This window comes from Nilaparvata lugens, chromosome 7 (genome assembly GCF_014356525.2).
Source record: "Nilaparvata lugens isolate BPH chromosome 7, ASM1435652v1, whole genome shotgun sequence".
Classification (NCBI taxonomy): domain Eukaryota; kingdom Metazoa; phylum Arthropoda; class Insecta; order Hemiptera; family Delphacidae; genus Nilaparvata; species Nilaparvata lugens.
Window position 1 is genome coordinate 51,022,425 of NC_052510.1, and position 129,328 is coordinate 51,151,752.

Sequence of the window (129,328 nt, forward strand, 5' to 3'; positions counted from 1 at the left end):
GACTACTCCAAGGATACTGGTTAAGAAAGGTAGTTTTTCACAATAACATTATATAATTTGGTCTCTCTATCTAATTATATAATAAAATTTGGTAACTATTTCTCAGCCAATGTTATAGGAGTGATTTGAAAGTAATAAACCCTATCAACTTGAGATAGCTTGAGCTATTCTTTCCCAACATGTTATAATACCTTTTGATTAGCTGCAATTTGTGCTTTGAGGTCCGCAATATTATCTCTCAAATTCCGAGAGCCTGAAGAGCCGGGAATTTTTCCAGGTGCCATGAAAGCTTCCGTCAATTTCTCCTCTTGGAAAACACCTTTCTTGACAAGGAAGAAACTCTTGAAAGCAGCGCCCTCCTCGTGGAGCGATTTGGAGTGAGGTGGCATTGAGCCGGGAGTAATTCCACCGATATCTGCATGATGACCTCGGCTAGCAACGAAGAATACTGGTCTCTTCTCTGATCTGCAAATCAAAAATAAATTTACAGTCAATTTTTTGCCCTCTTTAAAGAGTGAGAAAAAACTGTGTATTTATCAATTCGTAGAGTGGAATAAGTTGTGTTCAAGAATACTAGCATGTTTAATTGCGAGTTTCAATTGAAGGTAAGCAATAGATGGGTATTGAATTGTTTATTCAAACAGTTTTATAAGAATGTATTAGTTTTCAAAATTGCTACCGATTTTTTCTCAGAGATAGTTGCTAAAAAATAATCTTTTGAAGATTGTTCCATGAAAATTCACAAGTCCGATAATGAAGGTATAAGTTCTCACACAGCTAACCAATATCTAATTATTATAGAAATAATTATTAGGTAGTATACTCTTTATACTAGTTTGTGTTTATTAACGAGCATTCATGTCATTTTCAAGTGCCAAATGAATTATTATTATGTCTATAATAATTAAACAAGTAGTCCTATTAAATTATACTTTATTCCAAACTAGTAGGTAACCTGTGCTTCGCTAGGGTCTAATTAAGAACTTGACAAACTGAGAACTTGAAAAATTAAAAATAGGCCTAAAACCATCATCGGTGAATTAAGAATCAATATGCAAAGTTTCAAGTTAATCAGTCCAGTAGTTCAGACGTGATGATGCGCCATTCCTGAATTTCCTATCCTGTACGTATATAAGCCAATTCTTTCCTTCATTATATTATAAATAATATTATCATTTACCTCACATAGAATCAATACCACCACACAGGAAATATGATGGAAAAGTCCAAACTAAGAAATAAAGAAAACTAATTGGAAATGAAATCAACATGACAACCAAAAATTGACTTCAAAAATGATTTGATCCAAATCAAAATTGACTTCAAAAATGATTTGATCCAAATCCAATGAACTATTGTGAAACAAATAATTATCTAAAAAAAAAGATTGACAACAGCCAACTATTCAAATGATGAATCTAGTTTACAATAACTTCTTAGATCGTTAGCATATCTAGATTATAGGAGATGAGTATTACTTGTAAAACACTGGAGTGATGACAGTCAAATCGGGCAAATGTGACCCTCCAGCCTTCGGATGATTTGAAAGAATAACATCGCCTTCTTCAATCGTGTTTCCAAGGACAGTCATCTGGAATCAAATCAAAATTAATTTGAAGCATGAGAAAATATCCTGTTGAATAGAATGAATAGTATTTTTATAATAATTATTGTTCTAAGATGAGGCGCTTTGAAAAAGGCGCAGGGAAAATCTTATGATATTAGTAGAATTTCAGGTTGAATCATGAGTATAAACAAGTGGAATGTGCATACCTGATATTGGACTGTTTCTTGCAGGTTATTTCACGCTGAGTCTTGATAATATATGCACGTGGAATGTGCATACCTGATATTGGACTGTTTCTTGCTGGTTATTTCACGTTGATTCTTGATAATATATGCACGTGGAATGTGCATACCTGATATTGGACTGTTTCTTGCTGGTTATTTCACGTTGATTCTTGATAATATATGCACGTGGAATGTGCATACCTGATATTGGACTGTTTCCTGCTGGTTATTTCACGCTGAGTCTTGATAATATATGCACGTGGAATGTGCATACCTGATATTGGACTGTTTCTTGCAGGTTATTTCACGTTGATTCTTGATAATATATGCACGTGGAATGTGCATACCTGATATTGGACTGTTTCCTGCTGGTTATTTCACGCTGAGTCTTGATAATATATGCACGTGGAATGTGCATACCTGATATTGGACTGTTTCTTGCAGGTTATTTCACGCTGAGTCTTGATAATATATGCACGTGGAATGTGCATACCTGATATTGGACTGTTTCCTGCTGTTTATTTCACGCTGAGTCTTGATAATATATGCACGTGGAATGTGCATACCTGATATTGGACTGTTTCCTGCTGGTTATTTCACGCTGAGTCTTGATAATATATGCACGTGGAATGTGCATACCTGATATTGGACTGTTTCTTGCAGGTTATTTCACGCTGAGTCTTGATAATATATGCACGTGGAATGTGCATACCTGATATTGGACTGTTTCTTGCTGGTTATTTCACGCTGAGTCTTGATAATATATGCACGTGCCAAATGAATTATTATTATGTCTATAATAATTAAACAAGTAGTCCTATTAAATTATACTTTATTCCAAACTAGTAGGTAACCTGTGCTTCGCTAGGGTCTAATTAAGAATGACAAACTGAGAACTTGAAAAATTAAAAAATAGGCCTAAAACCATCATCGGTGAATTAAGAATCAATATGCAAAGTTTCAAGTTAATCAGTCCAGTAGTTCAGACGTGATGATGCGTCATTCCTGAATTTCCAATCCTGTACGTGTATAAGCCAATTCTTTCCTTCATTATATTATAAATAATATTATCATTTACCTCACATAGAATCAATACCACCACACAGGAAATATGATGGAAAAGTCCAAACTAAGAAATAAAGAAAACTAATTGGAAATGAAATCAACATGACAACCAAAAATTGACTTCAAAAATGATTTGATCCAAATGAACTATTGTGAAACAAATATCTAAAAAAAAGATTGACAACAGCCAACTATTCAAATGATGAATCTAGTTTACAATAACTTCTTAGATCGTTAGCATATCTAGATTATAGGAGATGAGTATTACTTGTAAAACACTGGAGTGATGACAGTCAAATCGGGCAAATGTGACCCTCCAGCCTTCGGATGATTTGAAAGAATAACATCGCCTTCTTCAATCGTGTTTCCAAGGACAGTCATCTGGAATCAAATCAAAAATAAATTTACAGTCAATTTTTTGCCCTCTTTAAAGAGTGAGAAAAAAACTGTGTATTTATCAATTCGTAGAGTGGAATAAGTTGTGTTCAAGAATACTAGCATGTTTAATTGCGAGTTTCAATTGAAGGTAAGCAATAGATGGGTATTGAATTGTTTATTCAAACAGTTTTATAAGAATGTATTAGTTTTCAAAATTGCTACCGATTTTTTCTCAGAGATAGTTGCTAAAAATAATCTTTTGAAGATTGTTCCATGAAAATTCACAAGTCCGATAATGAAGGTATAAGTTCTCACACAGCTAACCAATATCTAATTATTATAGAAATAATTATTAGGTAGTATACTCTTTATACTAGTTTGTGTTTATTAACGAGCATTCATGTCATTTTCAAGTGCCAAATGAATTATTATTATGTCTATAATAATTAAACAAGTAGTCCTATTAAATTATACTTTATTCCAAACTAGCAGGTAACCTGTGCTTCGCTAGGGTCTAATTAAGAACTTGACAAACTGAGAACTTGAAAAATCAATATGCAAAGTTTCAAGTTAATCAGTCCAGTAGTTCAGACGTGATGATGCGCCATTCCTGAATTTCCTATCCTGTACGTATATAAGCCAATTCTTTCTTTTATTATATTATAAATGATATTATCATTTACCTCACATAGAATCAATACCACCACACAGGAAATATGATGGAAAAGTCCAAACTAAGAAATAAAGAAAACTAATTGGAAATGAAATCAACATGACAACCAAAAATTGACTTCAAAAATGATTTGATCCAAATCCAATGAACTATTGTGAAACAAATATCTAAAAAAAAAGATTGACAACAACCAACTATTCAAATGATGAATCTAATTTACAATAACTTCTTAGATCGTTAGCATATCTAGATTATAGGAGACGAGTATTACTTGTAAAACACTGGAGTGATGACAGTCAAATCGGGCAAATGCGACCCTCCAGCCTTCGGATGATTTGAAAGAATAACATCGCCTTCTTCAATCGTGTTTCCAAGGACAGTCATCTGGAATCAAATCAAAATTTGAAGCATGAGAAATTATTATATCCTGTATTTTTATAATTATTGTTCTAAGATGAGGCGCTTAGAAAAAGGCGCAGGGAAAATCTTATGATATTAGTAGAATTTCAGGTTGAATCATGAGTATAAACAAGTGGAATGTGCATACCTGATATTGGACTGTTTCTTGCAGGTTATTTCACGCTGAGTCTTGATAATATATGCACGTGGAATGTGCATACTGATATTGGACTGTTTCTTGCTGGTTATTTCACGTTGATTCTTGATAATATATGCACGTGGAATGTGCATACTGATATTGGACTGTTTCTTGCTGGTTATTTCACGTTGATTCTTGATAATATATGCACGTGGAATGTGCATACCTGATATGGACTGTTTCCTGCTGGTTATTTCACGCTGAGTCTTGATAATATATGCACGTGGAATGTGCATACCTGATATTGGACTGTTTCTGCTGGTTATTTCACGTTGATTCTTGATAATATGCACGTGGAATGTGCATACCTGATATTGGACTGTTTCTTGCTGGTTATTTCACGCTGAGTCTTGATAATATATGCACGTGGAATGTGCATACTGATATTGGACTGTTTCTTGCTGGTTATTTCACGCTGAGTCTGGATAATATATGCACGTGGAATGTGCATACCTGATATGGACTGTTTCTTGCTGGTTATTTCACGTTGATTCTTGATAATATATGCACGTGGAATGTGCATACCTGATATTGACTGTTTCTTGCTGGTTATTTGACGTTGATTCTTGATAATATATGCACGTGGAATCTGCATACCTGATATTGGACTGTTTCTTGCTGGTTATTTCACGCTGAGTCTTGATAATATATGCACGTGGAATGTGCATACCTGATATTGGACTGTTTCTTGTGGTTATTTCACGTTGATTCTTGATAATATATGCACGTGGAATGTGCATACCTGATATTGGACTGTTTCTTGCTGGTTATTTCACGTGATTCTTGATAATATATGCACGTGGAATGTGCATACCTGATATGGACTGTTTCTTGCTGGTTATTTCACGTTGATTCTTGATAATATATGCACGTGGAATGTGCATACTGATATTGGACTGTTTCCTGCTGGTTATTTCACGTTGATTCTTGATAATATATGCACGTGGAATGTGCATACCTGATATTATTGGACTGTTTCTTGCAGGTTATTTTCAGGTATTTCAGGTTGATTCTTAAGAATATATGTGTGAGAATACATTTTACAAGTGAAATGTGCATACCTGATATTGGACTGTTTCTTGCATAGCACCCAGATGAACGGGAATGTGAGGAGCGTTGGACACCAGACCACCGTCAGGACCAAATAAGGCACAAGAAAAATCCAATCGCTCTTTGATATTAGTGGAGATTGAGGTTCTCTGCAGAATCCTAGAAAGATATTCAATTTATTATATTTGTCACAGGCTATAATGAATGGGAAAATATATTCACCACAGGAAATTCCTGAATGATTAAACTAAATCGATATAAAACAGATTACATCTCAGTGGAAAGAATTAATAATAATAATACTGATGGTGATGCCCAAATAAACTCTCAATCAATCAATCAAATCACTTTTATTGTCAGAAACACTTTCACATATTAAAACAATCATCAAATAAACATTTAGACCAATCAATATGTCTAAAGTCATAAAACACTTTTAATCATAGGTAAGTATTGAAGGCGTGCTACTTAACAAATATTGTATTAAGGCTATACTAAGAATTCCTCAACTGAATAGAGGCATTTTTGTAGAAGAATAGTTTGATAGATCTTTTTAATTCTTTGATTTCTAGATGCCTAGTCTCTAGAGGCTAGATGGGGCTAGTCTCTTAGGCTTGTACGTGGGTAATGAGTGAAAGGGATGATTATGGTGAGAGATGCCGACTACTTTTTAGGTAGTCAGGACTGACGGTTTATCGTCTTATTCGAAAGACGAGAGAAGTAATGTGAAAACGAACAATGATCAATAAGAATGCTAATGATTTAACTCGATAATAATACCTAATTAGAAATACTATTCATCAATCATTTCATTGACCGGTTTTTTATTTCAATTTTTGTATTAATCATCACTGAATTCATACATGATATTGGACTGTTTCTTGCTGGTTATTTCACGCTGAGTCTTGATAATATATGCACGTGGAATGTGCATACCTGATATTGGACTGTTTCTTGCTGGTTATTTCACGTTGATTCTTGATAATATATGCACGTGGAATGTGCATACCTGAAATTGAACTGTTTCTTGCTGGTTATTTCACGTTGATTCTTGATAATATATGCACGTGGAATGTGCATACCTGATATTGGACTGGTTCTTGCTGGTTATTTCACGCTGAGTCTTGATAATATATGCACGTGGAATGTGCATACCTGATATTGGACTGTTTCTTGCTGGTTATTTCACGTTGATTCTTGATAATATATGCACGTGGAATGTGCATACCTGATATTGGACTGTTTCTTGCTGGTTATTTCACGTTGATTCTTGATAATATATGCACGTGGAATCTGCATACCTGATATTGGACTGTTTCTTGCTGGTTATTTCATGCTGAGTCTTGATAATATATGCACGTGGAATGTGCATACCTGATATTGGACTGTTTCTTGCTGGTTATTTCACGTTGATTCTTGATAATATATGCACGTGGAATGTGCATACCTGATATTGGACTGTTTCTTGCTGGTTATTTCACGTTGATTCTTGATAATATATGCACGTGGAATGTGCATACCTGATATTGGACTGTTTCTTGCTGGTTATTTCACGTTGATTCTTGATAATATATGCACGTGGAATGTGCATACCTGATATTGGACTGTTTCTTGCTGGTTATTTCACGTTGATTCTTGATAATATATGCACGTGGAATGTGCATACCTGATATTGGACTGTTTCCTGCTGGTTATTTCACGTTGATTCTTGATAATATATGCACGTGGAATGTGCATACCTGATATTGACTGTTTCTTGCTGGTTATTTCACGCTGAGTCTTGATAATATATGCACGTGGAATGTGCATACCTGATATTGGACTGTTTCTTGCTGGTTATTTCACGTTGATTCTTGATAATATATGCACGTGGAATGTGCATACCTGATATTGGACTGTTTCTTGCTGGTTATTTCACGTTGATTCTTGATAATATAAGCACGTGGAATGTGCATACCTGATATTGGACTGTTTCTTGCTGGTTATTTCACGTTGATTCTTGATAATATATGCACGTGGAATGTGCTTACCTGATATTGGACTGTTTCTTGCTGGTTATTTCACGCTGAGTCTTGATAATATATGCACGTGGAATGTGCATACCTGATATTGGACTGTTTCTTGCTGGTTATTTCACGTTGATTCTTGATAATATATGCACGTGGAATGTGCATACCTGATATTGGACTGTTTCTTGCTGGTTATTTCACGCTGAGTCTTGATAATATGCACGTGGAATGTGCATACCTGATATTGGACTGTTTCTTGCTGGTTATTTCACGTTGATTCTTGATAATATATGCACGTGGAATGTGCATACCTGATATTGGACTGTTTCTTGCAGGTTATTTCACGTTGATTCTTTATAATATATGCACGTGGAATGTGCATACCTGATATTGGACTGTTTCTTGCTGGTTATTTCACGCTGAGTCTTGATAATATATGCACGTGGAATGTGCATAACTGATATTGGACTGTCTCTTGCAGGTTATTTCACGTTGATTCTTGATAATATATGCACGTGGAATGTGCATAACTGATATTATTGGACTGTTTCTTGCTGGTTAAATTCAGCTATTTCAGGTTGATTCTTGAGAATATATGTGTGAGAATACATTTTAAAAATAAAATGTGCATACCTGATATTGGACTGTTTCTTGCATAGCACCCAGATGAACGGGAATGTGAGGGGCGTTGGACACCAGACCACCGTCAGGACCAAATAAGGCACACGAAAAATCCAATCGCTCTTTGATATTAGTGGAGATTGAGGTTCTCTGCAGAATCCTAGAAAGATATTCAATTTATTATATTTGTCACAGGCTATAATGAATGGGAAAATATATTCACCACAGGAAATTCCTGAATGATTAAACTAAATCGATATAAAACAGATTACATCTCAGTGGAAAGAATTAATAATAATAATACTGATGGTGATGCCCAAATAAACTCTCAATCAATCAATCAAATCACTTTTATTGTCAGAAACACTTTCACATATTAAAACAATCATCAAATAAACATTTAGACCAATCAATATGTCTAAAGTCATAAAACACTTTTAATCATAGGTAAGTATTGAAGGCGTGCTACTTAACAAATATTGTATTAAGGCTATACTAAGAATTCCTCAACTGAATAGAGGCATTTTTGTAGAAGAATAGTTTGATAGATCTTTTTAATTCTTTGATTTCTAGATGCCTAGTCTCTAGAGGCTAGATGGGGCTAGTCTCTTAGGCTTGTACGTGGGTAATGAGTGAAAGGGATGATTATGGTGAGAGATGCCGACTACTTTTTAGGTAGTCAGGACTGACGGTTTATCGTCTTATTCGAAAGACGAGAGAAGTAATGTGAAAACGAACAATGATCAATAAGAATGCTAATGATTTAACTCGATAATAATACCTAATTAGAAATACTATTCATCAATCATTTCATTGACCGGTTTTTTATTTCAATTTTTGTATTAATCATCACTGAATTCATACATGATATCAAATTGATGAGGTTGAACTATAACAAGCTAGATAAATTCTCATAATATAAATTGCTATTAAAATATTATAGTTTTACAATTCAAAATATGAGAATTTAAAACTCATAAAAGTCTGTAACCGCGATGTATAAACCGCTAAAGTTGAAATATATTGACTAAAATAATATACAGTAGTAGACTACAGGCGTTGATACAGCCTTCACGCGGCTTGAGTCGTATGGTACAGTAGTCGATTAGCAATTGGACCTTTAGATTGCATTTCTATTTTTCTCAATTGTGATTTACGCCGGAAATCTTATGCTAGTTACGTAGCTTTTACAAACCTCTAAGATAAATCTATTTTTTAATAAACCCTTATAGTCCTGTCACTATATACATTGGTGCATGCAATTTATATTGTAGTTCTGATTTTTTAATATATAATTTGGGTACATAAGAGAAGTCCAGAACCAATTTCTTCATGCAAAATTTCCTTGTGCTAGATACAGGGTGGCCCAAAAACCTCGTATTTTCTGCTCATTTTCAAGTTTTCAGCTATTTCTGTCAAATATCATAATCGGACAGAAAAATTTGCTCTTGCCTTTTTTTCTAGATTATAAAATTCTGGATAAAATGAGATCATTCGGAACTCTCTATCTCCAATGAGTAGTGAGTTATGATTTTTCAAAAATTAGTGAAATTTGAAGAAAAATCAATTTTGATGAATTTTAGATTTTGATCAACAATACCTTCCTATTGTTACCATTTAGATGTATAATTCAAAATCCTTCTGGGCGTATTTTTGTGTTCTACAATCTGAGATCAGGTAGAGCGCTCTATCCCATATAGATTTCCAGGTACACCTGACAACAATGCTCCTAGTATTGTGAAAAACACCTAATTTTCAGCTTCAACCATCATCACCAACTACATTGCCCTCACATTGATATTTCGCACAATGATATAAGTTTATGAGATTATTTTCTACGAGAATCACACGTAAGGTACACTTAATTTCAGTATTTCCTAGTGGAGAGGCGCGCTTAAGGACACCTCAAGGATCAAAATTTCAAACCCTTATAACTTTTAACAAAATACTCAGATTTCATCGTAGTACACCTCATTCTTCTCGGCTCGTCAAGGCGGTTCAAAATCATGCACCATAAGTCAAATTCGGTCGAAAAATGGAAAATTTTATTGTTGAGTGTACTTAAGCCTATATTCCAATACACAAAAAATGGCCAATCTCTATATTCAAAGCTATGTATCTCGGCAACCCCTTATTATAAAAATCATAACTTGATCTTGGAAAAGTACAATAGAATTTATTTATTATTGACATAAATCAAAAATCACGATATTTGACAGAAATAGCTGAAAACTGGAAAATGAGCCGAAAATACGAGATTTTTGGGCCACCCTGTATCTAGCACAAGGAAATTTTGCATGAAGAAATTGGTTCTGGACTTCTCTCATGTACCCAAATAATATATTGAAAAATCAGAACTACAATATAAATTGCAAGCACACCCCCTTTTTTATGTCTATATTGACTGGACTATTAGTTTTTTTTATAATCCTTGTAAAACTATCTAAACTTTTACGGTATATTAATTGAATGATTATTAACCTGCCCATTTGTTCAGCAATGCTCATGAATCTGTGCGAAAATATGCTGAGTTGAACCGAATCCAGTTCTGTTCCAATTTTCTTCCTTTTGCCAGATCCGATGTCGATCTGGATGTCTCCGCTCTTGGTGATCACAGCGGTACAGTCTGGTTCCACGAGAATAGTGCACAGATTGTCTATTATTATGGCTGGTCCTTCGATCGAGTGGTTCGCTTGCAGATTGGAGAACAAGTAGACTTTTGTTGGACAGAATCCTGCGTCTTCGAAGTAGACTTCAGTCATCTGCACTCATAAAAAAATACTCAAATTAAAATAATTTTAGATTATTTTGGTTGAATATATGACGTGTATATGCATAATGAGATGAGGAGTGATGCAATAAATTGAAGATGGAATGAGAATCAGACCACTGACCATTACAGCTGTAGCACACTAAAGATACTAGTAGTTATGTGAACAGTAGACCTCGCGCTCAGTGAGTTACATTGACCTGTTGTTATGTTTTCTCAAAAATTAATAAATAATTTATCAATTAAAAATGTCTAGAAAAAATCCTAAATAAACATAGAGCTTTCTGTCCTATATCGTATCGTGACGTGTCGTCCCGGAATGTGAGTGTGAGCGCTGTTATCAGGTCTGGCTACAACTGTCTACAACGTTGATGGAAAGATACAATTTTCAAGATGTTCGATGTTTTTGAACGGGTAGTATTATAGTCAACTGTCTACTAACGTTAATGGAAAGATACATTTTCAAGATGATCGATGTTTTTGAACGGGTAGTATTATAGTCCACTAGACAGCTGATTTATAATGAATAATTCTATAGTCTGATTTTTACGGTAATATTGGAGTATGAAGGAGGCTCCTTTTTCCTTTTATATTATCCTTGAAATGCAAAATTTCCAAAAACCTTGTATATACGTCGACGCGCAATTTAAAAAAGAACATACCTGTCAAATTTCATGAAAATCTATTACCGCTTTTCGCAGTAAATGCGCAACATAAAAACATATAAACATTCAAACATTTAACCATTAAGAGAAATGCCAAACCGTCGACTTGAATCTTAGACCTCACTTCGCTCGGTCATATATAGTTATCTGTATTTTAAATATCAATTACAAGCAACTTTACTTGTGCCTGAGCCTCCATTTTTTTCTCATTTATTGAATAATAATTGGATAGAGAGATTTGGGAAGTGGCTTGGTTACTGAACGGGATGAAATTACTCAAATCAGTTGATTAGTATTCTCGTTGGAAGGTTGATCACTTGTTGGCCAACACATCTAATTTCGATAGTGTAATTCAAAGTCACATCTCAGTGGTTCAACGCCCACCTAAAACTAAAATAATATGGGTTGAGATATAAAAATATATAATATTTGCCATCTGTAAAACTCCTCTCGTTACTCGAACACAAAATTTAATTTAATGTAGTAATCAAATGAAGTCTGACATGAAGAGGCTTGGAGCGACAGAAAAAGATGCTGAGGAGCGATCTGCGTGGAGTGAGTTTGTTGGTGCAGACAAATATCAACTAAGATATAGATGTGATCACAGAATAGTGTAAAAGTAGATCAAAAAAATTAATGAAATTATTCCTACGTTGAAACAAATCTACAGATAATATGTAATATATTCATCAACATTATATTATTAATGATGATTCAATAACAAGAGCCTACAATAATTGATGATAAAATACTCAACCTTATCAACAATAGGAAGTCCAGTAGCATCTTCAATGTAAGAATCACTCTCCAGGTGTGATTTACCAACTGAACGAATTCTAATGTCATCGATAATGATTTCTCGATTTGGTATTGTGAAGCCGAATTCTAATTGGTACCTGTATGAGAAAAAGTACAACAAATTTGTATAAACATTCTATGGGAAGGAAAAAGTAGACAGATATTTGAATTGATTCACTTCGAAGGAAGAAAACAGTTAAAGGGATTTCAGAGAACGGAGTTTTATTGCTTGTATTGCAACTTCTATTTCCTATTCCTTGAAATTAAATATCGGCTGCTCATGATTAGAAAATCGATTATTATAATTATTGATTAGTCCACTACTTACTTCTGAAGGAAAGCTGATTCGAAGTCACCATGATCTGGTCCTTCATTAATGTTTTTATTACTTTTTGAGGGTGATACCATAAGAGCACAATCCGTACCTGAAAAACGGGGTTATAATAATTTGATTGCATGAAATGAGATGTTGTGATATTTCTCCATAATTGAAAGAATAGGACGTTGATATTGTCAATACCATTATATTTGTTGGAAATTTGAATAACAGAACCAGGTTTCATAGCAACACCTGAAGATGTGGCAGGTGTTGCCATGAAACCTGGTACTGTCATTTAAATTGATTTTCAACAAATGAAGGAGTTTTTAATCAATATGATCTCAAAAAAGTATAATTTATTCATTTAAGTTGAAGAGCTAAGAGAGGCTAAGTGATAACTAGAGTTATTGAAGAAAACTGGTGTCAAATAACCATATCTAGTAATAAATTCATATCATTAATTTTTCAAATAGGGTTTTCATTTCTATTTCTGATTATATTATATGTACTTTTATGTTCATTAATCCAAGAGCAGGCAATGAATTCCTCAATTTTATTTTTATTCTATTTACATATATAGGAGTGTAACTGAGATATTCCTCAATTACATCCTGCGAAATCGTTCTTACTTTTCACTCGTATTGGGTTTGAATCATCAGTCTGCCAGTTTCTCTTGAACTGAATTGAATTTTCACATAATTAAAAATCTTATTAGATAAGATTGATAAGAAATCGTTTTTGCTTTTCACTCGTATTGGGCTGAAATCATTAGCCTGCTAGTTATTCTGAAACTGAATTGAATTTTCACATAATTGAATATCCCATTAGATACTATAACTAGTTGAACGATAGGAATACCATTTAATGTAAATTTACCAAGAAAGTTGAATTATTGAGCAATCGTTCCAATGTAGAATATTTGCAAATGATAACCTTCGTTCAAACAAGTCCATGTTGCTTACCTTCATAACGCAGATGCAGGTAGGGCTCACAGATTATCTGATCATCTCTGAAGCCCTGGCTGATCAGCTTTTTTCTGCTTTGAATGGATAGCGCCAAAAGTCTCTCATCAACATATTTGAAGTTCTCTAGAGAATGTTGGAAGGAGAATTTAATGATAATCAAAGGAAAATTGGACTATTTTTGTCTTAGTACTAAATTATGATGCTCTATTTGATAAATATAATACAGTACCCAATCTTCTTGAAATGTATGTATTTAGGGCTTCTTATTTTTATTTATAAAATAGAATTATAGTACCTTTTTTGAAATTAATTAAAATAATAGATAAAAACACAAATTAAAACTACTAGTTTCGATGTTCCACATCATCTTCAAGTTTTAAAAATAAATTTCAAATAAAATACTGAACCCAAGTTTTTTCTCTTAGTGACCGAGCAGGTGTTGACAATATGACTTACAAAATACAAATTTCATCAAGATTTTAATTTTAATCCAGAACGATTATAATTTAGATAAAACAAATGAGGTAAAAATCAGTTGAGAGAACATTATAAGAGATTCCAATGATACTTTATTATGGATTATCAATTCGGGAAATTTATTGTCTAAACTCAATATTTTATAAATTTGGCTTAGTGGTTTTGTGTTTTGTTTCGGTTTTGTATATGTTTGGACTGTTTAACATCAAAATGAACTTTATTCCGAAGTGAAAAGTGTAAATTTAAAGTATTGTGCTCACTATAACCTTAGTGTCCGGTTTCCCATTAGGGAACTTTGGACTATATACGGCGAGGTGGAACTACCCTTGGGTCTCCCCACCATTCAAAGCCGTACGCTAATAATAATAATAATAATTCGGAAAATTGAAAATTACAATTTTTCAACTAATAAGTAAGTGATAAATGTTTATTTGGTTGAGATACAATGAGAGCCGGAATCACATTATCCAAAATGTAAACTATTAGCTTCAACAGTTACAAAGATGTAACTTGAGCAAAAATGTAACTTTTATTTTATTTTAATTGACGTAGTATTTTACAATAGATAAAATTACTGTATGGTATAGGTCGTTAATGTTCCAAATTTCAAGCCGATGTTTTGTTAACTCAAGCAGACTACTGTCTATTTTTACTGTTTTGCCCGGTTGATAGTATGATTAAGAACGGCACAGTATGAGAGATTACCAGCGTCACATAGCTCCACGAAACAGAACTACTAGGACTAAAGGCTTGAGTTACCAGTGAAATATGAAACATTAACGCCCTATACTATCGGATATCTTCTTATGCTGTATTTTCTCTACGTTATCAATCACTGGGGTTAATGAACAAGTAAGTGCAATTTGTGTCTGCAACGAGAAACGAGCTCACCTTGGTTGTAAGGTTTGGCGCATGGCTCCTGAAGTTCCTCAACAACATCAGCCAATGCCATTCCATATGCAGACAGAATGCCGGCATACTTGTGCACCACAACACGTGACATGCCCAGTGATCTGGCTACTGCGCATGCGTGCTGAGCTCCCGCTCCTCCAAAGCATGCCAGCACATGGTCTCTAGTGTCGTAGCCTTTTGCCTGAATGAAAAAAAAAACGTAAATTATGAATTAAACGATTGCACAGAGTAACTTTTAATACAAAAAATCAAACTTTTTCATAAAAATTCTACCAGGCAATACAACATAGAAACTAAAATTAAATGGAAAATAAGTTAGAAAGACGTCAGTTGAAATGACTTATGGAAACGTGATTTATGACAACTCGGCCTGGTGCAACGAAACTGCTTCTCCAGCAAGTCAAATAGGATAATTTCGATCACCCACCATACAAACCTGATTTGGCCACTAGTAACTTATACCTTTTCCATGAACTCAAAAAATGATTCTGACGGCAGAGCTTGCAAAGTAACGAGGAGCTCCAAAACAACATCATAGCCCACTTAAACTCATCTGGCGGCCCCGGCAACATTTTTTATGAAGAGTTTTTTTGTAGGCAAATCCACTGGTATGACAAATCCCTCAACCTCCACGGCAACCAAGTTGAAGAATAATCATAAGTGTAAGTGACTTTCAGTGAAAAAATTCTTGCTTTATATACAATCGTCTTTTTCCTCCACCTACTGTCTAAAGTACTTACTTTACTCCCTGAAACATAATACTAAAGTGTCACTTTTTCGCTCTCGGTAGTAAAAAACAGAAAAACTCCCTAGGGAGGGAAAATGACTCCATTTAAATAACATGGGAAGCATCTCTATTTTAAAACTTACATTGTAATAGGTTAGAAGGTCTAAGCTCAGATGAGAAAGCGTAATAGAGGTGTCTGTCATTGAGCCAACTGAATTCAATACCACAACAAGAAATTTGATCAACTCATGAAATATATGTTTGTATGATATTATATTCTTAATATTAGTAGACGATAAAAATTTAAACCATTTTAAAAATATTCTATTCTATTCAAAATACCAGCCAACAAATATTTTGGATCTGCAATTCAAATCTGAAACGCATGATCTGGAGTCAGCCATTTTTGGTAGCCGCTCAGCTGATATAATTGTTACAACTTTTGCCGATAGATAGCACAATCGGCAGTGCCAATCAGCCGACCAGTTTTTAGGTTTTAGATTATGTTGTTAGGAAACATTGTCACCAATACGTAAGTTATTGAAATGATTTTATTTGCAGTTTTTATAAAAAAAAATGTAGATGAGGAAAAATGTTGTGTACATCACGAGCGAAAAATACTTTTTCTCCTCAGGAAAATTGTTGCCCTCGGCTTCGCCTCGGGCTTCAAACTTTTTCCCACAGGGAGAAAAAGTCGTACTTTTCACTCTAGATATACAAATAACTATTACTTATGGACAATCGGAGGTTGAAAAATATATGGTTATAGAAATATATTGGAAATCTTTCTAAATAATATTCAACCATATAACATAGTAGTACAAATTTTTACATTATGTTATTTATCTCTTTTTTTTAACAATTACAATGGAAATTAACGATGATAATTAACGATGAATATCGGGGACCGAGCTTCGCTCTGGAGTACAAAAGCATAAACAATTTATTACCAAAGAAAAAATTATAATAATATTCATAACATTCATACAGAAAATGTTCTATCTAATCACAGTAAATTGAGATTAAATCCCAGAGGAATGCAAAAATTTCCCTCACAAAGGCCCAGTTGCCCAAAAGCTGGTTAAATTTTAATCCTGATTAACTTCAAGTGAACCAAATCAGAGAAGACCATTTAAAAAAGATGGATTTACTGGAATTAATCAGGATTGAAAATAACCCGGCTTTTTGCAACCGGCACTAAGTACCTGATTGAATGATTAAAAAAGTCCAACAGCTGAGTCATAATTTTGACACAGTTCCATACACATGAACTCGCTCACTCACTTTCATCACCAACAGACGACGAAATAATTATTATCAGCTGTTTTTCCAAGGATTAATAATAATTATCCTTTTAATGTCCTTCAGCTAGTTTTTCCAGGGATGAGACCTAGAGCAATCGAATCTTTATATTATAAACCTACTATGTTCTGAATTTCGTGAGAATCGTTAGAGCCGTTTTCGAGATCCAGTGAAATACTAACATATAAACATTTCAACATCTAAACATATAAACATAAATATGAACAGAAGTTGCTCGTTTAATAGTATAGGATAATCAAAAAAATATTATTAGGTAATTTTAATTATTAATTATATCTTTACCTGGGTGAGAGCACGAATAGGTCGACACATCGCTTCATTTGCTACACGAATGAAACCAATTGCAATCTCCTCTACAGGCAATTCTTCATGGTCATGACTTTGTGTCCTCAAATACTCGTTTATCTGAAATTTAATCCACATAGATTTATTAGAGCAGTTTTTCTCCTTTGTAACTCAGTTTGAAAATTTCTGGAATCTGAGTAAAGCGAGAATATTTCTTGGAAATTCAGAAATGTTGAATTATTTGAAACATTCAAGGTCTGGAAAAGGATATAAGTACTTATTTAATACGAGTTCAGATGATTTGCTAATCAAGATAATTGTCATTGGCCTGGTTGTACAAAATCCTGTTATGCCTAGTCCACACTGCAATGTGACCATTTGTGGATGCTCGGTTTGCCACTCACCTTCGCTTGGCTGACAAATATCGTAGCGATGGCAAGCGAAGGCCAGTCAAAGCGAGCGAGCACTCGCAAAGAAGCCATTCACACTCTCGCGCTCGTCGTCATTTGTACGCATGGGCGAGTGTGGATGCAGCATTAAACTTTAACCGTGATTGGTTTTTACGAGAACCAATCGGAGAAGCATTCTTTTCAAAAAAGCTTTTTCTGATTGGTTATGGCATTTGATCATGATTGAAATTGAACATGCATTTGTACAACCGGACCATACGTATATATAAGAGAAGTGTTAGGAAAATCTTTAATTAATAGTATACATTTTTGACCGAGCAAAGTGAGGTCTAAGATTCAAGTCGCCGGTTTTGCATTTCCCTTTATGTTTGTATGTATGTTTTGTAGTAAATTAGCTTTTGATGATAGTTGTTTACAACAGATGATTAGCATTGTTAATACGCCAACCCAATCAGCCATTGGCCGTTTCCACACCGATATCACGCCGACACGACATGACAGGACAGAATTCACTCTGATGGACAGTATCAGAGGAGGCTCTGGTTCATAATTGCGCGAGGTCTACTGTTCACAGAACTACTAGTCATTTAGAATTACATAATAGGAATCAATAAATTTAATTAAACTAATATTTATAATAACATGAATAGGGATATCATTTCGTTATTATTTCTAATTAAATAAATTAACATTTCCTTAATTTTTAAGTATGTATCTTAGTTTAAGTGCAGTAGCATATATACTTATATATTTTTAAAGCTTTTTTGTATTTTGTTTTTGGCAAATAAATTCATTCATTTATTTAAGAAAATAATAATAATCCGTTCATCGCACCTCTTTGGTGAGTTCATTGAAAGCGTGTACTGTAGCCTCCTTGTCGAGCGGCTGTTTCTCGTCGGGCCCGAATATGTTCGGGAAGAGCTCAGGCAGCAGGCGACCGAGACAGAGGTTGGCGTCGGTGACGGTGAGTGGGCCCTCCCTTGCGGTAGCAGGTGGGGCCAGGGTGGGCGCCGGCGCTCTCCGGTCCCACCACGAACAGGCCCGAACGGAAGAACAAGCAAGACCCACCGCCTGCCGCCACTGTGTTCACGTCCAACTAGAATCAAGTACATAATATTATGATGAATATTATATTATACAGAGTGAGTCATATGTATGGGAGCCCTTCAATAAGTTGAAGACTGTTGTAGATATAAAACTGTAGCTTTCAGGATAAGTTATTAGTCGAATACTCTATCTTTTGGCGTACAACTGGATTTCAACCCCTCAAAAGGGAGTGACTAAGAGGTTGTAACTTGAATATTTGAAATGTAAACACCCATTTTTTGGTTTCATAATTTAAAAGGCATTTTAAAAACAAGAAATATGATATAAATAAAAATGTTCTATGATAATTTTATCCATAATGGCGGCTGATTGAACTTTATCAATCATTTATCTAAAAACTAAAACTTCAATCAGCCGTCATTTCGGATAAAAGCATAATATAAAATTTCCATTTATGTCATCTTTCTTGCTTTAGAAAGGCCTTTAAAATAATGTACCACACAATGGGTGTTTACATTTGAAATATTCAAGTTAAAACCCCTAAGTCACCCCCTTATTGTTTCATCAACAATGTAGGTATTACCATGAAACCTGGTTCTGTATTATGAATTCATTTTCGAATAAATAAAAGTGGTATTGACAATATCAAAGTCTTATTCTTTCCCTTATGAGGGGTTGAAATTCAGTTGTACTTCAAAAGGTAGAGTATTTGACCAATAACTCATCCTGAAAGTTACAGTATTATATCTACAACAGTCTCCAATTTATTGAAGGGTTCCAATACATATGACTCACTCTGTATATTACATTATACTATATAAGTGATGACGAGTGTTTCAAAATAAATAACGGGATATCAACATGTAATATTCATTACAGCAAACCTAGAGCCACGATTTATATATCAAATTAAAAAGAAACTTCTACAGTTTTTTTGGAAATTATCATGTAATCTTTGGAATCCAAATTGGGCTTAAAAAAATAACGGAATTATTATATATCATGAAGACTATTGGATTATTAAGAAGATATGGCTTGAGAATGATATCAACAAGATGAGAACAAGAAACTGAATTTTATTGAAACACTCTGCAGTACAAGTACATTAGTCTTTGCAATTTCATGAGTATAATATTCGGAGGTGGAAATTATATTTCCAATTGGAACAGCACTTTAAATTTGTCAAATCCCCAATAAAACTATCTCTGCTATCTTATTTCATGCTTTTAAGATAAATGATCCTGGTAGAATCTCTTCGCTCCTCTCAAATCTCAATGGGATCCATAATCTTATACTTAGAAAGAAGACAGTATTATCTGTATAGGTAGCCAGTTACACACACACACACACACACACACACACCACACACACACACACACACACACACACACATGAATTATTATTGAATGTTCGATATTTGGACGTCCTTATGAATTCTACCGGATTGAACGGAACCTGGCAAACACATGAACACATCAGCTGTTCATCATTTTATGTAATTTATAAGGACGGCAAAAAATTTTACGTCAAAAAATCAATGTGTGTGTAAAGCCAATTACACACACATCGATTATTGGATGTTCGATTTTTGGCCGTCCTTATAAATTCTACCAGATTGAACGGAACTTGGCAAACACATGAACACATCATTAATTGTTCACCAAGTTATGTTTAATCTAATATAATTTATAAGGACGGCAAAAAAATCGTACGTCCAAAAATTGATGTGTGTGTGACTAGACTAAGGGCCATATGAACCATCTACATTTAACGCTAAACCACTTTACTTGTAGATATGGTTGCATTTATCATAATGAGTTTCATACGGGGTTTAAACAGACAGCTGATATTTCTCCGTTTAAACCGAGTATCTGCATACAGGCATAACCCGATGATATTTGGTGTTTTTACCTGCGGTGCTTGAATAGTGACTCCTGCAATGGTGGACTCGAACACATGCTCGTAAGTTCCAGAATAACGACTAACATCTGTCGAAGTGCCACCCATATCAAAACCAATCACTGGCTGATTTCCGGGAGTAGTCATTGCGTAACCTACTACTCCTCCCGCAGGACCGGACAATATAGCCCTCGATCCATTAAAACTGTAAATTAGGTGAATAAGTATTTTTAATTGTACAATACAATTTCCAATACAATATAATTATTGTATAATAATTACAATATAATTAAATAAATATAATTAATTACCTATATAATTGTACAATATAATTAAATAAAGTATTGTATTTTTTTGTTTTAATCAAATCAAATCAAATTTTATTCACCAATTAACAACAGTTTCACAAGAAAATAAATAAATAATTTGTTGTTAAATAATTGGCGTGGCTATAAAAAGAAATCCTGTGCTCCAGCCACGAGTTCAAATCATTCCTTACCTATATTTTAACATGATTTTAGAGTTAATACAGCTCTCTATAATATAATCCAGACCAGTACAATAAAGATAGACAAATCAAAATAAAAAATCATATACTTAATGTAATATAGTAAATCATATAATATAACCAATAGACCGAGGTCAACTACATTGAACATATTATAAAAATTAAATTATAAGTTATTGCTATTTTCTACTCAAAAATTCATACACTATTGCTTTGGAATAAATAAGATCAGGCACTTGCAGATGCTTTCTAAATAACTATCCAGAATGATTTGAGATTGATTGGATGAATACTCATGGATGTAGTTTTAACATGGATGTTTAATTACGACTTAACTCAACCCACAGATGATCAAAAGTGTATAACATTCCACACCATCCAGTGTTCAAACCGGATTCCACCACTACAAAGATGAGAGTTGTATTTGATTGTTTTAATTAAGATTTGACTAAAACTTTGATTAAAACTTAAATATCGGGGCACCGAGCTTCGCTCGTTATTTTTATTTATTGATAAACAGAACACAATGTTCTCTAAAATGATCGTGTTTATATTTCACAGCTGGCTATACGTCATCTTATGAATTTCGAGGATGCGATACTTCGAGGATCACTTTTTTACTATTCACAGCTGTTTCAGCCAAGGATGAATTATCCTTTTAATGTCATTCAGCGAGTTTTCCCAAGGATGAGACCTAGTGCAATCGAATCTTTATATCATAAACCTACTTTGTTCCAAATTTCGTGAAAATCGTTAGAGCCGTTTTCGAGATCCGTTAAAAATAAATATTAAATAACCAGATATATAAATTGTAAATATATAAAAATAAATGCATAAATTGCTCGCTTAATATAATAGGATAAGTCTCAATAAAGCTTCAATGCTCTTTCATTATTTTTCAACAAATACATGAAGCGAGTTATTATTATTATATTTGTTTCTGCTCATAAAGTGAACCACATTGGTTGGTCACAGATAGCCAAGTCAAAGACAATCAAAGAGGACAAAACACACGTGAGAGGAATTCAAGATTTATTTACCACGGTTTGATAACCGGATTGGTGTTGTAGGTACATGTATGAGTGCGAACCATAATTAACAGTGTGTTAATAATATACGAATACATAGTACAATAGCTTTTCAAGAGTAGGAGCATAATATTTCCAAGGAAACATGGCTAAAAGAGAAGTACTGTTGAGAAATAATTGAAAACTTGACATAACCACCGGTTTTTGACCGTTTGAAAGCGCAGGGCCTATTGAATGTGTCTAGTCTTTTTATAAAGCCTATTATATTTTATTATATTAGCTTTTCTGTAAAGTGTCCAGTTTTTAGCTCAAAAATTTCTAGTTTCATTCAAAATTTAGTCTTTTTGAATAATTACCAAGATACTGTTCTAGATTTTTTATTTTAGACTCTAATAGTACCTATATAATTCAAAATTTACTCGTTTATCTGAGTATTGAAGTGCGTAAATTGTATTTTGAAAAGTGAAATTGACATAACCAACATTTTGATTTGGACAGTATAGTATAAATTGGAAATGGGACAGTTTTGGGCATGAGCCTGTTGTGCCTCTCCTCATGTTAGGTATTATTTGTACACAATGTGAATAAATAAATAAATATTAATCGAGCAATTTCTGTATATTTATATCTGGTTATTTATGTTTAACGGATCTCGAAAACGGCTCTAACGATTTTCACGAAATTTGGAACATAGTAGGTTTATGATATAAAAATTCGATTGCACTAGGTCTCATTTTTGGGAAAACTTGCTGAACGACATTAAAAGGATAATTCATCCTTGGCTGAAACAGCTGAGACTTTCGTCGTCTGTGGATAGTAAAAAGTGAGCGAGTGATTCTGTGGAAAATCAAAATATCGCATCCCCGAAATTCATAAGCTGACGTATAGCCAGCTGTAAAATATAAACACGATCATTTTAGAGAATTGTGTTCTGTTTATGAATAGATAAAAATAGCGAGCGAAGCTCGGTGCCCCGATATTAAGAAATAATGCATGCTAAATATCATAATTTTGAATGACCTCGTTGTTAATCACTGGGGATCACATAGTGATGTGCATGAATCGCAAAATAATTCAAGCAAAAACTGAAAATACCAAGCAGTGCATGAAATGAAGAACAAGACACCTTGCAAGTACTAGTACACATTTCACGTTTATTTCTGAAAGCATTGTAGTTGATTGAGAGCCGGTAAAGTCAATTCACTATGACAACCCAGTAATTCCCAAATATGTTGTATTTGTATGAGTGTAGAAAAGCAATGACAGTATGCATAGAAGCGCGCTATAAATCCCATCCAATGCTTAATGATAATGAATTGATTAACTTAGGGCAATATTCACCAACCAAGTTCAACGCTAAACTACAATCATATCAAGCTATTGACAAATATTATAATGTGTTATATTATTATTATAATTATATTATAATTGCCACATATTATAATGTATTATATTCCGAGTTAAAACTACAAGCTGATCTATTTCCGTTTAAACTGAGATGGTGCATATTGACCTAAGGATCCTTAAAGAATTGAATAAAGCACGCTGTACACAGAAACACAGATTTAGTAGCGTCTACTATAGTAAGGTCCACGTTATAATGGCAGTGTGTGATTTGCAATGGTGTTGCTATCCTTGTCTATCGTTCAACAAAGCAGGTGGCGCTATCTCTTTCACGCATTGCGATGTTGCACATCTTTTATCAACAATGTAGAAATTCAACTAATTGACAAAATATTCAATCTCAATAATAAAAATTTATTACTAATCTTTAAAAATATATTTTCTTCACAAATAAAATATGATTGACTATTTCCAACAGTAATGAACAGTTAAATTCATCAGATATACCAGTATCAGCTGTTTGGGTGGCAAGGCTGAGATCTGGCAACCCTTTTCTCCTATCTTCCTATACTGCCATTATAACGTGGACCTCACTATAGCTGCTACGGGAACGCAGAATTGGTAATGTCCGTTACTAGAATGAACATCTAATTTCCAATACCACTTTCCCATAGTAGCTATAGTCCGTACATAACAACTTCCGACTTGGAGGGATCTGTGGAACAGAGAAAAGTAGGGATACAGCGGCGGCGATGTTGCCGTACTAAAGCGGACAGCGTTCTGTAGTCTTTAGTGAGTGTTCAACTGCTCATGATACGCATACGTAGTTTCCTCTCTGAAAGCACTTAGTCGATTGAGTCTCATCGACAACTTGGCAACAGCGCTTCTTTCTTAGATCATCACTGTTTCCCTATTCATAATTTCTCTATTCATCACTGCAATTGGCTGATCTCCCTCCATTTCTCTGTTCTAATCGACAACTTGGCAACAGCGCTTCTTTCTATGATCATCACTGTTTCTCTATTCATCACTGCAATTGGCTGATCTGCCTCCATTTCTCTGCCCCGCATATTCCTCCAAGTCGGTAGTTGTTTTATATGGAATAGTATAGTGGACGTGCAATAGCAGCATACTAAAGTCCCTGAGTGCAGAATGATTTAGACAGGAAAGTTTCATGACCTGAAAGCAGAAAGCCCTTTGTTCCAAAAAAAATACAAATTTAACAATTAAAAAGCAACAGAAATGGGTTAGTAATGAAAGCTTACTTCAGAGCCCGGACCTTTGAACGATATAATCAGTTTTTGGAGAACTTTCCACCATAAAGACATACAATAGAGCAAGCAACATCTAGTGAGCTAGCCCGAGCAGTTGGGATACAAGTAAATTATGATATTAGGAGAAATCATACACTTCCATCGGTGTGAGTCCACCATCACTTTGCATGAATAACACATTCACACCGTCCAGGTTGTTTTTGAATCCCGACGCAAAACTCTGAAAAAGGGCGCAAAGATTCAATATTCTGTTATCATAAAAACAAAAATGATGCAAATTGAAAACAAACGTATTCGAAAATTACGAAATAAAGGTGCATTTTCGTTTGTGCGTAAACTTCCGCAGTCGACGACGACAAGCATTGTTGACATTCATATTGTCCAAATTTCAAGTGTGCTAAAACAGCTGACCAAATAAACTTTCATCATTTGTGTTTATTATTCAAGAATAAAAACATTTCTAATAGTATCAATATATTGCCATTTAAAATTATAAACTCAACCTCACCCATTAAAACATAATTTAACATAATCATTTAGGTTATTTAGACAAATTGAAACAAAGATCTTGAAGATGCATAGACTCACATGCAGCGCTAGTGTCGTACTTGAAATTCAAGGTCAATGAATACCATTATAGACCTTGTTGAAATTGAAATCGGTCATTGAGGGGGCAACCTATAAAATTATTACATACCAATGCCTTTGTAATCTACAAATATATAGATATAATATCTCGTGCTAAAATACCCCAATGGCGGCCTTCAATTTCAAGTAAGACCTATCATTGGGAAGGCATATGCATTGTGGGTCTATATCTCTTTAAGGTCTTTGAATTGAAATCTACCCAATCTGAGATTCTCAGCCTGTCGTGGTCGACGACAGCTGAAGCTGGGTTTTCGTTTATGCGTGAATGCCGTCGTCTACCACGACAGGATGGAGATCTCACATCGGGTAGATTTCAATTTGTCTACATAACGTAAATAATTATGTTTTAATGGGGGATCTTGAGTTTATACTTTTTATACTTTCAAATGGCAATATGTTGATAATATTAGAAATGTTGAATTATTTAATATTGAAGATAAATAATGGAAAGTTATTTGATCAGCTGTTTTAGCACACTTGTCAAATTTGGATAATATGAATGTCAACAATGCTTATCGTCGTCGACTGCGGAAATTTACGCACAGACGAAAATGCACCTTTAAGAGTTTAATTTTGTGTTCCTCGACCTATAGTGAGGTCCACGTTATAATGATAATGTTTGATTAGCAATGGTATTGCTATCCTTGTCTATCATTCAACAAAGCGGATAACGCTATCTCTTTCTCGCTTTGCTGTTGCCAGATCGTCTTTCACAATGTAGAATTAATAATAATTAATTAACTAAATATTTTATATTTAATTAATCATGAAAATGTATTATGAAATTTTATTTTAGTTTTATTTGGTACAGGACCATGGTTTCGTGACCACATCGGTCACATTTTAAAGTTTGACAAATTCTACACAGCTTTATTCGGTATTGTGGTCATTCGTTACTGTGTGTTCACGAAACCATGGTCGTGTACCGAATAAAACTGTGTAGAATTTGACAACATAAGTGTGTTTTTATTTAGTTAATATTAAATCAATAAACCTGTATCAGCTACCGTCTATAGAAGGCATTGACAAGACAGATGATTGGCAACGCTGTTTTGCTATCTTTCTCCACTCCCATTATAACGTGGACCTCACTATAATAGAGAAACTAGTGACATATATAGTAATGTGAACCTTGTAGTACATTTGATAGAGAAATAGGAATAGTATTTCAATTTAATATTTGCTGATTAATTGGTGAAGTAATGTTTCACAGTGTGATAATATAATACGATAATGATGTAGGTCTTTACAATCGGTACCGTAACTAGAGCCTCTTTGAAGATTGATTATTGGGAAAGTATGACGAAGTCATCTTGATTTTTATCGTCAATCTATTCAATTATCGTGAGGGCTAGCACATCAAGCACTGCACAATTTTATAAATAACAAATATCGCTACAATCAATGTTTTGAAGGCTATTAAAGTGAAATAAACTAAGTATGATCATTGATCTGACTTACCCTGACATATTTTTTTATATGAGGGGTCAAGTAAGCATCTGCACATGCTGTGAACCCTCTAGCAACAATTCTTGACATTGGCATCACTTGATGTGACAACGAGATGTGATCGAATCCAACCGATTTTGCAATTTCACCCACAGCCAACTCATCATCTATGTGCCTTCAAAATAAATGAATTCTATTAATGGACAGAATAGAACTCTACAATTCATCACTAGCTCATTATTCCAATTATATGATATCAATAATTGATAAATCAATTGCTGATTCTGGTTATATCCCCAACTGAATTTCCCAAATGAATATGAATTATAGATTTGAATTTTTAATAGTCTATAATAACTGTATGCAACTTCACAGTTATTGCAACATACTTAGTGCCGGTTGCATAAAAGGCGTTTTTGAAAAGACGGCTTCTCTGATTGGTTCTCGTAGAATTAAATTTTAACCGGCTTTTGTGTTAAAAGAATTCTTGTATGTTGTAATAACTGTTGTAATAACTACCGGCACTAAGTATGTTGTAATAACTGTAAGGTTGCATACATTTATAGTACTAACATTGAAAATATTAGAAGACAACTCATATATTTAAGCACTAAAATTATAAATAAAATTCCTGAACAAATTATTAGCTGTGCCAAGATAACAAAAAAAGTAAAAACAGATATCAATGCTTGGATCAAAATTGACTACTTCTTCTACCTTTGAGAACTATAATAAGTTAACAGAGAACTTTTTTGATTAGTGCGCTCACTTCCCCTACTTGTGCTCTATCACATCCCTTTCCCAATCCTTTCCAAAAATTCCAAGGATCAAAAGCCTTCCTATGACATGAATAGCCATAGTTGGAAGAACTTTTGATCCTCTACCCTTCTTCACCACATAACATGTATAAATTGCCTTCTAATATTGTAATGTGTTCTCATATTTATGTTATTTATTTTATACTGTAATGTTTTTTATTGATGTAATTAATTTTTATTTCATATTGATGTATCTTATGTGTGTGTGTGTATGAATAAATAAATTGAATTGAAATTGAATAGACTAAAAAAAATCCACATTTTTTAATCCATATTTATTCAAGAAATACCATTAGACCAGATAACATTCCAACAATTTATATCATATAATTGGTATAATGAGCTAGTAATGAATTGTAGAGAAATTCATTCCAACACCGAATGAATGAAGAATAACATACTTATGCTGTAAAATTCTGTAATACCAAATGTAGATTAAAAAAAACTTGCATTTGAAATTAAATGGATACTGATGTAAATTATCAGGATATTCAAATCAAACAGGAAATATCCGATCTGTTTTAGTAGGTAATTCAATCTTTCACTGATCATATAGAATAAAAAGTGAAATTGAGCCTATGGAATAGTAAGCTACTAGCATTTTTGTGTGATATTTAACTCATCACTGGCTTAAGGGTACAAATTGAAGCAATCGATATAATTTATCACTGGCTTGAGGGCATGAATTTGAGCAAGCGATTTAATTTATCACTGGCTTGAGGGCATGGAGCAAACGATCTGTGAAATATGCAGAGCGATTTCTGAACACCAGAATAGAGCTGTTAAAGACTGTGGGAGGAGTTCCTTCAGTTCGAAAAGTTAATTAAAGCTGTATTGAAATGAAAGAGATGAGAATCAGAAAATTTAAGTTCATTACTATCATTAGTGATTGGAAAAGATTGGCTCCCATGTGGTATATATATATAGATTACCGGTAGTTATTAACTAATAAGAAATACTCACATGTAAGAATGCATAAGCACGACAGCAATGCTCTTAATTCCCTCTTCCTTCAACTGCACAAGGTCGCTGTATAGTTTATCCTTATCTAAGGATTTCATTTGGAAAAGTTTTTCACCGGTTATTCCATTGGTGGCAGGCCAATTATGATTCATTCCACAACGACTTTGATCGGGAACCACGCGACAGTCCACCTCCACCACTTTCTTGTAAAGAACTTCTGGTGTATTTATTTCCTGAAACATCAATAATTGCTGGATAAGACTAGCTAATCTAAAATAAAATTGAATACAATAGAAAGATACAATGAGTATCTTAATACCCCTCGAATACTACTAATAATCGTATTTTGAAGCCATATAATAATAATTCACTGAATAATACCTGTAGTAATAATTAATTAGCATCTGAAAGCATAAAAATTGTTTCCTTCCACTCTCGTCGAAATCTGAATAAGCAACTCTAGTTGCGCACTGGCATATGCCCATGCAAACCATTTTCGTATACGTTATTAGGGTATCCATTATAATAATAATTTCTCTGGTAGAGGGTACTTCACGACTAGAGGGGTTTATTCAAAATACAAACATGATTACAAAAAGCATATAAGCTACAATTATTTACAAAGTATTAATGCAATTGATTGATTATATGCTGATTTGAGAAAATGTGGCCCCCAATATGAATATGTGTCGGGATGCCACTAATTTTGATATTGTTTAGGATTTCATGCCAAAATTTAAAAAAATCTAATAAAGATAAATCTTGCGAGTAATCACAGTCATTACATTATTATTGATTAGTCATAATGACGTGTCATTACATTATTTCTAGTCGTTTTTTATACTGCAATTGAGTACAAGAGGTTTTTATTTTGTAATTTTCATTTTTTTGTAATAAATAACTTTCTGTCTAAATCTGTTACGATACAACAGTAAAACTCACACTGAAAATACAATAATATTTTTAATGAGTTTCCATTTATTATAATTTTGAAAGTGGAAGCATTATGACTAAGTTACTGTGGTATTAGGAAAAATAAATCTTTCAGAGAAAAAGTTCTTTTAAATCGATGAATGCATGGATTTAATTAGCTTTGCTAGAGTATGATGACGACATAAGCTACGGGATTCAGTAGAATTTACGATAACTATACTAGAAAATTTTTCTAATTAAGTCGAAATACTACGTTCATTGTACCCAGTAATTTGAAACACGCTATTTTCAGATTAGATGACATTCGGTAATTATGATTGCTTAACTAATCACGAGTGAACAATATTAGGTTTCAACAGAAGCAGTTTAGCCAAACGGAGAAACGTCAGTTATGTATTAATACCGTTGAATGAATCATTATAGTGTTAATTGCTCAATTAGGTACTGACAAATTAGTCCACAGCCAGCTTTGGTTTCACTTGATATACAGTACGATATTCTCACTTTTAAAATACAATTGTTATCAGTGGAAATACCCTAGTAAACAATTTCCAAAAAAAAATTATATGATTTATCTCATTCATATTAGATTTGGTTAATACTAACTAATTGGAGTACATGGATTTGATTGATAAATACAGTATTGAATAATGCGAGAAAAAATTCAAACAAAGCAATGCATGGAGCTGTAGATTAAGCCAATAGTTCAGAAAATTAGACTTTTTCCAAAGATAAGTTGAAACCAGAATAAGCTAATTGTAACCAATACAAAAGATTCAATTACTGTTGTTAATGTAAAATTTGAGACTACATAAGATTATTGGAAAGTTCAAAAAATCAGAAATTTACATTAAATTATTACATTATATTAATAAATCTGATGAATAAACTGATAAATAATTTATCCAAGTGAAATAGATATTTCGTAAAAGAATTATACTTTTAAATACTAATATCTTCTTCTTTGTCTCTCCCCAGTATGCCTTTAGAGCGTTGGGATAGCCCCAGTCCATTTCATTCATGATTCCCTATCCAACGCCATTCTCTTCATCTCTGGAACAGTCTTCCCTCTTCTCCGTCCTATCTCCTCAATCCGATCCTCATATGAATACCTTGGACGTCCTACTGCTCTCCTTCCTTGCACTCTCACATTAACATACCGTTTTGTTTTGCAATTATCCCCCATTCGCTGTACATGTCCATACCAGCCCAACTGCCTCATTTCTATCCTTTCACTGACAGCTCTCATGCCCACTTCTTCCCTTATTCTAGTATTCCTTACTCTATCCTGTAACAATAAATATTGTTACAATAGTCAGTGATGAGAATTATGCGAATTAGCCTGAGAAGTTAGCCTGTTGTGAAAATGGATTTTGCTGTTTTGCTTTTCTGCGTTGTGTTGTGTTGACTCTGTAAGTGTGTGCGTAGAAGCTATGATCCTAAGAATAACAACAATTTTCCTGGAGTATCAGCTTAGTTCATGACCCTTGCTTTTCTGCGTTGTGTAGTGTCGACTCTGTAAGTGTGTGTGTGTGTAGAAGTTGTGGTACTGAGAAGATCAACAATTTTCCTGGAGGATCAGTCTGGTTCACGGACCTTATAAGGCAAGGAATTTATAGCTGTCAAGGAAAAATAGCTGTCACTTGGTGGGAGAATGTATCTTAAATTGTAGTTGTAACGTTCCTTTCTATTGGCGGAAATTTTTCTAGTGAATAGTAACTGCCAATCACAGTTAACGTTGGTTAGGTCTATCTAGTATGGACGATCACACAGCTGTCCACGGCAAGACGAGAAAAGCGAAGTGGATTCACTCAGCGTCTGTCCTCTGTCATTAGCAGTACAAAATGTAGTCTGATCAGAACTTTGTGTTAATCATGGCTTCCATGCCAGCTTTAGGCTTTTTAGTGTTTGACTCTGGAACCTTTTGTTTCAGTAGCATTTTTAGTTTTTTCCGCCTCAGTAGTTGCTTTAATTAAGAAGAGAGAGAGTACCAAATTGTCACCTCACAATGGAGATTTTCCTCCTATAACCGCTACTAAAGGTACGTCATAGATTTATAATATAATTGAGGAAATTATTATCGATGAAAGCTTCCATCAAAGTATTTATTGTAATGTACCGTAATTAAAGTGTAATAATTGAGAATAGTCCTTTTGATTTGAATGGAAGATGGTAATGGTAATTCAAACTGATAAATGTTGGAAGAAAATGAACGTTATATGTTTTGTAGAAATTTAGAATACCTATTAGTAGGAATTAAGATATTTTTTTTATTTAAATTATTTTTGAAGAGGAAGCTATTAACCTAAATTTCAATTACTGTTGTTTAAATCCAAATTGACTGATGTTTGTAGTATATTATTATGAGTTCTATCAGGATTTTGTGTAATAGATTTCATTTGTTTGTTGATTCTAATGAAAAGCTTTCTTGATTCTCAAGGAAATACCTATCATGTAATTTGTTTTTTTTTTTTTAATTACACTATATATGTAATTTATGTGAGAGAACTGATTGAAGATAGCTAACAACAATACTCGAAAGACCTTATTGTGAAGTAATTCAACCAACTTGTGATTTATGTAGGCTTATTATAGAATACTATGTACTCACTTCTTTGTATAAAGGGCATGACCCTAATTACAAATGAATTATTTTCTATTAAAATCAAGATATTGAAGTAGGTAATGTCTATTGGTGTTTTAAAGTAATAAGAATTGATTTGAGTTTTATATAACCTAAAGTAGGTTGACTTTATTATATAGCTGAAGTTAAGGTAATTTGTATTATCCTAGTTTATTTTTTATTCTAACGTCGGTGAAAGTACGAGAACATCAAAGTATGGGATCAACGTACGAATCCATCAATTTACGGGTTCATGAACGTGTGTCTTTAAGCCGCTGAGACGCCTCTGAATCGATGGCAGTCCTAGAAGCTTGGGGTATGCTGTCCCCTGACCATCTGGACGTGTAGAGCTCGATCACCGAGCCTAGATTCAAATTGAAGAAACAGCCATGAGGTAACAACTTTTTTCCAAATTAAACGAACGTCCCAGGAACTCCGGATGTGACAGAATGAGTTTTAGTAATTATAGACTTTCAAAAAGGGAGGGGTGTGAAACGTGCGGAATTAGACTTTTTGTTAAATTGTAATTTTGAGATATTATTGGGGATAGATAGATTACTAATTTTATTAATTTGGTTTGAGTAATAGATTTTCGGTTGTATCTTTACATTGAAATGTGAGGCCATATTTTCTCTGTAAGGATCCAGCTGGGAATTTCAGTTTTCTTTAAATTTAGATTTGATAATCTACTAAACAACTAAAGGTTGAATTAGTATATGAAATGTTCAAAGGTCCCTTATTGATAAATTAATGTTTTAAAATAATTTTGGTCTTAAAGTTGTAAAGGATCGAAAAGAAGTTTCAAGAATCCTAACCTTTTCTAAATTTGTTTTGATGACATATATTTTTGAATAGTCTTCATATATAAAATTCCGTGATATGATACTTGAGGAATGTTTGTCTTTGCAGCTTTCATGATATAAATATACAGAATAGTTATTATTGGGGATCATTAATATTTGATAATGTTTTGATAGTGTTTTAAAGTTTCCAAGTGTGTTCTAAATTTTAATGTTCTAAGAATTTTATGAATTTTATGTGGATCTCTTCTTAAAATATTTATTGTTATTTTTGATTAACTTCTGAGACATATCTATGATAATTTTCAATTCTTCTTTTGAAATTAGAGTCCTTTAAGCTTCTTATGATTCAATCTAAAACGTTTTCAATGTAGAGCATACAGAGTAGGTTATTACCGAATTATCTATATCAACGATAACTTTCTAAATTCAGTAATTTTATTTTCGGTTTTCATGATGTAACTTCTTTGTTTTATTAATTGTTGAATTTAACTGTAAGAGGTGACAATATAGTTGATATCTTCTCTCTATTTCGTTGTCTCTCTTGTCATTTCTGGATTCCCGTTCTCTAGCACTAGGTATGTTTATCAAGAATCCCTTTTATTAAGTTATATTGTGTGTGCTTCTAAATTCTAAATTCTAAATTAACTTTCTAAATTCATAGCACGGCACAATCCCTTATTGTCTTTCCAACAGTTTTTCTATGGCACTTCATTTCTACTGCCCTTATCTTGTTTTTAAATACTAATATAATGATAGAATAATACTGATAGCATACTAGACCTACGAGACCATGATGATAGACCTACTCATTACTTATCAAACACAGGTTGTATTACACAATCATCAATTTTTCTATTGCCTTGTTCAACATTGTGATGCTTTACAGTTGAAAGGATGGCGTTTAGGCTGCTTAGTGCTTCACACACGGCTTGCTGTGTAGAAATAATAGTGAATGTTGAGGATTTGAAAACTTCATATGTCCAATGTGAGTATTGAACATCGCTTAGTTAAACAAGGTTGTATGAAACATTTGCTAGTGTAATACCATACCGAAAACTTAGTCAATACTGAAAATCTAAAATAGTGTATTTGGACAAAACTGAATATTGAGTCTAAGCTATAACTAACTACCGTATACAGTAAATCGATCGTTACTCACTAGATCAAATATTTTCGGACGAGCCTGATTTCCAATGAATAGAAGGTCTTTGAAGCCTTTGTTGATCAATAGAGCCATGTCTTCACCCTTCCGCTCCAGGAGAGCATTAGTTGCAACTGTGGTGCCCATTCTGATCCACTCTATGAAGTCGCCATCTATTTTCTCTGAAGGGGGCATATCGATTCCTGTTTCCTGCAATAATAAATGACAAAAATTATTTTGAATATTAGGTTGTTGATTTTTCGATGGTAGACGAGAGACAGAGATGAATATTGAGAGGTAGAGATAGGATAGACAGGTGGATAGAATTTTATATTTATAGGATATATACAAAATAAGAGGGAATTAAATTGTTGAATTGCGAATTGAGAATATTCTAGAAATCTCAAACCCAGCTCAGCAAATAATAGTATTGATTGCTGAAAATGGGTTCCGAGCAATCTAAAAGCATACTTAGTTGGGGACTAAGAGTTCTAAGTTAGAAATATTATCTGAAAGTCATCAATAAATCAAGGTTTCCACTTTCTCAATCTGTATGGAAATTTCACAAATGAACCCTTAGTAAGCGAATTATTTGATTTGCAATTTTATTTTTGGACAGCACTCAATTTGAAATTTTTGATGCAGATTGCACTTTGTATTTCAATTTGATTTATCAAAACAAAATTATCGTCAGTTAAGGAATTGAAGAAAATGGTAAATGTCCAAATTGCGGAAATTCGAGGAGCGATGTGATTGAGTTGAGAAGGACAATATGAAACTATCTTCCAAATTATGAATATAAAATAAACGAGTTGATAATGGTATTATAGCAGAAACATGCCGTGTCTATAAAGATATGAGTGAAAGGGTTAGGGTTGATTCATTTAAAAAATACAGTACAATAAAATAGTTTATCAATATATTAGAATAGAATAGAATAGAAAGATGATTTTATTTATAATATGAACAACGCAAAAAACATGTACAAAGAATGTGAAAAAATAGTATGTTGACTTTGTTCGAAAGAATCTTAATAATTTGAAAAACAATCATCATATACATGGCCGAGGCCGTCAGTCGAGTTGATAGTAATAATTGCAGCTGCCCACTTTTATCTTTCTGTTCTAAAGCTTCCTACAATAATTGATAACTTCAGTTTGATCAGGCTACCGTGATAATACCCCAACCGTGAATAAGTAGATTAATCTTATCTATCAGTTTAGTGAAAAACAGTTTCACCCAAACTAAGCTCACTATTACTAGAGCAAAAACAACTGGACTCTCAACTCATTCATTCATCCATTCATTCCTGAAGTAGTATAATGAATAAATTAATTAATAAATAAACAAAAAATAAATTAGAAAAAAAGAAAAAAAAAGAACGACTGAGTTAGAGAGAAGAGGTGGAGGAAGAAAGAACCCTTATTTGTAAGTATATCAAACTGTACAATATACTATATATCATATAATAGTATAAAATAGTATATATATACTATTATATATACTAGTATATATATACTAATAGTATTATATATATATATATATATATATATATATATATATATATATATATATAATATATATATATATAATATATATATATATAATAGATATCAATATATTATTCTTGTTTAATTTCCCAATTTCTCATAGTCGATTAACATTTTTTTGCAATTCGTCGATAAAGTGTAGGAAGCATCACAATACTCGATTATCTAGAAATCTTCCACGATTATTTAATAAAATTATAATAGTTCAAGTTACGATGCTATTTATGTATCAGTGAGAACTTAATTTCATTCGAATTAAAAATTATCCAAGTTTGTAAAATTTGTTGAAAAATATAATGTTATTGCAATAATTTCGAATATTCAAGGAAACAAGAAACCAGTAACCTAATAAATTTAATTGGAATCCTTTGAGACATGAATGTGCAACAGATATAATCGCACTAATACTACAATTTTTGAAGAGCTAAAATTAAATATCAATTTGAAGTGAAAGCATTGCAACTAAATTACCGTTGCATTAACAACGGCTAGTGATAAGACAGTTTGCAAATAAAACTGAAGAATATGATAAGAGGTTTATAGCTTGAGTTGAACAGTACAAGGTTATGTAATTTTAAAGTTCTCATATCATCCACATATTAAATTATGTTCTGCATGAAAAAGTCAACATAATATCAATGTGCTGATGAATACTGGATGATAGTGGATTTTGAAAATTATCAACATTGCAGGTTTCAGTTGACAAGTTATAAATCAGGGTTTTTAGTTAAATTAAGGTATTACAATATCAACTTATGTATCATATATAAATATAGCCTTATTAAACATTGTAAAGTTGATGGGTCATATTATTGAGCCATCTGTGGGTCGCCAAGTGTCCAAGTAAGAGGCTAGAAATAAGATCTTTTCAGGCAGCCGGGGTCGAAGAATTGACGTGTCCATCTGAAACTTGCAAGTTCCCCGAAAAAAAATATCTTGCCTGGGCCGAGATTCGAACTCACCATCTAAACCACTACACTAGGCACTACGGCTACTTCTGAGACTAATGGATGAAGAAGGAGGAATTCAGTAACTGCATTGAAATAATAACATAGATACCTTTTAATTGTTATATTTTTTGCTATATTGAGGTCCAGGTTATAATGGCAGTGTTTGATTAGTAATGGCATTGATATCATTGTCTATCATGGAACAAAGCGTATAGCGCTATGTCTTTCTTACTTTGCTCTGTTGCCAGAGCGTCTTTTTACAACGTAGAATAAATAATTAATTAACAAAATATTTCATCTTAATTATGAGATTATTGAAAAATATAATTGCTAGCTTTATAAAATATAATTAATTCATTTTAAACAAGAATGAACAGTTAATATCACATCAATAAAACATTATCAGCTACCGTCTATAGGAGGCATTGGCAAGACAGAGGATCGGCAACGTTGGTCTGCTATCTTTCTCCACTGTCATTATAACGTGGACCTCACTATAGTAGAAAAACGTCAAATAAACGATTTTATAAACAAGATCCTATTACTTAAGCTTATATACTATAGAGTATTTTGTTCAGATTGATATAATTGTTACCTATATAATGGTACCGGTAGTAGATCTATAGTAAAAGCTTACCTCTTGCAGAATACGTCGAATGCCTTCTCGGGGAGCATCAGGATAATTGCTTGGATCAACTGACAATAATTTTAGCTGCCTGGTTTTGCCATCAGGGCATTTAGCAAATACATCAGTAAAAGTTCCTCCTCTATCAATTGCAAACTTGAATTTAAGGCTCATTGTACAAGATTAAACTTAAAATACGTAATTATATAGCTTTGCAAAAAGATACGATAGCGCTTCAAAAGTATCAAGTAAAAAAGAAACTAGGAATCAGAATTTTTAATACAAGAATTGTCCTCCCATTCCTGACCACAGCAAAAACCAACAAAATAGAAAAACAATAGATGCAAAACTTTTTTGTAGGTTAGGAATCCTTATACTTTACTGAATCGTGCAATAAAATATTTAAATCACAACACTTGAAAGAAATGAGAGGTGTAAAATTAATTAAATGAATATTGGCTTTGATCAAACGTTCCGACAAAATTAAACTTGAAATTCGTAACTTCTAGAGCTTGTGATAGCAGACGTCAGATTACTTGAGATTGAGATTTGACTTTTGAATATGAGGAAAACACACATGTTTTCCAGCTGTTATATACTGATAACAAAACAGGTGTGCTGCATTTAATATAATGTTGGTAGCTATCTCGATTGAAAAACATATCCGATATCTATAGAAAAGTGTTTAATTTTGATATTCGTACAACTTAAAATGTTTTTTATATCAGAGAGTATGATAGATCTTCAGCTATAATCCGTTTTCTAACAAAATTTGTGAATTGATCACTATGTTGGCAATATTGAGTTATGACAGTCAGCTGTTCAAAGACCAAGCAGCAAGTGATCAAGTAAATAGGACGTCATTCAAAACCTTCAATATTTTAGGCTTTTTGTGGTTATTTTAATTACTCATTGTAAATTTCTTTGTTGTATTGAATTTATGTGTTTACAAAGGAAACATGATTTCTTCTATTTAGGTTAAATTATAACATTGATAACATAGCACATCTTATAATTCAAGAAAGTGCTTCATAATGGTGGACCCTATTTTTGATTATCAGTTTCGTTTGATTTTAATTGGAGACAGTACTGTTGGTAAAAGTTCACTACTTAAATATTTCACAGATGGAAAATTCGCAGAGGTAAATTGCAAATCCATCAATTTTCTTATTTAGAATTCTAGATACAGTATAATATAATATAGTTTATAATAGGTAGGTACTATTAGATTTGTTTATCAGCTTAATCATCATTGCATAATATTTTGTTTACATGTGACTTATTGTCTAGTTATTTATATATTTGTCTTGTGCAATAACTATCATGCTTGAGTAAATTTACAATAGGCTCATATCTAAAACTATTCCTCTTTCAATTTATACTACAGCTTACACTTTTCTTGATAATATACTCTTTTGCACAGTATCAGGTGCAATAAGCTATGAAGCTAGGCATCTTATTGGAAATTTTTCAAATGATAAAAATGAAAGAATTGTTCTCATCATCATCGCCATTGCAGTTAACTTATAGCCATTTTTTCTGAACACTTTTACTTACTTTACTTTTACTTTATCCGTATTCCCAGCAGCCCTGTGGCTGCAGGAGTCGTCATGACTTCACACAGAAGAATATACCGGTAATGACAAATAGTGATACAGGGCTATCTTGATGATTCCTATTCCTCTTCTGATTAGGTTATAATATTTTTAGGTAGAAATATCAAATAGCCTATGTGATGGGATGAGCAAATTTTGATTCTGAATATCAAGGTTTTTTATCTTTTTATAAAGAAGTTTTATTTATTTATCACATTGTGTACAAATACTTAACATGAGGAAGACAAAGTTAAAGTTTTTTTTGAGACTCTTCATCTGCCTTAGTGTAAATAAAAATTTAAAGTTCCCTTCTACGCTACGCTGAAATACCTTCTATCTCCCAATGTCTAATGTTAAATCCAACCTACGAATCCCTTCCGTTCAAAGCAGAATAGCGTAGTTTTCAATATTGTTAGATAGGACGGCTACGTCTAGTCTACGTCTATTTCAGCATAGCTTAGCTAAATGTGAAGAGACTGAAGAGACCCATACCCTTTTTATGAAACAAACTTCTAGTCAAGACTTGCAAGCTAAGAGTAATGAATTTTGGTACAAGAATAAAATAATGTCAAGACTGTGGACTGCCCTTGAGAGTTGACAGGATTAAGCTGTTATCAAGCTACTTAATAAGATAATATAGTACGCTATTTAAAATTCAGTTACATTTCTTCCAACATCCTTAGAAGCTGTATTCAATTCAATTTCAATATTCAATATTTTTTGGGATTGAGCAAATGAAAACTAACTAAAATGCTTCAAACAGAAAAGATACAACATTTTGCAAATAAATATGATGAATGTCAAACTTTTATTTTACTCTCTTGCAAAATTATTTCACCCCCTTTTTGAAACATCCTTTTTCAAAACCCACGTTCTCAATTAAATTATCCAGTAATATCTTTCATAGTTTTAAACAGTAATATAATTGTCCACTCTTTAGCTATTGCAGATTGTTACGAATCATAATATTTTGAAAGAATCTAATAATGAATCTCTTTGCCGTTTTAGTTGTTTATTTCACTTGAAGTGACTTTTGTTATTTATGTCCTCATTCTCCATTGTCTTTGTTGAAATTGAAGAGATAATCTAATTTATATTTGTTAATTTTTTTTTATTCGTTTAGATCTCAGACCCTACAGTTGGAGTCGATTTCTTCGCAAGACTGATAGAAGTGAAAGATGGCGCAAGGATCAAACTACAGCTATGGGACACAGCTGGCCAGGAGAGATTCCGGTAAGAATATATATGTTTAAAAATAAGGAATTCATGATTAATTCATAATTTTAAATGTTCTTATTAACAGTATTCTATTTACAGTAGCTACAGTATGTAACAGTCTATTTACAGTAGCTACTCACATAGCTATGAGAATGATTATTGGGTGTATCAAGTCAACTCCTGTAAATTGGCTTCCAATACTGAGCAATATTGCTCCACCTCCCTTACGGAGGAAAAATGCCCTGTTAAAGGAGTTCAAAAAGATTTCCGATAACCCAATGCTGCCAATTCATGAAGACCTTCCCGACCTTAAAATTGGTCGCCTCAGATCTAGAAGAAGGCCTTCATTGACATCTGCGAAGGATTTGGTCAGAACCAATTTCAACATAGACTCAGAGTGGAATGCTGCTTGGCCCTGAATGCATTTGCAAGCACCTGACCAATTGGCACGGCTTATCAAGCCAAATAAAGAGCCAGAAGGTTTCAGCCTTCCCCGTCACCTTTGGAAGGGATTAAACAGGGTGCGAACAGGGCATGGTGTATGTGGGGACAGTCTGCATAAATTGGGGATCATTCCATCACCTGAATGTGACTGTGGAGCTCGAAAACAAACTTTGAAACATATTGCTGAAGTCTGTCCTGTCAGGTTGTATCCCCATGCTGTTGAGGATTTTGTGAATGCTGCACCAGCAGCTCTTGAATGGCTGGCTGATTTAAACTTGGCTTTATAAATGTCTAGTTTTATCTTTCAATAATTATGTTATTAAAACTACCGGTTCTCTCCATGTGCATAGTTTTATCTGTTACTTCTGCTTGAAGTTAGAATAGCTGATTCTTACATCCAGTTTTGCAAATTTGAAATTTAAGAAGTAGTGAAGTTCTTGACTTCTATTTTTCGGGTCTAATATCATTACCCTCATCAAAGGTTAAGACAATATTCATTCATATTTTCAATGTTTGTTGTAATTAATATTTTAAAGATAACGTTACATTAGCCTGTACGCATATACACAGGCTTATTAAGACCATTCTGTGCAGTCAACTCCCAGGAATCGGAAGTTGAAATTGCTTAATTCTATGTAATTAATTGCTACTTTACTTCTGGACGCTTGCCAAGAAACTCACATGTAGCTGTTTTCTTCTCCAACAAATTCTGTTTTTCCAAAATAATTAAAAAAGTTTGATGCTGCAACTAACATTTTTCAAGATAAAGAATTTTGCTGTCCTAAAAGAGCGCATCTTCAATTTCAAATATGAAAAGAATGAAGCAATAACAAAGCAAGATTTTCATTATAATTGAATCCTAAAGATTTTGTCTGTTTTAAAAGAGCGCATCTTTAATTTCAAATATATAATAATTATAATACATAGAATTAAAAACGATATTATCGAGTATCCTACCTATATTTGAATATCAATAATGAAATGGATTCAAATAGTATATTGTAAAAATATTGAAATGGAATTTGCTAATAATAACAAAATTTAAATTCCATATATTGGAAAATATTATTACAACAGTGAATACAAAGTTGATATCATCTGTGCTGAATAGTGTGTTGTGTTTTTCTGGCTCTAGATTTTGTAAAATTACTTTTAAATTTTCCAATTAATTTGGTAATTTAAGTGTGATATTTTTGTTTTTTATTCTGTTGTCAACCGTCAAAATTTAAAAATCCTAGTTTTCTTTGTTTTTGAGTGAAAATGGACTAAATTTTAGTTGAGTGAAATCATAACCCTATTTTGAATTTTTAAAATGTTATCCAAAGTGGGAGAGAAATAGTACAAGAAGTATCCTTCTCTTAGTTTTTCTCTCCCAATCAGTGCTTCTTTGTGAAAAATATGAATGAATAAATATGTTTTCAAGTTCAAGTTCAAATTTGTTATTGCTTCATTCGTATTATGAATGAAGCAATAACAACCCAAGATTTCCATATAAATGAATGCTGAATCGTTTCCTGGCTATTTTCTCTGAATGATGAATTGGATGCTTCAATCTTTTTCTTATCACTATGAACAAGGCCAACCTGAGTCAGCTTATCTTTAGAGGAAATTTCGTGAAAGGGGCGTTTACAATAATAGAAGATTATTTTTCTCTCAGTTTACTATTTGAATAGAAAATGAAAAAGCTCCTGATAACAATACAAGAGTAAAGTTTAATTTATGATTTCATTTGTTTGTGAGTTGAAATTGAATATGAATGAAATTTTCCATTGTGTTGTAGTGATATAAATAACGTTTCACCATTTGTTAGTTCTTATGCATGTTCATATTTATTTCCTTGTGCCTCACTTTATAGGTCCACTCATCTTTCACCAACATGAATAAATGATTTAATTATGATTTGTGATTGTGAATAAAAAATAAACATCCGTCCCGTGACCTTGCACAAGCCTAGGGATAATGTTATCATCATGCTCAGCATGTAACATCATTATTGGATGCTTTTATTGGGAGAGAGACCGAACCAAATTAAAAGCTGTTCCAACTTGAATATGAACTAGAAATAACTATTAACATCGTCCTTTTGTACCTTACTTACCTACGATTTATATAAACTAACATATATTTTTTTAATATGTTTTTTTTTTAAATATAATCAAATTATATAATTCAAATATAATCAAATTATATAATTCAAATATAATCAAAGTTGTGGAGTGATGCTCAATATTATTACCCGCAGTTTGAACCATTCAGCAGTGGGACACACATTCTTTACAACCATACTTTTATTACTTACGTCATTGCAACTACTGATCGAGTAACATCCTTCGAACAGATTAGGAGAACATGTAAACATTTTTTATAAATATTACTTTCAAAATGAGCTCCTTTTGGTGTTAATTTTGTATCAACACAATTGTTCAATTAGGCTATATCATATACTACCGTATCGTTAGTGGTCTAAAAGTTAGTGTGAGGTAACCTATTGCTCGATTCACATTTTGTTTCTCATCTGCGCGCTTGCACATGCATAACAATGCGCGCACTTACACATATACGCATCGAATGTGGCCATACCCTTTTCTTTGCAAAATATCCAATTGATGTAGGACTAGGACTAAATTTTTCAAGTTCGCCGGGTAAGCTAGCTATTAATATATTCAAAATACAGATAAGTTGAAGAGTGATTGGATGGAAAGAAATATATAGTTAAATAGTACAGTAGGTATTACTCCCTCACTCACTCTCCCATCTTGTCCTATCTTCACTCTGCCTATCTTCTCTATTTTCTTCAACTAATATTGACCAACGAGTATTCCAGCAACTAATAATAAATTTAAAGAGAATAGTGGATAAGTTATAATTTCTAGAATATGCTCAAATTCGAGATTCGTGTGACGATTTAAAAAATTCAAACTATCGTAGGTCTTTCAAATCTAAATTACACCTAATGTTTGATGTACATTCTCCGGTTGGAATTAATGAGCTTTTTATTATTCTTGGATGAATCACCTTGACAGTCACTTGTTTCAATATTCTTACACTATTTTATTAATGATTATGATTTCTCCTTGGTGTGTGGGTGTACGTATGTGTGTTGGTGTGTCTGTGCGTGTGCAGGATGAATTAAGATAATTAAAATTAATTCAGATAAGTATTTTAATTTGAGTTTATATACAGGGTGTTTCAGAAGTAGTGTCGAACATTTTAGGGTATTGTTCCTGCATGATAGGAGACTACAAATGTCGTATTTTAAATGTCATTTTATTTTTTCACTTATGGATTAGAGTTTCACTTAAGAATTTTTATCTCAAGAACAAAATGATGCATTGATCTGAAATTTGGCATGGATATTTATGCTATAAAGACTTAACTCTAAAAAATAATATAAGCTAAAAAATGTTCGATGTAAATTTTCAAAATGGCGGCAATTTAAATTATTGATTGCGAATTTCACGAAAACCGTTCAGTTTACAGAAAATTTATAATAGACAAAAAAGTTAGCACATTTCATCAAGATTTCAAGGATACATAATTTATTTAGATTGGTCTGAGAATAACAGAGGAATGAATTATTTTCGTATTGCATGAATGACCACTTTTCACTATTTAAACATCAATATTACATTTTTAATTCCAATTGTATTTAAGATGAAGCTTTGAAACTCGGTATGACTCCATATGGCCATCCAGCTGATTTTACAATGTTTTTAAGATGATCTCGTTTGTTCGTGGTCATGTATGCAGTACGAAATTGATTAATTTCTCTGTTATTCTTTGACCAATCTTAATAAATGAGGCATCCTTGAAATCTTGAAAAAATTGCTTTATTTTTTGTATCTTGTAAATTTTCTGTAAACTGAACGGTATTCGTGAAATTTGCAATAAAAAATTTAAAATGACAGCCATTTTGAAAATTCACATAGAAAAGTTTTTATTTTATTTTTTAAAGTTGAGTCTCTATAGCATAAATATTCATGCCAAATTTCAGATCATTACATCATTTTGTTCTTGAGATGAAAATTCGTAAGTGAAAAAAACAAAATGGCAGCTATAAGGATAACCACTGAGTTTTGGACACTTCAAATACGACATTTGTACTCTCCTATCATCCAGGAACAATACCCTAATATGTTTGACACTATTTCTGAAACACTCTGTATAAGCATTTTTAGTTGAGTTCTAAATGTATTTTACTCCTGTTTGCAGACAAGAATTTTCTTAAGCAAACAGTATTGTACTCAATGATCTGTAATATCATTTGTGTAACGGAATTTGCTATTTAAATGTTGTCATTGAATAAAACTTGATTTGATTGAGGTTGCATTTTGCAACTAATACTATGAAACAAACTGATGTTTCAGGTCGATTACCAAGTCATACTACCGTAACTCGGTGGGTGCCCTGCTGGTGTATGACGTATGCAACCGAGCCAGCTTCGAGCACATCCCCGCCTGGATGATGGAGGCGCGCCGCCACATCGAGCCACACCGCCCCGTCTTTGCCCTCGTCGGCTGCAAGCTCGACCTCGTCGTATCCAACCCCGCGCGCAGGGAGGTCACTGAGGAGGAGGTCAGTTACAGCAAAGAGAAAAGATACCGTTAACATTTTGTTTCTCATAACGCACAAAAAATTATTTATAATGCGTAAAATAAATGTACTGCGCATGCGCAGCAATCATAAAATAAACGCACTATACATGCGTAGAGAGTGTGAAATAGATTATCGGTTACCTACCCTGAAATTATCCATTCAACGATGATTTTTCTGTACGTAGAGAAGTATTTTAAGTGTAGTCCTAGTTGTAGAAAAATGAAGCTATCTTATAGTGACTGAACCCCACACAGGACTACCTTTCAGGTCTCCTATTTAGACAATAGGATATAGAATAGAATCGAATAGCTTTTATTGATTAATCAAAAAACATATATTACAAATTATAAATTCTAATCCATGTAAGCATTTAACCCTTGGTCAATGACCATCAGGGTGAGTTGAGCATTTTTATTATTATTTACAATGTTCTATACAAATACATTGATAATGTTTAAGTCTTCAAGAGACAGTCCAATAAAGTTTAAGGAACAAATATCACAATTAGTGGTGGAACTGAGCTATTAGATAGTGTCTATATTTCCATGCATCAGAGCAATATACACCAACACACTGCCAATTATCACCATTCAGAAGAGTTCTCATTTGTGGCCATGAGAGAAGTGTCCTGCCAAAGTAGCGTCGCCTGTACTCGCCGAGAACCGGGCACTTGCCAATGAAGTGGGCAACAACTTCTTCATCTTCTTTCAGGCTGCACAATGAGCATGTCCAGTTGTTTTGTGTGAAAGAATACTTGTTCAATTGCACAAGCTCGTTTCTGGCCTTGAAGTACCACTTGATTGTTGTAAAGTCATGGTCCCTGAAGACGTACTCATTCAAATGGCTGAGTTGACTCCTGTAAGTACATCGTTGACTTGATATCACCTGCTGCTTCTGTTGTTCACGCAACATTCTCGCTATTGACGTCAAGGTGTCGTTCATATTGAGCCTTCCTTCTGCAATACCCTCCATTGTGATGCTGAATGATTCTTCTAATTGCTGCCAGTCCTCAAACATAAAAACCCCCTTTTCAATCATGGCCCTCATCAGAATCTTCGGGTATCTACCTTCAGGAAGCTCCAGACATCTCTTGATGTATCCGAAGTGCAGCCTCAGAGTTTACAGAAAAATTGGCTGGAGTCCAGTTTCAATGAGCATGGCGGAATTGGGGGCATAATGCTGGCAAACAGAACACTCTCCTGATGAAAACTCGCTGTATACCTTTCAAGTAGAATATTCTGTATACCTTTCAAGTCGAATCTTCTGCCTCTCCACAGCTGAGCTCCATAGCAGATTATGGCTCTCACTACAGCTTAAGCTTAGCTTCAAATTTAATCGCATTGTCCAACAGTAGGTTATTGAACAGGTTCAATGCCATTCTTGCCGAGGCCAATCTCTCTCTGAAGTGTTCTGTCATGGATAGCCTTGACGATAATTTTAGTCCCAGGGTTTTCCCTCAAATCATCATTTCTCATGTCTTCCTTGTTTTCCATAATTCCTGAAAACAACTATCTTGGACTCATCGAGGTTGACGAGAAGGTTCCATTTGTTGCAATATTCCTACAGAGCTTCAATCATCTTTTTCAGATCGAGTCTATTTGATGTCAGCAAAACAATATCATCAGCATATGCCAATATCTCTATCCTCACTTGTTTGTCACTGTCATGCCTCCCTCCATATTGTCATCCAAATCGTTTAATAATAATGCAAAGAGTAGTGGGCTCAGCAGATATCCTTGTTTGACATCTGTGTTATTTAGACAAAAAATTAGTCATGGATTATAATCCAGATTATAGTGTTAAAATTGCTTGTTTTTGCATGTACAGTGTATGTCTTTGTGTCGAGTAAATACGTTCAAACCTGGATTTGAGAATGAATATTCTTTGCTACAAATTTTCAACTTCAATGGAGATTATTGAATGTAATTTTTACTCATTGCGGAGCACGGGGGCTAAATCTGCTCCAACATAATAAAATAGAAAAATATGAATATCAACACGGTAATAAAACGGATGAAAGATTACAATAGTGTAACATTAAACTTTTCGAAAAATATGTACAAATTCTTTCCTTTATTACTATTGTGATTTTATTTTGTATCATGTAATTACAATTGATTCACACCTGCACTCAGGATCTCCTTTGCAGGTTGTTATTAAACTTTATTGTTGATAATAATATAGTTTATGTAAATTATGTATCTATTTTGAAGGGACAATATAAAGCAATTTCAATTTCAAAAAAATAGAAAGTCAAAATTTAAGTACATGAAAGCTGTTTTCAGTCGCATTCACTTTGCAATTTTTAAATTTCTCAGGTAAGAGACTTTGCACAGCATCACGACCTCTATTTCGTGGAGACGTCTGCGAAGACTGGACACCACGTGGAGGAGGCATTTAATGCGATCACACAGGAGGTCTACAACAGGATACAGTCGGGCGAATACAAGGTGGAGGATGGTTGGGACGGCATCAAGACAGGGTTTGCCCGGCCGGGGGGATTCGACTTCAACCTGGTGGAGGCCGAGCCGGCCAAATCGTCCTGCTGTTGAGTGTAACTCCACAAGAACACGGATTAGTGACGTCACGATCCTTAACTGGTACGTCATTATCATCAGCTGTAATGGCTTTAATCGTCAATAGTGACGTTACCAATTGTCAGCTGTTACGTCACTAATCGTCAGCAGTGACGTCTGCCAAATCGACGTGCTGTTGAGTTTAACTGCACACGAACACACCTCATCAACCTAGAAGAGACGCTACAATCGTCTGTAGTGACGTCACTAATCGTCAGCGGTAACGTCACGAATGGTCTGCTGTGACGTTATTATGGTCTGCTGTAACGTCAAAATCATTATCAACTCAACTCTTTCTGCATACAAACACAGATAAGTGACATCACAATCGTCAGTAGTGATGTCAATAAGTGACATCTGTGACATTGGAATCGACAGTAGTGACGTTAATCATCAGCTGTAACGTCATAAATTCAACATTGCTGCATACGAACACAGATAAGTGACGTCAGAATGTGAGGACAGTGAATGTAGGGATTACACGGACAAACCAAGTGGCAAGCATTTTGGAATGAGTACGTTGTTGCAATTGTGAACGCAGCTGATTTGTGATTTTAGCTTTGAGACTTGTGCGTTCACACAAGCAACAAAGTAACTCATTTCAATGACATAATATACCACCTATATCAACCATCTGAGGACGTCCACTCATGTGATTTTTGTCAAGTAGTCTTATTCTTGCTAGATCTGTGCGCATTTCTAGATAGTTAAGGTCTCTTCACATTACGCTACGCTACGTTGAAATAGACGTTGCATTCCTTTCTCTTAACATTGTAAGTTACGCTACGCTGATGTGAACGGGACAGATACGTAGCCTGGATTTAACATTGGAAGATAGGACGTATTTCAGCGTAGCGTAGCTGAGTGTGAATAGTACAATCAGAATTCATGGAAATTATATTTCCACTGTACCGGTCATTTCCACTGCATGTATAATAATACATGCAATGAATAATCCACTTGCCAGCTGATTGATTATGAATAATTCTATAGCAATGGTTTACAAAACATCCCACGGCGTGGATTGCTTTTCGTGGATTAGCGTGGGTCTACTTTGCGTCGGGCCTAAAGGCCGTATGTTCCATCTAAGGTTAAACAGATTTGCATGTTGGTGGTCATGATTCGTTTGATTTAATCCATCAGCTGATCTGACTACTATCAAACTTGAATGTAGCATACGACCCTGATTGCGACAATGCTACCTAATCTCATTATTTCATTATTCATTGATAATGTAGAAGAGACGTGACCATTGAATAGTGTATCATGTGTGGACGGCCTAACCTACCCAAAGTAATCACTTCCCTTTTTTATATCTTTGGCCTGGAGTTGGTTGGACTATTAACTACTATTAAGTGACTATAGTCACTTGGGACACAGATTGGCCAATAATGATGAAATTCGACGGTGCTCAAGGACAAGATGAGTTACGAATTATCAATTTATAATTCTTATTCCATCCTTGTCTAATCATAACAATTCATCTGTATAAATCATCTAATTCATCCAGTTATATCCATGATTTACAAGAAAATTGAAACTAATTTTGCTATTCTTAATATTTTTGTTTAGAAGTGTAGATTAACTAATTTAGATTCATTTTTAATTTTTTGTGGGCCAAAGTTACTTTGGCAAGAAGATTCATACTTTATAGTACAGAAAATACCATCGTTGTCACTTTTATAATGAAAAATATATTTTATTCCTTAAACGGTGTTTCCATACCATTGATTCAGATCTGTAAGCTCCATATTGTATTTCATCAATTAAGATGAGTAGAAATCAGTGTAACAGTTGTCTATATCGTCATAATTATAATTGAAAATGTTCAAAACATTAAGTAAGATTCGACATGTCAATAAATTAAATATATTCAGTCAAATTCTACATTCAACATAGTTGATAGACTAAATACTTGTAATGCTGTCCCAAGTAGTGTAGTCCTGTGATTCACTAAAGCAACCCGTCAAGATGGCTTGAAAATGTTGTTGATAGTTAAAATGCTATCATGAAATAGTAATGTACTGTATTTTATAATAGTTATTATGTATTCTCGTGGAGAATTAAATTTTACATGGTAGTAACTGCTCTTGTCATCTTCACATCGAGCTCTGTATTTTTGTAGTCTTGATATGTAAATTTATAAAACTATAAGTAAATGATTATAGACGATTGTTTGAAAACTGAATTTGATCATGAATTTACTAGTTAATAGAATTGTAGTTTTAGAATATATTATAAATATAATTGACACTCAAGACGTGAATCCACAAAATATAAAATATTAAAAAATGCTTCTTAGGTCATTGGATTTATATTTTCAAATTTCATATTCTTTTGGCGGATGAGGTTTAGATAATAAATAATGTGTTCGATTTTCAACTTTGGAAGGTGGAATATTGATTGTAGTAAGAGAGAAATCGAAGTTAGTAGGAATTAATCATTGATTGGCATTTTATTTGACATAGTTATTAGTTTTTGTCAAATGAGATGAAAGCCTGTAAACTGGCTAGTGCAGGCACAACCTATGTTTAGTGTACTTGTCAAAACAGACATGTATTTATGTTAGCAAAATATATAATACTTAATATCTCAAACAGGCTTTATTACACTATATCATAACAAATGTATTTTTTAATCATTGTCAAACTTGACTCATTGAATAATTTTTCAATTTGTAATTCATTGGCTTCAATCAGAGTTAGGTCTGCCCACGAACCGAATTGAAATCCATCATGCCAAGAATTTGATTTTCATAACATGTTGAACTATATGGAGATTGGAGAAATTGATTGATCGATTGAGGCAATGACCTATGGTTGTTTCTAGACCTGTTCTGACGCCTCACTCAAGTTGACACTAACAAGAATGTAATTGATTGTTTGTTTATGGTATGCGGAGTTCCTAGTAACACATGACTACTACCATCATACGTCCCTCTTTATTTCTCTCACTTTGCTTAATTTTTCCTCTTTCTATTGAAATTGTCTAACAAATGGCAAAAAAGAAAAATTCGAATTATTTTTCTGTCACTCAACTTTTCTTTTACAAAAGATTGTACTATAGTTTCCTCAAAAGTGCACATAAATAGCATATAGATTTTCATCCCAAAACGAATTGAAATATCATAAAACTCAAGTATAATTCATAGACCAAACATTATTCTTGAGCCTTGTAGAACTACATTTTATAAAAGGTTGTATATAATTAATTATTGTTCAACAATAATCTATTCACAAATGAAAAATGAAAAATTTTAACCTTCTTAAAATTTATATTTATCATGCACTCAATTTTACTTCAATAAGTTGATAAAACTTAATTTGATCAAATTGGATGGATCATCTCATATGAGATGGAAATAGATTTAGTCATTAATTATATCATCGCACCCATTGCCTAGGGCTTATGTGGATAAATTTTGGAAATAACTACGAATGCATTTGGATCCTTATCAACTTAACTTGAAAAATCAAACAAAATCTAAAATCAAAATTCCATCACTTTCCTCTTTCTTGAAAAATCTTATAAAAGTACAATCTATCCGGAAAAGTAAGCTTCCTAATCTTTTTAGATGATTGATAGCTCCTTTTGAGATCCTCATCCATCTTTCAAACTCCACCTACGATCATAACCAAAATCCATCGAAACAGAACATCTCAATTTTGTATTCTTTTAGGCCTAGAGATTCAACTCCATTCATGTATATAATATCACCGAACTGAGATTGTAATAAATGTCTATTGTATAATCTCTCTATTGCTGTAAATGATGAATTCCACATTTACACTTACATTTCTCGTTTTGACGTAGATCTACAAATTGCAAATCTTGTCATGCATCTCCTCCTTTATACTGTCTATACTTTTACTCCCTATACTATCTTTATATGATCTTATATTGTGAATTTCTATTTAGTGTATCATTTCTTCCTTCTTGCTCAATATTTTTCAATTTTTTTGAATAACTAACTAATGAAAATGCGATAACCTTTGTAACGGAATCCAACCTCTATGACTCTCAATTTAATAGAGACTTGTGAATCTATGAAAATTTCGTTGCTTGAAAAATCGATGCCAATATTTTATAGAGAGTTGACAAGTGCTTGTACTTTAACAAAGAAGCATCATAATGTATCTGTGATAAAACGACATTGTAGGGAATTTGTGTGAATACCGTGTTCAATTATGACAAATTCAATGATATAGGAATGTATTCTCAATTGATATCTCTCAAGCTCATTATGTTCGTGGTCTACTGTAATTCATTAAATAGATTGCTCCATTTTGAAAAAAATTGGGAGAGTAAGCCTACTGAAATCTTCTCTCAAGTACTGAAATTTCTGAAACTTCATAAAGATGTATCTTGGGGTAGAAACCTCAAATGAAATAACCACTATAAAAAAAATATTCCATGTAGATTTATAAATTGTTTTTAAATTATAAAATAAAAAAGTATTTGACTCTCGTTGGTTTGTTTGAAAAATATTTGGTTAGATAGAAAATTTTTAAAATTTGAGGGAACTGGAATAGTGAAAATTATGTTGCCCTATTATTGTGTTGTTGTTGTTGTTCGTGGTCTAGTGGATAGAGTGCTTGCTTAGCAGCATAGAGGAGATCCCGGGTTCAAACCCACTCATTACCAAAAGTTTTTTAACCAGATCACTCCCGTGTTATCGGATGGGCACGTTAAACTGTCGGTCCCGGCTGAAGTATGCCAGTCGTAAGGCCCATTGACGGCTTAAATTATATATTCAGGCGGTGGGACCTCCCCGCAAGGGACTCCCCACCAACAAAAGCCATACGAATTTACTATGTTGGCCTGCTGATAAGTAGGTAGTAATAATATTTCCATTCAAACATTATTATTTAAAATTATATCAGATTAAGAATTTCTTTAAGTACTAAATATTGAAATTCTACTTTTTAATGTTTTCCAATGGATTGAGAAGATTGATTACCGTGCTCCATGTTACTGAATGGTAAACTTACTGAATGGTACCACTTGAATTATTGTAACAAGATTGATGATGTAGTTATTGAAATGATTTTTGAAACTAAACAATACATTTCTCTGATTGGAAAAATTATATTTCACAAAAATATTCTTCATTAGATTAGATGAGCTGAAAATGAGTTGCCTATTCAATCTATTATCTTGATGTAGGCCTAAGCTTTATACTGGTGAACGTTGTAAGTTGACTGTGCTGTGACCCACAAATTGAAGACTGAGTCTCTAAATCACTCTGGCTTTCATTCAATTATGTTATATTTCATATTAAAAAAGTTGATAATTTTTCATAATTATTAATTTTTAGATTTTTATGCTTTTTAAAGCTTTCATAAGGTGAATTGATAATTGATTTCTTCTTATGATATCAGTTAGGAAATTAGAACATTTTTAATATAATCAATTTATTTAACCAATAAATAATTAATGTCATTTGTAATACTGAACTATTCAACAAATTTATGTTATTTGTAATACTTAATCATTTAACATATTAAAATCATTTTAATCCCATTTTTTAAAAATTGTGAATATAATGTGAAGTTTCATTACACTGTAACTAGAACCAAAATTCTTACCGTACTGTACATAATATTGCTTTATTGTTGATTGATCTTCAAACTATAGGAAGGCATAAATTCATTCCAAACATGGATCACAAACAAATTCAAGATTTATTGTAAACTTCAATTTCATGAAAGACTGAAGGTATAGTTTGTATGATTTCGCGTGGAAACTTCTGGAAATGATAGGAGACAATAAACAAATAACCATATTGTATGGTCTTGTCAATTTTGAATTAAGCTGGACAATCGAAGATATCCATTTTAGAGTGGTTGATGAGAAAATACAAAAGAATTACTGATTTTTGAATATTGGAATTTTGTTTATGGACAGAACAGTTCATTTCATCATGTTTGTAAAGTAAGGAATGAGCGTTAAAAATATAATGAATGAGAATTTTTCAAAATATTAATTCCAAAACAATGTATCCGTTAGATTAGAATCAGTTTGAGCCCGAAAATTGCTGGATTTGCAATAGACCCGTTATTTTATTGACTCTTGAAGTAGGAACCATATTTAGATGAGAAGTATTTCCACATTTTCCGATTCAATAACCATGATTCAATTTTCAAATGTACACTTCATTAATTTTACTTTATTATGATTAAATCATAATTCATTCATGACTACTAGATATTATTGTATAGTATTATTGTGGCTTTTAATGTTAATATATTAATAAAATTTGTGTTGTTAATAGATGAGTGATTTTTTAAAACCTTTACTTTCACCGTAATTTTTTAAAATGATTCTATAAGGAAGTTTGTAATTCTTGCTACGGAGTTGCACTAAAATAATTCAATGATTTGACCAGCAATTGGACCTATTTTTTTCTGCAAGCTACACTGTAAGATTGTTGTAATAAATAATTGTCGTATATATGGCAATATTAGACTATTGATTAAAATTTAATTTCCCGTGAAATTAAACTTCCCTACATCTCAACTTATAGCCATTCAACTTTTCCCTAAAAAGTTTCAAGTTTCTTTGAACTTTCCCTTGAAATTACACCTTCCTTCATTGTAATAATAAGAACACGATCTATTCAACTTTGAGGCTATTCGAAACTGGAACCTTTTCTTCATTCAAATGGTTGTGGATTCATATTGATTTTTATGCAATTTGTAACTTACTATGAAACAATGTCACAGTCAATGGAGTTATGTAAGTAAAGTTTGTTCCATGTTAATTTTGAATACAGTATAGAATTACTACAGCTTGAGCTTAGTGAACTGAGTTAATAAATGAGAGTATTGTCAACGGTGGGCCACCTTGGGATCAACTAATAAAAAACTAGTTACGTTATCACTCACTAGTCACTATAGTTGATAATCAACTGAGTTAATATCTCTGTTTAGATTTGCGGTTTACTTATTGCTAATATCAAGTTCATAAGCTTACGTTTTTGACTTTTTGTGGAGCAAGCAAAAAATGCATATATGCTATGAATAATGAATTTGAAAAGTAAGGATAAAAACATAACATGTTATCACAGTACCTACCTAATTTTTTTGGGAAATCTTGAAATTTGAGCTTTAGTTTCAAATAGGATGACGATTGTATTTTATAATCCATATTATGAAACTTAGCAGCCGTTATTCATCCTCGGTTGTTTTTAGAAACTGTTGATTATTGGACAATTCAATATTCAAAATACAGTTAGCCTTCTGAATAGAAATTTCATGCTTATGACAGGCAATTATTTCCTGCAAAGTTTAAACAGATTAATCATCCTAGAAAGTTCAAAACAACAGTACACAATTGGTTGATGAGCAAAGGAAGACACAACATAGAAAGCATTATTTTAAACAACAACTTACCATCTAATGACTTACTAAACACTAACTAATTAATAATTATATGCACAAAAAAGAAAACAAACAAACCTACTCTAGAACATGGTAAGCCATAGTGGAGTAGGGTAGGTCAATTTCCACACAGAAAACGCTATAAACATGTAGAGGACACACATTATAAGAAATTTTTATTGTAACTAACTATTGTATGTAATTTTAATTTATCTAATATTTTATGTATTGATGTAGTAGTTGTAGTTTTTTTTTGGGAAATAAACATTTATCTATTTAGGCCTATTATTATTAATTTCTTCATGTTCAAAATATAAGTCAGTATTTTCCATTAGCCTACTGCTTTACTTGATTACTTTGGGCGGTAACAATTATTCTAAAATCAAATAATAGAGTGATCAAATCGTGTCAGAAACAAGTTACACAGGTTAATTGACTTTAATAATTTACGTCGTTGATTGTTATCGAGGCAGTACCTACGATATTCAGTCACTTATTGTTGATTTAAATAACTCGAAATGTCTCTAAATCTAATATTGTTATTACAATTCACGGCGAGATGTGGTTTTGATTATATCATTGTAGATTGATGTGGTTTTAACCGGTAATTAGTATTCTTTTTCAGATGTTGTTACTATTTCAAGTGGCTAGATTATCTCAGACAATCAAATTCCATGATTATCTGATTGGCATCCTACTTGCATCTTATCCGGGTGCCTCCATGCTGGTTACGTAATATCAAATTCATCAGATACATTTGCATCAAACCAATGACGACGACGTACTGACAGATTTCAGGATATTGTGTTAAAATTCAACAAACTTAATTCAATTTTCATGAAATTTGTGTATAAAAGGTAGTCTAGTTTTCTTGTAACTGGTTGTCTCATGCAACACGTTTTATGAAAGTCATGCTCTGCTCATTCTCTGAAATGAAACTGGTTTATTTTGGTTTGCTTTTCCGAACTTGAACGGAAAAGTGGGCTTTTGTAGAAAAATAAAATTATATTAATGAATAAGTTGTTTGTAGCTTTGGTTTATCACTTTATCTGGTATTTCCATCAACTTCTACACGTGGAATATGGTTTCAATAATTGTGTTCAGTTACAAAAATTTTACACAGAAACGTTTGAGAAATTGAGGCTCATTCAAATAGAATTTTCTTACTCTATAGCCTTCACACTTTTCAAATTCAATGTTGACTTCAGGACAAATTGTGTGATGAAAAATATGTAAAAATTGCGAAAATTATCTCTGCTACATTCGGAAAATTATTCCGCGTTAATATATTTTCAATATTTTGTTTGTAACGAGTGTTGATTAACTTTGGTTCTGTGCAAGAGCCGCCATCCACATATATGTAGTCTAATAAGGAGATATAAAATGAGCGCTGCTATCCAGAGATTTTCAGTTTGGTGTAAGGGTAAGCTTTCCTGACTGGCAATTTGGAGGTACCGGGTTCGATTCCCGGGCTGAGAACTAATTTTTGGATAGTAGTTCTCATCGAATTTCCATCTAGCTGTTAACCCTGTTGTCAATGTCTGCAGTAGCAGAAGTCTTCGGGGTGATTTGCAGCATTTATTTTCGTTAAATAATAGTTATATATTAATTAGCATTTGAATAAATGCATTCTCTATTTAATTCCATCTATAATCAGGAGATCCCTATTCAGTGCGAGGGCGAACAGAAATTGGAATAAGTTTACTGCGCATGCCTGACTGTTGTATTCCCAATTTATCATAAAATTACGGCTTGTAGGCTGGTTGATAGAAAAACCTGGATAGGATACAATTCCGCTGGTTGATGAAATATGCTATTGCTTTGCATAGTAAGGATTGTTTTGCTGAGGTTGATGCCCACATGAGCTCTAGGCTTGTGCGTGGATAATGAGGTGGATGATGTTTTTGGTGGGTTCCGAACCACCGGGAAGTGATTTTACAACTCATGAATCATATTCAGAGGAGTTGGCTCATCAAGCGGTCACCCTTCCAACAGGAGTAGCAGGGGCATATGGTTCTTAACTCATCTGAGCTGTAGAAGGGGTATATATCGGTTCAGTTATCAAGTTGTGAGTCCATGACTGTACCTGTCGACTTTATTAGGCCTACTTATTTCTCTGACCAAAGTGAAAAAATAGATCATGTAAATAGAACATGAGCGCTCACCTTTTTCTGTTTTGATAATTGATTAATTAATCACCTCAAATTTAACTTGTAGCCTACCTAATAAATTATTTTCTATCCATCACAAAATCTCTTAAAATTAGATCTCTTGAAACTTAGGTAACAATAGGAAGAAGAATGTGAATAAGGAAGTTGTAGTACCTTCTGGACAAGGAAATTATTTGAAAAACCAAATCTATCTTGATATGAATATCTACTTGATGTTTTCACTCTTTTCTGGTTAACTTTCTTAATGTATATCTGCCCACAAATTTTAATCTTCCTTTCTCCCACTCACTATCTCCATCACGAAAAAATATGGAATGGAACTATTCGAGATTCGAATAACGTGAGATCAGAGAAACTCCAATTCGGATAGTCTGTCTATATAGTGCTACTGCTACCCCAATATAGTATAGTAGCGCCAAACACTTTTCCACTGTTAACACCATTATTAACGTTTAAAACACGTTAATCTTGAAGTTTCAAAATCTTTGCCCCATATCCTTTTCTCCCGGGTTCGCACTATAATTTATCACCGGATATTTTCCTCACTAACTCATGTCCGAAGTTTTTCAAGAGATAACTAGGTTGATAACCGTCAGGAAAGTTTGGGTTGGCAAATCTTTAAAATTTATGGCTTCATAGAAAAATGACAGAAAACAACCTCTTGCTTATCGTATTTTTCTAGAGTGTTCCAAATGAAAATTATTTAGGTGCTGTGATATTCTTAGATTAGAGTTTTGAATCTTGAAAGAAAAGAATGTGTATTGAAAGTTTAGCTTGTAAACTCGTCCTAAATTTCAGTTATCATGACCTCTCATAAGTTGAAGTTGCCATTTCACATCTCAACTCCCACATAAATCTTCAATCCTCCAATTTGTTAATATCTCAATAAGTTTTCGACCGACACAGGAAAACATTGTAAACTAGCGATTAAGATTTTGCTTGTAGTCTATTGTTAATTAGCATCAAACTTTGATAGTATCTATATACATGATAGTCGAGTTTGGTTGTGTTCATAATTTTAATATTCTAGATCTAGAAGAAAAATAATTTCCAAAAATGAATCAAGATGTTTGAATCGAAAATTTGTTCTTTTCAATCCTCCAATTCCTTTCTTCAGACTCAACATATTTTCCTGCATCCCTCATCCTTGGACATGCTAACATTGATGTATTCTAGCACCGAACTATCCTTAAATTAGAGCTGAGTCATTTTAATTAGTCATAGAAAGTTAAGAACTATTGTGAATTGCTTGTCACATAAACAGACATTTTCCCATTCCATCAAGAAAATCACTTGAACAGGGGTTCTTACTGAGTTAAACTCTCATGAAATAGACGGATAGTGTATATTATAATATATATTTCATATAGTTCTTAATAGACATTAATGGAATATACTAATAGTCGATACAAAATATTTCATATTAGTTGTTCTGTGAACAGTAGACCTCACGCAGTTTTCTCATCCACAAGTATCTGGTGTCACCTGTAGTTCACCGGCTTTTCCAGACATCTGTGTAATGCATGCAATGAATAATTCACTTGTCAGCTGATTGATTATGGATTAGTCAGTCTGATTAATCCTATCTCCAGAATAGATTATATAATAGTGATATCAGAGTATGGAGAAAATTCCTTCTCCTTCCATATTATCCTTAAAAATGCAAATTTAGAAAAAAACCTTGTGTATACATCGACGCGCAGTTAAGAAAGGAAAATTCTTGTCAAATCTCATACAATTCTATCAACGCGTTTAGCCGTAAATGCGTTACATGCATGCAGACAAAAGAAAATCCGAGTAAAAACATAGACCTCACTGCGTTCGGTCAATAATTCTCTAAACTGAACTAATAAATGGCAGTTTGTGGTGGAATGAAAAATTGGAGGATTCTACCAAATACTAATTGTGCATGTTATGTAACAGATGAATCTTAAGAGTGAGAAGGAGAGTTGAAGAGTCTTCTCCCAATTTTTAAGTGAACTGTTATAAAGTTGTAGTGAAGTTTTAATGTACTGTTATAAGCGTAAAAATCATACGATTGAGTGTATCCTAATAAGAAATTGAATTGAGTGGGAGAGTCAAGTGGATGAGAGTGGGAATTGAGTTTTTCCGTCAAAGATTTTTCATCAATGTTAGAGGGAGGGAATGTGTACTACAGTGTAGTATGTAAGGTGTGTCACAAAAATGGTTGCAATGAATGACCTTGGTGGTGAGGATGGCATGACCTTGAGTTGGTGGATTCGAGGATATAGCATGTCAACATCGGTGGAGATGCACAGTGTGAGTGTGACCACTGTGACCAGTTGTACAGGAGAGAGCTGCCTATAGACAAAGCTCCCTTCGAAGGTGGTTCTCTCGGAATATTTTCGCAGTTTGCTCCCACCTGTGCAAGTCTCTCCACCAGACACCAGTCAGTACCTCACCTCAGTGCGCGCTTCACCACCGTCCAGCCAGCTTCCCTTGATCTTCACTCCTATTCAGCAAACAGACTATCAACTCCGCAAATCAAGTCCCAACGGATTACAAACAACGCATTCCTCATCATTCTCCTCTCCAGTAAACTACGCCCGGTCCACCGTGAACTTAGCAGTTGGCGGTAAGTTATCTTCAACAAATAACTTGTTTTGAATTAGAATTTTCGATAGAGACAACAAAGAATTATTCGACAAGCAACCTACTCACACCATTGTTTCTGTTATTACGATCATGGTCAACATCTTTATCGGTTCTCAACACATTCTTCCATTGTTTCATCAGAAATTCCATCCGGATTGCTTTTCCATTATGTAAAAGCTTTATTGATCGGCATCTGATTCGCTGTGTAGCAGTTGCATGATAGTATCATGCAGCCTCAGATTATTGGAAAACGAATATAGGAAAACGAGACTATAGGAAAACGAAATGTTCTCTACATAAAATTTGGATTGTTTTTTCGGATTTATTTATTTATTCATTTATTTGTTGACACAATTACAAATCTTATGAATATGATCGAGAAAGAACAACAGGCATAGCCCAAAACTATTCTGTTCCCAAATTTTGATAAAGAATAACCGTTCCTACAGTTTTTTCAGATTTGATGCCTAGAAACCGAAATCTAAGAGCTCTTAGCATCCTAAGAACTCTTTTTAAAGTTTCATCACAAAATATTTGACAGGAATATACAATATCTATAGCATTGAGTTTCAGTTGAGTAGCCCAAGTTGTCTATTGTGGGGAGAATTTGTCCATTTCACAATATTGTATTTCACAAGTTGAATTTTGTTTCGTTAAACACATGAATAGAGGAATCTGTATCGGAATATTGGGTTGAAAAATTCCATATTATCATTCATATTGAATTCCATTTGAGATAATATCAGTTGCCTGATATGAGAATTTAGTATCCATCAAGACATGAGGAAAATCAGTTCATAGTTTATTCTCACAAATTATGAATACAGATCTGTGATGAGTTCGTGCTGTGGTTGTTGAAAAGAATATTGGCGTAGGATAATCGTGAACCCTGAGGGGATCAAACATTGAGAGGTCATCTTCGAGGCGTGCTGATCATTATAACAGCCTTATTGTAGGTACCAGTACATGCAAAACTGAATGGTATCCTATCATTAACCATACTCATGAACTCATGAATTATTGTGCGTTTCGCAATTCGTTTAAGTGCGTCATCTGAGGAATATTTTAGATTCACGAGTTAGTGAGAGATAGCTAGATTTCTGCGTATGATGATCTCCGTTATTAATTTTCTACACTAATTTCAATCTCATCAGATAAATTTGCAATATTCTCTTCCATTATGCTGTGGGTGCTCCAACGTATTGATATCGGATTCATCCATTATCACATTTTAACAAATTTTAAATGTTCAATTCTTATAAGAAAATCTAAGATTTCAAGTAGAAGCTTTCTCATGATATAATTCAAGATGTGAATCATATAGGGGGAGTTATTGACAAGAAATTGAGATACCGAGTGGGTCAGGTTTTGATAGTATGAGATAACAATAAAAATCAATCTTTCCTTCAACATAGTCGGTTATTGCTATTAATGCAAGAGGGATATCTGTATTATTTATTGACAAGGCGATAGTCTTACACTCATGCTATTGATAGATTCATGCGTTGTCCAAATGAGTCTATGCGCGTGTGGATTGAAATGAGGGACAATACAAATAAATGCTAGACAGAGTAGATTTCAGTCCATGAACGGTGCAGACTGAAGTCCCAAGACCAAGGTCCAGGTCCCCGACCACTAGGCTTGGCCAGCTTGCAAAATTGTCTTTGTTAGTTATGAATCATCAAATAGGTCTAAGATCAAGAGGTGTATATTTATCTTTGAAGCCTTCAATTTGATGGTATTATAGGTCATAATCCGTAATTATATTTTTTTGGCTATTATAATAGCAGGTTACCTCTTATATCTCCTTCTGGACTACATGGATTTGGAATATTAGAATACTTCACTGAAATAAAAAAATGATTATTCTCGTAATTGGGGCGATCACTCTTAAGTAATCACATATTTATAGGGTTTTGCACCAGCTTTTTGCTCTCTCTCCTTCCTTGTTATCCACTTCTTAATTCGCAATAAAAATCATCGTCATATATAGAAAACTGTATAGAAAACTGGTCAATATTAATCGCTACTTTCTGTGATGAAAGAAAAGCCACTTTAGAAACATTAGGAGACGAGACTATCATTATTACTGGCGATGTGAACATTGACCTGCTTAACTCCGATTTCCAAACCGATGAATATAGATACATCATGACAAGCTTTGGCTTCAACTCCTATGTAAATGAACGAACACGTGTTTCATTCAACTCTTGTTCTTGCATTGATCATATTTTCATCCGGTATTCCCAATTGAAATATAATTTCAATCCTTTTGCTAAAATCCAGAACAGTGGGAAAGTTAATATAATAAGAAACTAAGCCCAGAATATAAAATAATCAACAAAGAGTTACTAAATAATGAGCTAGCAGAGGCGGATTGGTCTAGTATCTATAATATTAATGACATAGACATTGCTTTTGAGAAATTTTTGTACACCTTCACTAGCTGTATCGAGGTCTCTAGTAAAGTAAATGTTCGAAAAAAGAATTACTCCACCCCTAAATAAACCCTGATTAACTCCTCAGCTGCTGAGTAGTATAGAAAAAAATCTTCACAAAAAGACGTTATTACAACCTTATAATGAAAGCCTTGTTAAAGAAATACAGGAAACTTCGCGCTAAAATCAACATTTAATTTCAAAACTCCAAATGTATTTATTTTCAAAAAACCTTAACCAATTTAAGAGGTAATGTTAAAGAAGGCTGGAGAATCGTTAATAATCTGATCGGCGAAACGAACACAAAAAAGAAGTAAATCGAATAAAATCAATGACAGGCGCGTTGTTGAGTGAAAACATAGAAATTGCAAATGAATTGTATGAACACTTTGTTAAAATTTCAAGTAATACGCATCAAAAACCCAATACTACTCACACAAATCAAAAAGCTCAGATCATTCCAGAGACGAAGTCCCTTTAATGAGCAGTCACTCATTCTCATCTATGTTTTTCATGCCTGTATCGAGCCATGAAGTTGAAAATATTGTAAAATCTATGAAATCGAGTGGGATAAATGAGAACAAGAAGTGTGCTAGCCTCTTCCTTGACATACGAAAAGCGTTTGATACGGTTAAACATGATATATTAATATTAATCACTAAATTGTGCAATGCAGGAGTGAGGGGTGTGTTCAACGCCTGGTTCAAACGTTTTCTGGGGAATAGAACTCAACAAGTTAAAATTGGCGAATCCCTTAGTGAGAGAATGTCTATTACTTGCGATGTACCTCAGGGATCAGGACTTTCCGCTGAGTTATTTCTTGTCTATATTAATGACTTGTGCAACAGTTACCTCTATGAAGCCATAACTGCATTTGCTGATGATACCGCGCTGAGCTATTGTGCTGATAGAAAAGACCAATTAGTTCAAATGCTCACGGAAGATGTACAATCTTTAAGCTCATGATTTCAATTAAATTTCTTAGAACTAAATGCGAAAAAGTCCAATATAATAGTTTATGAGCTGCGATCTAATGTTAAAGACGCTGCTAGACCTAATTTGTTTATCCCATTGCATACCGCTTCTTGCAAATATCCCTACATGAATTGTAAATGCAATTCCATAACTGAAGTGAAACAAACCAAATACCTTGGAATAATTATGGACTCAAGCCTCACTTGGTGTCAGCATATTAATAAATTGAAAAATCACCTCAATTCAATATGTCGGAAGTTATATCACATCCGCTATCTCTTTCCTGAATATATTTTGCGCTCTCTATATTACGCGCTGATAGGAAGCAGATTACAATATGGAATCGCAGTATGGGGTGGTGCATACTATTCTACTATCAAACCACTTATTGTAGGACATAAATATGTCATGAGGACCTTAGCTAAGAAGCACCGTATAACAAGTTCATATCCCTTATTCAAAGAATGGGGTTTTCTCCCACTAAGATATTTATATTTCTATAAAGTGTTGATGATCTTTTTTATGTTAGTGGTAAACTTAATCCAGCTTGTAGCACTTATAGCTTGAGATCGACAGGGAACTGGATTCCACCCAGACCCTATAAAGAACTATCGAAGACACTACTATATATCTCACCAAGAGTGTATAACATGTTACCGTACCTTAAAAAATTAACTTGATTCCTGATAGGAATAAATTTCTTGAAATAATTTTCTTAGACTCCGAAATCTACAGTTGATTCCAATAGTGTATAATTTAAGTAAAGGACTGATTCTGAAGAATATTGACAACACACAATTAGTAATTTGTAGCCCGACCAAGTATCGTTACCATTAAATAACAAATTAAATCAAACATTTAGTATTTTAATGTAAATAATACATAAGTTTACCTCAGTTTATTATTATCTTTTTGTTCATATACAAATTATAAGTGTGTTTCTTGTTTGTTATTTTATGCTGGGACTCCCATACAGGCCTTTGCCTCGGGAGTACCTAATTATTTCCTTTTAGATGTTTGTGTGTGTGATATTTTGTTTTTGTTTTTTTCACGACATTAGCTATGTACAGACTTTTGTATCACTCAACTATTCATACAGTGTAATTAATATTATTTTATATAATATTGTTTTTTGTTCTTTTGTACACATCTTAAAGGAAATAAAAATGATTATTTATTATAATTATAAATACTGTTTCCCATAAAATTAATCTGAGGGTGGGTAATATGTCCATTAATTCGAAGTAATATTTGATAGTAGATGATGTATTAACAAAATGTCACCTTCACCGATGTTATGGGCATCCTCTACGATAAATGTTGAAATGGACAAAGTATTCAAATGATTGCATTCACTTCATCATTAGCATTGTTGAAAGATGCTTTTATCACGTGACTGAATTAAATAAATGATAATACATTTAATGTGGTCACTTTATAATGTCTTGTTTCATTCTATTACTGCTTCTTGCTCTTTCCCCCCTACACACAGAAGGATAGCCTTGTGGGGATTCCAGAAAAATCTCATTGTTACTTGTGTTATAATTTTGTAACTTGAAAAAATACATTAGAATTTGAAGTAAAATGATCATCCAGAAACTGAACTGAATAGAAAAATCAAACCTTGGAACAATATAGAACAATAGAGCCTCAGAAAAATATTCAGCGATCTTGAAACTCTCCACTTTAACTAGGTACCCAGGCTGTGCAGGATTAACATAATAAAGTTGCCTGTGACTACAATTTTTCTCCAATTGAATAACAGTAGCATCCATTATTCTTTCACTTCCTGAGAAGTAGTGAAGGTATAATATTGTGGTGATTATCCATACTGAATAAAATACTAGATATTTTCCAACCACATATTCATTAAAAGTCGAGGTACCGGTTTAGGTTGTTACACCATTATCAATCTCTGGTAAACTCCAGAGTTTGGTAAGCCGAGATTCAGTTTACCAGAGATTGATAGTGGTGTAACAACTGAAACCGGTATTTCGATTTTCAATGAATCTGTGGTTTGACAATATCAAACCTTGTCTTCTATCAGTTTCATTATTCTCCTGATTTTTTGATTGAAAAAATGATGTTTCTGAATCTTTATTAGATATTGCACTTCATATTTTCCCAATCAAATCAAAGCTTACTATAGATGGTTTATCAATAAGCAAGGACCGTAATTTGTGAAACTCACGTATAAGTGTTTATCGAACGACTATAAGTTTTAATCCAAAATCAGTGATCGATGTTATAAAACGGAGAAGTTGAAATGACAATTATTTATTACAAAGAGGAAATAACGCAATGTTTTTCGTCCTGCAAGAAGCTCAGATTGTTGAATGTGGTCAACTGCGTAATGAAACTGAATGTCTGTATGACTGCTGTTCCATTGTAATAACGTTTACTTGTTGATGTAATAACTTGAGTAAGTTTTATTGTCTCTGCACCGCTGGAAAAAAATTGCTAGTGCAAGGTCACTTATCGGGGAAAAACGTTGAACTACACAACGAAGTCGTACCAAAAAAATGCCCTGAAAAAATTCCCTAAAAAATTCAGAAAGTTCAACTGAGAAACTGATGTAGATCAGATTTCACTGAGGGTGGAATGGATATGATGTTATTAAAGTCATTGGAGGTGTATTTTTGAAGGAAATTGGAATTCATGAGTAGTGGAAGATTCAGTAGAAAGTCGTTTCAATGATAATAACATGTTTGAATAAAAACACAAGTTGACTTGAAAATGTGACCGGTGTGGTCACGAAACCTTGGTCGTGTACTAAATAAAACAGTGTAGAATTTGACTACACATTTGTGTTTTTATTCAATTATGGAACGGTTCTACAATATTCACAATGACTCAGTCGAATTTTTATAATAACATGTATTAATAAAGTGATTGTAAAGTTTTACAGGGAATTAACGCCGGTCTCCTCTGAGGTCTGTATGGAAATGATAATTACAGTAGAACTCCAATTATCCGAATTAATGGAGACCGGGACCCATTCGGATAATCAAATATTCGGAGTTTTTTTTTAAATTGCCATTGGAGAGAAAAAAGCTAAGAAAGAAAAAGAGGGAAAAAAGCCTTTTGATATTGCACTATTTTTCTATTGAATTAAATGAAAGCAACATGATATTTTCAAATGTTTTAAATATAAATAAAATGTACTTATGCACTAGTTTAGAAATGAAAATCGGAGGGAATGACAATGACAATGTACTTATGTACTAGTTTAGAAATAAAAATCGGAGGGAATGACAAAAGTGAGCGAACGCGCAAACACTGGCTTCGGGGGGGGGGGGGAAATAATAGCGCACTTGGACATTTTTTTGGACACATTTTTTTCTGAAAGTGATTCGGATAATCGGTGATTCGGATAATTGGAGTTCTACTGTAATTGAAAATGAACTGAATCTCTTTGCCAAGGGAAGCTTTGGAGCTCCATGTTGGAAAATCCAAGGTGGAAGAATCATTCGTGATTCAATTAATAAATGGGTGAAACTTGTGAGTTATATCAACAGTAGCAATATTTGATGCTAACTTGAAAGTGGACTTATCAGAAAACTAAGGAGCAGAACAAACCTGATAACTTAGATTCTAGAGAAGGGATTACTCTTGAAGATTACAATGATGAGGTTTAGTTCAACTGATACTTGATTTCAACACAATCCAGATTCACCTTCTCTTATGCATGTTGACTTCTTTTCTTCTGCACGAGTGTGCACTAACTTGTTACAAATCCAGTTCTCCCAAACATTAATTCATAATGTTATCCGACCTTCACATGTCCAAAAGAGAAGGAGATAGGAACAGCGGAACAAGATTCCTTGAATATCTCAGTTATTAAATAAGTAGGTTTACACAACTCGATTTTGAAATAATTCTTTATTCTATCAGGGTCTTAGATTTGATCTGAAGAACACGATAGGAATGTGGGTATCATTAGTCATGTAGCCATGAGAATCCAATTTGAGAGAATGTCAATAAGACAGAGAAAAATGAAAATGTCAATAGCTTCTAACACAATAATTAAAATAATTGCTAAAGTTATCTCTCATCTCAATGCACTTCTTGAGTGGAAGTTCACAATGTGTTAATGACTTATCAGGGGGAGATTAACTTTCTCATGATCAAAGAAATAGAACAGCTACAATAATACACAACAAAACGGTATAACATTTTTAGAGAGATTTGCTCCATACTATGATGAAATTATATCCATATAATATTATAATCATTTCCATCGTGATCATTGATTGTTTCAAACAGAAACTGTTATCTATTCCAGTATAGGAAAAATAACAGAACTGTAACTTCATATCATTTTATTAATTCGAATTTTTTTGGAAGTATTTTCTGCTATATGTGGATCAATATGGCTATGAAATTTTCTGTGAAATAGCATGTTTCAATCAATATTTGGATCCTGAAAACGACAGATTGAGGAAACTATGAAAGATGTAATACAGGAATCTCTTGAAAGGAAGTTCGTCGTTCGTGGACGATATTCGCATCCATATCTCAATCCTGAAAACGGTAACACACGATAGAACTTGTGTAGATACTCATGTGAAAAGATTGCTCCTTATTAGCTACGACATGAATAATTGATTTGAATTTATAATTTCATAAACTACTTGCCTCATACATGTATAAAATTATGACATCAGCCTATGATAATATTATTATTGATAAGGCTTTATAAGATCAGGCCCAGAGGACCTTATAGAGGACTTATCATACTTGATGATAAGGAGTTGGAAGATTTTCTCGATCTCCATGTAGAAGATCTCTGTAAACAGACTTAGAGTCTTCCATTTAATAGAACTTCTCTATTTTATAATTTTCAGTACTAAACTAATTTCCAGTACTAATGGAATAAGAATGGAAGAATGGATACCAATTGTCTTGTCTTGTGTATGGTGTCTCCATGGTTTTATCTAATTAGTCAAACCATGCACATCCAGTGAGTGGACGAAAAAGATATAAAAAAATACCTCTTACTAAATAAATGCAAGTTTTGAGAGAGCTGTTCACTAAAACTTTATAAACTATCAGCCTCATAAATTCAGTATTTTAAAATAAAAAGAGGTATTATGAATGATTTAATGGCACAAATCATCATAGGGTCGGTGACTCCATCTCAAAACAATAAATAGAAGCACTCAAGGATTCAGTTGAGTATTGGTATGGATTTTCTAGTTAGCTTCGAAGTTCACCTTGACCTATGACCTCTTGGATCCCACCTTGTGCGATGACCATGCAAATAAAGCATCTACATAATCGACGGATAGTCAGAGGTCAGGAGGATCGGAGCAAAACTCCATGATAGTTTATAAAATTATAGTGAACAGCTCTCTCAATACTTGCATTTATTTAGTAAGAGGTATTTTTTCATATCTTTTTCTTCTCATACAATTTCAGAATGCATCCACATACATATAAATTTTTCATATTTTTTCTTGATATCTTCTACCACTGTTGAACTGTCTGCGATTGAAAGTTTCGTTTTAATAATACATTTATTGTTCTCGTTGATTATTCGAACTTGTGGGCATTTAAGAGGAATTAAAAAGCTTCACGCCTATCTGAACCCAGAAGTGGATACTTACAATCATTAGTGAATAAAATTTATTGTTATTTTGGAACTACAACCAGAGCTTGTATCAGTTAAATGTTAAAGATAAAAAAACATATTCTATTATTCTTTTAACTTCCGTAAATTATTGGAACTCATTTATACAAAGTGTTTGAAAAAGAACTCCCTAGTTTTAGGTATGAATTCAATGTGTATATTGATGGAAAACTACATCAACAAGTACATACAATGAAAGAGAGAACCTTCAAGTTTTGTCTAAAATCAGTACACTTCAACATGGGATCCATTTGTTGCCCTGCACACGTCGAGACGATATTCAAGTTCTCGTCATGTATTCACCAACATATCAGGTGTAACTGTCCCAACCACCGTGATGATTCTCACCCGTAAATGGTTCATGTCTCGGATTTTTTCACTTTACTCAACATTTTTCATGTGTCCCCAAAAAAAGTCCAGAGGGGTCAAGTCCGGGCTTCGTGGTGGCAAGCAATTGGGCCAGCTCTCCCTATCCACCTTCCCGGAAAGCCCGAACTCAACTGAGGGAAATGTTCCCTGCCGCCGTCTCAAGGTCAAGCAGGTCTGCTAACTGCAGGGGGACAAAACTTAGACTGTTGCTGAATCAAACACCACAAACTAGAATAGTGTAAATCATTTTTTACAGATTCTATGACGTATTAAAGCTAGGGAGTTCTTTTTCAAACACTCTGTATTATTCCTTAAAAATTCACTCAATTTTCTATTTGATATTCAAGGAGCCTGGGTCGATTCTATTTGTCTTCACAATCTATGTCAGTTTTAGAATATAGAACAACAGTAGCATGAAATAATATTCTCCGCAGTTGACGGAAAGAGTCACGAGTCTGAGGACTTCATATAGACATTACACAAGTGACCCCGACCAGTAGCTGAATACTGTACTGCAACACACTCAACCATTAAATATTTCTCTAACTATTCATTAGTGTCAAAGTGTCTCATCTACAAAACAATTCAATATTATTCTATTTCTGATGTCTATTATCTATTAAAATGGTTGTATAGTTGTCTTTTTCTTTTTATTTTCTTTTTATTTAGTATAATCATGAAATGAGTAAAAGTTACCGTACAAAGTGAATCCACACTAAAACTATAATATTCATTATGCATATGTTTTGATGGATTAGTTTTGAGAATTGATTATCAAAAGGATTACTTTGTCTCCCGTCAAATCAAAGTTCGTAGTTTCATAAAATTGTATCATGCCTCAACTAACTTAATCATACTAAAACTAACTAACTTTATCGTACTTTATCTAACTAACTCTTATCATACTTTATTTAACTTTTATATTTTTCGAGGTGTGCTAACATCGTGTTTACTTAGCTATTGATCAAATAATGTCTATAAAATAATACAGGTCATGACACTCGTGTTTCTCATGGAGCGGCCATTATGTGGGGTCTTTATGGCGGTACGTTTGAAATATTCCAATCTGCTATCATGTATTATGCTTTTTAAAAACAATATTCTGTTTCAGATAATATGTAAATTCAGGTTTTCGATTTTTTAATAATGGAATTTCAATAATAAATGGTTCAATAATTCATTATTTATCATTAAAAATTGTCTTTATTCTTGTAACTTGTTATGATAGGCATGGGGAGAAAAGGCTATCCTCAAAAAGAGTTTGAAGTTCCCAATCTAAAAATCAAAATTTCAGTTACTAGTTGGAATCTAAATATTATTATTCTGTGGGGATAATTTATTTTACAATTCAAAGCCGAACAATATTTCTTGAACAATATAACAAAATGAACATTATCATGTTGTTCAATCTATAATGATAACAGCTGATAAATTTGAAAATTGGTGAACTAGGACCCCATAAAATGGCGATCTTGCAATGCATCACGGGATTGTGTCATGACCTGTATTTTACTTTGCTATTGATGTTTTGTTGGAATGTTTCATACTATCCGAGATCAGATCAAATTTGGGAGAGGAATAGCACAATATTACCTTATTTTTTCTCTCCCTATCATTTTTATGATGTAGGCCTACTTATTGTATGAATCAATAAAGATCATGAATACCATCCCTTGATTTACTCTTAGAAAAAACACTTCAATCAATCATGCTCCTCATATGAAACACTTACTATAAAAGAGCTTATAAATTGATCGAAAATGAAACGCATTATGTTGATTTTATGAGGCCATTGACATTACCATTCAAATCGATGCACTTCCGATAATATGCTCGGCAAAAACTCAACTGATCTAGTTTTCCGTGTAGCGGAATGGTGAAATTTGGCATTCGTGACAGGTTTACAACCGTTTTTTGTTCAAGGTGCTTATTATGTTGGAATGTCTTGAAGCAGCACGAAGCCTCTATTTCCATTGATAGTATTAAAGTAGTCATTTAAATTTCACTCATCTGAATAGGCTGCTACCGTCTGCTTCTGGAAGTGGCTTCGATTTAATCAATTAAGAATGTTGTAAAAAACTAGTGGAACACGTTCTTATACGTTTCGTAGTAGTTTACCATTGATATTGCAGAAAGACTATTCATAACCGTAATTTCGTGGGTGTGATGCCTGGAAGCGTTATGATGTAATCATATGATAATAAACATTAAGCGCACGCATTGAAATGCACAAGTTGCATTCAACTACATTGTTGAAACTTATATTCATTTGAAATAATTGTTGTCTATAGGTTTTCGGGTAACTGTAATTGACTCATTTCGGCGCTTTTCAATGTGAAAACAGAAGCTCAGAGACTTTCAATAATGAGCTTACAAGAGCTTAAAGCTAGTGGAATTGAGGTAACTCATTCAATCTAGATATTAGAGAAGTTCTAGAAGTTAGAACTCAATATGAAATCATAGATTTATTGAGCTGTCTATGAGTCATATAAGTTGAACGCTTGAGATTAAACGCTTATCTCACCAGATTCCTTACTTATGAAGTGGTTTTCAATTATTATACGAAAACTCTTATTTCTACCAGTCATCCACAAAAAAATCAAAATCAGTAACTGATAGAAAAACCATTTTTACAATGTGTGAGGGTATTGATATATTTACTATAGAAATTTGCGAATATTTCATAAAAATCTCACTTGTTAGCTGCCACATGTTACAAAAACTTTACAAAATGACCTTTTTTCTGAATCTCCTTTTCTCAATTTTTTTAAAAATTCTCGATATCAGTTAAAATGAGAGGGAACGCAGGGTACCAATCAGTCCATAGTGAATAAATATCTAATTTTCAGTAGGATGAGCAATACAAGACAAAATAACTTTCAAGTGATAGTTATTGTATCACCAGATAAGTATCCAGGGTAAGTGTGATATTCTCTTTTGGAGTATCAGAATAGTCACTGAAAGGTTTATGAACAGATTTAAAATAGAAGAAAAAATCGGAAGTTGATTGAAGTTCACAGGTATTGAGTTCACACAGAATCTGTGCTATTGTGAAGAATTCTATCATTTTGAAAATTGAGTTGGGGAACACTTTCTTTGGTGCTATTTTTATGAAACCTTCATCAAATTTGAGAATCCGGTATAGGACTCGTTTTGATTTTCTGTCAAATTCAACATTTTCTCAGTCTTGAATGGAAGGTTGAATTTTTAAAATCAGAATAACCTGACAAGTAGACCTATAATATTAATGGATTGGTGACGAACACTTCTAGCTGTGTGAGGTTGATAAAAAAGTGCAACCAGTTTTGCTACCACTGCTTCCATTGTATTCGATTTTAATTATTGAGAGACCAGCCTGCCTCCTGCCATTATATCACATCATTGTCTGGGCACTGATCATACACGATGTAATGAAAATAATGTGTGCATTTCATGTTGAATTACGAAATGAACATACGTCAACGCCATTTCCACCACTCTCTTGCTCCAACGATGCAACTTTTACGTCCTCATCCTTAATTTCGACAAAAATGAGAAATCTCTCACGTGATAGGCTACTTAGACCCGGTTGCACAAAAGCCGGTTAAATTTTAACCGTGATTAATTCCACGAGAACCAATCAGAAAAGGCGTTTTTGAAAAGACGGCTTCTCTGATTGGTTCCCGTGGAATTAATCACGGTTAAAATTTAACCGGCTTTCGTGCAACCGGCACTTAGCCTATTAATATGGAGTCTCAAATACCCAACTTAAGTCCATGAATGACAGTAGTTTTCGAATAGATGTGGATAAGACAAATAATAATATTATGGTGGCTATTTGTAATCTAGTACATGATGAGAAAAATGGGTATAAGCTACTGTTGTGAAGCTCAGTATGAGGTTAGGCCAGCCTCGCATATGAGAGGTATTAATGAGAGTTACTGATAAACAAAGTCGCATTTTGGTGAGATTTGACTATCTTTTTTTATTATTAATATACTATTGCTATCTGGTCATGAGACTAATGAGCAAATTTCATCGAACCTAACCGCTGAATGTCACAGGATACCAGGTTGATTCCCAGATCTCTATGGATTTCGCTGTTCCGCACATACCAAGGAGAACCAACGATGTTTCATAGCACCTTGTTTTGGAATCTTTGTATGATGGCGATGTTACTCGATGCTCTTACTTGATGTTACTTGATGCTCTTTCAAGCGAAGCTTAGCATCAAGAGTCATGCCTAGATATTTAGCAGAATTTTCATGTGGTATGATGATATTATTTAAGTTGATTGGATGGTACTCATCAGCTCTCTTGTTGGTGAATTTGAAAGATATGACTATGAGACAGTGAAATTAGTTTCACTGATAAACTAGAAATATAAGATAATAGAATACTCTCTATAATGTACTTATGTACCATTACAGAAAATAGAATGAATCACCTGATGGAAGTTCTATACTTGAGCTCGTGAATAATCTTCAACCTTTTGACAAATGGTGACCAATGAAGAATCTTCTAAACTGTCTAGTGTCTACTTCTCTATCCTTCTTGATAGCATATCTAGCATACGTATCTTACCTCCCCACTAGCCGTTGTGCTCGATCTTTTTTTGCCAATTCTGTTCTCTTTGTAATCACTGTTCGTGCCCCCAGATCTAGAGAAGTGATAATAAATTTATTTCATGTGGATTTCTTTGGATGCAGTTCAGTGGATGAATGAACTTGAAATTACATTGAATTCATGAATACTTGATATTATGCATGCGCTTGGTAATGAAAACTGGTTGGAAAGTAATCTTAATACTCACTGACATTCATTCACAGATTTATAAAATACATTATTGGAAAAAAGTGTCTCATAAGTGTGTCTAGGATAACGCACTTGAAATTAAAATCAGCTTAGCTCATTAGAAGACTATATGGAAATTTGAGGCAAATTTTAATTAATATTTTTTGTGTTAATTTATTGTTGCACTTGAGATTTTTTATTCTATTACTGATACCAACATGCATACTTTAGTGGAGTGATGTAGAGTAAAATAAACGTTTTCAAAGTACGAATGTAATTAAATATAGAACAATCAGTGTGCTGACAGACTGCTTTCATATTTTCTCGCGTTTCCTATGTATGCTCACAACATCTGCACATTACTTGAAATAAAATCCCTGGGATTGAACCATTTACATTTGAATCATATCAAGAGTTATAATTCTTTCTTCGATGAATTTGGCATAGCTTTCTTTTATGATAGAGATGATACTCTAATACTGTAGTCATTGATCTCTAATCATTGGTGAATCATTTTATTACAATTATTATTTATTTACAATTACGTATGGTTCAATCTAATTAATGAATGATTCAATCAATCCATCTCTTCAGAATGGTATCAAAATACAATTTGGAAATTTGACCAATATTTGTAACAAGTACGGTATAGCAGACAGCAATAAACTAATATTGATCTTCTACACTTATGAAATCAAAGAAGCCAGGATAGCCGAGACGATTCAGGCGTTGCACCTTTAGTCTGTTCGTAGGTTCGAATCCTGCCTGAAGGCATGGACATTTGATCGTATCATCATAATCTTATCTCATTACCCACGCAGAAGCAGAACGCTCATCTGGGCATCATCCGCGATAAAAAAAGCATTTAGTTTTATGTCCTTCAGATGCAACCTGGCAAGATTTGGTACATTTTAAAAGTTACATATTTTTTTCGCAAATTGAATGCAACGATCTCAAGATTATTTAGTTGTCTTATCCTGTTTCAAACCTGATTACTAGTAATTACCGGTTGATACAGTGTTGTTTGGAACCCTGTTTTCCCCCAACATAATTGTTAATATTGAAGATGCAATATGCTTGCAGATGATCTTGAATAGTCTACTTCAACTGTTCGAAGCTTCTAAACTATTCAGTATCAAAACCTATTCTATTCACTATTTTAAGTGCCGGTTGCACAAAAGCCGATGAAATTTTAACCGTGATTAATTCCACGAGAACCAATCAGAGAAGCCGTCTTTTCAGAAACGCCTTCTCTGTTTAGTTCTCGTAAAGTTAATCACGGTTAAAATTTAACCGGCTTTTGTTCCAGGCCTAAATCATTTAACTTGTATCAGATCTTCAAAAAAAAAGATCACTTCAATTCTTCGCATTTCCCATCATAATCATTATTCCATCCTCTCTTGAATTTGCTCGTCCTAGAAAAATATTATCACTATTTTTATTTTTTAAAGATTATCATTTCTATAAATTTCCTATTATGATTTCAATGTTTCATTGTTGAATGAGAACGTTATCTTCTAAGTTACTTGTGGTATCAAATGAGTTTATCAATCCAAGTGCATTTTAAAAATCCGATTTTCCTAAAAGACAACAATTAGATCTGTTCCTTGTCCTCTTAGTGAATTTCCACTCAATTAACATATCAAAAAGTCACCTCTTTGTAAAGTACTATGTCTCGATCACGTTTACCTCAGCAAAATCTTTCGATTATTGCATTGAGAATCATCCAGTATTGAAAGAATGTTGGTAAGATACTCGCACTCTTAACAAGGCCTCATTCAATCTTATCAATCATCATTCCAATGTAATCTTGTTCAATCATCAGAAGGAAATTGGGTTTGATTGATAGGTTTCCATCTATAATTTCCAACTTCATACGTTATTTTGAATGAACTTGATGTATAATAAGCATTTTTCGTGTCTTATTCATTTACGCCTTACGTCAACAATTCCACGAGTTACTTTCAGTAATTACGAGTTTACAAAGATAAATAGTTTACCACTTATCACTATGTATTTTTTATAACGTGATATTAACAGCACTGTTAATCCTCTCAATGTTGAAATGAATAAATTCCTTCATGGAGATGAGAGTAAAATAAAATTAATAATTAAAATTAATATTAAAATTAATATTAAATATCGAGTAGAAAAAACATTTTCCCATCTTTTGGATCCAGTCATCTGTACCTTTTTTTAAAAATTAGGAAGCTATGATTCAAAATATTAGTGATTGGTCCGAAAAATCGGTTTTATTCTTTGTGATAAACTCTTTAAAAAAATCTGGTGTGGTACACTCACACAACTTTCCTTGCTCATATTTGAAACTATGATCAGACTTCTGTATATGTGTATATATAATTATTTATTGTTTTCAGAGTCCTTTTTCTTTGTGTAAATTGTGTGAAACTCGATGATTTTTTTAGTCCTAATTTTTTTAAAGTCGTCAAAACAGCTGTTCTACAGATGAATTATCTTGACTATGACTGTGTACTTTTTATAAACTGCTCTACCTACCTACCTACCTCATGCACGAGATGGAGGTTACAAAGTCCATTTCTCAAGGATAGGGTGGACCCCCCATTAGTTTCCCAGGAAAAAGACTCATGCCAGTTGATAGATCTGATAAATAACTATACAGGGTATGAATTTGAAAAAAAATCGTTAGAGCCGTTTTTGAGAAAATCGTGAAAAACATGGTTTTTAGTCATTATCCGCCATTTTTCTCAATAATATCACGGAGCTCCTGGAATTTTCCCGGAAATGAGACTCATGCCAGTTGATAGGGCTTATAGATAGCTATCTATGATATGAATTTGAAGAAAATCGTTATAGCCGTTTTCGAGAAAACCGTGAAAAACATGGTTTTTTCGTCATTATCCGCCATTTTTCTCAAGAATATTACAGAGCTCCTGAAATTATCCCAGAAATGAGACTCATGCCAGTTGATAGGGCTTATAAATAGCTATCCATGGTATGAATTTGAAGAAAATCGTTAAAGCCGTTTTCGAGAAAACCGTGAAAAACATGGTTTTTTCGTCATTATCCGCCATTTTTCTCAAGAATATTACAGAGCTCCTGAAATTTTCCCAGTAATGAGACTCATGCCAGTTGATAGGGCTTATAAATAGCTATCCATGGTATGAATTTCAAGAAAATCGTTAGAGCCGTTTTCGATAAAAACGTGAAAAACATGGTTTTTTAGTAATTATCCGCCATTTTTTCCGCCATCTTGAATTGAATTTTATTGAATTTCTTATTGTCGGATCCTCATGGTATAAGGACCTTAAGTTTAAAATTTCAAGTCAATCGGTTGATTAGGAATGGAGTTATCGTGTTCACAGACATACACACATACACACACACATACACACACACACACACACATACACACACACACACATACACACACACAGACCAACACCCAAAAATCATGTTTTTGGACTCAGGGAGACTTGAAACGTATAGAAAACTTGAAATCAGGGTACATTAATTTTTTTTGGAAAGCAATACTTTCCTTACCTATGGTAATAGGGCAAGGAAAGTAAAAATCAGTGATTAGTTTCAAAGATCGTTTTTATTGTTTGTAATAAATTCTTGGGAAAAATTCATCATTTTTGTACTGTATTTGAAATTTCACCATTCAGTAACTATAGAGTATCAATATCGATCAGGATGCGCGTGTCAAAATCCTGTTTGGAAAATGATCCACTTTCAGTAAAAATTGATCAATTATTTAGAATAAGAAATTGGTTGTTTTAAGATTCAAATATCAATTTAAAGTGTGTCAAGGTTTTCCCCTGTGATAATCACATATTAAATTCATACAATCTCCATTTCCACTGTTTTGCAACAATGCTTTTGAGCAGGTTTCCGGTTGCAACGAAAATCACTCATAATTATTCTTCATAAATTAGTCTTTGAAAAAACTCAATTTTGTTTGATAGCATTCTGGAAAATTCATTCAAATTGAAAATACACGCTAATTCAAAGTACACGTGGTGAGCAATTAATAAGGAGTTAGGACTGAAATTTAAGTCAGGGGGATCCATCGTTCCTGAATGTTTCACAGCAACTATAATTCAAGTTGAAGAGATAATTGTATGTTTCAAAAGTGTATCCTAGCCATTTAGCAGGGAAGTTCAAGTATTTAATAATTGTTATAGCTCTTAAATCGACTAATTAATGTTTGAAACATATTGAAGATTGATGCTTCTAATCATACCTCGTGGATATTCTATATCAGTGAGCAAGTCGGTTATTTATTCAAATTTTCCATAACTGGAATACAATTAAATTTCCCCAACAAAAATGTGTGTTTACAATTGAACACAATAAGATGTCTGGTTTCGTGTTGTTTACAATGGGTGATTACATTTTCTATATTAAATTTTCAACAACTCAAATGAAATTGCATTGAATCTTGTAATTTATACGAAGTATATGAAAAGTGCTCCACTACTATAGTGGCATATGAGAAATTTGCGTTGGAAAACTATTAAATAATAATAATTGAAGAGACTGCAAATGTTGTAAAAAAATGTTGCTGTTGACATGTTGTTTTCAGGCTACATACTTTATAACTGATATACCTAATACTCTGATTGACTGGTTGACAGTCAAGAGTGATAGATGCTTCCCATATGCCGGGTTGTTTCTATGTGTTTTATGCTCCAGAATTCGTGCTCTAGCTCGTTTGGTCCAACCCCAGTCAAAACATTCTGTTCTTCAGAACATTCTGTTCGAACAGAACGGTTAGGGGGGTGTAGATTCAAGCTCGCTAAATCTATTATTTCCTATATCGATGACTACAAATAATGTTTTGTCATTGCACAGCTGTTAAGTAGCATCGATCTTCACCGCGACTTACTCATTCTGACCTTTGTAAATTATTAACTTTCAGACACTGCGTTACTTGTAAATATTTGAAGAAACCCTTACTTTTTGTAGTATTGAGGAATGCATTTCACTCCTGAAGAGGAGCTTCATCAGCTTCCAAGGCTGATGAACACCTATTCAACATGAATGACCTTAGGCTGATGAAGCTCCTCTTCAGGAGTGAAATGCATTCCTCAATACTCCAAGAAAAGTAAGTGTTTTTTCAAATATTTACAAGTAACACAGTGTATGAACTACAACAAAGTTATTATATAGTGTTTCGTCATGAAAAGTAACATCAATGTAAATTATTATTTTGATGCAAAAGCTAATCTTAAAGGCCTGTAATTGGAATGTTGATTTTTTTTAAATAAACTACTATGATTGTGTTGTATGTGCGACCAGAAAAATAATTTTGTAATCACAATATTGTGATCAAAGTTTTTTTGTCATCAATCTGTTACCCATAATCAATGCTGTAGCCTAAAATATACAAACAGTTTCCACGCATTTCCAAGTCATCGATTGCGTAGGAAAATAATCCGATTGAGTTCTGAAAACAGGAAGAAGACTTGTATCCTTTTAGTGTTTGGTTGAAAGCAGAGGGAAACATGTTGGCGAGCGTTGACCATGACAGAGAGCGCCGAGCGCCTGCTGCACTGTGCCAAGTTCACATCAGCGCCAGTCTCCCAGGTCAAGAGCAATAGCTGGATTCATTATACACTGACAGCATTCATCATAAATATCATCAACACTTCCCATTCACACAATACTGGCAGTTTTAATAAAATCTTATTGAAGCTAGCTCTGGAAACCGGATTTATATTATCGGACACAGAACGCCGCGCCGCGGAAAGTGCCTTGATGCATATGACATTTCCTGATCTCACTGGGCTTACAAATTGTATTATATCAACAACTAAACTGAATGTTCAGTAGCTATCAATGATTCTTAAATCAACATTGAATAATCTTTTATTGCCAGTTCAGTATCATTATCTTAACAACTAAGCTGAATGTTCAATAGCTATCAATGATTCTTAAACCAACATTAAATAATCTTTTATTGCCAGTTCAGTATCATAATCTTAACAATTAAACTGAATGTAACTGAATAGCTATCAATGATTCTTAATTCTTAAACCAACATTAAATAATGTTTTATTGCCAGTTCCTTTTTGTTCGGATCACAGTCTATCGTACTTTGATTACTAATGCTTTGAACATGCATTAAACATGCTTTGATTACTCATAACGTTCAATGTATGAAACTTGTTGCAAGAGTTACAACTTCTCTCTCTTCGAATTTATGAGATATTTTTTATCACGTTGGACTCTAAAGAAGTTAGAATCTCAATTATAACATTGGAGAATTGGGATATGTGGAAATTTCAAAGATGTGTTTCTACAGCCTAAATATATTGTAGTGCTGAGTTCTAAACAAATACAAATACAAAATATTTTGTAATACGGAGTTCTTATAGATACTTTGAGCGTATAAAGCTGATTGTACGATGCAACTTGTAAATGAAACACTCTAAAAACTCCCAACGAACAATATAATGTTCTGTTGTATATCCATACTTTTTCACTGTTAAAATAATTAAACTTGAATTTTGAAAAACACTTTTGAAGTGAAAACACACTTACTTTTGTAGTGACGATCGTTTCGACCTGTTGTTGGTCATCATCAGACTCAATAAGTCTGATGTCAGAGTCTGAGACTCAATAAGTCTGATGTCCGAGTCTGATGATGAGCAACAACAGGTCGAAACGATCGTCACTACAAAAGTAAGTGTATTTCCACTTCAAAAGTGTTTTTTGAAATTCAAGTTTAATATAATGTTGCTTATATTTGCCCTTGATTACCAAATGATCCCAACCACCTTCTTTAGAGTCCATACTTTGAAATACTGTATAATTAAACCGCTACTGTATAATTAAATAAGATAGTTCATCTTTTCCATAAGCAACTAGTCCGAGTTTCTCTCCTCACAGTGGCATTGAAAGAAGTTTTATACTTTCGAGAGGATATTTGAAAAAGGTCTGCTATACTCTGTACAGAATAACTTTTGACTTGGGATGAACATGCGCGGCAGAGTAGGCGTAGAGCGGTAGGGATACAACGGCGGCAATGTTTCTTTTTTGATCCGGCCAGTGTTCTCTAATTTCTACTGAGTATTGAAGCGCTCATATTTAACTTACGAAGTTTCCACTCTGCAAGCACTGACTCGACTGATTCTAATCGACTAATTTGCAACTGTGACTCTATGCATCACTGTAATTGGCTGATCTCCCTCCGTTTCTCTGCGCCGAATATTCCTCCAAGTTAAAAGTAATTTTTTACGGAGTTTTTATAGATACTTTGAGCGTATGAAGCTGATTGTACGGTGCAACTTGTGAATGAAACACTCTAATATCAAGATAAAATTTGAAATGAGCTCGCTAAGAAGGAAAGTGAAGAATTATATTGTTGGGAATGTATTCATGTAATTCTCATCATGTACAGTAGATTAGTGATATTTATTTCAATCATTCGAGACAATTTTGCCTAATCTGATGTGCTTTACCGGTGATGATTCTCCATGATTTGGAATTTGTTTATTCTGCACTTAATAGGCGATAAAAATGATTTCAAATAATAAGAGTTCAATTGAATAATCATCACCATTTGACTTGGAAATTTTGATTAACCTCATGATTAGATAGCCTCCTCCCAACTCAAAATACATCAAACATACTTAGCAATAATTGATACTACTCATTCCAATCAACCTTGATGTAATGTGATGACTTTGATAAAGATTGCCGCTTTTGAAGTGACAATCATTGTTCTCCTATAGGAAACATTAAGAATTGATAATTTTTTATGACTACTTTCAACATAATCACTTGATTTCAATGTTCCTCGATTAGTGTAATCTTGAGGTCTTGTTAAAGTTTCAAAACGCAGCGGAAATGTGTACAATAATGGAGGAAATGCTGTACCATTGTAGCCAATTGTACATTAGATTACAATTTTTTCATCCTCTGATAATATTCACTGTGATCATGTCACATTTACCTGTTTAGTTCCATCTCAAGTTTATGTCACTTTGTGTCCAGATGTTCATTAATCACTACTCATCAATGAACTTCTGTTTCCTGCTTGATAATAATTATTATCGTCGAACATGTTGACAACTTAAGAATGTCTATAAAAAATCTCAACTTTTGATGAATCTTCATTCTCTCTTCAATCATAATATGAATTGGGACAAAAAAATATGAATACTGAATTTTCAACTCAACATGATTTATTAAAATAACACAGTGAATGCACTGGGGCTAAACACAATGCATACATTCCAGAAGTTGTTAAACTTTTATTTCCAGTATGATGTTCTGTACTATATGAGTTCTAAGCATAGTCAAAATTGAAAATAGATCACTTTCACTACTTTTCTAATGAGATTAGGAAGAGGTATGTAAAGAAATGTTCACTCTACCCTACCACCTGGCTATAAGAAAATGAACTTCAAATGAATAAAATTTGCTCAGTTCTCGAAGATGTGTATGAAACGAGTCAAAATATACAACTCGAGTTGAGTTGAATAGATTTGAAAAAAAATTCACTTCTGTGGAGTTGAATAGATTTGAGAAAACGTTGAAGTGGTTTTTTGTATTTTGAATGTAATGACGATTTTGTTTTCCAGGAAATGGACACTATGAAACTACGGGTGCATAGCGGCTATGATGTTTTCAATCATACAGCACAGAATGTAACAGTAGAAGAAGGTGAGCTTTTGTTTTATCTATCATTTAGGAAGTACATTATTAATTATTCATCCATTTATATATTTATTTATGTATTCTGATAGCGAATATAGCGTTTGAATTTCACAACTACTTATGACGGCACTTAGGCTATAACAGAACTGAAGACGGGACAGACCGAAGGGATGAAAATTTGATTTGTATGATGGTGATTGGTCATTCAGTTGTGAAATTATTAAATAATCCCACATTTGGTTGATGCTTTTACTTAAAAGCCGTCTCTAAGATTACAAAAGTTCTCCAAACATGAAAATTACAGGAATGATTTCTCATGAATAGCACTGAAACTGTCTAATACGTAATGGAATCGACACAACACTGACCAAGGGAAAGAAGGTTGTCAACCAAGTTCAAAATTGACATGCCTTTGAACTTCGAGTGATATCGTTCACTGCTTGTCTCATAAGACATTATGTAATATTGGAGAGAACAACTGCATGATACATGAAACTTATAATCAACCACCCACTTTTTCTAATAAATGAACAGCTTTTTGTGTTGAAAAACATCGAGAAACTAGTTTTGGATAATAAATTGAGTGTAATGAATTAGTAGTTGTAATGAATCCACTATGATGACAAAGTAAAAAATTGCTTAGATGGGAGAAAGATTGTTAAACTCTGTCTAATGTATAAGTTCATGTAATGAAATATGAAGGACTTGTTTCTAACCTTGAAATGAACTCTGAGGAATGTTGCTATAGATGACAATAAATGACACAAGCATCTAGCTGAGATGTTATAACACCATTACGATGTGATGTCAGCTAAGTAAAGTGTATATAGATATAGCGATTGAGCGCGAAAAGTTGTTTTTTATTTTTTTATCAGCCGGCCACTCAGATACAGATACAGTGACCACTTCCTTACAAAGAGATGACAGAAACTGGTTTCTCACAGCCCACTGCAGTTGATTCAACCTCAAATAATATCAAATTCGAAGAGCATAGACTGAAATTTGAAAGTAGTTTTGACAATTTGTTGACTTTTACGTAATACTTCAACTACAACTACAATATGTACTCCAAGGATTAATTAAGCTTCAACACATTAAGGATGGAAATAATATTGTAAGTGATTAGTCAGAAGTTAGTGAGACTAAAGAAAGTACACTTTTAAAAGTAGAATAGAATAATAGGTAATACTAACTTACCGATCATTACTGGTCGTAATTATGCAATGTTTATGTGTGAAGCAATTCTGAAAGCCTGATATCATCTATCTCTCAAATTTAATCTTTCATTGTAAATATTACAATACACAAATAAAGGAATCTTTTGTTATCTAATCTTGTATTGAAAAATCAGTATGGAAAATATTGATAATGTTATTGTCATTTTTCTACATATCTGATTCTGATTGAAATACTCTTCATTAGTGCAATCATTTTTTTTTCAAAAGGGAGCGTTAAGTAAAAGTGATAGCATAACCCATATGAATGGAGTGAGAGTCGATGTCTCTTATTCATATCTCTAATTATTTTTCAGATAAATTGGTGAACTCATGGTTCCTGATGAGCAATCCAGGTCCAATGCTGACATTGTTGGCAGTCTACCTACTCTTTGTGCTCAAAATCGGTCCCAGATTCATGAGTTCACGGAAGCCGTTTCAATTGAAAACCATTATGATGCTCTACAATGTCTTCCAAATATTTTGTAATTCCTACATAGTCATTTCGGTGAGTATTGAGTATAAACTATCAATTCTCACATTCTATCTGATGAAAGCAATAATTTTAATAATAATACTAATTGAAATTTGATATGAACTAGAGTAGATGATGATACAGTGACAATGGTCATGAATAAGGCTAAAAATGTGAAATAATGGAGAAAATAAATTTTACTAAGAAAATTTTTTTAGCACTACAGCCCAATATGAGCTTTGGCCGCCTCCACTGCAGCTCTCCACTCTTCTCGGTCCTCTGTCATTCGTTTCCAACCTCTACATCCCATTTTTTTTTGAGATTATCACTTACTTCCTCCTCCCACCTCATTCTTTGTCTTCCTCTCTTTCTTCTTGAACGTAGCCTCTCCTTGAGAATTATTTTAGGCATTCTGTTCTCATTCATTCTAAAGATAAGTCCAACCACCTTAACCGTTGCGCCTTTATAAATTTTACAATATTTCGGCCTCTTATCAATGCCTTGAGCTCAGAATTGGTTCTTCATTCAGATTTTAATAAGGAAAATAATTCAACATTAATTTTAAGAATATTTTAACTTCTAATTGAATTTTAATAATAGAAATAATGGTTTCAGAGAAGTGCTGAAAGGAAAATCAGCAGCCGGCTGCAATGATCCAAATTATTTCAATTTAGTCACCGGGAAAAATCAACTCACACTAAAAAGCCTTATGACTCTTATAAATTATTTCTATAATTATTGCCAAGGACTGAGCAGGAACATACTTTGTGGAATGCGCACCAATTCAAGTCTATAACAAGATCATTCATTAATGTAACAACTAGGGTACTTAAGAGAATCGCACGCCTTTAATAACCGAAAAAACTAGAATTGACAAATAGGTTTTAGGAGAAGTAGTGTCATAAACCTGCGAGAGACAAGACCTGGTTCAAAGTACAAGTTCTTGTTTGTAAGAGGCTTTAAAGTAACCGGTTACAAAAAATACTACAGTAGGTACTCATGATTTGTCACTTTTGATTTCTTTCATACCGTCATAAGAATCTTAGGATGTTTCTCGGTTTCAAAGGCTTTCAATTTCACTATAGTCTTAGATCATACGACAATAATTTCTCTGGTTTAAGGTCTTGATCACTTAGCAAGGGGCCTCCACCCTTACAACCACCCCCCACCCATCGGGATGGCTCGATCGGTGATTGAGCTGCAAATTTCCCAAAAGTAATTTACCCGAAGTCCGAAATACTTCAAGCTACCCTATTTTATCAACAGTTACATCAACAAATTAATGTTTCAGGTGAAATCTGAGAGCATTCTAATACTTACTCATTAATATAGCAAAACTTACGTGCCAATTAATCAACAATTCCGGTAGAATCGAGCCTGAAAATGATAAGTTCCCACATTTAAATATTCGAATCGCATGATTAATAATAATTATTAATCCATGTTCATTTTATTGAAGCTTGATTAATCGACATTTCATTAGCAGAATAACTTTCATTCAATGATAGTATTACAGTTAACAGTAAGTAGTAATATCATATACAGTATTACTCCAATTTATGACATACGAAGTAGTAGCCTCGTACCAAATCATGCAAATTATGGAGGAATCGACTCTTGTATATAATTTAATTTCATCGAGGTTGGAATACTTCCATGCTGATTATAACTCAATTCTATTTTCCAATTTCGTAAAATAATAATCTGCTCAGATCAATTCAAAGAAGAATTTGCTACGATATAGAGTGATTTTATCTCAGTATATTTGTATAATGTTCCTTGCGATTGATTGAGTTTAATATTTAAGAGGAAGCAAAAATGAAAACTCTGCCAGTCTTCTAATAACTGAAACTTCATCCTTCCAAGTTCTCAAGTAACTTATAATCTTTCTTATTACCTGCCAAGATCAGCTCAACCATTTTTGTCGAAATGAACGATCTCATTTCCCATTTGATACCAACCTTCAGACAGAATGATACAATCTGGATGCTTTATGTAATGATTTTCCTTAATTTTCTTTTAAACTATCAATTTTATATAATCTTTTCCTGATAATCATCAGAATTCCAATCCCCTCGCAGCCTTGAGAACATTCCAGATTCAATTGAGAAGTGACTTTGATTTTCTTGGGGTAAAATAATGAGCAAGTTTTGAATTACAGTATCAAGATCACACTAGAAACAACATTGGAGCTGGCTTCAAAAATTGTTTCATAGAAGGTGGTAAAATATATTATTATTGACCAATCGTAGTGGTCGAATAGAAAAGGAGGTTATCTTTTCAAGATTTGATAATGAATTAATGAATAGATAAATGAATAAATGAAGAATGATCGAATGAATCAATGAAGATGTCTCAACACTTCTTTTATCCAAGCAATGTTAGTATTGGTAATTGGTATAGACGGGATGTTACAGGGCATTACTTGAAATAGGAAGGAAAAAGGCGCTAAAAAAATCAGCATGTACTCCATAAATGGAGCATATCCGAAGCACATTACTGTAGATGGATGGACTCGGGAAATCGATTCCATAGAAGTGTCACTTTTAATTATTTCTCAGATTTATTTTTCTTGCCAAACCTTGTCAGATGACACCCTCTAGCACTTTTCCCATTTTATTCACTTGATTCGATTCATAGAAGCAACACTCTACAGATAAAGCACGTGACAGAATTTTCCAAATTTATCAGGATGGTACTGAGAAGAGCATTCTGTTTATTGCGTGTATTCTATTCGTGTATTTATATTCTAGTTAAAACTCAAGTTTGCATCAACTTTATCTACTTATTATATAGCAAAATTCGACAAATCTTAAAGTGCGTACAGATATACGCGCCGCGAACATGAGAAATTCACTTTTAATCAGATGATTATATCTGTATTTTTACAGAAACTGTAAGATACAGATATAAAAAGCTTGTCATCAGCTGATTAAAAGTGAATTGCTCATGTTCGCGGCGCGTAAGTCTGTACGCACCTTTAGAACTGAACAAACAGTTATTTTTACTTTCCTTGCCCAATTACCATAGGTAAGGAAAGTATTGCTTTCCGAAAAAAATTAAGGTACTCCAATTTCTAAATTTCTATATGTTTCAAGGTCCCGTGAGTCCAAAAAACTGGTTTTTGGGTATTGGTCTGTATGTGTGTGTGTGTGTGTGTGTGCGTGTGTGTGTGTGTGTGTGTGTGTGTGTGTGTGTGTGTGTGTTGTGTGTGTGTGTGTGTGTGTGTGTGTGTGTGTGTGTATGTGTGTGTGTGTGTGTGTGTGTGTGTTTGTGTGTATGAGTGTATGTGCGTCTGTGTACATGATATCTCATCTCCCAATTAACGGAATGACTTGAAATTTGGAACTTAAGGTCCTTTCACTATAAGGATCCGACACGAACAATTTCGATCAAATGCAATTCAAGATGGCGGCTAAAATGGCGAAAATGTTGTCAAAAACAGGGTTGTTCGTGATTTTCTCGGAAACGGCTCCAACGATTTTGATCAAATTCATACCTAAAATAGTCATCGATAAGCTCTATCAACTGCCACAAGTCCCATATCTGTAAAAATTTCAGGAGCTCCGCCCCATCAATGCAGATAGATTCCCAATTATCAGGCTTCAGATACAATTGAAACAAAAAAAAATCAAGTGGAGTAGATTGAGCATGAAAATCTCTACAATTAATGTTCAGTAACATTTTCACCTAAAATTGAAAATAAGCTTTAAATTCGAGAAAATGTGATTATTCAATTGCAAATTATTGTTGATTCTATTAAATCATTCACTATGAAGTGATAGCAGACCTCATGTGCGCTATTGCCCTGTCACCAGCTGACTCAAATCTTTGAATAGTAGACTTGAGATGCGCGGGAACACTAGCGTCAGGTGATAAATTTTCATAACGGCAAGGAAAGTTGTGTGAGTGCGCCACACCAGATTTTTTATTTACAGATGGAAATTACTCAGATATTGCATTATTCAAATGCTAATTTGATTTTAATTTGAATTTTCGTTTAATAATAATTAGTTTATTTTGTTTCATACTCCAATAATAATGATTTCAAATTCGAACATTTTTGTTTACTTTTAGTTGTGACGTATTATAAAAGAATGTGGATAATTCCACATTGGTCGAACCAAAATCACAATATCAGTAGTATATGAGATCAGAAATAGTTTTTTTCAATGCAAATTCATAAAATCAATCATTCTGTTCGATCAGACACAAAAACAGTTTTTCAAGACGTATATTTTCTCTCTCTGGGAATTTCTCAGATGAGAGATCACTTTTTTACCTCTCGCTCCTTGCTGCCCCTTCCCACTATCATAAAAACTTAGAGTTCCCGTCTAAATAGACTTCCAATAGAGACAATGAAAAATTTCTTATGGTTATATCAACAGCTATGAAATATGAAGTACGCACGTTGCAGGTATAACGAGAAAATCTTTTATTGATTGATTCATAGAATAGGTACATCATCAAAATGATAGGGAGAGAAAAAGTAAGGTAACCTTGTGCTATACCTCTCCCAAGTTTAGTTAACCTTCAAATTCAAATTCAAATTCAGTTCTATTCACAAAATCATTACAAATTCAGTACATGTATAAATAATACAAAACACTTGTGAGTCTGAGTGTGGGGAAAGAATAATATCTAATATGAAATCGTAAATTAAATTACAGAAGGAAATTCGATAGTTGTGATCACAAGTAATTCGCTTTTACAAAGTCGATCGGAGCATTGTGATTGGGAGGGGCCTTTTGCCAAATTACTTCTACTTTATTACACTAGTGGCTTCCGTATCTGGCCTACTTCTGTAATGTAAAACATGAAGATGAAGGACGAGACAAATGAATATTTTAATAAAGTCATATTACTTACTCTGTTACGCCCACTTACTAAGGAAATAATAATGCGGTTTCTTAGTTTTGAATATAATTTAGTGGCTTTCATGTAACGAAAAGACTTGTGAACAAGTAGTTCTAACAGCGTCCCTCATGAGATTCAAGGCAATACATGATTGGAATTACTGCAGTTGTTCTACATATTATCATAGATAAAGGAGCATAAGGAGCTATTTTTCTTGTCTCTGATATTATCGGATAACAAAATCATTGTAATTCTCTGTGTGGGCTATTCACGAATTCTAGTGATTGACTTCTCTCATGAAAATTGGACGAAGGAATTTTGATTTCATAGCTCTTTCTTTATTTCTTCATATCGGTAATTCCTGATTGTAACTAGATTTGATATGGCGTTCAATGATATTGATTGGAAAGGATAAGAGCTGAACTGAAATTTGGTAAAAGAATTGAGAAACTTGTTAAAAACTGATTCTTTTGAATGAACCCACCTTGTAGGTGATATGAATATTGTTCCTTGATATGAACCCACCTTGTATATGATGAATATTCTTAGGAGGAATTTTTTGTGGATGACGGATCTGACTTGTGCGTTAGAAATAGAAGAGATGATAACTTTGGACGAAATGGGAATCGAACCCGTGATAGGTGCCGTGTTTTAATATTGAATGGAAGCGCTATATAAGTCAAATGACGATTCCAAAAACTATTCCAAAAAACTTATAGCTTTGTAATCACGTTGTATCATTCAACATTGTAAACATGCTATGAAAGTACTTTAAAGCACAATATAGTTCTTATTTTTATAGTATTATTTCTAATCATGTTAGAAAGGTCAATAAGGTATTATCAGCGAATGTTGAATGGTATCTTTTTAGTTGTGTGGTTTTACGATGTTATGAGTTCTCGAATTTTATGATAATTTATTGTCAGCTATATACTACAACACTGAGTGCCGGTTGCACGAAAGCCGGTTAAATTTCAACCGTGAATAATTTTACGAGAACCAATCAGAGAAGCCGTCTCTTCAAAAAAGCCTTCTCTGATTGGTTCTTGTGAAATTAATCACGGTTAAAATTTAACTGGCTTTTGTGTGTGAGAATGGGAAAATCAAATAGATGATGCTAAAAGCCAGGTGAAATGAAAAGCTTCTCACCGTGAAGAGAGTATGAAAAAGCGCAAGCCTGTACCAGAGAATGTCAATACTCTAGATTGGTTATTCAATGCTCGTACATTGAACAATGTTGATAAAATGAAGATAACATTATTTTACCGTACTAGAAGTACCATGTACCAATTCAAAAATTTCTATCCAAATAATTATATCAATCTTTATTCAATCATTAAATGGCTTTCTTGATTATTTATCTGATTATAATGTGATATTTATTTTCACAGTTCCTCTTCCATACAGAAGGCCACCAATATCTGCTCAAACATGGTTGCCAACCAGCCGAAATGAACACAAACGTTCTTCGAATTGATGTAAGTAGAAAACTCTTTCTAAAGAACTACAATATTAAACTGTTAAGGTATTTGGGAAAGATAACTCTCTCTCCTGTAATATGTTCCCAAAATGGTGGATGAACCCTTTTCTATAGAGTGGGTTGTTTTTGGGAAGTTCATTATTTTCAAGAAACTTACCAAATTTATCACACACCCAAGCAAACTTTTCATCGATACATCACGTATTTAATTTTTGATCCCATGGTAATATTTTCATGATACGTAATAGAAGTTCATCGAGTTATAAAGGGTGGTAATAAATTTCCAATGTCAATGACGTCTCAGTCTTTGAGTTTCATAATGAACGAATAAATGCTCTTGGAAAAATTCACGTGTGATTGATTACATTCATCTGCCGCTTTTAAAACAGAAGCTACTCCACGTAGTATTTGACCAAAGAATTGTAACTTCTATAACATTTATAGAACTTGGTCAATATCGACTCCAAAATTATATAATCCTGGAAGAGGTGTCATCCTCAATGAGATATTCAGTTTAAATACTTTTCATTCCAAATTAACTTCTATGAATCAATAACTCACAATGTTCATAGAATACATTGTATTCAAGGTACATTGATAACACGGTGAATATTAAAAGGTATACTTCTAGTAAACTTCGAACGTGAATTTCCCTCTACAGAAAAAATGTTCTCGTGCAGGTTACTGACCAGTTCTATGCAACTGGAAGAGATTTATTTTTGCACACATGCACCTGTTTTGCGAGTTGAAGTAGATTGTCAGTCATATTATCATGAAGAAGAAGGAGTTGTCTTTGACTTTGTTCAAAAGTTCAACCAATTCCAGAAGACCTTGAGCCGTAATTTTTCTGAATCACTCGGAACAAGGAAAACGTCGTTGAATTTAACGTTCAATTATAAAATAGCTGAGGTCTGCAAATAGAAAGACAAAGAGGTGACCTGTGGAGAGATTTGATCAAAGGTGCAGATCGAGATAACAACTCGAGTAAATTGGATATACTGGTAAACTGTAACTAAAAATCTTTCAACCCATGATATTTATATTTGATATACCTTAGGAAAACTTGAATATTTGAATCAGGGCGGTTCGATTTATCACTGCGGGAGAGAGAAGGGCTCTCAACATTCTTTCCAGTACAATTTCAAAATAAGTTACGCTCAAACAAAAATCAATAGAAAGTGGAGTAATTTTTTCAGTTCGAAAAATGAGAAAAATAACCACTCAAGAGATATTCCAATACTCAATGTACAACAAATTTATCTTAGTGGATTATTTGCTTGAATGAATAATATGATATCTACCACTTCATAGTTTTTCTCTGAGTTCGTATGACCTTCTCATAATTACATGAAAATGAACTCTTCTACTTATCCAGGTTCCAATATTATTCTTAGTCGTGACTATGGACTTGGCATTTACTAGCATTCAGAAGTGAATATTGAAGGAGACAAAACGCTCTCTAGGGAAGATAAAGTGTTTTATATGATGGTTTGAACAGCTCTGTATTCGAATGAAGAGGGACTCACAAAACGAGAAAAGTACAATTTGGCGAGATGGCCTTCAACATAGTTTTGCCGTTAGCTCTATCGTGACTGAGAACTGCGGATTATAACCATTCGCTGTATAATTTTAGTGCAATGTTCAGGCAAAAAACGAAAACAAAACATTTACCACTTCATTGGATAGACACACTCGGAAGTTGACGTTGTTGCCTCGGAATCTTTTGTTTTCCAAACACCATCTAGACTTCTTGTATAGCTCACTAGAATGTCTAAGGCCCACTTTCCTACCATGTTTGTTGGCAGAATCTGGATCTATTAGAAAACTGGAAGTAGCATTTTGGTATTGTTATTACAGTTTGTTTTAATGTTATAATGATTATAATGTTATGATGATTATAATGTTATAATCAATTATTGAGATAAGATCTCAACATTTTTCACGAATCAGTATCGTGTGTGAAAACTCTCTACGAATAACATCATACTCTTCACGATAAAAAACCGAATCAATGAGACCTCATGTATCATGTATTTATAAATCAGAATCACGCAGCTCACTGCGAATCCAATTAATTCTCATTCTGAATAGTACGAGCTGCTGATTCAAAATTCTATTTGAAAAAAATATTAATGAAGGATTTATTATTATCAGTAAACTGACTTTATTACTCGCTTCATCCTGTGTTTTGCATAAGGATAAATCAGGGTTTAAACTGTTTGAACTGAACTGTATTTTATCTTTCTCAGTACTGCTCCATCATAATAAATTTTCCATTTATTGCTTGAAGTAGTAGAGGTAAAAAGTGATCCATCATTCATTCATTCATTTAGACAAATATGCTCTGGAAACACTGAATTGAGCTATTACCAACACAAAACCATTCTGCATTGATAATATTTTAAAAGATGGAATACCTTTAAACTGCATTACTTTACTTTTACTGCATTAGTAAGTTGAAAGATTGATGAACTGTACTATATAGCAGCTTGGTAAAGTGTTGAAGTAACTGCATTAGTGATTTTGGTTAATTAATTGACTGGAGTGGTTCTGAGAGATGAATGAATTGGCTTTAGATTCAATCCATAATAACATGCCATTAGCGATGAGTGTAATTCCATAGTTTCTATCACTAGAAGTAACCACTATCTCTGATCCTATTTATCGAATAAATATCCCCTACATTCGCAACAGAATCTTCTTTAGGCCTGGAACACGTAGCTGATTGAACCCAGTCTGAACGATTTGAATGTGTGGGTTGTGTGCTATTCCACGCCTGCCACCATCTTGATTCTAGAACGTGCAGAAGAACAAAATGGCTGTTGGAATTAGTCTATTTTATGTTTTCAAGTTCAAGCTCCAAGCTGGAAAAGTCTTATCTGCCTAAAATATTGCCCACTTATCCCTTATCTGGATTGGAGTGAGCGAGCAACTATAAAGATATTTGGAAAGGTCATAGTTTGCAGAGATTTCCAAAATAGTATTTTCAAATGCCCGCATGGAGGAGTGTGATAAATACGTCACAAAGAAACTAAACTTCTCAGAGATTGAATTCAATAAGTTTTGTTTCAAGAGGATGATAGATATAGGAAAATACAAAATAATTCTTGAAAAACTTGGAAACTCAACAAAACGAACGATGTATAGAACTCTCATTGCACTCGATGCATAGAATTCTCCCGAGTAAATTGTATCATCTCTCAACAACAGTTTTTCACAACAGTTTTTTACAACAGTTTTTCACAACAGTTTTTTACAACAGCTTTTCACAACAATTTTTTACAACAGTTTTCGAAATGTAAATAATTCTTCTTGATGATTGATTACATTATTGGTGAATAGAGGCAATGAACTCTGCGTGATAGATTATATTAGAGATTAATTCTGTAAAACTCCACATAAGAAAAGGTTTGGATGCTTCTACTTGATAGCTGATAATAGGCTGATAATTTCTCTAAAGACAGTTCGATTAGAATTGCAGTTCATTACACCTGCTTGACCTGCTTTTGGTCAGCTTCATAAATTTAAAGAGCTCTTGATAAAGTGATCAAATACTATCTTCAAGACTTAATAACAGGCTATTATTCGATTAAGCCTGTGATATGTTGAACGTAAAAGCCTAGACTGATCGTTTCGTTCAAACTGGTTCTCAATAGCCTCTTGAATAAGGTTTAAGATTATGGACCAAGTATGCCACTAATGCTAAAAAAATATTGATTGTGTTCACTTTTTGAACTATTTGTGGTTCAATCATGTAACTCATCATGGAGCGTTGATAATCCAAGAGACAATTTCCATTCTAGATGAAGATCCATGTAGCTCGAACAAGGAGATAATAGTCTGCCCTCTAATTGATTATTTCAATTGTCCATATGAGCATTGATGAAGTAGATGAATCTGTCTGATTTGTATCTTTATTTTTTAGATGTGTGTTGGCTACTGGAGGTACACAATCATGAAATTCATTGATCTCATCGACACAGTAAGTTGAGAATACAAAATCATTGATTAATCCAATCTATCATTTATGAAACTATAATTTCTCTCAGTTGGATAAGATCAGCAAAAATGAGCTAACATACACGGCAGAAGATTTTCATTATCGTTCACGACAGGGATTAATTTTACCATTTGTAATTGTGTAGTTGTGAGCTTATAAAATAGTTGTTGTTTAAAAACATTAAGCTTTCAACCGAATTGAATTATTGTTATCACTTACTATAATTATTCGCTTCTCTAGCATAGAACTCTGTATTCTGGAATTTTCTCTCCAGTGAGGATACGTATTACTGAATAGACTTAAATAGAATAAATTAAGCCTCACAGAATAATATTTCTTATAATATCAAGGAAAAATCTTATATTTTTATTCGTTATATAATAAATTAACTCCTTATTGATTGATTTACGAAATAATAGTCAGATTACATTCTTAATAGGTAATTGAGTAGAATGTGATACAATTCATAGAGTTATTTTTCAATGAAGAGTATTTTCAAGGAACAATGTTTTATTGCTATTCATAGAATAATTCATTCCTCGTTGATGAATTAATCTAACAATAATTCCGATTACATTCTTAATAAGTAACTGAGGAGAATGTGATAGCTGTAATAATTCATAGAGTTATTCTATAATAGAGAATATTTTCAGGTTTTCTTCGTTTTGAGGAAAAAGAACTCTCACATGACATTCCTCCACGTGTACCACCATTGTGGGATGGCCCTCTTCTCCTGGTGCTGCTTGAAATACTTCAGAGGTACCAAATTTTTAAAAATATTAATATCACATAGTATATCCGTTTGAACTGTTATAGAAGAGATAGGAAAAATGAATGTATGGTAGTTGTTATTCGACACGAATGATTTTTTGTAGCCTTTTCCTACAACATTTAAAGAGATATGATGAGTTTTTAGATTGAATGTTTGAAGGAAACAAGGAAATTGAATGACAAGAACGTTCTTGTATGGGCAATGATTATAGCTAATATTGATACTTCAATTTTCAAACCCAATGTCCATTTGAATCCTCGAATGAAATTTCTAATGTAACATTGGATGATAGAATGAAAATAGTTGAAATAGTTTAATGAGATAAGAATAGAATGAGTTTTAGTGGAAAAATATTCTTCTAGGAAGAATGTGGAATTCATTGAGTACGTTGAGGTGCTTACACATTATTTATTCGCCACGAACATGTGCATTTCGCTGCACATCAGCTGCTTATATCATCAGCTGCTTTTCATCAGCTGCTTATATCTGTATTTGTTGAGAAACAGTAGGATACAAATATATTAAGCGTTGCATTTTAGCTGATGAAAAGTGAAATGCGCGTGTTCGTGGCGCGTAAGTCTGTACTTACATTTGGAGGAACGATTATTATGTTTTCTAGGCCTGTAAAAAGATGAGTGTTGTATAATCACATGTACATGGAACCAATATCAATGATGAAGCTTGAAACCCAGAAAAATAGTTCTCATTGAGGCTTCCGAGTGACATTGAGCTCGCTGCGTGATTGAGATTTACGAATATATTTTTCCGACACTTGAAAACGTGCCTTCCGTAATCTGAGGCATTTTGTGGTCGGCCCACTGCGGTTGATTGGTATAATAGCAGCTCCATGACGCATTGCAGTAATTTCACTTCAATAGAAGCCAAACGCTTCTTTACAACAATTTCAATCATTATTAGTCCTGTGGGAATGCAAAGTTTTCCTTCCAATTTTTCCTTGTGAAATTACTCCGGAGCAAATTTGCACAATTGCTGGTTTTGTGTTTCGAAAATCATTTTTTCAACCCACTAAGGCAAGGTGAACATTCATAGTAACCTTCATTATTCTGTGAAAATTATGAGGAAATGTCATCCTGAAAGAGATCCTGGATCAACATGAAACTTCATAAATGAACTCGTGGTTGGATTCTTGTGGGAATTGAGCGGAGAAGTTTAAAATCTATGTATGAAGCATAGTTTTAAGCAGCAGACGGATGGAGTGAAAATCAAACGACTGCATGCAGATGTAAGCATATGGAGACAAACGGACGTATATGTGCGTTGCAACATTCGAAATCTGGGTAGGGATTTTTCCTCCGTCTGTCTGTAGACGTCTGACTGCTGCAATGTGCGTTCACCTCATATTGGAATTGACATGGGGTTAGAAGTGTCTCAAATATCAGTCCTATTTCTATCAACTTGTCAATAATTATTCTATTTCACCACAAATGAGAAGAAGACCAATTTCAAAGTTACTTTTCTCATTGACTTTGTCACTATGTCCGAGATGCAAAAAATGAACATACTACACTGTTCATAAAAATGTGTGATGATTACAAATTCAAAAATATTCTCCTATTTTTTAAGCGATTTACTTTACAGAGTTACTTTTCTAATTGGCTTAGTCACTATGTGTGGAATCAAGAAATAAACAGAGTAGGCTACACAGTTCATAAAAATGTGTCACGATTACAAATTTAGAAATATTCTCGTATTTCTAAACCATTTGAAGCCCAGGTTTAGGTATCTTTTATTGAATCTTATCGTCTATAAATATCATTTCTAGTGATATAGTTCAGCTGTGGTCAAGTCAAGGAGCGATGTATGGCTTGGAGAACCATAAGATATAATTAAAAATATATGAATCACATATATATATGATCCTAGATTACATAATCAAATATTATAATGAATGTCCTAGAAATCGGCCCAAAGTCCTCAATGTTTATTTTCTTTGAAAGTTATCTTTCATTTTGCTTTTTGTTGAGTAATCCACACAAATCTAGAATGCATTATTTGATAATTTCAGGAGAACAAGGAGTCCTTTTGGGAGTTATGAACTGTGGAGTGCACGTGATCATGTACACGTACTACTTCCTGGCGGGACTCGGCGAAGAGATGAGGAAACGACTCTGGTGGAAGAAGTACATCACCACTATCCAAATGGTAACAATAACAAACTGCTCTTCTATTACATTCTGTTAATTCAAGTATATACGTGAAACGTAAATATCATGACTTTGCCAGTTTGAATTGATAGAAGCATTCATACTTCTAATATCTATTCAATACCTGTACCTGTGAAAGTAGAAACTATTTCACTCTAATCGTACTATAAACTCTAGTAGTTTCTAGTACTTTGCCAGTTCGAATTGATAGAAGCATTCATATTTCCAATACCTAACTACTCAATACCTGTACCTGTGAACTTATAAATTCTAATCGTAATACTCTAATCGTACTAGAAACTCTAGTAGTTTCTATTACACTCTAATAAATTATTTATACGTAAATATCATCATTTTGCCAGTTGGAACTAATAGATGCATTCATATTTTCAATAACTAGTCAATACCTGTCCCTTTGAAAGTAGAAACTTTTCAATGCATGAAGCTACATAGAACTGTTGGGCCATTTCTTTCTTGATAGAAAGTATTGAAACATTTGATTGAAAAATTCTAGATTATAAATTAAAACGCTGAGTAGCCTACTCTTCTTAGGTCGTACATTAAATCTGTACAGAAGTTTCGATGGCCCTAGAAAAGGAAATATATTTCAACAAAACAGTAGTTTCTTTGTCTTTATAAATATCACAGACGGATGGGAGTTGCCCTTAATGTCGAATTAATTCTTAGAATGATTAAGAAGAACAAGCCGTTTACTATGCTTTTGTATGGATTTAGTTCTGGTTTTGTCATTAATACTCTAATTAGATTAGTTTAGATTTATAGAACTCTTCAGACTTGTCCAAGAATCCAGAAAGTAGAAAGATCCGAACAAAAAAGACAATGAAGAACCCAAATGTATGAATTAAGTCATACTATTCTTCTATTGGCTCAAGCTAGCGTGACTGGAAAGCGAGTTTCAAATCATCTCAGTGGATTATAGATTTCATGGAGACAATTTCATGATACGGTTCCTCTTGTCTAGGCTTTTTATTATCGGTGTATTTAGTTCAGGGATAACTTGCACTTGACCAGGTTACACTTATTACCTCATTACCTGATTTTTTCAATTACATTTGAATAAATTGTAAGAAGATGCTAATAAAATTGATATGGGCAGCTTACTTTAAATGAGGACTAAATGTGATCTTACAAAAAAATGGCACAAGACTTGTTTAAAATATTCTAAAAAGTGTTTAACTTGCAGACTGCAAGAACTCATTCAATCAGGTTGTCTGACCTTTAGATGTTTGAATTTCCTCTTATTGATTTGTTCTGCTGCATTTTTGTTATCAAATGGATTTGTTATTTTGAGGGAAAAAATGAGGGTTGTCCAGATAGAAGACGGCTTGTTCTTCACCAGCCGCTAATCATTCTAAGAATCAATTCAACATTAACATGGGAGTAATATTTATCCTGATGAAGACGAAGAAACAATTTTTTGTTTCCGTTTTTTCAAGCCTACTGATGATTGCAATTTTTCATTTTTTCTATCTGTAAAATAACCTTGGCGAATTAAAAGCCAGTATTCACTCAATTCTTCACTTTGATAGGATATCGGATATTTATCGCGAATGAAGTAAAATGTTAGGAATCTTTGCATTCTTGATGGAATATATGTGATTATTGCTGTTTTCTTGATATTGCAAATAGCATGTTTGAGCCACTCACTCGTACATCAGATTTTCTTCTAAGAGCAATCAGCATTGATTGACCCATTACATTATAATATAATATTAGTATACCAAAATACCAGTCATATACTATTACGCAATGTGAAACTTCACTTGCAAAGACCGGTATTTCGGGCGAAATTCTTGTATATAGAAATATATTTTCAACCCGAAACGTCGCAGTCAAGTTCAATACTAATTGGATGTTTTCTAACTGGAGAATTCCATTTCGAATATATTTTTGTCCACATGCAGTATGCAGATGTATTCTGTCCCTTCTCGTTGTTTTTGCTGGGATATGGAAAGTTTGACTGACCTTGAATTTAATTATTCTCAAAGTTTTTGCTTCAGTTTAGGTATCTTGAACCCACTTCAAAGTCTACAGTTCCAAAACTTGTTCACCTTCAGATAATCAGTACGGTAATTAGGATGCTTGCCAGGTCAATCATAATAATTGATCTCCTATCGTACTGCAATTTTGCACAGAACGATATCAATGTACTTTCAACCGAGGAACCATTCTAACGGTTTCAATTGTTTAATGTGAACATCCATTTTTTCATACTTCGTATGCAGGTAGACTGCTACTCATAAATTTCGTACGTTGTAAAAACCTATTAGACATTCCGTTCTTCCACTACAATCTAACTACAATTAACCGTGTATCAACACGTGAAATAATTAGTGCAATAACCTCTCACAATAAAGGAGAGTTCACGTGGGAATTGCCCAAGCTGATAAGCACATATTTTAATGAAATAATACTCGTAAACCAATTGGGTTTTTTATATAAGTTTTTCAACTGGAATAACATCCTTTTGAATAGTCACTTATTTTGAACAGTCACTTATTCCACGCCTCATATCATTATCATGTTTGGATCTCACTTGATATACACCATGATCCGAAAAATTATCATAACATTTGTAAGACAACATGAATGTCAATCACACTACCCTCCATAATCAAAGAAGTACCTCTTAATTTGAGTAGCATATTAGTTTTTATTACGGATCCCCTCATAAGCTTTTTGCTTGAGCGTCGTGATTGAATAATGAAATCAGTGCGAAGTGAATACTTTAGAATCAGTGATTGATGAGATGATCAAACGAGATATTTTCTATTTTCTGTTCCTACATCACGAAAATTTCTAGACATTGACAATACTCTTACCATCTTCATGGACTCTGGAGAATATTGGGAAATAATGAAAATCTGTGCTATCAAAACTATCCAAACTGCAGCTGTATTGTCGTGTTGCGCATCTCGGAAAAACACCCCAGCACATCTTTGCACTGAAAGGACTGCTCCAGACTAGAGCTTGATTTCTCTAGACAATTGTGCTCCTCATCTAGTTTTATTCGAACTGCTGACTGAACTAGAAAGTAGCTGATCCCAGTACTAGCTGGGAAAAGGGCTCTATTATAGTGCTGCGGTGGAAGCTTCCACACTAATAAATCTCCACTTTTCTCTTGGAGGACAAATTCCAACAATAATAGATATTTCACTAGCTTCCTTCCGTGGTTCGCCTTTTTACGGTATACATTAGTTCTATTCATTGATTTCTATTACATGTTAGCTGGAACCTTTCGTATGTTAGATTACAATCAGAGCAGCAACTAACAAAGGACTATATTCTTCTATGGTCTTCGAGAATACGATGTATTCCTGCTGAACATTTTGTTTCTGTTAATACAATGATTCTCATTGTATGTACTGGGAAAGTAATCCGATAAAATATTCCACTTGTATGATAATTTGAGAGAGAAGTAGCTCAAGTATCTCTTCTTTCCCAATCATTTTGATTATTATTATTAGGTTGAATGATATTTGTAAAAAAAGGAATGGGGAATCTAATTTACATTTCAATTCAAGTAACCTAGTTATTGTGAAGCAGATAACGGAAGAGTTCTACTGGCTATATAAACGCTGTTTTCAAATTTCGCTTTAACTGATTTGTACTTTGCATCTAAATGAATAAAATATAGAGTAGAAAAATGCTTTTATTCTCTATTACATTATAAATAAAAAATAATTAAACACACATTTACGGCTTGATCGCCAGCCGGAAAGTCGGAAAAACAAACAATTGTAGAAAACACATGAATATGATCCAAGTGTATAGTAAAAATAAAAAATTATACGAAATAATGATGAATCAAGTAGTAACACAGTGAGGAATATAATTTATAGTGTAATGATCTAGTCAGAAACGTAAATAAATATATAATGAGAAAGATTGAATATTTTAAAATCGAAACAAACTCAAAAACAAAACAAAAAACATTTGAGGCTTGAACCAAAATAAACAAAATGTTAACGGAAGCAGAAGATAATAATAATCAGTGATACAAAAAATCACGTAGTGAGTGCCTGGACAAAGTAGCCAATGATAGCTCTACCAATTAAATTCTTGGATGAGAACATGTCTGTAATTCCAGGCTTTTCTACAGTAAGAGGCTAGTTTCTTCCAATCTTTGCCGTTCATGTACATAGTAAATTCTTCCCATGATTGTTCAACAACACCGAACCATTTCTTTCTCCATTCCTTCGAACAAGGGCATCGAGCAATGAAATGGAATACATTCTCAACCTCCTTCAGATTGCACATCGAGCAAATATAATTCCCAATAGCTACCTAAGGTTTATAATTCAAAGGAATTAACTCACCCCTTGCCTTAAAAATCCACCTCACAACCCACATTTCGTTGTCCTTTCCAATGTATTTTTTTACTGAATAATATCATCTAAATGAATAAATAAATAAATAACCCTGCCAATCTCATACAAATATTCATTGAAATTAAAATTGATTCGGAACTGAATATTTCCATACTAATTTTCATAACGAACACTTCCTCTCTAGAAAGATCTAGACTATAATCATCAGTGATAAGAGGTTGTTGAAGGGCAAAAGAGCAAAATTATTCAAACTAGAGAAATGCGAATGATCTGACCAATGATGAGAAACCGGTCTTTCTGGAGAAATACCCACAACCTTTTTCACAGTGACCACTCAACAAGATGACTGCAAACTAGTTTCATCTGTCTCTTTCTGACTGTTTATTGGGATGATACGGATGTTGAGTTTCAAATCTTATGGCGACCTCTGCCAGTAACAGGGTCGCTCCAACAACCTTACCATTGCACGGGTGCACCCATATGCAAACTAGCCATAAAACTCGCCTGCTAACTTGCTTAGGATACATTTTATGCAGGCCAACTAAATAAACATTAACAGGTGAACGTGTGTTTAAATGCAATTCATGAACATACCGTACTTGAGCCACATTGGTTAGTTTCTTAATATAATAAGTAATTTAAATACAGGACTACTTGTAGTTCGTAGTTCAACACATCATATTACTTCATTGGCAAGTTTTATCTATAAACTCTGCTGGCCTTATATGGAAGGGATTAGTTTCCGGATTCGCGGCTCCATAAAACACGCACTACTTGCTTGGTAAAAATATAAATTGATCAAATTATGCTAGTAATTAATCACTGCAGTACATTATTCAGTAATAGTGAGTGAATCTAATAGAATATTCTGAGGAATACAGTATCAGTTTCATGAGTTATGAAGGTAAATAAAAATAATACCGAGGGTGATGCCCACATAAGCTCTTAGGCTTGTGCCTATATACATTCATATTAATATCCAGCTTCACATAAAGCTGAAACAGGCGTTATCTCACCCTAAAAATGTAAATAAAGGAGAAGTTTTATACAATTTGGGCAAAATCCTCATCTGTCCATTCAAATGTGGTATATCGTTCGAAAAAATTGTAGGCTTGAAAGCGGTGATTCAAGTTCTGATGGAGCTTTGATCCACAAAGCTGGGCATCAATACGGGAAATTATTGGTAATAATAAAGTATTATCAATCGACTACATTATATTATGTTGATGTGTTCTATGGAGGACAAACAACACGAACCCTCACTTATAACATCACTTCTCTTTCAATATCAATCATGATAGTAAGAGTAATCCTAATTAAGGATAACATATACGTTTTGTGAAGCATGGACACATTGTGATGTGATAATAGATCTTCACAAGACACTGGCTTCGCGTTCAGAGATAGGAAGGAAGAACCCAGCATTTCATGACTAGTAAAAGCTATTTGATTCAATACTGGACTAAAATGCAAAAATATCCAGTACAGGGTTTCACTCGTAATACACGCTCCGCTATTACTTTGTAGTGGGGTGTGAGATAAGGGTGATGGGGGCTGGAAACTACTCCCATCCCACAAGTTGGTGTCACTGAAACGCTTTTATTCCCCAGCCATTTTTCATAACTGGAGGAAATATTTGGAAAAGCAAGTCTAGTTTACAAAAACCTTCAATTTCACGTTTTGGTTTCTTTAAGCCGGGTCCATACTGAACAAATGTTCGGCAAACATGTTTGTTGAAACAGTTTGGGCAATTTTTTTATGTTTAATACACAAAGTTAGCCCGTGGACAGTGTGGACGCGTCACCAAACAAAATATTTGTGAGTGGGGAGAACAGATTTTATGTTTTACTGCTAACAATGAAAATGTTTGGAGAAACAGTAATTTTTTGTTTGATAAACAATGATTGTCCAAACTTTTTAAAATGGTTGTCCCTGAGCCCCTCAACAAACATGTTTGCCAAACATGTATGTCGAACATTTGTTCAGTGTGGACACGGCTTTAGTAAGAAACAAAGTCTTAGAAAACTGGTGAGTATCAACAATAATTCAAATCTACACTGGAAAAGCAAGCCCAGTTTACAAAAACCTTCAACATTCACGTTTTGATATTTTTAGTAAGAAACAAAGACTTGGAAAACTGGTGAGAATCAACAATTCGATACCACAAGCTGTTTTTGGATCTAATGAGACATGCTGTTTTTATAAACCGAGTGGTGACAAATGAGCTGATTGTGATGACATTTTGTTCCAGGGTCAATTCTGCATCGGACTGGTCTACATCGGCTCACTGATAGCATTCGGATGTAACCTGCCAAGAGGCTTCAGTCTGTTCTGGGCGCTCAACCTTGTCATCTTTCTGGCGCTCTTCCTCAACTTCTATAACAGGACTTACAGTCGGAAGCCTGCTGCTGATACTGTGAAGCCGGTCACACCAACGCCAGACGCTGAAAAAACCGACAAGGAAAAAGCCAACTGATTCGTTGAGTGATGTGCGCTCTCTGCATGACAAAAACGAATTTTGTTTCTAAATTATGTGTTGCATTCTTGCTTTAATTGCGCTCAAAGTAAACCAAGTTATTTCCAATTTATCTCTTCTTTATCGAAGTTCGATGGTTTTTCTAGAAAATTCTTGAACTGGACAATATTGAGCAAAAAGAAGCTAGCGGCCTTCTAATTTATTTATTCTTTATTGGAGCTCTTTACGAAAAGTTTGTAATCGTTTTAATACGTCTTGAAGAAAACTGGTATATCATGATGCGGATATTGGTTTCTATCAAGCAGATGAATACGCATTGTTACGTCTTCATCCTTCATGGAGTGAAGAATTGTAAATTTTTTCATGAGAAAATCTGGAATGTTTTAAAGCAGATATTCGTTACCATCATGCAGCTAAATATTCATTGCTATGTCTTTAATATCTATGAAGTAGAGATTTTTTCACGTGAGAATATCTGGAATATTCCAAGTTATACTGTCTGCAGAACCACTCTCGTATGTACAACCTGAGATCAGAATCGGAATGTTAGTAATCATATTATCCTATGATTATAGACTCCAGCTCCAATACAGTTGAGACTCCCAGTTGTATATTTACAATAAACAAAAATATGAAAATTCAAAAAGTGAGTTCTGTCGGAGACTTAAGCTCAAAAACCTTTCGAGAACACACAATAAGGGATTAGATTTGAATAATTTCAATAAACTGATTGAGATACTCGAATCATTTCCTCCAGGTGATTGGATCAAGAAGTATGCTGTAATGTGGAGACCAATTCCTTTATGATATTGAGTTGATTATAATAGAAGTATAATTCAGAGGGAAGCTATGGTGAATGAAAATTTCATTATTAGATTGATGTCTAATTCATCGAAATTGAATAGAGGAACTCAGTAATAATCTCTTTCTTCTTATTCCGGTGTTGAACAATGGAGAAATGAGAATGGAATTATTTCACATTAGATTCAATGTTTTCAAATTTCTAAGATGTATTGTCAAAGTATTGAATCACAATCACATGCAAACTTTATTAAAAAAAACCCCATCCAAGAGAATATCATATTTGAAATGTTCTGTAGTGTATCGTATGAAATCCAGCCTTATTTGTATATTATATTATAATATTAGAATAATTTAGTGTATTTGTGATTGTCTATAGTTTTATTATTAAGTTGATTATATTCTGGAATCTATTGTTATTTATTAAATATTAGTCTCAGTAATTATTCTTGCCATCTTTTAACCTCATTATTTTCACATAGATAAAAGGGTATTGATGAGAAATTTTCATGAGTACGATGAGCTTACCACTTCCTAATATAATACGCCTTTGTCAAGCTCTTAATACAGTAAACCTACCAAAGAATGAACGAAGTTCTGCAAGAAAAAATGTTTTTGGAAGGAGGATGATGCTGATCAGCTGATCATCAATGTCTACTTATTGGTTCACGGCTGGTTGACTGACAAAAGATGCTTGCAATCTTGCATTATGTGAACACAATCGTGAATGGTATGTATATCCACTCTCAACTTGGAGAAAAAAATCTTTGAGAAAATTCAGATAGACAACAGCGAAAGAATTTATTAGCAATGGGCCCTTGAAGTAATAAGGATATGGAGAAAAATCATTGATGTTGGAAGAATTTCTCCTGATAGGAGAAATTCTTCGAGAATAGATCAGTAGGATAAATAATAAATTATAGAAGAGAACTATATTTTTATCAATGCTGTTGATACCAGTTAATGCATTGATATTTTTATCAATACTGCCATATAGAACTACTGTCAGTTGGGTTTCACTTCGAGCACGTTTTTGAATGAAAGGAAAAGACATTCAATTTCATAATATGTATTATAAATTCAATACATTTATCTTTCTTTATATTTACATGTCGTTATATTTCTTCATACATTTATGTATCGCATTGTCTACTGTTCATCATAGCATCTCACTACATTACACTTCTATTATGGTACTGAAATTGAGGAATATATCATAGATACAACATTCAAACCACATCAAACATGAACATTATTTTTCGTCTTCGTCTTCATCCTCTTCCAGATGAATGTTATAGTGGACAATTTCTAGAGATAGCAACATAACAGATATAATGATGGCTACAGCATACAGCCACAAAATTTTGTTGACGTGATCCATAGTGACTCCCAACTCGTTCAAAGGTACAGGCAGATCTAGAGTTTGATGAACCCACACTTTCAAGAGTCTTTGAATCAGTCCAGATGTATGGAGGCGTAACAAACTGCAAAAAAATGAAAATTGATTATCTCCAATCATGCAGGTTTGAAGGTTTTTATTAGCAATAACATTTGAAATGTCTGGAGTATTGATATTGGTCTTGTCTTAGGTTGACTATTCTTATTTGTCTAGGTTGACTTTTCTCTGCCAATCGACCCAATTTCCTTGTCATGGTGATTGGAAAATATTATTTGTTGCATTTTCTAATGGTTTAAACTCCCTCCACCATTATGAATTTGAAGATTACCTCACTTTCTCTAGACTGTTGTTCCTCCTTCTATTAGACGCTCCAATCCCAGAGAGCATTCTTCCAAATCAAATCCAAATCCAAACAGAGATACACAATTGTAATAAGAAATGAAAGAACAATACAATCAAAATGAAAAAAAATTTGCGAATAAAATGAGGAACTGGGGTTAATTTTATGTACAGATATTTTTAATAGATCAATCTCGAAAAATTGGTTGGACATTTCTCATGTTTAAGAAGGGGTCCTTTGGTTTGCTTCAATTTTGGATTGTTCATTTAGTTGACCGAGCGAAGTGAGGTCTAAGATTCAAGTCGACGGTTTTCCATTTCTCTTTATGTTAATTTATGTTTATATATATTATGTTCCGCATTTACAGCGAAACGCGACAATAGATTTTCATGAAATTTGACAGGTATGTTCCTTTTTGAATTTCGCGTCGACGTATACATACGATTTTTTGAAATTTTGCATTTTAAGGATAATAAAAAAGGAAAAGGAGTCTCCTTTGAACGCCAATATTACCGTAAAAATCAGACTCCAGAATTATTCATCATAAATCAGCTGTCTAATGGACTATAATACTAACCGTTCAAAAACATCGAACATCTTGAAAATGTATCTTTCCATCAACGTTGTAGACAGTTGCAGCCAGACTTTATAACAGCGCTCACACTCACATTCTGGGACGACAAGTCACGGTACGATAGGACAGAAGCATAGCTCTACGTTTATTTAGGATTTTTTCTAGACATTTTAAATTGATAAATTATTTATCAAATTTTGAGAAAAGATAACAACAGGTCAATGTAACTTAATGAGCGTGAGGTCTACTGTTCACAGAACTACTAGTATCAGTCAATTTACGATATTACATATCAATAACTTGATAGAACCATTTTCTATCATCAACTTTTGAATTCACTAGAATAAAGTTTTATTTGGTTCAGGTTAAAAGTTATTAAAAATAACTGAAGCGTTTACCAAGCATTGAAAACGTTTTTGTACGGAAATCCTTTTCTCATCAGAAGGGGTACATAGAAAACAGCATATCTGTTTTTCAGTTTGTAAGCTGTAATGCAGTGTAATGCCGCAATGTAATGTATGTAATGCAGTTTCTCTGTTGTTTCTCTGGAGTTTGGTACGACTAGCAGGTCTAGAATAGTTTGCATGCACTTAGCTCTGTCAATATTGTTGAAATGTTGAGTGAATTATCTTCTCGGTGTGTTAAATCCACTTATATAACTTACTAAACTTGTTACTTGCGAAGTGTGTGATCTGTGAGTATTAGCATTTTAAACTTGGATTATCATATATATATATCAGCGTCAGTGAACGAGTCCAGTAGAGTGAGAATATTATTCCCATGAGCTCTAATGAGACTAGAATGAGAAAAAAGATTATTTTCTATGTTTTAATGCCATGTCTACTTCCCATTCAGCCACGAATTTTTATTTTGCATGCAAAAATTATTCTAATGTTTTTATCTAAAAGAACTATTTTTTCTATGATTTTTAATATAATCTTTTTCATTTCAAACTTCATGGTCGCCATTTTGTTGGATGTCCATTGTGATGGACACTGTGACTCAATGACTTAAAGAATGCAGGAATGACCACAGAATGGTTGATGATGAATGTTATCAAATGATATCTTCGAATCTGAATCTTCGAAATATTAAAATCACATAACATTTTGTGTAGTTGAGGAGTTGATATTGTGGTAATTATTCATATTAAATGAAAAAGACTAAGAAATTGTCAAAAAACCACAGATATATTTATACTTAGAAAGACCGGTTTCAGTTATTACACCATTGTCAATCTCTGATAAACTAAAAATCACATAACAAACACCCCGAGAGTGAAACTCATTAGGAGTTACTTCAACTATAAACTTGCAAATAAACTACACTCAATATCCATCACAGTAGAAAAGCATGTCAAAATTAAATTCTTCTCAGTATTTCCACTGTCCAGAATTCGGGAAATGAGTTCTGACGTAACTTTCCTGAACAATCGGGCCGATAACATGATATAATGAAATTAGTGCCATGAAAATAACTTTGCACTCAACATTTTCCCTGGAGCATGCAAACCCATCCATTACAGTCGGAAAATTCATCTGAGGCTTCATAGAAGCTTCCCAGTAATGTTGCTTCTCTGTAAAAAACTGCCTTCTGACATTTTTAACATCGTGAATTCCATTATTAAAAAGCTGAAAGTATTGCCATATGCTCAGAGATGTTATTGCATGAGGTATTCTTTCTGATATTCGTTCGTCATCATGGCATTCAGGAAATTGATGAAATGTGGAAAATCTTTGAAAACTAATCGCTTATCAGTGTGTGTCATTGAATATCAGAAATATCACTGCATGATATTTAGAACTGAATCTTAACCAGACTATTGATTTCAATTTAAACAAATGTACATGATTGAACACTGGAGTGTTGTCTGAGAAGTATCAAGATGTTATTGGAAGATTACATACATCTCACCAACAATAGTATCTGAAATCTACATGAAGTTGCTCATGATATCTGGAAAACATGTAAACAAAATGGGTGAGGAATATGGGAACAGATTGTTATCTAGTACTTTTTGCGCACTCTAACATCAATTAGATTGACATTGGATCAATTATAGTTCCATGACGTATCCTGTGCCCGGGAAAAGAGACTCCCAAAGTTTATTGAAGTGCTATCTGTAATTGGCTCTAATAAGCTGTTTGGATGATTCGAAAGCAACCTTGATCGTTAACCAACTTTCTTAGTTAGCATAATAGAGTCAATTTTACACAAATATTCTTGATCTCCTCACCTAGATTCCACTCCTCTAGTTTTAGAGAATCGATGAAAATCCAATCAATTCTTCTAGTTGAACTTTCATCAATCACATGACTCACCAGAAAAAGAGCCGAATAAGCGAAATTCTCCACTCTTATGCAGAGCGAATGTGATTTTCTAGCGGAGATGTCCGATAACTTTTCTACTCCTTGATCGGTTTTGAGGACGGCAAGTCGCGAGACCAGAGCTGCTGAATAGGAGGTCTGCATAAGCAAACCGAATAGTAGACTTAGTACGGCTACAACATGCAACGAGGTAGCTGTTGGGCTCTCTCTCAATCCAAATCCTTGAAAAAATCAAATGTCAACAAATGATATTCCTGATTGGAGGAAATTCCTTGAACTGTAAGTTAGTGAGAGTAGTTGTGTAATTCTATATTATCGCTGAACTCTAGTATAGATAAAGCTTCATAAGAAAAGTAACACAGGCTACTCTACGTTGCTGTTTGAACCACAAACAATTACAATTTTTTATCAAGTGTGGAAAAGGGGTGTACCGTAGCACGAAATCCTCCAATCAATCATTCAATCCAAATCAGATCCCTACAGAGGAATCTGAAGTAGTGCCGGCAAAATTTAACAGGTCACTTGCCAGCTAGATCAGTTCAACCTACTGAGTTACAGTTCCTAACTAAGTTAGTACAATCCTGATTTTCATAGTTAGCTCAATAGTTTACCGCTAAGGAATAGGTAAGCTCAATATTTGGCTAGTCAAAAATTTTCTTCTATTAAATCTTGAATGAATCTTTACAATGATTTCAAAAAGTACCTGTGGAAAATTCACATGCATAAAGATGAAATATTATAGATATTGGAGCTCTATTTCTTTAGCTATATATCTATTTGTTTATCATATTTTCCAATATTGGAATAATGTCCAAATGTACCTGTGGAAGATTTACATGTGCAATGATGAATCGCTCTAGTGTTCCAGTGATAAAGTGATATATTGAATTGTGTATCAGATCATACTGATCAATATAGAAAGAGGGGACTCCACAATGTCACCACGATAAAGGAATAGACTGATCAGGCAGGTAAAAGATTGATTCATTGCGTCTATCCAACAACAGAAGTCATGCGGAAATAGGTTGCCTAATAATAATACATTTTTTCTTCAAACAGATGAATTTCGTAGGCTGAAATAGCAAAAGTCACCAAATTGAATTTCCCTGCAATTTTCAGGTCAAATTGTTCTCCTATTCAATTAGGCTGTATTGATGATCATAGAACTTGCTTGAAATTTTGTTAGCATGAATTGATGATTTGATATTGAGCGTTGCATTTGAAAACAGTAGAATGACCTGAATTCCCTGTGGAAAGTGCAGCTGAATTCAAATGTGAGCACTCACCTCTCTGGGTAACTGAACCCAGTACAAATAGCAGGCAGCAACTGAATGACAATTGATTGGTTCTTTCATCTCTCAACGGCAGTTTGTGACCAAGTCCATTGGAGGTATCACATTTTTCTATTTCACAGAATCGTCTGTGAACAGGAAGTTGGAAGTAAATGCCAAGCATGAATTGAATACGTCTTATTGACAATCGTAAACTGGGAGAAAGAAAATGCTGATATTCAATGATGACGTTTAATGTCAAGAAACATTATACAAAGTATAATGTTTAATATGATCGAAATTTTATTTCGATCATAAATGTTGATATTAAATTAATAAGAGGATGTATTATCCTCTCATTCATTGCGAATGTTTCACTCATGGCGATGCATGGAAAAAATTCTAAATTCAACATAAAGCTGCTTCTTTTCCAATTTTCGAATGAACATTTTATTCCCAATGAAAATTAATATTAATAAAAATTAGTTATAAATCTCATCATTTCATTGAGATACTTTCATTATCCAAATCGAAAGATCTCGTGAACTCTAAACAAACAAGACAATTCCTTACGTTTTCGATGCAACGTAGATAATAAGGACTCTGAAGTACATAATGGAGACCTTGAAATTCAAAAGTGAAAATGAGGTATGTTTCAAATCATGATCAAGAATCTCATGTATTAGTATATTATTTTAATTCACAAACTTCCTGATTCGAGACTTTCAATTAAAATGCACTAGACTAAGATATTTAAGTATCTCCATCTTTAATTAACAGAGAGTTCTTTTACCCAGATTAGATAAAAGTACTAGTAGAGAAATTTTGAATTTCTAACTCGAAAATTTCATCATTAATTGAATTCCACTCATTTTACAATATACGATAAGCTGGACTGAAAATTATTCTGGAGATATATGAGATAATAAGTTGAGGGAAACTTGGTAAACAAAATTAGAAAATATCATTCGAAGTGAGGAAAACATATCAAGCATGACCGAATGTATCTGATGAGTACCAACGGCACATCAAATTATCATTACGCAATCAGTGCTGCTCTACTCTCCCACACCAGTTCTTTCTGCTCCTGGTAAACAGAGTGAGATTTGATTACATCAGAATGATCAGGAATATCGAATTTCAGGATGATTGCATTCATAAGTAAACATCTATCAGTATCTGAAATGACGCTTAATGCATACAAGATCTCTTGTTTCAATAGTCTATACTCTTTATCAACTATGTGCAATCATGTAATTTGACAGCTAACATATTGGATTCTCTTCACCAATCCTGTAATTAAAAATCAATTGAAACTCTTGTGATTGAATCATAAACTACTAGAAAAATAAATAAAGCTACAATCAGCGTACTTCATCAATATGCATGATAGTCATGTTCTTATATTCATTATGATTAATAATAAGAATATTATAAGCACAATATTAATCTGTATGAGTGATGAAACTCGTCAAAAGTTGTATTATCAAAGAAAAAACAAAATGTAACACACATAATTGACTAAGCGAAGTGAAATCTAAAGGTGCGTACAGATTTACGCGCCGCGAACATAAGCAATTCACTTTTAATCAGCTGATGCCAAGCTTTATATATCTTTATCTTACCGTTTCTGTAAAAATACAGATATAATAAGCTGATTAAAAGTGAATTGCTCATGTTTGCAGTGCGTAGTATATCTGTCTTGTAGATTCAAGTCGACGGTTTCGCATTTCTTCATATTTATGTTCCGCATTTACGGCGAAACGCAGCAATAGATTTCCATGAAATTTGACATGTATGTTCTTTTTGAATTTCGCGTCGACCTATATATAGGGGTTTTCGAAATTTTTCATTTTGAGGTTAATACAAAAGGAAAAGGAGTCTCCTTCTAACGCCAATATTACCGTAAAAGTCAGACTAAATAATTATTCATCATAAATCAGTTATCGAGTGGATTATTAATTGCATGCGCTATTGCATGCAATTAATATCTCAATGTTACTTGGTAAAAAATCAGCTGCTGCGTGGACTATTAATTGCATGCAGCATTGAATGAAATTTTTATGCACTATTAAATGAATTATTGATTGCATGCAATAACGCATGCAATAAATAACTAAAATAGCATAGAATTGTCTCTCCACCTTTCTCTGTTTTGAGCTCGGACTGACCTGTTGCCAGTATGTCTTGAAGGAGATTAGCTCCTGATGTTAGCATTTTTGATACACCAACACCCCAATACCTATTAGCCGTTTTCACACCGATATCTCGGCGACACGACATACAGACAGGATTTACTCTGATGGACAGTATAATAGGAGGCTGTGGTTTATAACTGCGTGGGGTCTACTATTCACAGAACTACTAGTATACTTTTGTTGTTATTGATTGACATACATATCAAATTATGTATTATACGTATTTATCAAGTATTTGTTATCATATGATGATAATAAAGGTGATAAATAATGATTATACGATCGCCAACGTTTGAACCAGACAGTCACCCTGAGGAGGAGAAGAAGAATGAATATAACATTTTAATACTCACCTAAAAGATGATATTCCCCACATGAATATAGTTATAACAATTACAGTGCCAACAAAAGCAAGCCATAAGTCTCTGCTCCAAGCCAGTATATACGACGAAGAGCTTCCTTGACCTTCCTTTAGTCTCATGAACAATTTGTACCTGAAATAGATACTCCTTTGTACCTTTGATACTCCAGTAACAATAATATGTTAGTAGTAATTCTTGATTGAGATCTATCAATTCTTGTTTGAGATCTATCTCAAACAATCAATGGAATAATATGATTGTGTTTTATCGACTCTTAAAATAGAGCTTTGCATAGGATTGGGCTTGAGCTTAGATTAGTAAACAGGAAATTCTAAACTCTTGATTAGAGTTTGTCTTGAGACGAATAATTCAACCAGCGTTGAAACACCAAATTGGGAAAGGCAATACTGAGAATCTTTTTCATGATTTCAGCATTCAAAAATATTATTGTCAACGAGAGAAGCTAATGCTTGATGAAGAAGCTTTAAGATGAAGGAACTCACATCAAATATGGAAACAAGAAATTCAATCTTTACTCTCAATTTGTGTTATGATCCATGAATATTACGAAGTGATGCCCCTGACAGAGTTGTGATACTACAAGCAATACATGAATGTTGAATGTATTGCCTTTGCAGGCGAGATAAGTGCAGTATTTGTTCTATAGCTACATTTTTTAACTACTTTTTCTACTAGTAAATAATTCTGATGTTTCCACTCACTTCAAGAGGAGGAGTGTTTCCTTGAACTCAATTTTACTCTTCATTGAAATTTATTTAATAAAAAGCAATGAAGTTTTACCCTGCAGTAAATAATTGGAATAAATAATTATGAAATTATTAAATGAGAGCGATCTTAGATAAAGAGAAGAATCATCACTCACCACGAACTCATGATTGGCATGGAATGATCGATATCATAGATGTCTTGACTTGAAAGGGTTGTTGGGTTCAACATTATGTCATAAGTTCCATTTTGTAAAGCTGCCTTCCCTTCTGTTATGTTCAGCATGTAGAAAGTACTCCTGTAACATTTTACATGAATGTGTAAGTTCATCTTGATGTAGAAGTTTTTTTAGATTTATCTATAAAGAGTAATCTTGAAGGTGGATTTGATTAAAGCAGCCTGTTGGAGAATCAAACATCGTCATCTAGTCGACATCTTCATAGTTTGGGCCTTGTTAGTTTCTTGAGCCTGATCCAGTATATCTTTCCTTTAAGGGATCAAAAATTAAACCTAAAAATGATTACTAGTAAGAAAACCTAATAAAATCATTGACTTTTTCAGGAAGAACATAACACACAGACTTGAAATCAATAGCCTATTAGTCCAAAAACGTCAAAAAATCATTAGCTTAGTATTTTAAGAAGAACATATAACACAACAACTTTGCACTAAGAGCACAAAAATAAACAAAGTAATATAATGAATTATTATATTATGGTGCCGTAGAATAGAAATTGATGCTCAACAATGAACAAGAATACAAAAATAAACGAAGTAATAATTATCATGACTGTTATAGTACCGTTATACCATAGCCACCTCTAATACAAGGCCGCGGCCTACGATATTGCAACGTCGCAGTGTAGGCCTATAATCTAATACATGATTGGTGAAAAAGATTCTAGAAAATACCAGCTGATCTTCTTCACCAATCATGTATTAGATTCTAGGCCTACACTGCGACTTTGCAATATCGTAGGCCGCGGCCTTGTATTAGAGGTGGCTATGGTTATACCCTAGGTCTGTGGTATAGAAATGCATTACAATTTATTTATGTGAAATATTTTCTCACGTGAATTTCAGTTCTTCTTGTAGGATATTCCAGATGTCTCCAATGTATCCATTGATGGAGAGAGTTCCGTTCTCAGATTTTGAAGTGATTATGTAAGGAGGCACCTAAAAAAATCGTTTGATGACGTAGATAATGTTCAACAGTGATTATTTCAACACCTCATTATGGGAAAAGTTTACTTTCCAAACAGCAACTCTCTTGAAAAAGTCAATTTGTCACTACCAAAATTTACTATCATTCCTGGATTCTAGTTGTTATCAGTGTGGTTTTGATTGTATATTGCCCGTTTACTCTTCTTTGTGATTGTAAGAATCTTGTTGATTAGATGCTTTCGTGAATTAATAAATGGACAGCTTTTGACAAGAGAAATTGAATTTATTCATACATTGATAGATAAAATATCATCCTCAACTATGAATGATTGGAAAAGGAACAACAGGCTTAAAGCCCAAAACTATCCCTTTTTCAAATTTGGATAAAAATTGTCCAAAGATAGGTTATAAAAAATTGAACAAGAATATCATTATTCATGATACGTTATTATTCAATACATTTATTATTTTATTATTTATTTATCATTTTTATTATTTATTTTATTTATTCAATACACGAACTCATTGTAATATTTTGCTAGTTCCAACATTTAAACAGGAGGAAATATTTCCAAACACAATCAGATTCACATTTTTTACTTTGATAAATGAAAATAAAAACAGATAAATATGATGTCTACAGCCATAATTGAAACAAAAATAAATAAATACAAATAATGAAAAATTCATTTCCTAAGCGGTTAATGAATGGGACAGAAGTGAGATTTGATACGTGAAGATGATTGGTATAGTAATATAGTATAAAAACTCAGGAAGAGAAAGTGTAAAATTTCAGTGTTATAACTTGAAGAATCCAATATAAAATAACCTATAAACTTGAGTGTGAATGGGAAATGACATTGGGTAATACGGCAAGGCAGAACATTAAAAAGGATCTCTCTGCTGATAAATAAATGAAATTGGTATAGTATGGCCAAATTACTTCTTACCAACTATTCTATAACAGTACTTCTAGTATAAATTCTATTACCATTACCAGTAATTGCAATCTGAATTCAAGTGCAACAGTTCATCAACCAATATTAGTTGAGACCGGCAGACCCTGTAAACCACTTAATCGGATATCGTATTGACTCCGGATCGCCAAAGGGAATAGGATTGCAAAACCTCTAAGTCCTTCAATTATCAACACTGTAGAACGCCCTTAATTGGGGTTGAGCTCCACCAGATCACCAGACTAGCCGTTCCAACGAATCATTAACACGAATTCCTGCTCATTTCCTCCTCCGTTTTCCGAGGTAATCCTTGTTCCAACTGTCAGTATCCCCTGTAAATAACATCAATGCTTCCCATTTAAACAACGCTGACAGTTTTAAATGGATCTTTGTATGGTCTCCGAACGTCAAATCCCCTGTTTGTGAGTCTAGTTTCTTTTTTCTAATCAGTGGTTTTTCGCTAGAATGTATTCGGGACCAACGATTCTCACGTTTAATTGGATTCCTGATTCTGAGAAAATCTGTCGACTGTTATGTTACATGCTCTGAATAACAAAAGTTCAAGAACATCAATGAGTTTCACAGGTAATTGGAGGATTTGTACTAATCAAAATAATCTCACTCAAATCCTTTACCAAAGATACTTCATTCGAACTGAGTGAGGATCTTTTTTGGAAAATAATATATTATTTACATATTATTTTTGATTGGAAGTCAAAAGATTTGGTGATTTGATACCCTTCATCCATTCATGACATTATATAAAAATCATTTCCTTGTACTCTGTTCATGAGAAACTCCCTTTTATTTATTACCTGGAATGAATCGATGAAATCAAAAAAAGTCATGAATATTGGAGATTTCATTCTTGGGGAGATTATTCCTAGAGTAACTGCAGGAAATACTGAAGAGAGGAGATACCGCTCAACATGGCTGGTGAGTCTCTATTCTGAAATTCCATTATCATCATATGTCATCAGTCATCATGAGTCGTTATCATCAAGTAGTTTTAGATTGGAAGGTTGAAGGGCCATAGAGAATTATAAAAAGTATTCTTTATTCTAATAGAATCAAGATTTTCATAGGAAATGAACACCTAATTGAACGAACGTAGTGAGTTCCTACTGATGACTAGAGCCTCGGGTCCTTTGTGTCCTCGAATCCGTTTGAGGGTTCGTGGGTTTGTTCGACGATTACTTTTGACAGCTTTTATCAGTAAGTTTGAAAATTTTCAGCACATACTCTTTGAACAAATCAAGTTCCAAGTTCGTTGACCAATGATATTGACTCACTTCTGTGTCATTTTCAAGGATATGACAGCTCTGAAATTGCATGACAAATAATTGTTGTGGCTTGTATAGCTGAATGCTGATTTGTGTTTTGGGAGTTAACTTACAGACTGTCTGTCCTTTATGCGCCGACACGTGATTTCAGCTGTCTGTCTTGAATTCTAATTATGACTTATCAACCAATGCGTAGCAAACTATAAAGTTTTATTGATCCACATTAATTATTATAACAAGCACCGGATTTCAAAATAAGTGCATGATAAGTTCTCCAGCCCAGGAGGATCACTTGCTTAAATTTAATAGACTTACGTGAAACCGGGGGGAAAATGTATTATACTACGTGCTCCGGGACTCAGAAATGCTACAACATTAATTTACACATTTATAACCCAGTAAGTGTTGCCATCAACCGGTTGAATTGAGAACTACATCAGTAGGCGTTCCAATCCACCAATCAGAAGAGAGTATGGGGAGCTTGGAGGCGTAGCTTGCTGTCTGTCATTGGTCCGTTATTCTTACGGCATGATTTTGGCATTTTCTATCATTCCCTCTCTCTCTCTCTCTATCTCTCTCACTCTCTCTCTCTTTTGTACTCATACATTCTTTTTCTCTGTCACTCTTTCTTCAATCGAGTGTTAATGAGGAGGATATTCTTGAAAATCATTTACGAAGAATTGGACCCACAATTTAATCCGAAGTTGCGGATTACAATATCAGTAGGTATAACAATTTTGAGCGAGCTCTCTAGCCCGGGGAGCTCACTTCATAGTAATGTTCTATATTCTATTGAAGTACAGCATCAGATGATTAGATACTTCATCCGCTCATGACATTATCTAAAAAATAATTAAATTGTCTTCATTTCCTTTTTTATGGATTGAGCGAATTACAAATGAACGTTGTTATTGATTGATTTAGAGATTGAATTAAAAGGATCTTCAAAAGATCATATTCCAGAACCATAAAAATGAATGGGATGAAAACCTTACTGGGAATCATTACAAGAACTAAGCCCGGTTGCACACCATCCGGTTATATTTTAACCATGATTAATTTTACGAGAACCAATCAGCGTTTTTGAAAAGACGGCTTCTCTGATTGGTTCTCGTGGAACTAATCACTGTTAAAATTTAACCGGCTGTTGTGCAACCATAGTGATAGTATTATACAACTCTATAGTAAGGCCCACGTTATGATGACAGTATTTGATCTACATTGATGTAGCTATACTTGTCTATCATATCATTCAACAAAGTAGATAGTGCTATTCGTCTCTAGATCCGCAATGTTGCCAGATCATTTTCCAATAATGTGGAAATATTAGACTATTAATTAGCAAAATAATCAATCTTATTTATGATAATTTACTATTAAATCATTGAAAAATATATTTCCTTGAATAATGAAATATAATAATTGTTTATTTTCAACAGTCAATATCACATCAGATATATCGGTATGAGCTATCCTCTACAGAAAGCAGTGGCAAAGTAGAGAATCGGCAACGCTGTTTTCCTATCCTTCTCCACTGCAATTATAACGTGAACCTCACCATAGAGACGAATTTTCGCATTATATCTCTCCAGAAAATCAGCTAATTAGTAGCTCATATTTCCAAGAAGTAGATTCGTTAGGGGAGAGGAAATGTCACCCATGTGAGCTGTCACTGATGGCAAATAATTGCTATGATGTCTGAATGTATTGGAGCAGATATCACCGAAATATCATACCTCTTCCACTATCACTTTGAAATTCCGTCCAACTATATCCAACGGCTTGTTCCGTGTATACCATCTCTTCAACAGAATACTGTGATACTTAGTGAACGTTTTCACTACAACAGGATCGTAGAAATCATCAGCTTTCCGGAAATGAGTAGTATTGCCACAGCAAACAGGGCTAGCCTGAAATAACATTAGATATATATAATATTGAAATAATATTGGAACTCATTGGCCCGGTTGCACAGAAGCCGCTTGAATTTCAACCGTGATTAATTCCACGAAAACCAATCAGAGAAGGCGTTTTTGATAAGATGGTTTCTCTGATTGATTCTCGTGGAGTTCATCACGATTAAAATTTAACCAGATTTTGTGCAACCGGCACATTAAATTTTAGTTGATCATTTATCATCAAGTAATATGCAACAGATTGAATGAGGAGAGAAGAAGCCATGCTTATTGCAAGGACTTCTCCAAATCAAAATGATTGATTTCGCAGATTATGTTTGTGATTATACAGACTCATCTTCTGATTGATGATTCAACCCGTAAAGCCACTTTTACTTTATAAGCACTTGGACTTGGATAACTTTTCCACTTGACTGTTTCTTGCATCAAATAGTGGGAAAATTGTCATAATAACATTCATTAATAACTTGAAAAAATGTCAGGCTTAGAACTTCAGATCTACATTTTAACTGTGTAAAATCGTGAGATATTTCTGATGAAGCTCAAATCTGGGACCCTTAAGGGACATTAAGGGGTGAATCTAATTGAAAATACATTGAAAGGTTCGCATACGCTTAATAATGGTTTTAAGGGAAGATCGTCCTTATCATAGCTCCAGTTATATTGTAATGAGAATCTGGTATATCTATGAGGTATGTAATGAATATCTATTAAAGAATATTTGCAAGAAAAACTGCTTGAATAATACGATCTTAGAACCCGTAATATTTAGGGAGTCCGGTCCCACAAGGTGTCAAGCTATCAACTGAATAAACTTCAATAAATGAATATTCATCCTCGAGATTACTCCAATTATTGCTGATTTCAGTTTTAAACTTACCAGGTAGAGTAGTATGAAACCATACAAGTTCATTGTGCTTATAAGAAAAAAAATTGACTTACAACTTCATTTTATACAATCACTTACTCTATTTCTGTGGATGGAATTGTAACTCTGTAATAATCATTCCTCTCTGTTCGTCAATTTCGACAGGCAATTACTACAAGATTGTAGAAATGATAATAGTCTTTCTTATGTAGCTCATTAACGCACCTGCTGGGATAAAAATACCGAAATATGGAATCGTTGACATTAGAGGAGAGTGTTTGCAATGATGATAAAATTTAATTAGCGGTAGAATGACAAGTTGACAGGAAAAAGAATTGACAAGGAGTCAGTGCTTTCCTTGGGATAAATATTCTACATCAAATTGATACATTTTTATTCAAGTCCGGAACTACTAATTAATGTTGAAGTGTCAGTCTATTATAATGAATAATTTAAGATTTATTGATCAATCAGATAATCAAGAATCCAGCCTTTGGAGATATGATCAATTTTTCCAAGTAAATTTTGAAGGAGAAAGGTTCTATCGAATTATCGATTATCGAATTATCATATTCGATCATCAAGAGATGCCAGATTGCCAGAATATGATGTTAAATGCTAAATTACTGGAATAATTATAATGCTACAATATATAACAATAACATTTTTGAATGATTAAGATTTCGAGATGATGAGATCTGCATGACAAGATAAACTGGGTTTCCGAGAATCAAATATAGATCTTTTATTCTAAATCTGTGATCTCAGCTTGGGTGGATATTACTGGTCTTGAATAATTACTGTTTTCGTACCAGCATAAAGGCCTGCATCCAATTAAATTCTGCTCTGCTCCACAAAAAATGAATATCATTCGTTTTTATGAGAGTGTTCATTTTCCCAAATGTGTGAACACTTCCATAACAACCAATGAAACAATTATTTTTCCAACACAATTGAAACTCACCAGAAATCAGGGTTCAAACGACTACCTCTTCTCTATCTATTCTAAAAACGATTGTTTGCTATGTGAGAGCCCAGTTGTGTCATTGACTCGACTAGTTGTTTGTTTATTTTGTTCTTTTCTTGTGGAAATAAATATATTATCACTATTATATTCAATAGCATAGAGAATAGATAGCATGAGCTATCTTCATAACTTATCCTATTTTTTCTCTATGATCATAGTCTCCAATTTACTGTTAATGTTATAATGATGGTGTTACAGTTGACCTGTAATAAGCAGAACAAATGTAACCAGGACATTTCCATAACGTTGTTATTCATTTGTTGCGTTATCGACACATCAAAGTTGTGTCAAAGTTTGTTTGTTGTTTGCATAATCGGATGTCCGACGAGTTAGATATTCGCCTCTGGAGTTTCGGCAACATTCTGCCCACGTACACAATTATTATCGTGAGACTCACTTAAATCTGTCAGCATTCCTTACAGATAACATCAATGCTTCGCATTCAAACAATACTGACAGTTTAAAGTGAATATCACAAATGAACTCACGCATGCGCAGATAACTTTGAGCCACCCTCAAACAAACACCTGTCAGGGTCACCTTTGCTGATAACCATCACCACTTAACAATACGCTTGCCTATTCAATATTGGAAAAGTGGAAAAACGCATCACAATCTATAGATTCACTGATAACTGAATCAGTAAACCATAATGATAAACGATAATAACCATGAAGATAAATGTATTGATCTTCTACTAAATTACATAAGGCTATTATTGATCATAATTAATTTGTGCAATGGACGCTTTACTTCTTGTTATATTGAAGTATAAGTGAAGTGATGAGATTGAACTGAAAACGGTGAACTAGTTCTCTGTTAGGTACACAGAGAAATTGAGAGAAGAATAAAGAGAACTAGAGAAAATTAAAGAGAAATAAGAAGAAATAAACAGAAATTCAAAGCACTCCTCACAACAGAAAACTGTGAAGAAAAGTTGAAGAGAAAAGATTTTCATGATTTGTCTATGATAAAACCGATTTCAAATACTTAATTATTGTTAATGAGACCATTGAATATTGCCTACTCCACATTTCTAAAAGAAATTAAAAAAAAACTCGGAAAAAGACGGATTTGGTGATGTTCAAGTGTCTTCATTCAATATCAACAGAGATCATACAAATGAATATCCTGGAATATATATTTATTTGTATCTTGTTATTTCATGGTTCACTATGGAAATTACTGAGATATTGATTGCAATTATTCAAATGCTAATGAATTAATAAAATTGTTATTAAACGAAAATCCAATTTTAATACTGTGTCTCTAGAAGAAGTCTTCGGGGTGATTCACAGCATTTAATTTGGATTTTCGTTTAGTAATAATTATTATTTCGTAGATTATTTATCATAACAAGAAGTGTGCTGGAGCCTGAATTAGGAACAATGCAAGCTCTATCGATAATCATGTGAATGTGTGACAATAATTTAATTGAGCTTAAATATTATGTATGCGAATGATTTCAATTATGTGAGAATATCAATCCTAATCAATTTGAATTTATTGACAAAAATAAATTCAGAGATTTAATGTTTGACATTAGTTAGTAATTGGCATGGACTTATCAAAATATTCAGCTTAACTTGTCTCATAAATATTCTGAAATCAGATTCAACAAAGATTGTTTACGATGACTTACAACCTGTCCTGCCACCCAATTATTCACTGTTATGACATTGGTATCAGATAAGAAGTTTTGCTTACTCCCTTTTTATAATGAGCATATTCATACCCAACTTTTGTAAGATTTCAGAAACATTATTTGTTACTCAGTCACTAACTCAGTCACTCAAGTAGAGAAATAGCAGAATTTCTTTGATTTGATTTGAGGAGTAAGCACTAGGCTATTCATACAATTAATAGTGAGTAACTATTGGAATTTCAGGGAGTAAATAGTGCTTTGTGTTTCATCGGAAAACTGTCTAGATGGGTGGTCGCAGCCCAATAATGATTCTTTTGTTAGTTCTGATGTTCAGGGTAGGTTATCATCTTTCCACCATTATCAATAATTTATCATCTTTTATTTCTCAAGGTTTGTCAAGTTAGGAATTCTTTCCCCACACACGGATTGATAGCCTAAGTGGGGAAATATATTTCCTTGATTTGTTGCTGTTTAACTATTATTGAATATAAATATGGTTTTTTGTGGAAATAAATAAATTGAAATTGATTGAATTGAATATTATTGAATTATGAGACTGATTAAAGAATATCATTAATGAATGAATTTTATATTCAATTCCATTTATCAAACATGTCATTTAGATTTATATAGGTAACGAGATCTGCATCACAGCAAGACTTATTGTGTCATTGAGAACTGTAAGATCATTGATATAATAATTATAATGTAGTACTATTATTGATGAGGAATGTAAGAAAACTGTAAACAAGAAATACATCATAGCCCACAGAGTTGATAAGAGTATAACAAATTCATACTAGAATGAATAAATTGAACAAGCTATCTGGATAGACTATCGAGTATGACAAAATATCAAAATGAATGAAATAACTCATTATTGAAAATCATATCTTGATACACCACTGCATGTTCAAAAATTTGTAATGATTTGGTATCTCTGAGATACGAAAAATTTTGGAAATTCGATTACTCAAGTGAAATTTATTCTCCGGAAATAAAGTTTATACCATAGTTATAGGTGTGCTAGTAGTAGTGAGCTTAGTCAGCATTAGCATTCAATAAAACCAATTAGCGGCCTGCGCGCCGTGCTTAGTCCGTTTTCGTTCTTCAACTCTGAACGTCGGGGTTATGTCCGACGATTCGGTGAATAATATTTGTTTTTAAAAACTTGTCATCTTCTTAGACAACCTTAGATCATGTATTTGTACAAAATTTGTCATTCCAGAATATACATTCAAATGAGTGTAAATTTCTGTAGCTGTTCCATTAAAATTATTCTAGGCTTTGGTATTGCTACTATGTAATAAACCGATACCACACTACAGTCGCTGCACAAATAATGCCATCCACAATAAAAGGGCACAATATAGCACCCAAAGATATCAAAGTACACCACACAGTAATTTTCTAACTGTAGAATCAATGTTATTGTAGCTGCGTGAAATTTAATTGTGCACATTATATCTGCAATCTTCCTTGTTAACGAACTCACTAAGAGAGAAATTTGCACATCGTGTGACTAACATAGTTTGTGAGCATAGCCAAGCGTGAAATTTTTGTTATGGAACAACTTCGGAATTGAATTGAATCTAATTGAAAATGTGTTTATTCATAAAGTATATAAATACATCCGAATAGTGTCAAAAATACGATGATAAATCAGGTTACAGGCATAAAATTACAATTTCAAATAAGCAAATAAACAGAAATTGCCACCAATCTAGAATTCAAACCAGCACTTATTGATATATATGGATCCAAAAATGGCAATAATTAAACAATTTGTAAACCTTATAAGATGAAATAAATTCCTGAACATAAATTATTATTATCCCAGAGTCTCCTGAATTCCCAAAATGTCTGTTTCTTTGAAACACTGTATGATATGATAGAATTGTTTCATGATTTATTCGAGCTGGATTAAAGGATTTGCGTTTATTTGTGAAGGTAATTACAATTGAATCGACTGCTTGGCGTTTCATGGAGCCTTTTAATTGCACCGAGAAGCTACTCCCAGCTGCAGCTGACACCGAAATGCGATTATCGATAATGAAAAAGTATCTTTGGACCCGAAACCTACGCAGTGCGAACGCCAGCTTATGTTCTCCGTGCGAGAAATGTAAAACTGATAATTTCAAACAACTTGTTAAAGCAATTAGGAACAAAGAGCTCAGAGTGGTTGTGCAGAACAATGTAAGTTCCAATGAGAATATTTCATGATCATTTACTAATTTCACCATTATAGATGTTGAAATAACTCTCAGCATTTCTTGTGAATAACATGGATGATCCATAAAACAAAATAAAATCTTATAGCACCCTTTATTTTCTGAAAAACTTCAAAATAGTTCCACAACTAGTTTCGGTGATATTACACCATCGTCAGGTTATAAAATAAAATAAAATAAAATGATTGTTCACTAATTGTAAGTACAAACTAAGTTTTTTTTTAAAAATAAAGGGTGCTATAAGATGTTATTTTGTTTTATTACTTAAAAGTAGCCCATGTGAATGAAGTGTTTCATGGATGATCCTTATTTAACCAATGTTAACAGTTTCTTGATTCTTATTATAAACAGGTTGAGGTGGAGAAGTGGGAAATATTATTCTCATATATCAAATCAATGAAATATTTGACCAAATTTTTCTAGTCAAATATCAGAGATAGATCATTGACCAAAATGCTTGTTTATTAACTGGTCAAGAAAAATCGTCTCTGGACACTGGCATCGGGCTCTACAATACCTAACATAGATATATCCACAAATATTTCTTCAATTAATTATTTTATTCTCAATCTGATCCTCTTACATTTTAAAACACATTATAAATGAGAATGCCATCAGCTCATTCATATAAAGATGCATACTCCTTCTAAGATGAAGAGAGTATGAAGAGAGTATGATGTCCATGTACTTTGTCATCGTCAACGAATTCTACTTGCGATAAAAAATAATGAAATCATACAATTTCAATGTAACAAACTAAAGTATAATAGTTGGAATCATAGTATTCCAATAATTGACTCTCTCCATTACAGATTCCGCCGTATGTGATATTCATGAATCAGGGTCACTCAGCACAATTGACTGGATATCTAGGAGAGCTTTGGAAGATGGTGGAAGAAGCATACGATTTCAGGTGAACATAATAAATCACGTATATCATTAGTGGTAAAGTGAAAGTAGGCGAGACAAAACATATATGAAGAATAACCAATGGAAAGTTCAACAATATATGTTGTGAAAACTGAGACAATGTACAGTATTACAGTTTTTGAATAAGTAGCTCAATGAATACGGCTGCTCACTCAATATCCATCAATATTAATCTCATTACTCATATCAAGATTGACTCATGTGAGCACTATCATTTATATGAAGGATAAGCATAAGCACTATATTGCTTGTCTCTGGCACTTTATTCTGTAATCAGAAATGTAAAGATCTGCTCATTATTGATAGAATCGACGCTACGGTCAACCTTTTGAGAGAAACTCACGTATTTGACATTATTCAGGAAATTGAGTATTCCTTGTTCACTTGAATTTTTTTAGACAGACAGCATTGAAATTCCAAAGAGATGAATAATAAGGAAATTCATCTGTATTGTTTCATAATTTAATAGTTCATCAATGAATAAATACTATGAAATAAAAGACCAATCGTGACCAAAATGATTATTGATGAAAAAAGTTGAATTGAGAAAATGTACTGAATTGACTTACTATAAATTTTGTTCTAGGAGTGTCTATCAACTGATCAATTACACTCAAGGATGTGAGATTTTATCAAGCGGTAAGGCAGATATAATGCTTTCTCCTGTTGCTATAACTACGAGTGAATTGGATCAATTCCATTTTGCCTTGACCTACACATCTTCTTAGTGAGTATACGATACAGTAACTGCTTGCATAGTTAACACTCAATAGAATTAGGTAGAAAATTATATTTTCGCCACACTGCACAGAAAGCAGCTGTTTTCCAGTCCCTACGTAGATCTGAAAGACCTTGTTTGCAGACGACGTCAGAAAGGGTTTCTTTTCCGGTCTAGGCCAGAAAGTTGTCTCTTTCCAGCCGCTTATGGCTGGAAACAACGCGCTAATTATTATTAATAAGTCATCCGCTAGATCGGGCGAGTGTCCACTTTCATAATAAGCTGAAGTCGCCATGATTTTAGTTCCAGTTTCGAATCAAACTAATTCGCTTCGCAACCAGTTTTATTCAATTATTTATTGTTGATTAGTGCATTCCGAATTTTCAAAAATGCTTGAAGATGACTGTGGTATTCCAAGTGAAATTTTAAAAGAATCTGAAATCCTGACTGCAAATCTTCTACCACTAAAATCAAGAGATAGGTACGACAGCTTAACGAGTATTCTTTATTTTGTATTCTTTATTTATTTTGTCAGCAATACCTGTAGTGTGGCGAAAAATATCGTTCGCACCACGGGCAAAAATGTTTTTCCAGCTCTCAATCTTTTCTAGTCCTCGGCCTACGGCCTCGGACTTGAAAACCGATTTCGAGCTGGAAAAATCTCATTTTCTGCTCTAGGTGCGAAATATACTATATTGCAGAGAATAGCAGGAAAATGTTTTCGAGTTCATGATGATCATGCTTCAGTAATGATAATTTCAAACGGGAAGTAATTTTCTTTTCCTACAGTTACGTTGAAAAGTGGCCATTGCTGCACTGATTACAGAACGCAAAGAATCACTTTTCCGCTCTAGTGCGGGAAAAATTTTTCTGCACTCCAGATTTGCAACATGGCAACGCAAAATACTTAGTAGGTTATATGGAGCAACAGTGCAGCAAAATCAAAATGAAGTTGGTAACAGTGACTGGGCTGCTATAGTGAGCAGAGGTGCAACGAAGCACAACGCGCAAATTATTAGTATTAGATATTATAACCAAGGACAACATTTTTATTCAATTTGACAATAAATTAAGGTTTTTATCAATAATAAAATTACACAGAAAAACATTTGATGCATTTCAGGCAATTTTACCCATAATTACCCACTTTTCATATTCAATGGTAACTGTAGGAAAAACTTAATGTGAAATACGTGCGCAAAGTTCCTCTGCTGCACTCAAGAAACCATTCCGCCCTCGCCTACGGCTCGGGCGTAAACGTTTCTTTCGGTGCAGCAAACTGTCACTTTGCGCACTAGTTGCACAAATAACTATTTCAGATTGGAGACGATCACTTAACCAGATGCTGGGTTTCTAACATCTTTCAAAATCATATCACAGTGATTTGCAACCCTCATTGGACCGTAGAACAATTAAGTTCATAAATTACCAATCTATTCAATATATTTAACCTCATCAATAATAATCAGTCCAATATATTTTTCAGCTACCAGCTATATGTGAAAAATCAAGGCGCCAGGGCGAATTCACATTTTTATGTATACACATGGGACAGTGGCCTATGGTGTGCATTTCTTTTGACTCTCATTGTAATGACAATATTTATCTGGCTCATCTCTATTTTCAGGTGAGCTTAATGATTCCTCATTAATATATTTTTTTTAATCACATATTCTCTTATTATTTGTATGAATTGGTGATTTATGAAAATAAAACATTGCCACCGTTATGGTGATAAATCTGAAACTATTTTCCAAATAGAAGTTGACACTATGAGTATCAGCTTCATCATCCATCATGGACTAGGCTTGTCAAGCCTGTTCCGATATCCAGTGCTTCCTTAGTTATCCGATTTATCTTTTTCTATCTAACTGCAACTTCCAAGCTTCTAGTGGAAGACGCCTTGGTGACATACGACACGGAGTTGA

General features: G+C 33.5%; 5 protein-coding genes across 5 annotated transcripts in view; 3 read left to right on the plus strand and 2 right to left on the minus strand.

The window, feature by feature from the left end:
- Positions 1 to 38,002, minus strand: part of LOC111051878 (5-oxoprolinase) — a 48,517-nt gene extending 10,515 nt beyond the window's left edge. Inside the window, 17 exon segments of the mRNA XM_039433045.1 lie at positions 192 to 465; positions 4,179 to 4,291; positions 8,198 to 8,345; positions 10,667 to 10,947; positions 12,378 to 12,516; positions 12,747 to 12,843; positions 13,700 to 13,825; positions 15,071 to 15,272; positions 17,424 to 17,546; positions 18,671 to 18,811; positions 18,813 to 18,932; positions 20,795 to 20,987; positions 25,071 to 25,156; positions 27,046 to 27,208; positions 28,815 to 29,047; positions 34,333 to 34,524; positions 37,452 to 38,002. Coding sequence (XP_039288979.1) covers positions 192 to 465; positions 4,179 to 4,291; positions 8,198 to 8,345; positions 10,667 to 10,947; positions 12,378 to 12,516; positions 12,747 to 12,843; positions 13,700 to 13,825; positions 15,071 to 15,272; positions 17,424 to 17,546; positions 18,671 to 18,811; positions 18,813 to 18,932; positions 20,795 to 20,987; positions 25,071 to 25,156; positions 27,046 to 27,208; positions 28,815 to 29,047; positions 34,333 to 34,524; positions 37,452 to 37,613 — 2,793 coding nt within the window. The 5' untranslated portion in view covers positions 37,614 to 38,002.
- Positions 38,003 to 38,270: 268 nt separating this feature from the next.
- Positions 38,271 to 48,487, plus strand: LOC111052667 (ras-related protein Rab-39B). The gene is made up of 4 exons (XM_022339411.2): positions 38,271 to 38,581; positions 40,158 to 40,267; positions 45,064 to 45,271; positions 47,611 to 48,487. The coding sequence occupies exons 1-4, from the start codon at positions 38,474 to 38,476 to the stop codon at positions 47,842 to 47,844; spliced, it is 660 nt and encodes a 219-aa protein (XP_022195103.1). The 5' UTR covers positions 38,271 to 38,473; the 3' UTR covers positions 47,845 to 48,487.
- An 11,184-nt stretch (positions 48,488 to 59,671) lies between these two features.
- On the plus strand, positions 59,672 to 105,908 carry LOC111056778 (elongation of very long chain fatty acids protein 7-like). The gene is made up of 8 exons (XM_039433047.1): positions 59,672 to 60,017; positions 82,798 to 82,879; positions 84,405 to 84,595; positions 90,811 to 90,897; positions 94,825 to 94,881; positions 95,553 to 95,658; positions 97,698 to 97,834; positions 104,440 to 105,908. The coding sequence occupies exons 2-8, from the start codon at positions 82,801 to 82,803 to the stop codon at positions 104,662 to 104,664; spliced, it is 882 nt and encodes a 293-aa protein (XP_039288981.1). The 5' UTR covers positions 59,672 to 60,017; positions 82,798 to 82,800; the 3' UTR covers positions 104,665 to 105,908.
- A 3,817-nt stretch (positions 105,909 to 109,725) lies between these two features.
- On the minus strand, positions 109,726 to 120,894 carry LOC120352218. Its single transcript, XM_039431966.1, has 8 exons — positions 120,862 to 120,894; positions 119,802 to 119,975; positions 115,735 to 115,838; positions 114,820 to 114,960; positions 113,928 to 114,068; positions 111,392 to 111,525; positions 110,100 to 110,326; positions 109,726 to 109,734 (listed from the first exon to the last, which is right to left on the minus strand). The coding sequence occupies exons 1-8, from the start codon at positions 120,892 to 120,894 to the stop codon at positions 109,726 to 109,728; spliced, it is 963 nt and encodes a 320-aa protein (XP_039287900.1).
- A 4,664-nt stretch (positions 120,895 to 125,558) lies between these two features.
- Positions 125,559 to 129,328, plus strand: part of LOC120352219 — a 7,500-nt gene continuing 3,730 nt past the window's right edge. The window contains exons 1-4 of the mRNA XM_039431968.1: positions 125,559 to 125,717; positions 126,565 to 126,665; positions 127,269 to 127,409; positions 128,887 to 129,027. Of these exons, the coding sequence (XP_039287902.1) occupies positions 125,559 to 125,717; positions 126,565 to 126,665; positions 127,269 to 127,409; positions 128,887 to 129,027 (542 nt within the window). The remainder of the gene's footprint in view (positions 125,718 to 126,564; positions 126,666 to 127,268; positions 127,410 to 128,886; positions 129,028 to 129,328) is intronic.

Coding starts and splice junctions, on each gene's coding strand:
- LOC111052667 (XM_022339411.2), top strand. CDS start 38,474: ATGGTGGACCCTATTTTTGATTATCAGTTTCGTTTGATTTTAATTGGA. Junction 40,268..45,063: donor GCTGGCCAGGAGAGATTCCG/GTAAGAATATAT, acceptor CTGATGTTTCAG/GTCGATTACCAAGTCATACT. Junction 45,272..47,610: donor GGGAGGTCACTGAGGAGGAG/GTCAGTTACAGC, acceptor TAAATTTCTCAG/GTAAGAGACTTTGCACAGCA.
- LOC111056778 (XM_039433047.1), top strand. CDS start 82,801: ATGGACACTATGAAACTACGGGTGCATAGCGGCTATGATGTTTTCAAT. Junction 84,596..90,810: donor ATTCCTACATAGTCATTTCG/GTGAGTATTGAG, acceptor TTATTTTCACAG/TTCCTCTTCCATACAGAAGG. Junction 97,835..104,439: donor ACATCACCACTATCCAAATG/GTAACAATAACA, acceptor ATTTTGTTCCAG/GGTCAATTCTGCATCGGACT.
- LOC120352218 (XM_039431966.1), bottom strand. CDS start 120,894: ATGAACTTGTATGGTTTCATACTACTCTACCTG. Junction 119,976..120,861: donor GTTTCATACTACTCTACCTG/GTAAGTTTAAAA, acceptor ATGTTATTTCAG/GCTAGCCCTGTTTGCTGTGG. Junction 110,327..111,391: donor GGGTTCAGTTACCCAGAGAG/GTGAGTGCTCAC, acceptor GATTTTTTCAAG/GATTTGGATTGAGAGAGAGC.